Here is a 124,009-nt window from a genome sequence, read left to right as displayed (position 1 = left end):
AACTGACTATTTGGCAAGATGTTGATTGCACATGTCCAATTTTTGTTCTGCTGGAAATGAGCCATCACCAGAGATGTATATATGGGTGTATGTAATAGACTGCAGGTTACAGCCTAGTAACTTACTAATAGAAGTACAAAAAAGCAGGCAGCACACTATAGTAAATGATCAATCTATTAATTTGCTATGTGTGGCAAAAAAAAGAGAGCCTGTCAAGCTTGACAAAGGCTAATTGGAGTTGAAACTCTTGTGTGGCAAATGACAAGTGTGAGACCATATGAAAATCACACCTGAAACCAGATAAAAAGGGAAGATGTTGACTCAATCTTTGCATTATGTGTCTGTACCACACTAAGCATGGAGAACAGAAATGGAAGAGAACTAAGGGTACCATTACACATAACGATGTCCCAACGATCCCACCAACAATCCGACGTGGATGGGATTGCTGGGACATCCTTAGCTGATCGCTGGTGAGCTGTCACATAGACAGCCCCTCCAGCTATCAGGACCAGCGAGCACACTGGTTACCAACGTAAACATCGGGTTTCTAAGGGCTGCGGGGCCCTTAGAAACCCAATATTTACCCTAGATACCAGCGTGCACTGCAGGCAGGGCGGGAGGTGGAGGCAGAGCGGCACAGACAGACCGGCGTAGCTCTGCTATCTGCTACTAGCAGATAGAGCTACTCCGGTCTGTGCGCTGCCCTGCCTGCAGTGCACGCTGGTATCTAGGGTAAACATCGGGTTTCTAAGGGCCCTGCAGCACTTAGAAACTCGATGTTTACATTGGTAACCAGCGTGCAGCGTCGCTCATCGCTGGCTCCCGCTGCCACGCAGCGATGCGCGCTGGCCAGCGGGAGACCAGCGATGAAAAAACAGGCCAGGACGATCCAGCACGATCAGCGATACCCCGCAGGGGGGCCGATCGCTGCTGGATGTCACACACAGCGATCTCGCTGGAGAGATCGCTGATGTGTCACAAAATCAGCGATCTCGCCAGCGAGATCGCTGTGTGTAACGGGCCCTTAAGGACTTGAGAACCAAAATTGTTGAATATCAACAATCTCAAGATTATAAGTCCATCTCTAGTGATCTTGATGTTCCTTTGTCCAGAGTGAGCAACATGATCAAGAGATTTACAACCCATGGTACTGTAGCTAATCTCCCTGGACGTGGGGCACAGAGAAAAATTGATGAAAGGTTGCCACACAGGATAGTTCGAATTGTGTATAAGCAGCTCTAATCAAGTTCCAAATAAATTCAAGCTGTCCTGCAGGCTCAGGGTGCATGAGTGTCAGCGCTATCAGTCAACATTAGAATAAAATTAAATGAAACGCTATGGCAGAAGACCCAAGAGGATCGCACTGCTGACACAGAGACCTAAAAAGCTAGACTGCAATTTGCCAAAATGTACGTGAGTAAACCAAAATCTTCCTGGGAAAGCATCTTTTGGACAGATGAGACCAAAGATAGAGCTTTATTTATTTATTTTTTTTTGGTACAGCACATCATTCTACTGTTTACCCAAAACAAGGCCAACAAAGAAAAGAACACATTACCTACAGTCAGTTATGGTGGAGATTCAAAGAAAAGATGTTTTGGGGTTGTTTTGCTGCCTCTGGCACTGGGAGCCTTGACTTTGTGCAAGGCATCATGAAATTTGAACATGACCAAAGGATTTTGGGTTGCAATGTGGTGCCCAGTGTCAAAAGCTGTTTGTGTCCTAGTTCATGGGTCTTCCAGCAGGACAATGACCCCGAACATACTTCAAAAACCACCCAGAAATGGATGGAAACAAAGCGCCAGCAATGAGTTCAGATCTATACCCCATTGAACACCTGTGGAGAGATCTTAAAATAGCTGCTAAAACAATAGAGAAGAGAAAAGCCGGGGTTTGTCCGCGCTAGACCACAAGGAACCAACCGAAGATGCAAGCAAACCTTTATTCACATTCAAGCCAACGCGTTTCATGGCCTCCTGGCCACTTCATCATTGCTGCCCTGATTAAGTGGCCAGGAGGCCATGAAACGCGTTGGCTTGAATGTGAATAAAGGTTTGCTTGCATCTTCGGTTGGTTCCTTGTGGTCTAACGCGGACAAACCCCGGCTTTTCTCTTCTCTATTGTTTTATCTGCATCCCGGGATCTGCAGCGGCCAAAAATTCCTTAGGTGGTTGTGACCCTTCACAACCACATCCGGTGAGTGGATTACCTTTGTTAAACACGCTGGTGTCCCTCATTTACCGCCTTAGTGCGCTTCCCCTCTTATTATTTTTATTTTTTGCAGTAAAATAGCTGATGGGAGAAGGAGCCCTTCAAATTTGATAGACCTGGAGTAGTTTGCACAGGAAGAGTGGTCTAAAATTACAAATGAGGTGTAAGAAGCTTTTTGATGGCAATAGGAAGTGATTAATTGCAGTCATTTATTCCAAAGGGTGTGCAATCAAATATTAAGTTGAGGGTGCCAACAATTTTGTCTGGCCCATTTTGGCGGTTTTGGGTGAAATTATGCCCAATTTGCCTTTTATTTTGTTACATGCAGGAAATATATGTGTGTAACAAAACATGTAATTGCAATAATCCTCTGGAAGAAAATACCGTAGTTCCTTTTTTGAAGCAATTTCAAGGGTGCCAACACTTTCGAACAATGCAGTATCTTAATTGTTTTTTAGTTATTTTCCAACACACTGTCCACATGTGAACAGTCCTTTAGAATATAATGGGTATATGTTCTATCCATGAAAAATATGATCGACCGGTTTGCATGAAAATCGAACGTCTGAATGAGGCCTATAGCCAGATTCAATAATCTGTGAAACACTCCGTATTCAGATCACAATGTTCAGCATACATAAGGAACTTGCTGTATCTCAGATCAGGAGACCGTGGTATGCGATCAAAGCATGGTCCGTGTCTCACGGATTCTGAAACCGGCCTAACAAGACTGCATTGTATTTGTGACAAGACTGGGGCTCAGTGTTTGTGGCAGAACTAAGCTGCTGTAATGGGACAGTATTAGACTTTGTTTTCACAGGACTGGGCATTTTGGGGGTGAGAGGCCTAAATGTATATTGGTGACAGGACTGGTTTGTGTAAATCTGACGCAATTGAAGTGTGCATGTGTGACAGGACTGGAAATATATAATGGGACTGTGCGGGTGCGACTGCGCTGGGTTCTGTGCCTGTAATGTGTATTTCTGACATTACTGAACTATATGTGATGAATAGTTCAAGTCTGTGACTGACAGGCCTGGATTTTCTGCATGTTATAGGAATGTAATGTGTATGTCTGACAGGACTGGGCTTTATATTTCTGACAGGACTGGACTGTGACTGACAGGACTGGGTTGTATATTTCTGACAGGACAGGACTGGGTTGTATATTTCTGACAGGACAGGACTGGGTTGTATATTTCTGACAGGATAAGACTGGGCTGTATATTTCGGACAGGACAGGACTGGGCTGTATATTTCTGACAGGACTGGGCTGTATATTTCTGACAGGACTGGACTGTGACTGACAGGACTGGGCTGTGACTGACAGGACTGGGTTGTATATTTCTGACAGGACTGGGTTGTATATTTCTGACAGGACTGGGTTGTATATTTCTGACAGGACTGGGTTGTATGTTTCTGACAGGACTGGGTTGTATGTTTCTGACAGGACTGGGTTGTATGTTTCTGACAGGACTGGGTTGTATGTTTCTGACAGGACTGGGTTGTATGTTTCTGACAGGACTGGGTTGTATGTTTCTGACAGGACTGGGTTGTATATTTCTGACAGGACTGGGCTGTATATTTCTGACAGGACTGGGCTGTATATTTCTGACAGGACTGGGCTGTATATTTCTGACAGGACTGGGCTGTATATTTCTGACAGGACAGGACTGGGCTGTATATTTCTGACAGGACTGGACTGGGCTGTATATTTCTGACAGGACTGGGCTGTATATTTCTGACAGGACTGGGCTGTATATTTCTGACAGGACTGGGCTGTATATTTCTGACAGGACAGGACTGGGCTGTATATTTCTGACAGGACTGGGCTGTATATTTCTGACAGGACTGGACTGGGCTGTATATTTCTGACAGGACTGGACTGGGCTGTATATTTCTGACAGGACTGGACTGGGCTGTATATTTCTGACAGGACTGGGCTGTATATTTCTGACAGGACTGGGCTGTGACTGACAGGACTGGGCTGTGACTGACAGGACTGGGCTGTGACTGACAGGACTGGGCTGTGACAGGACTGGGCTGTGACTGACAGGACTGGGCTGTATATTTCTGACAGGACTGGGCTGTATATTTCTGACAGGACTGGGCTGTATATTTCTGACAGGACTGGGCTGTATATTTCTGACCGGACTGGGCTGTATATTTCTGACCGGACTGGGCTGTATATTTCTGACCGGACTGGGCTGTATATTTCTGACCGGACTGGGCTGTATATTTCTGACCGGACTGGGCTGTATATTTCTGACCGGACTGGGCTGTATATTTCTGACCGGACTGGGCTGTATATTTCTGACCGGACTGGGCTGTATATTTCTGACCGGACTGGGCTGTATATTTCTGACCGGACTGGGCTGTATATTTCTGACCGGACTGGGCTGTATATTTCTGACAGGACTGGGCTGTATATTTCTGACAGGACTGGGCTGTATATTTCTGACAGGACTGGGCTGTATATTTCTGACAGGACTGGGCTGTATATTTCTGACAGGACTGGGCTGTATGTTTCTGACAGGACTGGGCTGTATGTTTCTGACAGGACTGGGCTGTATGTTTCTGACAGGACTGGGCTGTATGTTTCTGACAGGACTGGGCTGTATGTTTCTGACAGGACTGGGCTGTATGTTTCTGACAGGACTGGGCTGTATGTTTCTGACAGGACTGGGCTGTATGTTTCTGACAGGACTGGGCTGTATGTTTCTGACAGGACTGGGCTGTATGTTTCTGACAGGACTGGGCTGTATGTTTCTGACAGGACTGGGCTGTATGTTTCTGACAGGACTGGGCTGTATGTTTCTGACAGGACTGGGCTGTATGTTTCTGACAGGACTGGGCTGTATGTTTCTGACAGGACTGGGCTGTATGTTTCTGACAGGACTGGGCTGTATGTTTCTGACAGGACTGGGTTGTATATTTCTGACAGGACTGGACTGTGACAGGACTGGGTTGTATATTTCTGACAGGACTGGACTGTGACAGGACTGGATTGTATATTTCTGACAGGACTGGACTGTGACAGGACTGGGCTGTATATTTCTGACAGGACTGGACTGTGACAGGACTGGGTTGTATATTTCTGACAGGACTGGACTGTGACAGGACTGGGTTGTATATTTCTGACAGGACTGGACTGTGACAGGACTGGGCTGTATATTTCTGACAGGACTGGACTGTGACAGGACTGGGCTGTATATTTCTGACAGGACAGGACTGGGCTGTGACTGACAGGACTGGGCTGTGACTGACAGGACTGGGCTGTGACTGACAGGACTGGGCTGTGACTGACAGGACTGGGCTGTGACTGACAGGACTGGGCTGTGACTGACAGGACTGGGCTGTGACTGACAGGACTGGGCTGTATATTTCTGACAGGACTGGACTGTGACTGACAGGACTGGACTGTGACTGACAGGACTGGACTGTGACTGACAGGACTGGGCTGTGACTGACAGGACTGGATTGTATATTTCTGACAAGACTGGGCTGTATATTTCTGACAGGACTGGGTTGTATATTTCTGACAGGACTGGGCTGTGACTGACAGGACTGGGCTGTATATTTCTGACAGAACGGACGGTGGACAGACATGAGCTGGGCTCCAATCTTTAACCACATGAGGGAAGCTGCTCTCATATACATGGACAGAAGCCGAGGTCTACAGAAATTTATAGAGGACTGCAAGAACTATAACGGTAAAGCTAGAAATCACTGCTTTTTTAATACACACTTATAGTATGGTTTTGATAATAATGTGGTGTTCTTCAAACAAATAGGACCAATACGGAAGATTAACTAAGAAAATTGTTCAGAATGTGCCGTTCAGGGCGTGTGCCATATTTCTGTTCCAGTGCACAAAATGTGTTGGGGCACTTTGCCATCCTTTGGCCTCACTCACACATCCATGTGTCGCTGACGTGTGATCTCAGTTTTTTTCACAGATACAAAACGTGCCCATTACAGTTAATAGGGTTGTTCACATATATGGTAAGTGTTTTTCACGTAAGCTAATACTCCTGTTCCCTATCTCTAGTATGCCCACTCTATTCTAATCCCACTCTTGTATGCAGTTACACTACACTGTTCCTAAACTTAGAAACAGTACATACACAATACAGCAACATTACATTAACATGAGTGATACATGTGTACAGTTGTAAAGCAGGTAAACGGATACAGTAATGCAAAGTTGCAGAGCAAGGGTTAACAGGAATGTGGTTTAATTAACAGTAATGAACTTCTCACAGGGAGACAACAGGAAGGGGGAAGACAGGTTGCACAAGTCTCCCTATAAACTTGAATTTATCGTGACTCCGCTTAGTCGCCTGTAGTCCAATAGATGATGTAATGCCGGTGAGGGCCAACACGGCGTCTTCAAGCTTTCTGCCCAACACACGGTCACGCTTCTGGCGGCAGCGCGCAGTTCCGGTTTTGGCCGCTGAGCTCCTAGTCCATTGAACGGCAAAGCCAAATTATGAAGCTCCGCACAAGTCTCTCCTCAGCGTGTGCTCCCTTGTGCACCCACCTCCAACTGGATGCACGCACCACGATGTCTGACTTGGCGCTCGTCCCTCAGTACGCCCGCCGGTACCTAAACACCGGCACCGCTTTACCCGGCGCCCGTCTCTGTGTGCCCAACGGTACCCGGGAGTCCTCACTGACCCCGTCCTGGGTCTCTGCTCTGCACTTCAACTCAGTTTGCAGCGCGCAGCCGGTCCCTGCTCTCCCCTTCGGTGGGAATTTTCTGCCTTTTCCCGCGCTAAACCCTGCAGTCTCCCTTCGCTTACCACGCCCCCTCCTTTCAGGTCATAGGTTCGTTCCGTCTCCTTTTACCCTCCCCCTGCAACTCTGGACGTGGCCTTGGCAGTTCCGGACCCGGCATGTCAACTATAGGCACTCCATGTAGCCTAAAAAAGTCATGATATTGGAGTCACCCACATAGCTGAGACTTTACAACCATAAATATAAATATTCTCTTTTGGCTGATATCTTAGTCATGTTTCAAGTGTCTTATTGTGGTGTTCATAGTAGTTACCTATGGGTGGTACTAGAGAGAGTGTTTTTTCCATATAAAACCTTGTTAGCCTACGGTTTTGTGTTTTCTCCTTTGCCTCATTGGGGGACACAGAGACTGTGGGTGTATGCTTCTGCCGCTAGTGCCACTAAGTGGAAAAAAAAGAGGTTAGCGCCTCCTTCGTAGTATACACCCTCGCCCCTATTGCGGGCGGAAATCTGTTTTTGCTTAGTGTCCATGGAGGTTTTGCTCCAGACTTTTTTCTTTTTATTTTATTTTTACTATGAAGATGAGACGGGGCAACGGATCCTATTGAAAGGGTCCGATTTCCCCAAACCATCAACGGGCGAGCACGCGTTGAGTATCCTTTCCCGCACTGTGGGACATATCTGGGTCTTTTTCCCCAGACTTCTATTTTTTTCTTTTTTATTTATGAAGATAAGACAGGGGCAACGCATTCTATTGAAAGGTTCCGATTTCCCCAAACCATCAACGGGCGAGCACGTGCGAGTGTCCCTCCACGTATCCTCTTCCGCGACGTGGGACATGATGCCGGACTTAGCCCTGGCCACCGCTAGGTATTGAAACCATGGGCTTGTACAGAGGCACAAGACTAGTCCGTACTGCCCCCACTGCTCCACCAACGCTAGACGGCGGTGCTGCAAGGCGGCGGACGGTCCCTCTCCTCAGCCCTAGAAGGTGACGGAGTTAGGGTGCCTGCACCATCCTGGATGTTACCCCCCCTACCCTCTACCTGGTTGGATCAAGGCGTCAGCATACAGGGCACGGATGGAGGTACAGGCAGCTGGGAGGGCTCTGCGGCATCCGAGGCAGGCGGCCAGGTGGAGCACTTCATGCGGCGCTTCCCACGGTCCCCCGTTTTGCCCCCCGGATGGCGGGACGGATGCTGTTTTCAGTACAGCCCCCGCTCGTCCGAGAGCGGCTGGTATCCAGCCCGCAGCTTAGAGCTGGGTATTGTCCGGCGCTGTCCTAGGCCTCACAAGCGGATTCTAAAAATCCAGCCCGCGGCTTCGGCTGGGGGTAGGCCGCGGCCGGAAGCCCGGTGTGACGTCACTTCCTCCGGCCCGCCCTCCAGAGAAGGAGACGCAGCGGGCCGGGCACCAGAAAAATTGAGTTCCTGGCTTCACGCGGGGTAGGCCGCAACGGGGCTCACAGGAGCCTTCGCTGTCGGCCCGCCCCGCAACATATTGGCGGAGAGGCAGCGGGTGCGGGGGACACCGGAGCGGGTAAGTGCAGCCCCGTCCGTGAGGCACGCTACAGCTCGTGCGGGGCCCCCCCCACTCAGGTCCCTGGCAGGGCAGTGTCCTGGCGGATATAATATGGCTGGGAGAGGGAAGATACACACGTTGATTTACGCTGCATGCAGCTCCTGTAGGGCTTCGTTTTCGCGGGCGCAGAGCAGCAAGTTGTGCGAAGCCTGCGACTCCAAACGTGCCCAGGAGCCCCCCCCCGCAACTGAGCCTAGTGATCAAATCCTCCGGAATGGGCCTATCACTATCGCAGTCTATGGCATCGCTTCAAAGGTAATCGAGTCTCTTAGCGCCACAGATAGGGGCAAGAATTATGGCTCGCTTATCTGGGAAGGTTCCTCCACCTCACAGGAGTCTGTCGGTCTGCAGGGGCCACTCTCACTCCAGGCAGACCCGGAGGAAACGAATCCACACGGTGTCGCCTAGTCCATCCGGTGCCTTGGCATCCATAAGCTCTGCTTCTCGCTCCCCGTCCTCAGTGGTTGATAGCGAGCAGACCTCAAATTGCGACTCAGACGAGCCCCTAGACCTGGACACTTCAGTGTCACGTGAAACAGTGGGCAGCCTCATAGAAGCCGTCAATCAGGTGCAGCGGCACGGAGAATTTCCAGACCGGCGTTTTCTGGGGTCAAAAGGCACTCGAAATGAGGTATCCGTTTGCTCCGGACCTCCGTAAAAAATGGATGGAATCCCCGATTGTGGATCCTCCGGTTTTACGCCTGGCCACTAAGACCCTGTTATCTGTTCCTACTGTTTCCTTGATTAAGAGAGCCTAGTTCATGCAGTATATGAGGCGTCAGGGTCTGCACTCGCTCCCTCGTTTGCAGCAACTTGGGTAGCTAAGGCTATGGTATCATGGTCGGGAAGCAAGTACGCGCAGGATCTACCTGCAGAGATTTCGGAGGTCGCAGGTCAGATGGCGACGGCCGGAGACTGTAATTAATGCGTCTTTGGATGCGGTCAATTGTTCGGCACTTGCTGCCGGTAATGCAGTCTCTATCAGAAGAGCCCTGTGGTTGAGGACATGGCGAGCCGATTCTACTTCCAAGAGGTCCTTGACTTCCCTGCCTTATCAGTGCGGCCGCCTATTTGGTGAAAAGTTGGATCAACTTATCTCAGACTCCACAGGAGGGAAGAGCGGGTGTCTCAATCAACAAAGGTTTAAACCGTTTTTGTTTTTTTTCGTCACTCAATTCAGGCACATTTTCAGGCCTTTCGCAACCCTGGGTAGACTATGGGGCCCAATTCCGCCACCTCAGGCGACCCAACCAGGATGGCTCGGGACCTTTGCCAGACGACACCGGCAGGGGAGGCGGCCGCCTACTCTGGTTTCACCACGTCTGGGTCAATGGCGCTCGCGACGCATGGGTAAAGGAATTGGTGTACTCAGGTTACAAAATAGAATTTGTTAGTGGCCCTCCAAGACGGTTTTTCCTTTCCCGACTTCCCAGGGTAGATGCCCAGGTAAGGGCTCTATTGGGAGCCATCAAATCGCTCCAGCACAACGGAGTAATGGTTCCAGTGCCGGAACACGTAATAGCTCAGAGGGTCTATTCCAACCTCTTTGCGGTTCCCAAGACGGACGGGTCGGTCAGGCCTGGGTTGGACCTGAAGCTTCTGAACAGTTTAGTCAAGATCAGACATTTTTGGATGGAGTCTCTCCGTTCAGCCAGCTCGGCCATAGAGCAGGGAGAATACTTGGCCTCAGTAAACATCCAGGATGCATATCTGCATATTTCCATTTTTTTCTCCTCATCAGAGGTTCTTGCGCTTCGCCATCATCGATCAACATTTTCAGTTCATAGCCCTACCCTTCGGACTAGCCACGGCTCCCAGAGTGTTCACAAGGGTTATGGCAGTTATCATGGCCATACTGCATTCTTGAGGCATGGTCATCTTGTCTTATCTGGATGACCTCTTGGTCAAAGGCCCTTCAATATGGGCATACGAGGAAGATAGCATCACGCTGGAGACCCTTGCCCGCTTAGGTTGGTTAGTCAATGCGAAGAAGTCATCCCTTGTGCCAGCTCAGAAGATTTCCTTCTTGGGAATGATCTTCGGCACTGGCCGAGGGCTGGTGATTCTCCCTCAGGTAAAGATACTGGCTCTCCGGCAGAGAGTCCGGGCACTTCGCCAACCAGTCCCTCATACTATCCGAGCTGGGATGAGGTGTCTAGGGAAAATGGTGGCAGCAATGGAAGCGATGCCTTTCGCCCAGTTCCATCTTCGCCCCCTGCAGCACGCCCTCCTGTCGGCTTGAAACAAGAACCCTTTTCACGCCCGATCGGCAGTGTCGTCTGTCCTCTCAGGTCAGGCAGTCTATCGGATGGTGGATAACCAGGTCCTCTCTGACCCAGGGGAAACCCTTTCCCCCAGACCGTTGGCGGGTGGGGACAGCCAACGCCAGTCTCCTCGGCTGGGGAGCGGTGTGTCACCACCACACAACCCAGGGACGGTGGTCACACCAGGATGCACGCCTCCCGATCAATTTATTGGAGATACGAGCAGTTCAGCTGGCACTCCAGAAGTTTGGGCACCTTCTAGCAGACCACCCTGTCCGAATTCAATCGGACAGCGCCACAATGGTGGCTTACATGAATCACCAAGGGGGCACCTGCAGCAGAGCAACCTTGCACGAGGTAGAGCTCGTTCTTCAGTGAGCCAAAGCAAAGATACTGGCTCTCCAGCAGGGAGTCCGGGCACTTCGCCAAGCAGTCCCTCATACCATCCAAGCTGGGATGAGGAGTCTAGGGAAAATGGTGGCAGCAATGGAAGCGATGCCTTTCGCCCAGTTCCATCTTCGCCCCCTGCAGCACGCCCTCCTGTCGGTTTGGAACAAGAACCCTTTTCACGCCCGATCGGCAGTGTCGTCTGTCTTCTCAGGTCAGGCAGTCTATCGGATGGTGGATAACCAGGTCCTCTCTGACCCAGGAGAAACCCTTTCCCCCAGACCGTTGGTGGGTGGGGACAGCCGACACCAGTCTCCTCGGCTGGGGAGCGGTGTGTCACCACCACACAACCCAGGGACGGTGGTCACACCAGGAGGCACGCCTCCCGATCAATTTATTGGAGCTACGAGCAGTTCAGCTGGCACTCCAGAAGTTTGGGCACCTTCTAGCAGACTACCCTGTCCGAATTCAATCGGACAGCGCCACGATGGTGGCTTACATGAATCACCAAGGGGGCACCTGCAGCAGAGCAACCATGCGAGAGGTAGAGCTCGTTCTTCAGTGGGCCGAAGCAAACCACTCTGTGTTTTCGGCAGTTCACATCCCGGGCGGGGAAAACTGGGCAGGAGGCTTTCTCAGCCGGGAGGGTCTTGCGTTCGGAGAGTGGTCCCTACATCCCCAAGCCTTCCAGCAGATTTGTTAGCAGTGGGGAATGCCGGATGTGGACCTGATGGCTTCCAGAGTGAATGCCAAGGTGCCCACATAGGTCGCTCGGGCCAAGAATCCGAAGGCAATCGCTGTAGATGTGTTGGTTCTGCCATGGAACCAGTTTCGCCTCCCGTATCTCTTTCCCCCGCTGCCACTACTTCCAAGAGTCGTCAAGAGGATCAAGACGGAAGGTGTGCCGGCAATCCCGCTCACCCCAGTTTGGCCGTCGAGCGCGGTACGCAGATCTAATGCTGCTACTCACCGACGTGCCTTGGCGTCTACCAGAGCGCCCAGATCTACTTTCTCAAGGGCCAATTTGCCACCCGATCACTGAGGCCCTGGGTTCGACAGCATGGCCGTTGAATCCTGGATTCTAACCCAGGCAGGATTCGGGAGCAAGGGGGTCGATACAATGATTAGCGCCCGAGAGCCCGCTTCAGCACGAATTTACCACCACACCTGGGAGGTGTTCTTCGCTTGGTGTTGAGGCCGTGGTTGTTCTCCATTGAGATTCTCGATCCCCAACATCTTGGCTTTTCTCCAGTCGGGCTTAGAGAGCCCGGATATCTGTTGGTAGAGCATTAGACTCTGGCTTTGCCCCAGGTTCCCTCAGGAGACAAATATCTGCTTTATCCATTCTGTTCCGGCGCAGAATTGTTACCAATTGGCAGGTGAAGACTTTCATCCAGGGAGTCTCCCACTTGGTACCTCCCTATAGGGCGCCCCTGGTCGCCTGGGACCTTAACCTGGTACTAAGTGTTCTGCAGGAAGCTCCATTTGAACCACTTCAGGTAGTTTCTTTGAGGTACCTTTCCTGGAAGGTGGTGTGCCTGGTGGCCATCACTTCTATCAGGCGGGTCTCGGAGCTGGCGGCCCAATCCTGCCGAGCTCTGTTCCTCACTTTCCATAAGGAAAAGGTGGGGCTCAGACCATCCCCTCCTTTTCTCCCGAAGGTCGTGTCCTCATTTCATTTTAATGAGGATATTGTCTTGCCTTCTTTTTGTCCAGCACCGGTGCACCGGGTGGAAAAGGCTCTTCACACATTTGACATGGTAAGGGCCCTACGGAGATGCATGTCAAGGACGGCATCCTTTCGTCAGACGGACACGCTGTTCGTGCTCCCCAAAGGGCGCAGGAAGGGGCTCGCTGACTCAAAATCGACCAGAGCCAGATGGATTCATTTGACTATTCAGGAGTCCTACCGCATTAGAGGCACACCGATTCCAGCAGGGATCAGAGCGCACTCTACTTGGGCAGTGGGCGCCTCTTGGGCGCTTCGGCACCAGGCTTCGACAGAACAGGTTTGCAAAGCGCAACCTGGTCCAGCCTGCACACATTTACCAGATATTGTAATAGTCATACTCGGGCCTCGGCGGATGCAAGCCTGGGGAGAAGGATTCTCCAAGCTGCGGTGGCGCACCTTTAACCATGAGGGCATGTAGCTTGGACCAGTGAGTCAATCTCCCACCCAGGGACTGCTTTAGGATGTCCCACAGTCTGTGTCCCCCAATGAGGCGAAGGAGAAACATGGATTTTTGTGAGTACTCACCGTAAAATCCTTTTCTCCGAGATGCTCATTGGGGGACACAGCACCCACCCTAGTAGCCAGTTGGCTCTTGTTTTGTTTAAAGTTTATATGCATTTACTCATTTGATATAAGGGTGGTGTTTTTGGACATGTTGTACCTGTATTAAGGCTGATTTTGTTGTCCTCCTACTGCTTTGGCACCAAACTGATTTCCGTCCGCAATAGGGGCGAGGGTGTATACTGCGAAGGAGGAGCTAACCTCACTTAGTGTCAGCCTCCTAGCGGCAGAAGCATACACCCACAGTTTGTGTCCCCCAATGAGCGTCTCGGAGAAAAGGATTTCACGGTGAGTACTCACAAAAATCCATGTTTTTTGTTTTTTTTTGTTTTTTTTTTTAACCAGGGAGCATTATCTGTATGGGGTCTCTATGAAGACATAGCCTACAATATTTATATACTGTGGTAGAGCAGCTCACTCGGCTGGACACAGAGGTAGAAACGGAACACTGTCTCTTTAAAAATGTGCTTGGTTTATTAAAAGCAGCATAAACCAAGCTTGGAAAAATAAACACAGCGCTCTGGGCAAAACAAAACACATTCATTCTCCTAGCGGGGATCAGCCCCCTCAAGGTTAGCAAGGTTCAGGTCCTTTAACACGGGCAAAAATTTTCCTGGAGTGCTTCCTCTCCAGACACAGAACACTGCTGCCTTTGGAAGCTAGCTTCTTAAAGGTCTGGGGCTTAAAGGGAATCTGTCACCTGGTTTTGGCGGGCGATGAAAACGAGGTTGGTCCGGTCCGATGGGTGGTGTTCCCGATGTGTGCCGCCTCCCCATCCTTGGCCGCCGTCCGCAGTTTTTTGAGGAATAGGAGTAGGTCTCCGCCATTTGTTGCGCGTGCGCTAAGCATTCTTGGCTAGCGCACGTGCAGTATGCTTTGCCCAACTGCGGGCAAAGCCAAAAGGCCTGGCTGCGCATGCGCCGGTTAACTAAGACCCGGAAAACGGCAAAATACTTCCGGGGCTTAGTTAACCGGCGCATGTGCAGTCAGGCCGGACCGACCTCGTTTTTATCGCCCACCAAAACCAGGTGACAGATTCCCTTTAAGCCCCAGATCTTGTGACTCCTCCCATGTCAGTGACATGACTGTGACACCACTCAGGTCCTGTCAGCACATGGCGGTGTTGGCTCTGCAGGTGGAGATAAGTTGGACACCCTTCCACCCACTCTATAGGCCCCATTATATTTAGCGATGCACCAGCGATCCCTACAACGATACGACCCGGTCAGGATCGCTGGTGCATCGCTAAATGGTCGCTAGTGAGCTGCCAAACAGGCAGATCTCACGAGCGATGCAGCAGCGCGTGGCGGTCGACACCTGTCACACGTAGAGAGGGTGACGTCTTCCACCTGTGTCCATGGAGTCGCTCGTCAGCAGGAAGCCGGCGACGAGAAACGGACCAGGCCGATCTCGCGCGATCAGCGATATCCAGCGGGGAGCAGGGTCGGCGGTAAGTGTCACATGTAGCGAGATCGCTACCGATATCGCTGTTGCATCACAAAATCTGTGACGCTTTAGCGATATCGCTAGCGATCTCGCTATGTGAGAAGGGGGCTTAAGGCTGTCTACATAAAAGCCAACAAATTATGCAACTTATCCGAATAGAACAAGGAAGCATATGCCATAGGTAAAATTAAATAACCTTTATTGAAAACAGAATAAAAATATTGAGTAAAATAGGAGACACATATGCAAAAAACGCACTGCCTAACAAAGTTATATACCCAACTGACAAATAGACTAGTGTCCTAATACAAGCCCTATCTATAAGCTATGAGTAGCTAGCATGTACAGAAGATATATTATAATCCCAAATAGACCCTTAACAGGTTACAATAATTAATAGGATACACAACAGCATAGCTGAGAGCAGATCACCAAAGTACTAACAAAAAGTATTAGCATTAAGTAATGTATCAAATCAATGAAAGGGATATATCCTTTTGCTACTGATTACACTGTCAGAAAACGCTGATCACTTGAACACATGAAAGACACATATCAAATTAATAAAGAGCATAGTCTAAAAAATAGTGTTTGAGAAAAAACTAATAATGGAAAAATCACCATGTGCATATATTTAAAGGGCATAATGCCTCAGGAATAAAACATGGCATCCAACAACCTTTACATATGTTTAAGAGTCAAGTGCTTCTAATAAGGCAATCAGCATGACAGGCAGCAAAAAGTAAACAGCAAAGTAAAGTGACAATAGTGCAAATAGAGGAAAATACGACCTAGTTTTGGCAGTGCAGATCCCTGACGCGCGTTTCGCGTGTGGCTTCTTCTGGGGGGGTCTCTGTGAATTTTGCAAATTAGCTTAACCCTCACAACACTTAGTGTGCTGGAGGAAGAACTCTGGGTTTTATATCACTGACGCCATTAGGCGTAGTGAAACATATCTCCCCTCCAGCACTTTACCAGTGACTTTGTCACAATACCTATAGAATGATTGCAACTTATAGCCATTTAAGAGAAGTAGCCCATTTCACCTTGGTCTTGCCCCAGTTTTAATGGCTAGCAAAGGATAATGCTCGCTGTAAGGGCTGCTGTGTTTGCAAAACCAACCTATTTTGCCATTTGGAGTAATTAGCTTTGTAATGGTCTCAGGCGGAACCTAGAGGTAGCCTTTTCCATCCTTTCTATGGGGCACACCATCCTCTAGCACACCGTTGGTGAGGCAGTCTTGTTGTTTCCTCTTCTGAATTAATACATTAGAAAAAAATTGATAAACGTTTTTCCTTGTTACTTGTTAGACTGAATGGTCTCAGACTTGTTTCTCTACAGAGTCCGGTCAGAGTTACGCCGTCTACCGATTTGTAATCTCTGTGAACCCCATGGATATCACTGAGCTGAATGCTACTCTTGGAAACTATATATTACATGAGCCTGTGAAAGCCGCGAAGATCTTCCAGTCGGTATGTTTTTTAAATCCACAAACCTTCAGATGATCTCTTTTGTAACTTGTGTGGCAGGAGTTGCTTTGGTTATATTCTCTGTATTGTAGGTGTGCGATGCTGCAATAAGAACTCTCTCCCTGATTGGGGAATACCAGGCTGAGGTCCAGGTATGGGTATTAACTATTCCTTTATCATCACATTGGTTGTTTAACAATAGTGCAAAATGTTCTTACACATATATAATCTATTATTTTGTTTCCCTTAAGTTGCAATTATTTCCTAAGAAATCAGAGGCAATAATAATTTGGGCCTGGAATTTTTCCTAATGGACCCACAAATGCTTTATCTCTTTAGTAAAGAATACGGTTACTTTTCTCCTCCGCAGACATCATTACAAATGGTACCAGAAACACCGAAAATAATTTTCTAGAATAAACATGAATTTTTTCCATTTAATATCATATGGTTTAACAATAAATCATTGCCTAATATACAACAGGTGAAATAAATATTTAACACGTGACCAATTTTCTAAGCAAATATATTTCTAATTGTGCTATTGACGTTAAATTCCCACCAGGTGTCTGTAACAACCCATCCAACACACACAGGCAAAGAAATCCAACCTTAGATATCCATAAATTAAATTATATGTAATAATGAGAAATGACACAGGGAAAAAGTACAGAAATGTAATTAATTCTTCGTACAAAAGCCTTTGTTGGGGATGACTGCTTCAAGATGCCTCCTGTGTGGAGAAACTAGTCGCATGCGTTGCTCAGGGGTTGATTGTGACTTGTAGGATCGCTACTACCAACAGGTGGCGCTATAGAGTTCAAGTCCTCTTCAGAGAAAAAGAGGCAATTAGCATATTATTCTTCCACACAAACACTCTTCACATCCTGAAGGTCCTGTGGGCTCATTCTATGAACTGAGCTTTAGTTCCTTCGATAAGTTTTTTTTTTTTTTTTGGATTCAGGTCAGGTGATTGGCTGGGCCATTCTAGCAGCTTTATTTCCTTTCTCTAAAACAATTTGAGAGGTTCTTTAGCTGTGGGTTTGGGATAATTGTTTTGCTGAAATGTCCACAGTTGTTTCATCTTCATCATCCTGGTAGATGGCAGCAGATTTTATCAAGAATGTCTTGGTACATTTCAGCATTCATCCTTCCTTCAATTATATGAAGTTTGCCAGTGCCATATGCTGAACAGCAGCCCCACAATATGATGTTCTGACCTCCACACTTCACCTTTGGTATCGTGTTTTTGGGGTGATATGAAGTGCCTTTTGGCCTCCAAACATGGTGGGTGTATTATGGCATCCAAAATGTTCGATTTTGGTCTCATCCCACCAGACTATAATATCCTAGCATTTCACAAACTTGTCTAAGTGTCGTTTACCAAAATTTAAATGTGCTTGGACATGCTTTCTGTTCAGCAATGGAGTCTTGCGTTGTAAGTGTGTATACAGTATATGCCATGGAGGTTGAGTGCATTGCTTATAGTTTTCTTTGAAACAATTGTAACTGCTGATTACAGGTCTTTGTCTTTCTGTAGCTCTCCACAGGTAATTCTTGGCTCTTTGACAGCTCTTCTGATAATTTTTTTCAGTCCTCTGTCTGAAATCTTGTGTGGAGCACCTGGTCGTGGCCAGTTTATGGTGAAATTAGAATGAGAGGTAGGAGAGGAGGCGTCCTGGCACGCCTTCGGAGGAGAGGATTCAGAACAGCTCTTCCTTCACTCCACTTGGCTAATGTCCGTTCCTTATCTAACAAAATGGAGGATCTGAGCTTACTTTGTAACATGACATCTGATATGGCCAATTCATCTGCTCTTTGTTTTACTGAGACCTGGTTGAATGAGACCATCCCTGATTGTAGTCTGGATCTACCTGGTTTTGTTATCTACAGAGCTGACCGTGATTGTGTAGCTTCAGGTAAACAAAGGGGGGGTGGGGTATGTCTCTACATCAACACTAGCTGGTGCTGTGATGTTAACATACTGGGAAAAGTTTGCTCTCCAGATCTAGAGTACCTTGCACTCAATTGTAGACCATTTTACTCTCCAAGAGAGTTTTCATCTATGGTTCTGGTTGCAGTATATATTCCCCCTCAAGCATCTGTTAAAGCTGCTATTGGTGAATTAGCTTGCAAAATATCAGAATGGGAGAAAGGATCTCCAGAAGCATTTGTGATCGTAATGGGGGACTTTAACAAAGGAAAACTCAACCTGGATCTCCCCAAATTTACTCAACATATAAACTGCTTCACGAGAGAGAACAATACGCTTGATCACTGCTATACAGTCGTAAAAGGGGCCTACAGGGCAGTGAGGAGAGCAGCAGTGGGCTTTTCAGATCATTGTCTAATTCATTTAATTCCAGCCTACAGGCAAAGGTTGAAAACATCCAAATCTACAGTTTATACAAAGAAGACATGGTCTGAGGAGGCAAAATTGCAACTACAAGCATGCTTTGAATGCACGGACTGGGAGGTATTCCAGGAAACATGGGTCTGGATGAGTGGGTTGATGCAGTGTCCTCATATATCTGTTTTTGTGAAGACACGTTTATTCCATCCAAATCTGTCCACTTTCGGGGAAACAACAAGCCGTGGTTTACAAATAAAGTCAGGTTGATCCGTAAGAGAAAAGAGGAGGCTTATAAAGCAGGCGATATTACTGAATTCAAGAAACTTAGGAACTCGCTATCTAAAGAGATCAAGTTAGCCAAACACGAGTATGCAAAGATTCTGGAGGAAAGGTTCTCCTCAAAAGATACTAGATCTGCATGGAGAGGATTAAGAGAGGTCACCAATTATAAAAGCCACCCCACTATAGTGAACCCCAGCAGAAGTCTGGCAGCAGAGTTAAATGAATTCTACTGCAGATTTGAGGCAAGCTTTACACACAGTGGCTATTCATCTCTAAGCTCCTCAGTCTGTTCATATAAAGATCATTCATTGTGCAACACCCAAGTAGTGATCTCCGAGGCAGAGGTGATACGCATCCTGAAGGGACTTAAGGTCAAAAAGGCACCTGGCCCTGATGGTGTATCTCCAATGTGTCTGAAAGTATGTGCTACCCAGCTTGCCCTATACTGACAAATATATACAATGTGTCACTGAAAGAGTGCGTTGTACCTCAGTGTTGGAAAAATTCCACAATTATCCCTGTCCCCAAGAAAGTGGGATCCTCTGAGTTGAATGACTATAGACCAGTAGTACTCACATCTGTAGCTATGGAAGTCTTCGAAAGAATTATGATGTCCCACCTGATAAAATTCACGGAGAAGCTATGGGACCCGCTTCAGTTTGCCTATAAGGAGAATCGTTCAGCAAACGACACTGTCAATCTGGCACTGAAGTACATTTTGGATCATACAGATGAACTGCACTCATATGTCCGGATTCTTTTCATGGACTTTAGCTCAGCGTTCAATACCATTGATCCGAATTTACTTCATAAGAAAATGGTAGCTCTTGGAGTCCCTCTCAACTTATGCTTGTGGATTTATAACTTCCTGACAGCCAGGATACAGAGTGTAAAAGTTGGACCATTCACTTCGGACACCTTGGTCACAAACATCGGGGCACCTCAGGGGTGTGTTTTGTCCCTGTTACTGTTTTCTCTCTATACGAATGATTGCATCTCTTCAGCAGACTCCGTAAAAATCTTGAAATTTGCCGATGATATGACACTGATTGGTCTCATCAGGGGAAATGCTGAAGACTTGTATCGGAGTGAGGTGGAAAGAATATGTGACTGGTGTAAAGCCAATAATCTTGTACTCAGCACTAAAAAAAACTGCTGAGATGGTTGTGGATTTTAGGAAAGATCAACATGAGATACTTCCAATCTACATCCATGACGAAGTGGTTCTTAGGGTCACAGAGACCAAATTCCTTGGTGTTATCATCTCTCATGATCTTAAATGGGGGAAAAACGTGGATGCTGTTATAAGAAAAGCACAACAGAGGATGTTCTTCCTGCGTCAGCTGAAAAGATATGGTTTGTCTAAGAATCTGCTGATCTTTTTCTTTAATACTGTCATCAGATCTGTGATTTGTTCCTCTCTGATAGTCTGGTATGGGGGAGCCACTGCGCATGACAAACTCCGCTTACAAGGGACTTTCAGAACAGCAGAGAGAATTATAGGTTCCCCCCTGCCTAAAATCCAGTATCTTTATGATAAGAGTATTCGATCCCATGCATTGAAAATTTCATCCGATCCCTCTCACCCGGGACACTCCTCATTCCAACTACTCCCTTCAGGACGTCGCTTCAGAGTCCCCAAATGCAGCACCAACCGCCATATGAACAGCTTCTATCCACTCTCTGTTCAACAATTAAATCGTCATGTGTAGACTATATACTGTATCTGTCTTGTTAGATGTTACTTGTTGTATCTGTTATTATATATTATGTTGCCTCTTTGCCACAAAGAATTCCTTGTATATATGTAATATGTACTTGGCGATAATAAATTTGATTGATTGAAATTATGTTCTTTCCACTTTGGATTATCGCCGCCACACTGGGATCTTCAGTAGTTTATAAATTCTTCTGTAACCAATGCCATCAGTATGTTTTGCAACAATAAGGTTACAAAGATCTTGAGACGGCTCACTGTTTTACCCATCATTAGCGCTGTTTCATGTGTGGCATCTTGGTAATGAGACAACCTTTTATTGGCCATCCTGATATTACTTTTCAGCAAATGACAGGATTGCTTTCTAATTACTGATAAATTTTAATTGTCATCACTTTCCATGACGTTTTGCTCCTCTCCTTCTCCATGCGTTCAATACTTTTTCCTTATATCATTTCTGATTATTACACATAACTTAATTTATGGACATCTATGTTTGGATTCCTTTGCCTGTGTGGATTAGATGGGTTGTTACCGACATATGATGAGAATTTCATATTGATAGCACGTATAGAAATATATTTACTTAGAAAATTGGTGACATGTCCAATACTTATTTCACCTGCTGTAGCTTTTTATAGCAGACGATATGTTCTTTTTTTGATATAACACTTAATATCCATTTCATAGACAAGGAGTTAAGTAATGCATGCAGCCATCATTAAAGGGAGCCTAGGAGCAGACAGCATACTGTTTTATACATTGAACATAAAGAACATGGACAGCTTTGAGGGCATTTAAAATGCATGTATTTTTGAGAAAAAAAAAATATTTTGCAATTGGGTTCCATTAAAAAAAAATCTGCACCATGTGTCTTCTATAGCCTCTATATTGCATCTATTGCTGGCTGTGGAAAGAATTAACTGGGAATTTGTCATTGACGCATTATGACAAGAATGTACAACTTGTATGTTCCCTCTGGTGGAAGGAAGACGACAATTATAAATTCTTTGCCAGAAAAAACTCACTGACGGATTCTTTTAAGTCATTTTTCATCCATCAATAGACACTGAGGCTATAAAAGGAAAACAGTGCAATTTTTTTTTAACAAAACCCAATTCCAAAAATGATTTTAGTCAAAAATACTTGCATTTATAGTGGTAATCCAGAACTATTTTTTTCTTTTTACTCTGCACTAACTAGCACATACTAGCTAGCTAACTGCATGTTGTGCCGACTCCGATCTCTGCCAGCACAGAGCGGTCACTGACGTTGCGTCGACAGCGCAGCAGCTTCTCTCCTGCTTTGCTCTATTGATGGGGCGTCACTGCTGATGTTTTGCTTATAGACACTTAGAAGTTGGCTGTCAAACTGCTGGAGGGCATCTGTCAGTCAGCATGACGTCAGCAGTCACGCCCCATTGACAGAGAACGCTGCAAGAACGAGAGATGCTCTGTTGATGGAGCAACTGAATTGCCACCAGGAGCAGTGAATGCTCTCAGCCGGAGTCAGGTAAAGCAGGTAGGTAGTTGCCTGTGTCACCATCTACTGTACTTGCCTGTTTGTTTTTAGACCCACAGTAAAAAAAAAGTCCCTAGATAGCTACTTTAAATTAAAAAAAATTGCCCCCAAAGGTATTTATATTCCCTAATTATGCAGAGAAGAAGACGACTGAAAAGACAGCCTAGCAAGTAGAAACCGTAACTGTAGGAGAAGGTGTCATTTTATAATCATCCATGTATAGTGCTGTAAGACAATTCTTTATTACTTTTATCTTTAGATAAATGTCATTTTGAAGGTGACACATCTCCCAGATCTCCCTGGTTATCACTTACGCCTCTGCGAGTTCCCCTTGGACTATAGATCCCAAAGACTTTATATGACGGAAGGAACAGTCATAGCTATGTCTACAGTTAATAAATATACTCAGGGAGCTCGGTTTTTGTGCTCGGATACCCAGTGCCCCTTGTCTAGAGGTAAAAAAAAGCTCTTGGTCATAATTTCTAAAAATTAGTTTTCATTTTACTTTTTATGCTTCATATTCCATTACAATCCTGTCTCAGGGCATCTGACACCATCACGTACATTATTCTGATCCCAGTGTTTGATGTTGTCAGTAGACTAACAGCCAAACCTAGGATGAAACCAAAAAGAGCTTGTACCCTGTAGTAAGTAGATAAGTAAATACACCAAATTTATATCCTAGCATCCGCAGCTCACAAAGCCAATACACCATATATAACACCAAAAAAAAAAGACTATGATACCGCCAAAATAATAAAAAAATTAGTTTTCTCCTGTGTCCCCCAATGAGGCGTAGACCGTGGGTGGTATGCTGCTTGCCACTAGGAGGACACTAAGTGAACACAGAAAAAAGTTAACTCCTCCCCTACAGTATAAACCCTCTCGCTGGCTGGGAATTCCCCAGTTCTTGCTTAATGTCTGTAGGAGGCACTTGGGTCTGGCTTCAGACCCCACCGTTTTTATCTTCAATTTTTGAGTTTTCTGTAAACTTTTATTTTTTAATTAACGGAGTGAAGGGGGTGACGGTTCCTTTCAACGGCCTGCTCTCCCCCGAACCTACAACAGGCGAGAACGCGGAGTATATCTCACCGTACCCTCTCCTGCAACGACTGGGGCATACCTGATTCTTCTGGGCGACAGTTCCTTTACGATCCCGATCTCCCCACACGGATACGAGGGCAAGTGCCTGGAGCACAAGAGTGCAGGGAGAAGACTTTAGAGCGCTTTGAATGCCCTGAATCAGCCCCATAGCCTCTCCATCCCCCTGCCCATAGGGAGGATCGATTGAGGTATACCCCTTTAAGGACTCTTCCGGCTCTGCTACATCGCCCAGGAGGATGAGATCTGCAGGCTCCTGGACAGCGCGGCCTGCGCGAGCATCGGAGAAGGGCTGACCTAGTTTCAGAGACGGTACAACGTCGCCCAGTCGCGGCCCCACCCGTTCTTTCCTTCACCCGGCGCTCCCGCAAGTAGGCCCAAAAATTTAGCCCCTGACTTTTCGGCCTACTAGGCTGCAATTTACTTAGCGCCTCCCACCATTAGCCCATGTCTTTGGCGCTTCTCGCTCTGTACGAGAAGCGCCCTGCTAGTCTCGTGGCCATGCCCTTTTCGCCTCCGGCTCTGTGACGGCTGTGGGGGCACGCGCACTGACGGACAGCACCTGGTGATGCTACAGGACCACCGCTATTCCTCCTGGGGACACAGCATCAGGACCGCGGGTAAGCTGCATCTGCCCTCAGAGCAAAGCTTAACCCCTTCTCTGCACATTCCCTGCAACTGCAGCCCAGGCTCTGCTTGTAACCCCCTTTCAGGAGCACTATGTCTCCATCTAAGGAAGCCAAAAGGGGCTAATAAGAAGCACACTGCACTCTTTACCGCTTGTACCACTTGCAAGACTGCCTTGCCCAGTGCTCAGACTAATCCGTTATGCACAGATTGCGACTCGGCTTGTGCTCAAACACCATCCGCCGCCGCTGCAATGGTGCTCCCTGCGTTTAGTCCCCCTAAGTGGGCCGCGTTCCTGTCACGGTCTGTGGAGTCACTGACCAAGGCTATAGACTCCCTCCGGGAATCCTCTTTAAGTCAGAACGCGTCATTACCGCCCGAGGAGGGCTCTGGCGACGGCTGGGAACCGTATACCAGCAGGGGCCGTACTCGTTCAAGGGATCCTCAGGTCTCTAGAAAGCGGACCCATGACGCGTCCCCCTAGTCACACTCGCGCTTCTGCCTCGGCGAGTTCTCCCTCTCCTAAGGTTCGCAGCGAATTCGAGTCTGACACGTCAGTCCCTCAGAATCCCCCAAATGTCCAAGAGTCGCTTTATTCTCTTATAGAGTCAGTCAACAAGATTCTGACGTTGGGCAAGGAAAATATTCCTGCTCCGGAACACTTTATCTCCTTTAAGAAGACTAATGGGGTATTTGCCAGCCACCCCGAGTTTAAGGACATTGTCCAGAAACATAGGGAACGGCCACATAAATTGTTCACAGGGCAAAAGCTTATCGAGGCTAAATACCCCTTTGCTCCAGATCTAATGATTATTGGTTACAGTCCCCCTCGGTGGATCCTCCTGTATCGTGTCTTGATTCTAAAATGCTTCTATCCATCGTCAAATTGATTACCTCACTCACTCAGTTTTTTGAAGCTTTAGGAGCGGTACTTTTTCCATCTTTCGCAGCTAAAGCAATGGCCCCTTGAGCAGAAGTCTTAATTATTGCCTTCCAAGGTAGCAATCTTCCTCCGGAGGCAACCAATGTCGCCAAGCAGATAATTCACACAGGGGATTTTATAGTGGATGCCTCTTTAGATACCACTAATTGTGATGTTCAGGCAGCCGCTAAGGCAGTCTCCATTAGAAGAGCCCTATGACTGGGCGTTGACTTCTCTGCCCTATCAAACCGGTCACCTATTTTGAGAGGAACTGGACCAACTCATTTCTGACAGGGGAGGAAGAGTAAGTTCCTTCCCCAACATAGGGCTGTCCGGCCATTTTGGAATCAACAGCCGACTCGTTTTCGAACTTTTCGCAACAGCTCCAGCTGGTCCTCCGTAACCTTCTCTTCCGGATCAGGTCGGTCCCCGTGTGGAGACAGAGGTTCCCAGGTCTCTTACAGACCTAACCGCTCTTGGAAACCCAGGCCAAGAGCATCTGGATCTAGGGGAGCCTGATCCCATAGATCCTCTACTCACTGACTTGTTTCGGTATCCGGCGGACACCGACAAACTAAGCGGCCATCGGCTTTCATTCAGTCACAGCCTTCCTTCGAGCCGTTCATGCACTGCAAAAGGACGGAGTCATCATTCCGGTCCATCATGACGAAAGGTTCAGGGGGTTTTTATTCAAACCTTTTTGTGGTTCCAAAGAAGGACGGAACGATGCGGCCCATACTGGACCTCAAGCTGTTAAATCAGTTTATCAAGGTACTGCGATTCCGAATGGAATCCCTCTGATCAGTTTTCGCCTCCATAGAAAAAGGAGAGTTCCTAGCATCCATCGATATCAAGGATGCTTACCTTCACATCCCGATTTACCCGTCCCACCAGCAGTTCCTGCGTTTTGCAATTCGCGAAGAACACTTCCAGTTCGTTGCCTTGCCCTTCGGACTCGCCACCGCCCCCCAGGGTCTTTACCAAGGTCATGGCGGCTGTCATGACCATTCTTCATGCTCTGGGAGTGGTGGTACTGCTGTATCTGGACGACCTGCTGATCCAGGGTCCGTCCCTTCCAGCCTGCGAGGAATCCATGAATGTCACAGTAAATACACTTTCTCGCCTGGGTTGGAAGATAAACTTCGAAAAGTCTTCCCCCAACACCAGCCCAGCAGATTTCCTTTTTGGGAATGATCTTGGACACTTCCTGCGGGTTGGCCATTCTCCCTCCATAAAAGGCCTGAGCCTTACAACAGGCAGCGCGGACTCTTTCCCGACCGGTTTCTCACTCCATACGTTTCAGCATGAGAGTTCTCGGAAAGATGGTGGCAGCGATGGAAGCGGTTCCATTCGCACAGTTCCATCTCCGCCCTTTACAACATGCGTTGCTGTTAACTTGGGACAAGAACCCGTTCTCCTTGGACCGTCGGTTCCTTCTGTCCATGCGGGTCAGACAAGCCCTCAAGTGGTGGACACTGAAATCCTCCCTGAATCAAGGGAAGTCCTTTCTCCCAATGTGATGGTCGGTGGTGACCACCAACACCATTCTTCTGGGCTGGGGTGCGGTTTTTCGTCACCACACGGCACAGGGTCGTTGGTCAAATCGAGAGTCACGTCTCCCCATCAACATCTTGGAGATGCGAGCGTTCAGATTAGCCCTGAGTGTCCACCATCTCCTTGCAGGTCACCCCATCAGTATCCAATCCGACAACGCTACGGCTGTGGCGTATATCAACCGTCAAGGGGGTACTCGGAGCAGGATGGCCATGTCCGAAATGAGTCACATCCTCCATTGGGCCGAGGCCAATCATTCGCCCATCTCCGCAATCCACATCCCGGGGGTAGACAGTTGGGTGGCGGATTTTCTCAGTCACCAAGGCCTTGCCTCAGGAGAGTTGTCTCTTCATCCGGAAGTCTTTCAGAAGATTGCCATCACTGGGGGAATCCAGATGTGGATCTCATGGCCTCGACTAAACAGCAAGGTTCCTCGATTCATTGCCCGATCCCGCGATCCATGCGCCATCGGAGCGGACGCCCTAGTTCTGCCGTGGCACTGGTTCGGGTTCCCGTACTTTTTTCCCCCCTCTTCCCTTGCTCCCGAGGGTCATCAAGAAAATCAGAGCACAGGGAGTACCAGTGATCCTAGTCACGCCAGATTGGCCGCATCGGGCATGGTACGCAGAACTAGTACAACCAGTCGCCGACGTTCCCTGACGACTTCCAGATCGCATGGATCTAATCTCTCAGGGCCTGATTTACCACCAGAACTCCGGGGCCCTGTCTTTGACGGAGTGGCCGTTGAATCCTGGATTTTAGCACAAGCTGGTTTTTCTCACGACGTGATCTCCACTATGATTAGTGCTAGGAAGCCTGTGTCCATGCGCATTTATCATAGCACTTGGAAAACCTTATTCTCGTGGTGCAAGGACTATGGTCGATCCCCCTCTGGTGCTTTCCATTCCATCGATATTGGAATTCCTACAATCCGAATTAAAGTCAGACCTTGTGCTTAGTTCGCTCAAGGGCCAAATTTTCAGCCTTGTCCGTTCTATTCCAAACCAAAATTGCCACTAAACTACAGGTGAAGACGTTTATTCAGGGAGTTTCCCATGTGGCGCCTCCCTATAAAAGGCCATTGGAGTCATGGGACCTTAACTTGGTTCTTGGAGCCTTACAGGAGGCTCCCTTCGGTCCACTGCCGGACGTACCACTAGCTGTTCTCTCTTGGAAGGTGGTCTTTCTAGTGGCAATTGCGTCAATCAGACGAGTTTTGGAATTGGCGGCCCTGTCCTGCAATCCTCCGTTCCTGAATTTTCATCAGGACAAGGCAGTTTTCAGGATGTCCCCGTCTTTCCTGCCCAAAGTCGTGCCTTCCTTTCATCTCAATGAGGAAATTGTTTTGCCTTCCTTCTGACTGGCACCAGTCCATCACATTGAGAAGGCCCTCCACACCCTGGATGTGGTTGGGGCTCTGAGACGGTACATCTCGCAGACGGCTCCTTTCCGCAAGTCAGATGCCCTGTTCGTACTTCCAGAGGGGCATAGGAAGGGTCTAGCCACCTCAAAAGCCACGCTAGCCAGGTGGATTCGATTGGCTATTCAGGAATCCTACCGTCTCAGGGACACACCTGTCCCAGCAGGGATTAAGGCACAGTCTACCTGATCAGCGGGCGCCTCTTGGGCCATTCGGCACCAGGCGACGGCAGAACAGGTCTGCAAGACTGCGACTTGGTCCAGTCTGCATACCTTTACAAAACATTACCAAAGTCATTCTCAGACCTCTGCGGATGCAGCTCTTGGCAGACACATCCTGCAATCGGCAGTACCACAGCGTTAAGTCAGTGGTACATGGGGTATTAGCAGTTGTATGCTCCCCACCCAGGGACTGCTTTAGGACATCCCACGGTCTGTGTCACCCAATGAGGCGTAGGAGAAATAGGGATTTTTGTGTGTACTCACCGTAAAATCCTTTTCTCCAAGCCAATCATTGGGGGACACAGCACCCACCCTGTTTAGTCTATTGGCTCACTGTAGCATTCTCAGGTTTTGACATAGTTATTTGTTTAATGCCCCTACTGCTTTTCACCGAACTGGGGAAATCCCAGCCAGCGAGAGGGAGTATACTGCAAAGGAGGAGCTAACTTTTTTCTGTGTTCACTTAGTGTCGTCCTAGTGGCAAGCAGCATAACACCCACGGTCTGTGTCCCCCAATGATTGGCTCGGAGAAAAGGATTTTACGGTGAGTACACATACAAATCCCTATTTTATTAACAACTCATTAAAATATTACTTAAAAAAGGAAAGATACCACAGGTACAGTATCAATAGGTGGGTAACCCGAATAATATCATAGAGTTCCATATTATTATAACACAGGCAGAGAACATCGGGTACTAATACAAATACATCATATGTAGTCCATAATATTGGCACTAGGGTTGTAGTACCCCGTCAATAATTAATCCATCACACAATTCTATGCAGATACAAGTGCATCTAATAAATACGAAAATAGATTAATGTATCCAGTGATACCAGCATAGTACAAGCAGAGAAAGAAAAACTACAATATCCAGTGCCAATATGGTCATGTTATCAACGCTAACCCTTTATAACATGATAGTTCATACTGTATGCATGATATCAAACAAACTAGAATTTATAACCCGCACATTATATTGTAGTTTTTCTTTCTCTACTTGTACTATGCTGGTATCACTGGATACATTTATCTATTCTCTTATTTATTAGATGCACTTGTATCTGCATAGAGTTGTGTGATGGATTAATTATTGAAGGGGTGCTACAACCCTAGTCCCAATATTATGGACTTCATATGATGAATTTGTATTAGTACCCACCTATTGATACTTTTTAAGTAATATTTTAACGAGTTGTTAATAAAAGATGGATTTTTGGTTCTTACCGTAAAATCTCTTTCTTGGAGCCTTCATTGGGGGACACAGATTACCATGGGTGTATGCTGCTGCTGCTAGGAGGCTGACACTATGCAAAAACAAGAAAATTGGCTCCTCCCCGGCAGTATACACCCACCGACAGATACCAAGTACCTCAGTTGGTGAGAAAGCAGTAGGAGAAACCACGGAACTTTAAACATATGTACCAACCCAACAAGGAGCTCAAAGCCCAACACGGTACAACTTAAACAGGGAGGGTGCTGTGTCCCCCAATGAAGGCTCCAAGAAAGAGATTTTACGGTAAGAACCAAAAATCCATCTTTCTTTATCACCTTATTGGGGGACACAGATTACCATGGGACGTTCCAAAGCAGTCCCAAGGGCGGGAACAGCAATAAGGAACGAAAGAACCGGAAAGGCTTAGGTCGGCCGGTGAGCCACCGCCGCCTGCAGAACTTACCTACCAACAACTGCATCAGACGAGGCCTGGGTATGAACCCTGTAGAACCTCGTAAAAGTGTGAAAGGACGACCAGGTCGCGGCCCTGCAAATCTGTAAAGCCGAAGCCTGGTGACGCACAGCCCACGAAGCTGCCACAGCCTGGGTGGAGTGGGCTCTCACTCCTGGAGGGTGCCGCTTTTCCTGAAGTCGGTACGCTTCCAGAATGGTAGAACGAATCCAGCGAGCTATCGTGGATTTGGACGCCGGAAACCCTTTCCAGCGACCTTCATAGATGACTAGCAAGGAATCGGATTGACGAAAAGAAGCAGTCCTGGCGAGATAAACACGCAAGGCTCTGACTACATTTAGTTTGTGGAGGGACTTCTCAATAGGGGGAGACGGAGCCGGGCAAAAAGATGTAAGAACGATATCCTCATTGATGTGGAAAGAGGATACGACCTTTGGGAGAAAGGAAGGAACAGGCCTGAGAATGACCTTATCCTGATGGAGAATCAGGTACGGGGAACGGCATGACAAGGCCGCCAATTCAGAAACTCTCCTGATGGATGTAATGGCAATCACGAAAGTTACCTTCCACGAGAGAAGGGATAAAGGAATGTCCTGGATAGGCTCGAACGGCGCCTTTTGGAGAGCGCTAAGGACGAGATTGAGATTCCACGGATCTATCGGCGAATGATGCGGAGGAGCCACATGGGCGACCCCTTGGAGAAAAGTCTTAACCTGCGGTAAGGCCGCCAGCTCTCTTTGGAAGAGGATAGACAGGGCGGAGACCAGCAGCATACACCCATGGTAATCTGTGTCCCCCAATAAGGCGATAAAGAAAAGTAATTTTTTATTATTTTGGCAGTATCTTAGACTTTTTTTTTGGTGTTATAGATAAGTAAATGGTAATAGTACGTGTACATAACATGGGGTACTCGGTTGACACTATTTTGATACAAAGAAAAAGCGTAAAAGCCTTCCCACCATGACAAGATGGTCCTATCTCTACTATTAAACCTCACCATGTGCCAGCAGACCTCAATATCGATGTTGCAGAACAGCATCCAGACCTGTGACTGTTCAGACACCTGCCCATGGGAAACTATGTAGATGAAAAAAGGGGGCCACTCCCCTGTTTGTACAGAGTACAAGTAACTGCAGCAAAACCAAAGAAATGAGCTGGAACATATGTTGGTATAAGTGCAGTGATGGATACATGCTCATACTGTGACCATTTAGCAGACACACTTTTTTGATCAAAATTGTTTTAACAGCCATGCCACCTGTTAAATGGTCACAGAACCGTTCCGTCAAGATACACCTTGTCATGGTGGGATAACTTTTTCTCTTTTTTATCAAAATAGTGTCCTAGTGTCTTACTACAGGGTATATACTCATTTTGTTATCTTAGGTTTTGTATGGCCTCAGTGTGAACATACTCTTACACTGCACACATACCAACTTATGTTCTGGCTCATTTCTTTGGTTTTGCAGTAGACTAATAGTGATACATTTATTAGGTATGTATGTTTTATGTACTTTAGATTTCCGGTACATACGTATCCACACACCTGGGGCTACAGAGTCTGCAACAGTGAGACAAGATTTTTTTTGTGACCTATGTGCCTCACCTTTAAAAGAAGACGTGAAGTACAGAGTTCTGGGTGGTACGTGATACATGTGGTTTACTTGGTGACAGCAACAAAGTAAATGACCTTTTATATATGTCTTGTTAGATAAACAGGTTATTGACTTCACGGATTCAAAGATCCTGCGCATTTTCCAAGGACAGAGTGCGACACATCAGAATTACCGCTTCCAGTCATATGCAGTGTTTCTCAGAGGTAAAATGTCAGGTCTCCTTTCATATAAGAGATATATACATATATGTGTGTGTGTGTGTGTGTATATATGTATATGTGTATATATGTATGTGTGTGTGTGTGTGTGTGTGTGTGTGTGTGTGTATATATATATATATATATATATATATATATATATATATATATATATATATATATATATATATATATAATCAAAGAATAAAGGGAACACTAGACACACTTGCTGAGCAGACACATGGATGTTAAGGCCCCGTCACACTAAACGATGTCCCAGCGATCCCACCAATGATCCGACATGATGGGATCGCTGGGACATCGTTAGGCTGATCGCTGGTGAGTTGTCACATAGACAGCCCCAGCGATCAGGACCAGCGACGCTGGTTTCTAATGTAAACGTCGGGTATCCAGGAGCCGCGCGACTCCTGGATACCCGCTATTTACCTTGGAAACCGGCGTACACGCTGGTTTCCAAGGTAAACATCGGGTATCTAGGAGCCGCGCGACTCCTGGATACCCGCTATTTACCTTGGAAACCGGCGTACACGCTGGTTTCCAAGGTAAACATCGGGTAGCTAGGAGCCGCGCGACTCCTGGATACCCGACGTTTACCTTGGAAACCAGCGTGTACGCCGGTTTTCAAGGTAAACAGCGGGTATCCAGGAGCCGCGGCTCCTGGATACCTGACGTTTACATTAGAAACCAGCATCTAGCGTCGCTGGTCTCTCACTGCCACACGCAGCGATGCGCGCTGGGCAGCGGGAGACCAGCGATCGAAAAACAGCCCAGGCCGCTCGAGCACGATCAGCGATAACCGGCAGGGGGGCCGGTCGCTGATCCCCGTCACACACAGCGATCTTGCTGGCGAGATCGCTGATGTGTCACAAAATCAGCGATCTTGCTAGCGAGATTGCTTAGTGTGATGGGGCCTTTAGGGACCTTCCTATCATTTCTACCTGTTGTTCCATTGGCACAACAGCAGGAGAAATTGAATCACAATCAGTGTTGATTTCACAGAAGTGTGATCGACTTGGAGTTACATTTTGTTGTCCTTTTTATTTTTTTTGAGCAGTGTGTGTGTGTGTGTGTATGTATATATATATATATATATATATATATATATATATATATATATATATATATATATATATATATATATATCATGATAACAGTAAAATGCAATTTTCAGGCTTATTTTCATGACATTTGCAGTGCACTCATTCTCCTTTACGCCACTTTTCTCAAATTCCTGCTCTTACTAGGAAGGATAGGTTTAAATAATACAAGATTTGTGCGCCATTTTTGCTAGTCATCTGAGCTGCGCGTCAGAGGGTAAAAGTCAGTCTTCTAGCTGATGGCAAGGCCTTTTTTTCCCGTTTGCCATCTCTTCCAGTGTGTAAAGTCAACACTAGCTTTGCCAGGCAGGATGTCAATCAAGGCAATGAGTGTGCTAACAGCGAGGAGACGATGACCAGTCCCCACTGCAGTAGATAATACGAATATGTTCACATACAGTGTGTTAGTCTTGCTATACTGCATACCACATGTTAACACACCCTTGAGAGTTATTTAGACATGTATTTATTTTATTTACTCATTTATTTAGCGCCATTAATTCCACAGCACTTTACAAACATTATTGGGACAGTATGTATTTGGAGTGTGGGAGGAAACCGGAGAACCGGGAGGAAACCAACGCAAACATGGGGAGAACATACAAACTCCTTGCAGATTGTTGTCCTTGATGGTATTTGATCCCAGGACCCCAGCGTTGCAAGATTGGAGTGCTAACCACTGAGCCACCGTGTATTACAGCTTTATTTTAACAGATTCCTTTTATGTTCTTCTGTAGATGAATTAATAGACCGAATGAAAATTGGAGGAAGATATAGAGTAATAGGTATACCAGTATGTGGCCTGAATGGCTCTCGAGTAACAGTCTGTATAGAAGCTAATAATTTTCATCAGTATATTGCAAGCAGTAAGTATTTTTCATGAGTTTTATAAAAAGAAAGGAAAACTAGTCAGGGCCACTTCTGGAGAAATCAGATATTGCATGGTGCCAATTCAAACAAATTCAATCCATGGTTGTGCGAGTTCTCCAAGGCAGGAGCGGCTCTACACTTGCTAGCGCTGCCAAATGAATGTGGGATGTCTTAATGGAGCATCAGTAGTAGGGAATCAGTTAAACAAAGCATTTTATGAGATGTATTAAATTACTGTATACAAAACACATGCAATTTTACTAGGGCTGTGGATTACAATGTATCCTCAATCCCTGCAAGAGCTGGATATATAATTCCAATGATGAGATGAACTCACCTTTGAAATCAGGAAAAGCGTTTCCCAAAGCTTGGATACTCGTACAGCTCATGAGCAAAGCCCTAATGATTTCTGAGATTTCTAAGTGCAAAATGTCCTAATGAATGTTCCCCCCTATCTCAGATCCCCATACAATATGCAAGGCATTTCAAAAACTGCACTTGAAGACTCTGAGCTCACCGTGGATTTTCAGCGGTATCCTTGCAAATATTTTTGCTGCACAAGTTGTTCCAGTGGGAATGCACAATACTCTAAAACTTTGTATGCTGCTAAGTCTTGTGCAGACATGTAATGAAGACAAAGAAATTGGAAATCCCCTCGATCTAATGGTTGTGACAAATGATACAATGATTGTAGAACGGTAAGAAAAGTACAAGTAAAGGTAGTAATACTTTTTATTTTGGAAAGTCTTTTCCTAATGATGTAAGATATCAACCTTTAAAGGGGTGCTCTCAAGTTTAAAAGTTATCCAAGGGGCTGCCACCAAGAATTTCAGGGCCCCATACTGGCAAAATTATTGGACCCCATTGAGACTCCACCTAGGCTCCACCTCCACCATGCAAACCTTCCACAGTCCCACCACCCACTCTTGGAAAAACACCTTCTGCACCATGTTCTCACCAATCACACATTAACAGTTCCCATCGAACACCATATCAGATATATGGCCATCAGCTTTTGTTTTGGCCAAAAGATTTTTTTCAGCCTGCCACCACGCAAGGTAGACTCTTTTGGCCAGGCCCTACTGTACGCTAACCAATTAAAAAATTCTTAAAATTCCCAATACTCTTTTTAGGTATATTTTAATTTATTTTTCTTTAAAGAAATGTGTCACATACATTTTTTTTTTTTTTTTTTTTAAACGATTATTTATTCGGACTCCCATGACAGCACCACGAGAGAGGGGATCCGCCCTTCGGGAACAGGAAACCTACAGATACAAAAGGGCGGCACCTCTCCCACGCATCAGTTGGTTTCCTGTTCCTGAGGGGACGGGATCCTGCAGATGACTAGATCCCAGGCCGGCCGGTTCAGGTAGTGGGGGGTCTCCTACCTCGGCCTGGTGCGGAGCTCCTGGAAGACGCCACGGTGGCCCAGGATGGGTGGCACGGCAGTGGCGTAGACAGCAGGGAGCGGCGTCCGGAGGAGGTCCGTCTCCATAAGCAGACCGCGCCGGTGAGTATGCCCCCCGGGGACTCCCAGCTCCAGCGGCGCGATCGCGGTGGTTGGGGGGGCGGCACGGCTGCAGGGCGAGCGCAGCTGCAGGGCGTTGGGGCCGGGGAGCGCTCCATGGTGCAGGGCCCGGGCGTTCCGCGTGACTTCCGGTTACGTCGGGAGTCGCAGTGACATCAGGGGGCGGAGCCTCGGGGCGCTTCCGGGTTGGCGGCGCCACTGCGCAGGCGCCGGAACCCAAGATGGCGGCGCCCATCGGGAGGACGCCGGTAGGCGTCGGTTCCCCTGCCAGAAGCGGCGCCAGCTGGGGGGGGCCCTAGTAGAAGGGGGGGCGCAGCAGGAGATAGCTGCTTTCCGGAGGAGGGGTATATAGGCAGGACCCTAGATGGGTGCCTTGCCTTGGCCACATTATTGCAAGCAGTAATGGAGAGCGATCAGGAGCAGCAGCAGCAAAAGCAGCAGCTACGGCGGCAACAGCGACAATCTTCACTGCCGCCCCTGGATGACCTTAGGCAGGTCAAACAGAAGAGGAAAGAGGCCCGTGACAGTAAGGAGCGTCCGGGACGAAGTGACCAGTCCAGTCATAAGAGCTCCGCTAGGCGGACAGGAGCATCGACTGAGAAAAATCCCCCTCATTCTCTGGTACTTGATTGTGGCACTGGTAAGTGATCTTCATGAATGTTCACTCAGTGACAGGGCCTCCTTCTGTGTTTTATTCTAGGGGAAGAAAGCTACGAGTAAAACCAGACACAGGGAATGCGCACTCTGTGCATGCCCGTTACCAGATTCATGCCCCAAAAAGTTATGTCCCCCCTGTATCCAACAGACAGTGGCGGAGGAGTCGCCCGCAGTAGCGGCATGTTTAAGGGATATAGTAAGGGCAGAGATGAAGGAAACCCTAAAATCCCTGTCCCAACCAGAGAGTGTGAGAGGTGAGGACCCGGTGGAGTCGGATTCCTCAACAGAGTGGAGAAGTAAGGGCTCCCACATTTCATCTCCCTCGTCCTCCTCAGAAGACGAGGACTCTGGTCGGTTTTGCCTGCCGCTCGACCGAGTAGACAAATTGGTAAAAGCGGTCAGAGGAACAATGGAGGTGGAGGAGCCGAAGCCTCAATTATCCATGCAGGATGTGATGTTCGGGGGGCTGGAGCAGAGGAAGCGTAGGGTCTTCCCACTAAACGAAAAGATCCAGGATCTCATCCGCAGAGAGTGGAAAAAGCCAGATAAAAAAGGGTCGCTACCACCAGCCCTCAAGCGGAGATATCCTTTTGACGATTCAGCAATGAATACTTGGGACAAGGCCCCCAAGTTAGATGCAGCTATAGCGAAAGCATCGAAAAAATCCTCGCTACCCTTTGAGGACATGGGGTCCCTTTAAAGATCCTCTTGACAGGAAGGCAGATAACTTCCTTAAAAATACCTGGGAAATGGCAGCCGGTTCCTTAAGACCAGCAGTAGCATCGACTTGCACGGCCAGGTCCATGATGGTCTGGTTGGACCAGTTAGAGTCACAGTTAAAACAAGGAACATCTAGACAGGCAATCCTTGAGGCCCTTCCAATAATCCAGGATGGCGCAGCCTTCCTAGCGGATGCCTCGGCTGATGCAGTCAGAATGGCCGCCAGGGCAGCAGGACTCTCTAATGCGGCTCGGAGAGCCCTGTGGCTGAAGTGCTGGCCGGGAGATATTCAGTCCAGGGCGAAACTCTGCACTATCCCGTGTGAGGGGGAATATTTATTCGGAGCAGTCCTGGACGAGCTACTGGAGAAGGCCGGGGATGATAAAAAGAAATTCCCAAATCTGTGGTCCGCATCTTACCGACGTCCGTTTAATAGAAGGAGATTCGGTCAAGGGAGAAGGCGTAACCCGTCACCTATTAGAGACCGTCCCAGATGGGAGGATAGAAGAAGAAGAGGTACGGGCTTCATGTTCAGACGCTCGTCGAGAGAGCGTAAAAGACAAAACCAATGACTAGCAATTCCTGTGGGGGGTAGACTGTCATCCTTCCTCCCAGCATGGCTGCAGATCACCAATAGTGACTGGGTGCGGAATGTGATATCCACCGGACTCAGGTTGGAGTTCACTCAGGTCCCACGGGATACCTTTAAACCTACACCCTTAAGGTCTTCACCCTTCGAGCAGGCGGCTTTAGAAGCAGAGGTCGTGAGCCTGTGTCTAAAAAACGTTCTGATAGAGGTTCCAGAGTCTGAGAGAGGAAGAGGGTTCTACTCTCCCTTATTCCTAATCCAAAAGCCGGATAAAACATTCAGAAGGATTATCAATTTACGTTTCCTTAATGAGTTTTTGGTTAAACGCACCTTTAAAATGGAGTCCATTAGTTCGACAATAAAGATGCTGTTTGAAGGGTGTTTTATGGCGGTAGTGGACTTAAAAGACGCATATTATCATGTGCCCATCCATGCAGATTTTCAGCAGTTCCTGAGAGTGGCGGTATCAATAGACGGTATAATCCGTCATTATCAATATAGAGCCCTTCCCTTTGGTCTCTCAGCAGCACCCCGGGTATTTACAAAAATAGTGTCCGAAGTTATGGCTCATTTACGGGAAGTTGACATCTTAATTATTCCATACTTGGATGATTTTTTGATTGTGGGAAATTCAGTGGACCATTGTCTATCTCAGATTAAAAAAGCTAAGTCCAGATTAGAGAACCTCAGATGGATAATAAATGACGAGAAATCCCGTTTTCAGCCCTTAAGGGTCCAGAAGTTTCTAGGCTTGATGTTAAATTCAGAAACTCCGCAGTGTCTGTTACCCGTAGATAAATTACAGCAGATACAGCAGCAGGTTCTTCGGGCAATCGATAGACCCTCCATGACCCTCTGGCAGTTCATGTCCCTGTTAGGCTCCCTAACCTCATGTATTCCAGCGGTCAAGTGGGCACAATTCCACACTAGGGCCCTTCAGAAAGACGTCCTGGTTAATAGTAGAACCTTAGAGGGCTCCTTGCAGGGTCAAGTATTGCTGAGCCCCTCAACTATTACATCTCTTAGGTGGTGGCTCGATGTCGGAAATGTGGCCTCGGGGATGCCCTGGGTAATACAGATAACCCGCGTAATAACCACAGACACTAGTCCTTGGGGTTGGGGGGCCCATATGGGTGAAATAGTGGTACAGGGGCAATGGGGCTCCGATGCTGAGATATCATCTAACCAGAGGGAGCTGCTGGCAATTGAATTGTCCATTAAAAAACTCATGTATCTACAGGGCCATCATGTGAGGATACTCTCGGACAACCAGGTAGCGGTAGCCTATGTCAACCACCAAGGTGGAACCCGCTCCAACGCCCTGATGCGGATAACGGAACGTCTCCTTCAGATAGCAGAGAAAAATTTTCTATCTTTAACCGCGCTCCACATCAGCGGAAAAGACAACATGAAGGCAGACTTTCTAAGCCGCAGGGCCCTAAGGCAGGGAGAATGGGCGTTAAACTCACACATCTACAACCAGATTGTCCGCAAATGGGGTCAACCGGAGGTGGACCTCTTTGCCACCAAGGAAAACAGGAAGGAAAAAACTTTCTGTTCCCTAAATCCCAGGGAAAATCCACTGGCAGTGGACGCCCTCCTAATAAAATGGGACTTCTCGCTGGCTTATGCCTTTCCGCCTTTGAACCTTCTACCTCTGGTAGTGAGGAAGATCAGGGAAGACGGGGCAAGAGTCAAATTGATTGCCCCCTTCTGGCCCAGAAGGACCTGGTTTGCATGGTTGAGGACCATGTCAGTAAGCGATCCTTGGGTACTGCCGAACCTTCCAGATCTCCTCTACCAGGGGCCAGTCAACCACCCACAAGTAGCGGGACTCCGTTTGACGGCATGGTGTTTGAGAGGACACTATTGAGGGATAGAGGGTTCTCAAAAAACCTAATCGAGACACTTCTAAGAAGTAGGAAACAAACCACCACAGGTATCTATGCTAGAACCTGGAGGCGATTCCTGTCCACCTGTGAGTTTGATATCAGGGATGGAATACCCGTAAAACAGATTCTAGAATTCCTCCAGAGGGGTCTCGAGTTGGGCCTTTCCACGAGTACACTGAAAGTACAAGTTTCAGCTTTAGGGGCCCTATTTGCATGTGACATTGCCGGTAACCATTGGGTTGCAAGATTCATTAAGGCAGTTACCAGATCGAGACCCATACTCAAAGATAGGTGTATGCCTTGGGACTTAAATTTAGTCCTGACAGCCATGACAGAGAGACCGTTTGAACCTCTGGATTCGGCTTCACTAAAAACGATATCACTTAAGACAGCCTTTTTGGTAGCAATAACATCGGCACGTAGAATAGGTGACATACAGGCACTTTCCAGATTACCTCCGTACACAGAATTCTTACAGGATAGAGTAATCCTAAGGCCAGACCCGGCATACCTTCCCAAGGTAGCATCTCATTTTCATAGGACACAAGAGATAGTTCTGCCTTCCTTCCTCCCTAATCCAACCAATCCTAAAGAACAAAAACTTCAGGCTCTAGATGTTGAGATGCCTACTTAAATATTTAGCAGCCACAGATCCTTGGAGGAAGGAGAACGCATTATTTTTATCCTTCCAAGGTTCCAGGAAAGGGTATAGAGTGTCAAAGCGTACATTAGCGAGGTGGATTAGGGAGGCTATCTCTCTTGCCTACACAGCAGGTGGCGGTCCGGCTCCACAGAACCTGAGGGCGCATTCCACTCGTGCCATGGCATCATCCTGGGCAGAGAGAGCGGGAGTATCAATTGACCAGATATGTAAGGCGGCCACCTGGTCATCTCCTTCCACCTTTTTTAACCACTGTCGGTTAGATATGGGTGCCTCCTCAGATCTCACCTTCGGGCTAAGGGTGCTGCAGGCTGTAGTCCCTCCCTAAATTAGTTTACATCTCTGTAATTCTCTCGTGGTGCTGTCATGGGAGTCGGAATAAAGTATTAAGTTACGTACCGGTAACGGTATTTTTCAGAAGCCCATGACAGCACCCTTAGTTCCCTCCCTTGTTCACGTATAGGGGTGCACCCCTTTAGAAGATTGTTTCACGAATTTACCTTATGTGGGAGATGGTATAAAGAATTGTAAATGGGATAGATAGGTTGTATATATTGTGTATATGCGGTGTACTAACCATGGTAGCCTCTCAAGCTCTGTAATCCAACTGATGCGTGGGAGAGGTGCCGCCCTTTTGTATCTGTAGGTTTCCTGTTCCCGAAGGGCGGATCCCCTCTCTCGTGGTGCTGTCATGGGCTTCCGAAAAATACCGTTACCGGTACGTAACTTAATACTATCACATACAAGAGACAATCTACTACCACCGAATAGGGAATAACTTTGCAATTGCTGTGGGTCTGGCCACTTTGGCTCCTACCAATCTTGAGAACAGAATGGAGCAAGAGTCTATTATGTGTACTACTGCTCCATTGATTTTTAATGGCAGCATCAAAGATTGACGTGTGCAATATTCGCCTGATGGGTATTATTGCACTGACTCTCCATTCATTCTATTTGGCTATCTTTGTTGGTGCCACAGACGAAGAACAAATCATTGATGACCATGTGGGACCATTACTCTAAATAAATTAGGATCAGTAGTCTGACCTCCAGCAATCAATAACCTATCCAGTGGGCCATAGATCTTCAGGTCACTTCTACATGGCTTCTAAAAAACAATTGGGTTCTAAATAGTTTAGGTTTCATATCTGTGACAAGATCTCCTTCTCTTTTCAGACTGATGAGGTACAGCATTTGTCTTATTCCACGTGGAGTTCATCATACACATTTCAATGATCTATTTGCTACAGTAACTAAAGATGAACTGGGGACAGGAACTGCCATTATCCATGCTGGTACTGCTTTAATGGCCAAAGGTGGAGTGTGCTTTATTGGGGATATCAACACCTACAAAAAAGAGAAACTTGATCTATTATTATCAGGTATAATATTTGAGAAATAATAACTCTACAGATTCACTATCCTCACATATTCATCCCTATGAAACTAGTGGGTGTTTGGGAATGGTCACCTACATTTCTACTTTTGGTGTTCAGCTCCAACCTTCGCCTGACTGAAAACCTTGAAGGTATATTCAAATTCTCCAGAATTAGCTTATTTTCTCATACTGTATACATACTGACCTTTTTTTGTATACATTTTGTTAGTTGTTTTCACATTTTATATGCCCATTTCATTGTACGTCTTTTTCAAGTTTTGGAGAGCAGGAACGTGACTTTATTCATACCTGGGAAGAAATATGGCGATGGTGTTGACCAGCAGGTGTTCATTTCTGTTCAGTGCAATTTCTGGTCCTATGCAGATTTATCTTCTAAGAAATGTACTACCAAGGAGCCTGCCTTTATAGGTCAGATGGTGAGTAATCCTAACTACACTTTTAAAGAGGGTCACCATGTCAAAAAGTAGCCAGTTTGTGCTTATTTTATTCCTGTGAAAAAATAATATAGGTGAGACAACCTGATCGAGCGCCAGGCTGGCAGGTCAGGAAGCGCCAATTGAGAATGGTCCGATGCAGCTCCTGCCGGGTGCCTCAGATGAGGATATGTTCAATAGTGCAGGATGTCCCGGTCGCAGGGGAGCGCAAAGGACACGGAGAGGGTCAGTAGATAGATATATATATATAAGATTCAAAGAAGCTTTATTGGCAGGACTAAATACACATTAGTTTTGCCAAAGCAAGTGTACAGAAAGGGATCGGGACTGTAGGGATGTTGGGTAGGGGCTGTAGGAAAGGTGGATGTGGCATATGGCTATCTACATAATGGAGAAAAAGTGTGTGTATCAAGCCCCGCCCCTCATTATGATGTCATAATGGTTGCCAAGGCGACACTGATGTCGTCATAGGTTGCAAGCCCCGCCACTCATTATGATGTCATAATGGTTGACTATGGGATGGAGGATGTGTGATTGGTATATGGGCATTGGACTATGGGATGGAGGATATGTATGATGGGTATATGGGCACGGGACTATGGGATGGAGGATGTGTGATGGGTATATGGGCACTGGATTATGGGATGGAGGATATGTATGACAGGTATATGGGCACGGGACTATGGGATGGCGGATATGTATGATGGGCATATGGGCACGGGACTATGGGATGGAGGATATGTATGATGGGTATATGGGCATGTGACTATGAGATGAAGGATGTGTGATGGGTATATGGGCACTCGAAGATGGGATGGCGAATATGGGTATATGGGCGTGGGACTATGGAATGGAGGATGTGTGATGGGTATATGGGCACTTGACTATGGGATGGAGGATATGTATGATAGGTATATGGGCACGGGCCTATGGGATCGTGGAGATGTATGATGGGTATATGGGCACGGGACTATGGGATGGAGGATAATTATAATTTGTTATAACTAACCACAGTTTGTTACTATGCCCGGGCAGAGCCGGGCTCTTCAGCTAGTAATATATAAAGCTCAAGTGTGTGTATGTATGTGTGTATGTATGTGTGTGTGTGTGTCCGGGATTGGCATCCGCACCGTCGCAGCTACAGCCACAAAATTTGGCACAGTCACACGTCTGGACCCCGAGAGCGTCCTAAGCTATGTTGTGAGGCGAAATTTTAACCCCACGCGTTCCAATTCACCAAACAATTTTGCCCCTATCTACATAATGGGGAAAAAGTGTGTATCAAGCCTCGTCCCTCATTATGATGTCATAATGGTTGCCATGGCGACGCTAATGTCATAGGTTGCAAGCCCTGCTGCTCATTATGATGTCATAATGGTTGACTATGGGATGGAGGATGGGTATATGGGCACTGGACTGTGGGATGGAGGATATGTATATGGGCACAGGACTATGGGATGGAGGATGTGTGATGGATATATGGGCACTGTACTATGAGATGAAGGATGTGTGATGGGTATATGGGCACTCGACTATGGGATGGAGGATATGTATGATCATATGTATGTATGATCCCATAGGCACGGGCCTATGGGATCGTGGATATGTATGATGGGTATATGGGCACGGGACTATGGGATGGAGGATAATTATAATTTGCTATAACTAACCACAGTTAGTTACTATACCCGGGCAGCGCCGGGCTCTTCAGCTAATATATATATATATATATATATATATATATATATATATATATATATATATATATATATATATATATATGCCACCTGATGGAGAAAGAAGCTATCTGTCGAAACGCGTTGTGGAATTCAATAAACTAAGGAAATCTTTTAATCTGCTGACCCTCTCCGTGTCCTTTGCACTCCCCTGCAACCGGGACATCCTGCACTATTTTATCCCTGTAGCCCCCCCTGAGTATTTGGTTTAATTTCTTTTTTTGAATCCATCATAGGCTTTTTTATTTAGCATGCACAATATGCTAATTTTTATAGTCCTTATCGAGGAGGTGTTGATAATGGGGTAACTTTGCAAAGAATCCAGTACTGTCCCCTTGGTAAAAACCATAAAAACTGGCATGTTTGGTGCATTAAATGGAAAGACTCATATCTGAAATTGTATGGCAAATTTAAAAAAAGAAGAGAAAAAGCAGCAGGACAAAAATAAGAGGAAAATTTGGCCACATTTGACCAGGGGACAGACCCTCTTTCATTAATTTGAACAGTGATTATATGCTCTTTTAGGCCACGCTCAGTATTTGGTTAGTATTTTACATCAGCATTTGTAAACCAAAAATAGGAGTGGGTGAAAAATGCCAAAGTCGTGACGTGTTTCTATTATACACTGCTCAAAAAAATAAAGGGAACACTTAAACAACAGAATATAACTCCAAGTAAATCAAATTTCTGTGAAATCAAACTGTCCACTTAGGAAGCAACACTGATTGACAATCAATTTTACATGCTGTTGTGCAAATGGAATAGACAACAGATGGAAATTATTGGCAGTTATCAAGACACACTCAATAAGGCTGGTTTCACATTTGCGTTTTTTTTCTGTGGTATTTTAGCGCTGAATAGCGCATGCGTTTTTTTTTCCTACACTTTGCATGGGATGCGCTTATGTGCGCATACACATGCGTTTGTACGCGTTTTTCCGCACATGCGGTTTTTTGCGGTATGCGCTCGGGCGCACAAAATGCAACCTGTTGCATTTTTTGGGCGTCCGACTTGCCTCAAAAAAACGCATGCGCGCGCAATGCGTTTTTTTACAGCAAGACACCCATTATAAGTCTATGGTGAGCATATGTGCGCATTGGCATGCTTATGTATGCGTTTTTTTGCACATGCGTTTTTTTTTTTACCATTAGTTTAGACAATGAAATTTAGGGGTTTGGGTTAGAGTTAGGGTTAGTTAAGGGGGTTTAGGGTTAGGGTTAGGGTCAGGGTTAGGGTTAGGATCAGGGTATGGTTTGGTTAAGGGTTAGGGTTAGGGTTAGGGTCAGGGTCAGGGTTAGGGTTAGGGTCAGGGTTAGGGTCAGGGTTAGGGTCAGGGTTAGGGTTAGGGTCAGGGTCAGGGTCAGGGTTAGGATCAGGGTATGGTTTGGTTAAGGGTTAGGGTCAGGGTTAGGGTTAGGGTTAGGGTCAGGGTCAGGGTTAGGGTTAGGATCAGGGTATGGTTTGGTTAAGGGTTAGGGTTATGGTCAGGGTTAGGGTCAGGGATAGGGTTAGGGTCAGGGTTAGGGTCAGGGTTAGGGTTAGGGTCAGGGTTAGGGTTAGTAAAGTCATGGTTTGGGTTAGTGTGAGGGGCCACCTAATGTTGGAAAAAATCGCAAACGCGGTAAAAACGCACTAAAAAACGCATACAAACGCATAAAAACGCTGCGTTTTTTCATGCATGCTCATAAAAATGCTTGAAAAAAACGCAGCATCTGTATGCGTTTGTATGCGATTTTTCAATGCGTTTTTTTGCGGGAAAAACGCGCTGCAAAAAAAAGCAAGTGTGAAACTAGCCTAAAGGAGTGGTTTTGCAGGTGGGGACCCCAGACCACATCTCAGTACCAATGCTTTCTGGCTGATGTTTTGGTCACTTTTGAATGTTGGTTGTGCTTTCACACTCGTGGTAACATGAGATGGACTCAACAACCCACACAAGTGGCTTAGGTAGTGCAGCTCATCCAGGATGGCACATCAATGGGAGCTGTGGCAAGAAGGTTTGCTGTGTCTGTTAGCGTAGTGTCCAGTGACTGGAGGCACTACCAGGTGACAGACCAGTACACCAGGAGACGTGGAGGGGGCCATAGGAGGGCAACAACCCAGCAGCAGGACCGCTACCTCAGCCTTTGTGCAAGGAGGAACAGGAGGAGCACTGCCAGAGCCCTGCAAAATGACCTCCAGCAGGCCACAAATATACTCCATGAGGATGGTCTGAGTGCCCAACGTCCAAAGATAGGGGTTGTGCAACCCACTGATGAAGACAGCCAGTATCCAAAGGAAAAAGAGGAGCTGGTTGCCTATTGGGAAAAATGCACACAGTTAAGGCTTCATCAGTGGGTTGCACCTGAGCTGCCCTAAGCCTTCATCAATGGAGGCCTGCTGCATCCTGCTAGTGCATCAGTCAGGGTTTGGTGAGTCTACCATTCATATGTAAGGTTTTTTTTAATTTTTTCTTATGTTAGCTGTTCAGATTTAGTGTTAGGAACTTGCAAAATCTGTGGATCCTTGACGTTTGGATTGCGAGCTTATCTGTCTTGGCCAAAATAGTAACAAATATCCCATGTATTTTTATCTTTTTGCACTTTTTATCATTTTTGCAGGATGCAGCTGGACCTCTTTGTTGGCTTGGTTTTTTCTGTGTGATGCATGTATATAGTGCAGAACAGCCCACCTGCTAATACTATGGGCGTAATCAATAGGCTGTTCAGACACTTTGCACCGCACTGTGTGACTGATGTCCTATGCAAGCCTTATCTGTGTGCATTTTTCCCACTAGGCAGCCAGCTCCCCTTTTTCCTTTGGATCCTGGCTGTCTTCATCAGTGGGTTGCACCTGTGCTGCCCTAAGCCTTTATCAATGGAGGCCTGCTGCGTCCTGCTAGTGCAGCAGTCAGGGTTTGGTGAGTCTACCTTTCATATGTAAGTTTTTTTATTTTTTTCTTATGTTAGATGTTTTTTTTTATTCCCTAAAGTTCATGTCTTTTATATCTTCTAACAGGATTTAAGTGCCATACCATCACATCTCAATGATGCATTTGGAGCATTAATTCACTGCAGTCAGGTATCTCACACACATACAGATGTTTCTCTTGTACAGCATAGTCTAAGAAGAGCTATAAGCCCTGGAGCATCTCTCTGCCTGGCGGCCCAGCAGTTTACCACCCAAGACTTTGAAGAGGTTACTACCATCACAAAGTTTTATTTTACTAATACTAGTAGTGATGCAGTGGTTATTCAAGTCTCAACATTCAGGGTATGTGCACACGTAAGCGTTTTTTTCGCGTTTTTTAAGCGTTTTTACTAAAACAAATGCTTAAAAGAAGCATCCCATTCATTTTAATGAATTCCGCACTTTTTGTGCATATCGCAGTAAAAAATGCAGCATGCTCATTAATTTCGTGGAAAATTCCACATTTCTAGCTATTTTCTATGAAACTGGGGATGCTCCGGAAAAAAACGCATAAAAAACATGCGTTTTTTGCTAAAAAAAAACGCGCAAAAACCGTGCAGAAAACGCGCGTTTTCTGGGAAGGAGTCGGGTTTTCAGTCAGGAATTTTCTGCATACGTGTGCACATACTCTAAAGGTGCATTTATTCTTCATTCACTCATTGCAAATTTTGCTGCAAGTGTGTGAGGAAAATGCATTGTTTTGCTTAAATTTTTTTATAATCTCAGCAAAACTGCGCAGTTCTATCTTGATTGTGGGGGAAAAAGATGGATTTTTGGTTCTTACCGTAAAATCTCTTTCTTGGAGCCTTCATTGGGGGACACAGAATACCATGGGGTGTATGCTGCTAGGAGGCTGACACTATGCAAAAACAATGAAATTAGCTCCTCCCCGGCAGTATACACCCACCGACAGGCACCAAGCACCTCAGTTGGTGAAAAAGCAGTAGGAGAAGCAACGAGAAAAAACTCGAACCATATGTACCAACCCAACAGGGGACTCTAAGACCCAACACGGTACAACTGAAAAAGGGAGGGTGCTGTGTCCCCCAATGAAGGCTCCAAGAAAGAGATTTTACGGTAAGAACCAAAAATCCATCTTTCTTTATCGCCTTATTGGGGGACACAGAATACCATGGGACGTCCCAAAGCAGTCCCAAGGGTGGGAACAGCAAAAAGGAACGAAAGTAACCGAAAGGCTCAGGTCGGCCGGTGAGCCACCGCCGCCTGCAGAACCTTCCTACCAACCACAGCATCAGACGAGGCCTGGGTATGAACCCTGTAGAACCTCGTGAAGGTGTGCAAAGATGACCAGGTTGCAGCCTTGCAAATTTGCATGGCCGAAGCCTGGTGACGAGCAGCCCACGAAGCTGCCACAGCCCGGGTGGAATGAGCTCTTACTCCCGGAGGGGGCCGCTTTTCCTGAAGACGATACGCTTCCAGAATGGTAGAACGAATCCAGCGAGCGATCGTGGATTTGGAAGCCGGAAGGCCCTTCTGGCGACCTTCAGAGATGATTAGCAAGGAATCGGACAGACGGAAGGAAGAGGTCCTGGCAAGATAGACACGCAGGGCTCTAACTACGTCCAGTTTGTGGAGAGACTTCTCAAGAGGATGAGATGGAGCCGGACAAAAAGAAGGAAGGACGATATCCTCATTGATATGGAAAGCGGAAACCACCTTTGGAAGAAAGGAAGGAACGGGCCTGAGGACGGCTTTGTCCTGATGGAGAATGAGGTAAGGGGAACGACATGACAAGGCCGCCAATTCAGAAACTCTTCTGATGGAGGAAATGGCGATCAAAAAGGTGACCTTCCAAGAGAGAAGGGACAAAGGAATGTCCTGGAGAGGCTCGAACGGCGCCTTCTGGAGCGCGTTAAGAACGAGGTTGAGATCCCACGGGTCTATTGGCGAATGATGAGGGGGAGCCACGTGGGAAACCCCTTGTAGAAAGGTCTTGACCTGTGGTAGAGAAGCTAGCTCTCTTTGGAAGAGGATAGAGAGAGCGGAAACCTGGCCCTTGAGCGTACTGAGGGACAGACCCGCGTCTAACCCAGCTTGAAGAAAACCTAGGATAGACGGGATAGAAAACGACATTGGGAAGACTTTTCTATCATCGCACCAACGGAAAAAAGCCTTCCAGTACCTATAGTAAATGCGGGAAGAGGCTGGTTTCCTGGCTCTGATCATAGTTTGAATAACCTGACTGGACAGACCTGATTCCTTTAGAATTGCGGTCTCAATGGCCATGCCGTCAAACTCAGAGACTGAGAATTCTCGTGGTAAAGGGGGCCTTGCGAGAGAAGGTCTGGACGGTCCGGAAGCCTCCAGGGAACGTCCGCGAGCATGTTGACCAGCTCCGCGTACCAAGGCCGTCTTGGCCAATCTGGAGCAACTAGAATCACTGGTACGCCTTCCGATTTTATCTTTTTTACCACCCGAGGGATCAATGCCAGAGGCGGGAACAAATACGGAAGTTGAAACTGGGACCACGGAGTCACCAGTGCGTCGCATGCGACGGCTAGAGGGTCCCTGGACCTGGCTACGAACTGCGGTACCATGTGGTTCATCCGAGATGCCATGAGATCGACATCCGGGGTGCCCCAACGGTCGCATATCTGAGAGAAAACCGCGGGGTGCAGGGACCATTCGCCGGACGCTAGGCCCTGGCGACTCAGAAAGTCGGCTGCCCAATTTTCCACCCCTGGAATATGGACGGCAGAGATTGTCGGAACGTAACGTTCTGCCCAGCGGAATATCTTGGCCACTTCTGACATTACCTGTTTGCTGCGCGTACCCCCCTGATGGTTTATGTACGCCACGGCCGTGGCGTTGTCCGACTGAATGCGGACCGGCTTGCCGGAAAGGAGGGGCTGCCAGTGAAGAAGGGCCAGGAAAATCGCCCTGATCTCCAAAAGATTGATTGGAAGGAGAGACTCCTGTGGCTTCCAGCGTCCTTGGGCCGCTTTCTGATGGAACACGGCTCCCCATCCTAGAAGGCTCGCATCGGTGGTGATGATTTGCCACTGAGGAGGAAGGAAGGACCTCCCTTGGAGAACTGACGCTGGCCGTAGCCACCAAGTGAGAGACTGCCTCACTCTGAGAGGAAGCCGAATAGGACGGTCCAAGGACATCGTGGTCTTGTCCCAGGCTGAAAGCAGAGACAGCTGGAGAGGGCGAAGGTGGTACTGCGCAAAGGGCACTGCCTCCATGGAGGCCACCATCTTCCCCAGGACCTTCATGCCGAACCGAATGGGAATGGGAGCAGGCCTCTTGAGAGATTTGATGCACTTGGACAGAGTTGTAAATTTTTCCTTTGGAAGAAAAACACGGGCTAGCTCCATGTCGAATTCCATACCCAGAAAGGTCAGACGCTGGGTGGGGACCAGAATGGACTTCTCCTTGTTGACTAGCCAACCTAGGCGGCTGAGAGTGTCCAGGGTTATCTGAAGGCTCCGGAGACAGTCCTGGCGAGACGAACCCTTGATCAAAAGATCGTCCAGATAAGGGATGATGAGGATCCCTCTGGAGCGAAGGATGGCCATCACAGTCGCCATCACCTTCGTGAAAACCCGGGGTGCTGAAGCCAGGCCAAAAGGAAGAGCTGTGAACTGAAAGTGGTCTCCCTGAAACGCAAATCGAAGATACTTCTGATGTTGCACACATATTGGAATGTGGAGATAGGCATCCCGAATGTCCACCGAGCAGAGAAATTCCCCGGGCTCCATGGAAGCAATCACCGACCGAAGAGACTCCATCCTGAAATGGAGAATCTTCACGTGGCGATTGAGCAATTTGAGGTCCAGAATAGGACGAAGAGAGCCGTCTTTCTTCGGGACTACAAAGAGATTGGAGTAGAACCCGGAAAACCGTTCGTCTGAGGGAACGGGAACAATGACTCCGGCGGAAAGAAGGGAGGAAATGGCCTGCAGAAAACCCGGAATCTGGGCCCGCTGTCGCGGAGGCCGAGACCGGAAAAACCGTCTGTTCGGGAGTGAAGCAAATTCGATTTTGTAACCGGATGCGACGAGTTCTCTGACCCAAGCGTCGTCTACAACGGACAGCCAAGCATCCGCGAAAAAGGAAAGTCTGCCGCCCACCCTGGAAGAAATTCCAGGTGGGGGTGACCCGTCACTTAGACGAAAAGCTGCCGGAATTGGCTCCTGCAGATCTGGAATATTGTCCTCTAGATCTCCAGCGAGGAGCGGGTTTGTAGGAAGGTTTCCTCTGATCCCGCTCCCTGGTGGCAGGCGGCCGATCCTGTTGAGTGGCCCTCTCCGTGGCAGAGAAGAGACGAAAAGGCCTGAATGGTCGAAACCCCCTTCTGTTGAGGGGATGTTTTGGTCGAGACTGGGGAAGCGAAGTACTTTTGCCTCCAGTGGCATCGGAAATTATCTGATCCAGCTTTGCTCCAAAGAGCCTAGAGCCATGGAATGGCAGATTGGTAAGCGACTTTTTCGAAGTAGTGTCCGCATTCCATGACTTTAGCCAAAGGACTCGGCGTACAGCTACTATGTTGCTGTTAGCCCTTGCTATGCAGCCGGCCGCGTCCAAGGAGGCGGCCAAAAGGTATTTTCCCGCCTGGTTAATCTGATCTGCAAGATCTGCCAATTCGTCTTGAGGAGCTGACGCTAAGATGCCTCTGCGAAGGATTTTTGCCCAAGCGGAAATGACCTTCGCCACCCAGGCGGATGCGAAAATAGGGCAGAGAGAGGCGCCAGATGCCTCAAAGATAGACTTAGCCAGAGATTCAATCTGCCTGTCAGTAGGATCTTTGAGCGACGCCCCGTCTGGAAGAGAGAGCACCGTTTTAGAGGCTATCCGGGATACTGGAGGATCTACCTCTAGAGCCTTGGACCACTTTGAGAGCAGTTCTGCGTCAAAGGGGTACAGAACGTCCAAATACTTGCGGCCTGAGAAACGTTGTTCAGGGCGCTCCCAGTGTTTGGCTAAGGTAGTATTGAAATCGTTGTGATTGGGAAAGGTTCGGGACGGAGGTCTGGCTCGTCTAAGGACAACCGAGCTTTCCTGAGCTGGAGCCTCATCCTGTTTAAGTTTTAGTGTTTGGAAGATAGCTGCAAGCAGACTATCGACCATGTCCCGCGTTTTAGAAACGCTGTTCCCCTCAGAGCTAGCTTCCGAATGAGAATCATCGCCTGACTGAAGGCTGTCATCTGAGGAAGGAGAAGGAGGCCTGGGAGCAGAAGGGCCCTGCGAGCTCGAGGACGAAGTGGACCGAGCCCGCTTCCTAGAAGACCTTCCCCGTCTGTCTCTCTGAAGGTCGCGGTCAGGTGCGGACGACTCACCCCGAGAGGTGGTCGGGGCAGAGGTGGCTGAGGATAGCTGAGGTAATCGTTCTAAAACCTGGACCAGCGACTGTGATACTTTTGTCAAGTCAGACACAGACTGTGACATTGTAACGGCCCACTCCGGGGGGAGAGAGGAGGGAAGAGCGCCCTCCGCCCGGGACTCTGTGCGCTCCTGAGATGCTGACATATTGGAAGGACTGCAGGGGGGGCAGAATGGAGATGACTGACCTGATGCCCACTTCTTTTTACAGCGCGCACAGGCGTAATAGATAGCGGTGGGCCTGAAGCAGAGATCCCCTGAAGGGTTGGGCATAAGTAGACTGCACTGAATGGCCGCAGGATTTAAGGAATAACTGCTGAGGAGAGCTAATCTTTGCCTCAGAGCAGAGCCTACCGAGATTCTGTGAGCAGCAGAAAACGCTGAAGTGTCCCCCAAACAGCGCAGGAAGGAGTGAGACAACCAGGAAATCCTTGTGCTGGAGGCTGGGGGCGGAGCTTAGCGGCCGCTCCATGACTGGTTAACAGCGAAGGAGAGGGCATGGCCGAAGGAGGAGACTGGCATATGAAACGAAAAGGAGCCCTGTGATGGGCTAGTAAAGGCGCGCTGAAAAGAGCGCGCTCAGGAAGGGAGGAGGGAGCACAGCGATGAGGAGACTGTGAGGGAAAGTGAAAGTGAAGACGCCGCAGCTCCATGCCAGCGCCGACATAACGGAGCTGATCTGACAGTGGCCCTGGGAAGTCTGCCTCCCCTGCTTGTGACGCTGTTGGAGGAATCCCCAGTGTCTCCCTGGGAGTGAGAAACAAGCGGCTTGAGTGTGCGGCAGGCAGAGAGGGCGGGAAATTCAAAAGTTGTGGACCTGAAATCACAAGGGTACAACTTCTGCCATTCACGGAGCTTATGCGGGGCCGGAGGGAACGTACAGGCACTTACCTGACGTCCCTGAAGAGGATGACCACAGGGGCCCACAGGGAAACGGCAGGCCGCTGGGGGGAAGGGAGTCCTCTGTACCCGCATCCTGCAGAAGACGGCTTGAAATACCTGCGATCGCCGTCTTCCTCTCAGCCCTGTCCCGAGAGAGGGGTGAGGAGGGGGATTCGGCAAGGACTAGCCACCTGTCCACAACCCTTATCACCGGAAGGCGAAAGGGAAAAGTCCTGCCTGCGGTACTGAGAGTTGCGATGTGGATGACACCACACTGCTCGCTCAGCCGCATGATATGGGAAATCAGGGTGACAACTACACCCTGTTTCCCGATGGAAAATAACCTAAAAGACAAAAGAGGGAAAAATTAAAAAGTTCAGACTAAACCTGAAAAGAAAAATGCGGATCTGGGGAGATCCCGGTCCGCCTCCTACAGACACTAAGCACAAACTGAGGTGCTTGGTGCCTGTCGGTGGGTGTATACTGCCGGGGAGGAGCTAATTTCATTGTTTTTGCATAGTGTCAGCCTCCTAGCAGCAGCAGCATACACCCCATGGTATTCTGTGTCCCCCAATAAGGCGATAAAGAAAATAACAATGCAGCCACAATGTGTGAATGAAACATTAGATACCCTGATAATAAATGATTGAGCATTCATTGGGACCCTCGCTCAAGATTATTAACATGTAGAAACAAGTCGGCAATTGCACGTTGAATGAGCAAAATGCTTGTTAGTCAGTGACTGCATAGACGAAAATAATTGTTTGCGGCAGGAAAGCGTTGACAACAACATAATGCTGCATGGGAACAGAAAAATCGCGGTAATGATCGTTCTGTTCCTAATTGTCACCCATCGGTCTGTATAAACAAGCTCCGATCAACTTGTATAGAATCGATCATCTTTCTTTAGCAGGCCTAGATCTAAAGGTCGGTTTCACATGCTCATGTATGGCCATATGTACTCGGACTGCGATGGATGGACTGACCGCGGGTCTCCTGACTCGAACTCGGCAGCCTCCTATTTGCCTATGAGGCTGATGAATTCAGTTCAGGAGACATGCGGCCAGTTCGTCCATCAGAGTCCAAGTACATTTGCGCAATACAGATGTCTAAAGTCAGTCTAAAAGTGTATTCTGGTCACAATATTCATAATCTCTCTGGATTTAATTCCAGACTAACCATTATAGCTTGAAATTATAATTCTATAGAAAAATTGGTTAACAATTATTTCTGAAATAGAAAAGATAAAAAGTCCTTTTTAAGGAAAACGCAACGCTTTTCTTCGTTAGTAAGGGATTAATCCTCCTATTTACTGGAATGACTCTCTTCTGTATTACTATTGATACTTGTACTGGAACTTTATTATTAATAGAAAGGTAGAATTACACTTACCAATAATTTGGTTTTCAAGAGTCCATCATGACTGCAACATGTGAATGCCCCCTCATCCTAATAGAGGAAGGGAAAACAAACAGAGGTTAAAAGCCTCTTTCCCCTCCCAATTCCAGTGTTGTTCTAAGTAAATCAGAGACCCTGGAGAATGCTTTAATCAAAATAAATTTTAATGGTTAAACCTTTCCTGCCAGAGCCTGTTTTCACTTTCCTGAATTTTTTTCAATTCTGACCAGCGTCACTTTGTGGTAATAACACTGGAACCCTTCGAATGTTTTCTCATGACATATTGTACTTCATGTCAGTAGTAAATTTAGGTCAATATTTTTTGCATTTATTTGCAAAAATATAGGAATTCTAGCAAAAATATCACAATTTTCAAACTTTTAATTTTTACGCCTTTAAACCATATAGTTATATCAAACAAAATAATTAATAAATAATATTTACCGTACCACATGTCTACTTTACATCAACATTTTTTTAAACACTTTTTTTGTTAGGAAGAGAGAAAGGTTAAATGTTTATCAGCAATATCTCATTTTTTTCCAACAAAATAAATTTTTTTTAGGGGCCACGTCACATTTGAAAGGACATTGAGGGGCATATGTGACAGAAAATACTCGAAAGTGACACCATTTTAAAAACTACACCCCTCAAGGTGCTCACACCACATTCAAGAAGTTTATTAACCCTTCAGATGCTTCACATGATTTAAAGCAATATGGAAGGAAAAAATGTATATTTTACTTTTTCCCACAAAAATGTTACTTTAGCCTTAAATTTTGAATTTTCACAAGGGTAACTGGAGAAAATGGACTGTACAGTTTGTTTTGCAATTTCTTCTTGGTACGCTGTTGCCCCACTTTTTGGACGCACGGCAGGGCTTGGAAAGAAAGGAATATGATTTGACTTTGGAACTCAAAATTGGCTGGAATAGGTAGCAGATGCCATGTCGCGTTTGCAGAACCCTTGATGTGCCTAAACAGTGGAAACCCTCCACAACTGACACAATTTTAGAAGCTACACCCCTAAAGGAATTTATATAAATGTGTGGTGAGCACCAGCACCTTGAACCTGTAAGTGATTCACAGAATTTTATAACGTTTTATAACGTTGAGCCGTTAAAATAAAAACAAAAAAAGCATTTTTGCTACAAAAATGTTGCTTTAGTCCCAAATTTCTTCATTTTCACAAAGGTAATAGGAGAAAATGGGTTGGAGAGCGGTGGATGGGATAATAGGAATTAACTTCTCTCCTAAAATGTAATGACTGCGCACACTTGACCAGGGCCTGGGCAGTCAAAGTTGTCATTGCAGGGGGATGACAGCAGATAATCAAGTTTTCAATTGACCTTTCTTTTTATTTCAATAATCAACTAACTGACTGCCTGGAGAGAATTGCTGGAAGTCATGGGAATCACAGTGAATTACGTTGTAGCTGATTGGATTATTTTTGAATAATAAATGGGTAAACCAGGGAATGTGGAGGGAGTCTTTATTCAAATACACACACAAGAAAAAAGTTTATCTTTTTCTTTTTAAATACGGGGTTATTAAAGGGGTTGTCTGATAGACGCCTCTCCATTATAAACCCCTGGCTTGATGCCAGCTGACTTTAACCATAAAAAAATATTACCCCGATTGCCACTGCACCAGGAAAATCGGTAATAGTTGATGCTAAACGCCAGAACTGGCGCATCTAATGGATTCGCCATTTGTGGGGTGGCTGAGGGCTGGTCTTACTAGGCCGGAAAGGGGCCGATATCCATGGACCTTCGCAGCCTGTTAATATTGGCTCCTAGCTGTATGCTTTACCTTATCTGGTTATCAAAAAAAGGGGGGACCCCCACTTCTTTTTTTCATTTATTTATTAACCGCTTCCCGACCGCCCACTATACATAATTGTCAGCGCTTGCTGAGCTTTGTGCAGCGCCTATGTTTGAGTGGTCAGAGTTCTTGCAGCGCTCAGGACTCCCAGGGTCCTGCAAGCATTGTGATTCCTGTGCAGAGTGGTAGCTTGGACAGGTGACCTCATCAAGACCTGATATCAGGTCCTAATTATGTTAACCCTTTACTATCTTCTAGATGCCACGATCGTGGAATTTAGAAGATGGCAGAGCATGATCACTACTGTACTCACATCTCTGACGCCCCTATCACTGGGGATCCTGCGCTATCCCGGCAGCCGGAAGTCACGTGATGTGGCTTGTTAGACTCAACCAGCAGCTGAGTCTAACAAGCGATCTGACAGTGTAAAACTGTCAGGTATCATAAAATGCAATACATGTGTATTGTATTGCAAAGAGACCAGTGATCAGAGAAATAAAAATTTCTCTATCTCCTTATTGGGGGACACAGGAACCATGGGTGTATGCTGCTGCCACTAGGAGGCTGACACTATGCAGAAAAAAAGTTAGCTCCTCCTCCGCAGTGTACACCCCACCGACAGGAAGTAGGATATTCAGTTTAGCTTAGTGTCAGTAGAAGGTGGACACAGGTCTTTAATAGACCCATATCTACCTCAGTGTGCGTCGTTTCCTTTTAGGTTTTCCGGAGGGATAAAGAGTGAATAGTCACATCTGTAGTCTCACAAAGAGACTGAGTACGGCGTGTACTGCCACCCCATATCCTCATAGCTCTCCACACAGGACCAAGAGCCCCCTTACACGGATGTGTGTCAGGCGATCCAGAATGGTCCTGGTCCCCCGTCTCCCACCCACTCGCCCACCAGAGCCTGTCGGTTTGGAGGAGGTGCGGACGTACTAAGAAAATTCACGGACGTCTTTACTTCACTGGACAATGAGGTACCTCTTTTTCCTCAGGTTTCCTCACACAAAAAGGAATCACGGCTCCTTCACTCCCTGTGGCAGTTAGGTACAAGGCCTCCATGCTGGCTTTCCCCCTCCTCTCCCTGCGCCTTTCTTTACTAAGGGCTTCTGCCCTCCCGGCTGCACTTAACTTATTCATCTCTGCAGCCGGGCTTCATGCAGGGATCCATGTCGGGAGCGGTCGCCGCGGCGGTGCAGTTACTCCTGGCCCCGGCTTCAATTTGGGCCTTGTTCGGCGTCGCGGCCACGCCCCCCGCCTTCATCCTCGGGCGGGCTTTTTTCCCATCCGTTTTGGTCCCGCCCACCGCTCTCTCCCTCTATGTCCTGCGTCCCTGAGGCGGCGCACGGCCCCGCCCACTCCCCCTAGCCTGCCTACTGTCTTTAGACTGCGCCATCTTCGGCCTTCTAACAGTGCGGTTGATTCCGCCTATTCTCCCTTCCTCGGCCCCTCAGTGAAAGCGCGCGCTTTTCTGCACAGCTCCTCTCAGGCTGCCTCCATTTTCTCAGTCCCCCAACCTTCCGGCAAAAGAGGCGATCGTTGTCTTCCAGCATGGGACCCGGTTAGTTCCTTCACCGGGCAGGTACAGCCTTTCCTGCCCATCTCCGCCCGGCCTAAACAGGTACAGTGCGTAGCATATTCCAGTTATAGTAAAATTAAGCTGGGCCTCACTATCCGCAGGCCAGTGATGGCGCATTGAATCCATCTTTCCTATGGAAACTGATGGAAATTGTGCTATAGTGATGCAGTCTCTCTCTCATGTAAACAGTGCAGCCATTAGTGTAATAGTACGGCTAGGGGTACTTATCATTAATAGTAATATAGCCGGGCAGTCACTAGCGTAAAGGTGCTCTGGAAACGTGCGTTCACCAACGTAACAGTGCTCCAGAGCCGTGCAGTCGCTAATGTAATTGTACCTGGGCGTCGTGTAGTCACTGGGGTAATGGTGATCTACAGCCGGTAGTTCTCTAGAGCTGGGCAGCCCTAGGCAATCGTAACACAGTGCCACCAAGCTGAGACCTCAGCTTGTGCCTGGGCTGAGACCTGAATAGGAGACCAGCCTGCGCTCGCAGGTCCGGGCTCATGCATAAAATTCACTGGCGTAATGGTAATCTTCTGCCGCTCAGTCTCTAGTGGAATAGTACGTCCAGTAATCATAGCACACAAGAGCCATGCAGTCGATTGGTGTATTAGTTACCCCTTGCGGCTGTCTTCTGTGACACGATCCGCTCTACGTCCGCCCACGTACATTGGACATGTTAAATCTTGCCATATGGCGTCTACCTGGTAGAAGTTTTCACTCGCACGTCTTGCCTCGGAGATCTGACTTTGTCTCACGGTTGTTGTGGTTTCTGCTATCGCAGATCCGTACCTTGATTCTCGGTGGAGTAGGACTCGACCATTGCTTCACACATAATGATTCGGGAGCCTCAGCATAGCAAATGCTTCCATATCTCCTGCTCGCAAGCAATCCGGACGCTGGCATCACACTGCTCTAAGCAGAATGATGAGCTGTTTCTGTCCATTCACTTCTGCAGTGTTTGGGACGGATTTCCAGCTGGATAAGAAGTCAAATCTGTGTGACCCGGCAATTTTCTGCGGTGGCTCAGTGGATAAAGAAGCTGACCACAACTCACAGATCCAGTAGGTGGAACCCTGTCGCACAACAGAGAGTAGAGTTTAGTGTCCCTCTGATTCCAGGCCTACTGTTCTACTGTCAAAAGAATTGACTGGTCAGAATATGCTTTAATACAGACTGCGTGGTACGGCTTACCACACGTGAAGCCATTATTCTATCCCAGGCCCAGACCACAACACAGAAGCCGTTATTCTGCCTAATGTCGTCAGGTACCTAGGCCTAGACCGCACCGCAACACAGAGAGGCTGTCTCCTATATCCTTCTCTGGGTTCTCTCCATGCTGATTTGTTCACAGGTTACTTAGAGTCATTGGCAGCTATGCTATATCCGCTATCCAGGCTTCAGACGCAACACCTACCAGGTATAGTGGTTGAAATGGCCATATTACTGTGGAGACGTGTCCGAGGTTGACTGCTCCAGTGGTACTGGTGTTCAGTACTGTATTCAGGTGAGTCACACGCCCTCGTATTCAAGTTCCTCGCGTCCGATTGCAGCAGTATTCTATCCTTATCGAGCAGTTGGATAGTCCTCTACCAGACATAGTTAGTCAATACACGCCATCTTTCCGGTAATTCAACTGTACCCGAGGTCGAGCGACTATACCGGCCCGGCTCTACTGTCCCATTGGCAGATGAGTCAGGAGCGTCCTCTCTTGCGTTCCTCAGGGTCCTTTGCAGCGTCTGTGTAGCTCCCGTATAATCACCACTCTAAATGAGGTGACGGCATTTATTACTTCCAGCGGGCTGCAGCTGTGCTTTCAAGCCTCTTTCATGTGAGTCTAAGACATGTTTCAGCTGCTTATTTAATAGTCAATAACATCGGTGGTCTATTAGCAGTTAAACGTCAAAGGCTACTAGGTCCAAACAGAGGGGATCTCTGTACCACAGGGCGGATCTCAGTAGCAACATATCTGTAGACTCCACCTTCAGGTAGGTCAGACACTCTCGTGTCAGGTACGGATGGTCGAGGTTTACTGTAGCATGATCTGGACCCTAGGGGTGAGTTACTCCACAAGAATTTTGTCCCACCTTCTGTCCAGTTACAGTACCGTCTGCAGTCTAGCTTTACTGCCCGTTGTGTTAAGACTATCATTAAGGTTTGGCTAATAGTAGTTTATAGGTTCTAGTATGTCCCAACAGCCTTCGAGCTACCACATTACCTAAGCTCCTTATTAGTCAGAACTTACCTATGCTTTCTTACAGACACCGGATAAAGCCTTCAGCGGATCACAGATGTGACTTTTGGCCGTGATGGGGCAAGTATCTCACCTCAGACAGGAGTGGGATCTCACTCTGCGCAAGTATCGACCAGGGTAGAAAGCTGCTCCAGTCTTGGATCTAAGGATGAGTATGGTGATAACATGTTTCTTATTTCAGCCAGAATTGTATTTTTTTCTCTGTGTTCTTCGGACGCGTGTTGTCTGAGGCTGTGTGCACACGTAGCGATTTTTAAGCGTTTTTGCAGCGATTTTCGGCGCAAAAACTCTGCGAAAATGCTTAAAAATCGTGTACAGAACGCCCCCCATGCATTCCTATGGCATTCCGCACATGCTGTGCTAATGCTGCGCTTTTTTCCGCGGCGGAATCGCATCGCGGAAAAAATCGCAGCATGCTCATTCTTTGTGCGGAATCGCAAAGAATTGCCGCGATTCCGCACCCATAGGAATGCATGAGAATCGCTTACTTCCCACATGTGGCTATGCCCACCATGCGGGAAGTTAAGCGTCTCATGTGCGGTTGGTACCCACGGTGTGGAGGAGAGGAGACTGTCCTCCAGGCCCTGGGTACCATACCCCTGTAAAAAAAGAATAAAAAATAAAAAATCGGGGTATATTTACCTTCCGGCGTCCCGCGATGCATTCCCGGCCTAAGCGTTCCCAGTAATGCCTTGCGGCAAGGTCCTGTGATGACGTAGTCTCGCGTGACTCTAGCGGTCTCGCGAGATCGCTATAGCAACGCGAGACTACCTCATCACAGGTCTCGCAAGGCATTACTGGGAATGCTGAGGCCCGGGAATGCAGCGCGGGATGCCGGAAGGTAAATATACACCGATTTTTTTATTTTTTTTTTAGCATTTTAACATCCTATCTTTTACTATTGATGCCGCATAGGCAGCCTCAATAGTAAAAACCTGCTCACACTATGTTTGACGAGTGTGACCAACCTGTCAATCACTTTCCAAGCGATGCTTCAAATCGCTTGGAAAGTGCTTGAATATCGCACGCGAAAATCGCGGCAAAATCGCGATCATAATCGCGGTGAAATCGCGCGGAAAAAAACGCGCTATTTCTGGGAAGGAGTCCGGTTTTTAGTAAGCGTTTTAAAACGCTACGTGTGCACATAGCCTTAGACTTAGGCAGCGGTTCTATGCACTGTAGTCCTCTCCCTACTCCGGAGGGTCCAGGATGGATCCGGCCATTTACATCGTCATAAGAATTGACCTTCCTTTCATCAGCCTAGTTGTCTTTCTGGGGTCTATTTGGGCTACCTAGAGCCAACTTTCTTTGCAGTTGCCTTACTTCATGTTTTGCCGGGGACTTTCCTGGCTCGACTGTTCGTTGTTATAAGTCTAGCTAGGGTAATTTTTTCTATATTTGCCCTCATCCCTGTATGTGGGGTTTCTCTTCCCCTTGATCTCAGTCTGAAGGGGCATCCAGTAGTTTTCAGTCTACCTGCTTAATCGAGCGATCAGTTGTCTCTTCATAGCCAACCGGTGCCTACATTGCAACAATGAGATCCAGGTTATCCCCTGGTTCCATTCAGTATGTTTTCAGAGTTCGGTTCTTTAACAGGTTCTCAGGGCCTGCTCTCAGAGCTTGTCATATTCTCATGGAACAGACTTCAGCCGTTTCCAAATAAGGAAGCGCCTCGGTGAATCTTTTTCTCTTGAGCGCTTCACAAATTAGACTACTTCTGCGACTACGAACCCTCCGGATCCAAGTTCTCCGCTACGGCCTTTCCTCGCCCAGACGTTCTGCTCTCAGGGATAACAATGTCGAATTCACACAGTAGTTAGCAGGATCAACCTTCAAAGCACCCGCCGCTATAGCGCGTCCTGCCTTAGCTTCCTCTACTGTGGCAAAGTTCTATGGACGCGCGGCCTAGTTTGCGCAGAGAATTCTTTCTGGAGACCGGTCGGTAGATTTGACCGTTCCTACTGTCCAAAAAAAATTTTCCTTGCAGGGAGACAGTTTTTCGCCTAATCGTTCCCATCTAAAGGTCCAGTTGGCTTTCTTTTCATGAGCGAAATTATGCCCATCTAGGTCCCTCACCAATTTTCCGTTCCTTCCGTGTAGCTCCAATTGACCAAACTATTAGAGAGATCTCCAGAAGGACAAGCGCTCCCCTTCCTCAGTCTCAGCCTCGTCGATTCTTCAAGGCTTTGGCGATGTCCGCTTTTGCACGAACGGGTTCATTTCCCCGTTTTAGTTGGTATCTTTCTCTTTCAGACTCTCAACCACTCCTGGGGTCTTGCAGAGTCTGTAACAGCTGTGGTGCACTTTCTGTGGATCAAGGGTCCACTCTCCTTCATTCTGAATTCCCTTTCTTTCATCCGCCTCGGGTTTTCCCTTCATGACGCCCTCTCATCAGGCTACTTGGCCACAGCAACGGTGCTTCTCAAGCTCAGACTTGAAGTGTAGAGTTCCTCGGGCCTTCAGGTTAGACTTCTGTTCGAGGAAACTGGTTGGCATTAGTAGGGTTGCCGGCTCAGGAAGGACTGCGTTCTTTTGAGTACGACGCACTCTGCCCGGGCAGTGTGTGTCCTCCTGACGGTACTCTTGGGGTCTTCGTCTGGCACCTTTGCAGTGCCATGATATGTTCCCCACAGGTCCATACGATTTTCAAAGCCCATGCCTAGCTTCGGCAAGTGCCGATCGGGGTAAAAAAGACCTCGCAGGTGACGAGGGTGACTTTCTCGTCCGGGTGGAGTTATTTGCTGTTCCCTCCCCTTGGGGACTGCTTTGGGACGTCCTATGGTTCCTGTGTCCCCCAATAAGTCAATAGAGAAAACAGGATTTTTAGTTGCTTACCGTAAAATCTGTTTCTCTGAGCCTTCATTGGGGGACACAGCACCGTCCCAAGTTGAACAGCTCAGTTTACTGTATAATATTGTTACAGTGTGGATTTGTGTATCTGTGGTTTTTATATCGTTTACAGATTGCTTCTCCTACTGCTTTCAAACTAACTGAACATCCTACTTCCTGTCGGTGGGGTGTACACTGTGGAGGAGGAGCTAACTTTTTTTCTGCATAGTGTCAGCAGCTCAGAGAAACAGATTTTACAGTAAGCAACTAAAAATCCTGTTATAATTCCCATACAGGGACTAAGTAAACAAGTAAAAAAAAAAAAAAAAAAAAAAAAAAAAAAAGTTTAAAAATGTTTTAAAACTACTAAAAAAAAAAAAAATCACAAAATAAATTGAAAAAAAAAGTACACATTTGGTATCGCCGCGACCTATAAAACTGTTACACTAGTTAACTCCTTCAGTGCATACCGTAAAAAAATAGAGTCAAAAACTTTTGCTTTTTCATCATGCCGCCAAACAAAAAGTAGAATAAAACTCGATCAAAAAGTCAAATCGAAATAAAAATTGTAGCGATGAAAATATCATCTTGCCTTGGAAAAAAACAAGCCGCCATACAGCTGCAACAGAGGAAAAATTAAAAAGTTATAGCTCTCAGAATAAGGCAATGAAAAAATATTTATTTTTTTATATAAAATAGTATTTATTGTGTAAAAGCGGCAAAACATAAAAAAATAAATGTGGTATCGCTGTAATCGTACTGACTCGAAGAATAAAGCTTCCTTACCAATTTTGCCATACGCGGAACAACAATAAAAGCCCTCAAAAAAACTATTCCTGAATTGCTGGTTTATATTGATTCTTCCTCCGAAAAATCGGAATAGACAGCAATAAGAAAATGTCATGTGCCCGAAAATTGTACCAATAAAAACGTCAACTTGTCCCACAAAAAATAAGCCATCACATGACTGTCAGACAAAGTATGGAAAAATTATAGCTCTTAAAACATGGCGATGCAAAAATTTGTTTTTGCAATAAAAAGCGTCTTTTAGTGTGTGACAGTAGCCAAGCATAAAACCCCAATATAAATCTGGTATAGCTGTAATCGCACTAACCTGAAGAATAAAGTCATCTAATCACTTATACCACACAAGGAATGGCGTAAAAAAAAATAAAACTAATTCTTCACCTGCTGTTGACTTGTTAATTTTGCCTCACAAAGATTGCAGTATAGCTGGGCTCACATGTATCCTGTGCTCTGCACTGAGCTCTTACATCTGGATTTCTGTGTAAATCTCTGAAATACGTGATTCAGATGGAACCCCCGGCGGAAGATTCCCTATAATGAGGCAGACGGAGGCACTGTGGACGCCATAGGACCTGTGATCCGGCGGTTTCCATCTTTTTAGTTGTACATAAATGCACGGTCTGATAGTTTTGTGTACCTCTGAAAAGGACACTGCTAAACAAGGGCCAGATGGAGTCCAAAGTAACTCTGCTTGCCTCACTATAGTGGATCCCTACGGGAGTTTAATCTGAATCATATCATTCTGAGATTTAGATGGAAACTCCAAAATAAGTGCTCAGCATAGAGCGCCGGATAAATGTGATTCTAAATATCTATATATTGTACCCAATAAAAGTGTCAATACAATCCACACAAAGAGCAAGTCCCCATGCAGGTCTGTCATCTGTTACCGGAAATACAGGGGGCTTCCACGTTACTGGGAGTACAAAAGATCTGGAAAAGCACTATGGCTCTTCAACCCCCCTAAAGAGATTCATCAAATTCTATGCTCCCAAATCAAAATTCCCCACTCCCTTCTGAGACCCAGTGTGCTTAATCCACATTTAGCACCTACATGTTTGGCATTTCCGTAGCGATGAGAGCCCGCCTATATTACAGTGCACGTTTCCAGAAGCATGAGCTGCGCATAACGTACTGGGAACTACAACGTACTGGGCACTACAATGGCAGTTTGAAATTTTCACTCAGCAACATTCGCTGCTGCTTATTCTGGGAAACACCTATGGAGTCATAATTGTCACTACACCTGTAAATAAATTCCAAAAGTGGTGTAATTTCCAAAATGGGGTCACTTGAGGGTGGATTCTGCTCTTCTGGCATTTAGGAGCTCTTTATATGGAGTCCGGAAACTATTCTTTAATTTCTTCAAGAGTCAAATAATGCTCCTTCCCTCCTGAGTCTCACTGTGTGGCTAAGCAGTACTGTAGAGCCACATATGGGGTATTGCCATGTTCAGCAGAAATTGTGTGACACATTTTGTCACCATTTTTACCCATTTCCCTGTGTGAACATGTAAAATCTGGTGTTAAAACAATTTTATTGTGGTAAAAATGTAATTATTTTTTGTTCACTTCTCAATGGTATAAAATTCTGAGACCCACACGTGGTGTTAATATGATCACTACACCCCTAGATAAATTCATTGAGAGGTTTAATTTGTAAAATGGGGTCACTTACGGGGGTTTCTGTTGTTCTTGGAACCTCAGGGACTGTCAATATGACATTGCCACCTCAAACTAGTGCAGCAAAATCTGTACTGTAATATGGCGCTCCTTCCCTTTTGAGCTTTGCAGTGTGCCTCAAAGTAGTTTGTGACCACTTATGGGGTATTGATAAATTCTGGAGAAATTGCATAACAATATTCGTTTTCTCCTATTACCCTTTTTGAAAATTGCAAACTTGGGGTCAAAGCAATGTTTTACTGGGGGAAAAAAAGTAATATTTCATTCACTCAGCCAATTTTATACAAGTTTGTGAATAGCCTGAGGGTTAAAAATACTACTCCCCTAGCTGAATTCCTTGATAGGTGTAATTTACAAAATGGGATCACCTGGGGGGTGGGTTCTGCTGTTTTGTCATGTCATGTCAGCAGCTCTTCAAATGTGACATGGTATTTGCAACCTATTCCAGCCGAAATAGCTCTCAATCCCTTTCCAGCCCAAACAATGCGCTCAGCAGTCGTTTTCCAACAAATATGGGGTACCTGCGTACTTTGGAAAAATTGCACAACAAATTGTGGCAGAGAGAGAGAGAGACAATGAGACAATTTGGGACAGTGTCTGGAGGATCCGCCATAGAAAAAAACGTTGCAAGCTCCGTTTTGAAATCTTTGAGGATGGTGACGGACAGCAACTTTTGGCGGATCCTCAAAAAAAACGGATGCAACGGATAGCAATCCGCCATTAATGGAAGTCAATGGGGAAAAAAAACGGATCCTCAAAAGAACATTGAGGATCCGTTTTTTTCAAAACATGGCGGATTGTGACTGATTGTAAAAAACTGAAGTGTGAAAGAGGCCTTAAGCTAAGTTCACATTAGCGTTTCAGTCTGCAGCTTGGTGCTGCGGACTTCTTTTCTTAAGCTCTGCCTACTTCCGCATGCGTCCTGCGTACCTATCTTTAACATTGTGTACGCAGGGACATGAGTTGTATGCGGATGCGTCCGTGATAGGTACGCAGGACGCATGCGGAAGTAGGCAGAGCTTAAGGAAAGAAGTCCGCAGCACCACGCTGCAGACTGAAACACTAATGTGAACCCGGCCGCCTTCATCAACATGAAAGGACAGATTGATTAAAAACACAAAATCTGTGTCTGAATCTGAGCCAGATAAAATCTGAGTTTTGGATCTTAGAACGTTAGCCAAAACTTGAAGCTGGCTGGATTGTCAAAGTTGCAATTGAAACCTACACTTTTTGACTAATAAGTGTCTGAGATCTTCAGAAAATGATTGCTGTTCTTCCAGAGCAATGCTTTCAGAACAATGGTTACACAGGAGCTTCTTATAAGATTTCACCAATTTTTTTTTTTGCACATATTGCACATCAACTAATTTTACACTTAGATTTCTCTGTATGTTTCCTTGAAAGCAGAATATTCAGAATTGAGAGTCCTCAGCGGTTGATACCTTTTAATGGCTAACTGAAAAGATGGTACTATCTACTGGCTATAACATGGTACAAAGATATACATCTTTCCTTGAAAGCAGAACAGTGAGAACGGAGCAGGACCATGGATAAATAGAAAAGGTTGCTGTACTAATAGAAAAGACTTACTGGTAGCTTGCACAAACTACCGAATATACACCCAATGGCAAAATACTCACTGAGCGGGGATTAACTGACTCTTCCACAGAATCAGAAAAAGACACTACCCTCCATAGCGGACCCTCAAATCTTCACCATAAAGAGTGAAACAGAAGTCCTCTCCAACCTTAAATATTACACTCTAGCAAACACATCTTGAATAAGGATCCAGTTAGGTGTTAGATCTGCTCCTCTTCTACGAGCACTTCATAGTTGTGGTTGCCATTAGGAAATATCGCTCTGATGCCACAGTCATCCATATATCTGGGCAAGCGTGCACCACGCACAACACAATGTCGCTGATCGCAACCCTTAAGTCGCACCCTGACATCAATGCCCTTCACATACCTGACTGTGCATCCCAGAGCGAAACCTGGGGGTTGTATTCCAATGATGTGGCTATACCAGGCCACAAAAGTAAATGGGAAAGTGGGAGCCCCTGTTTTACAAACAGCTACTACATGAACAAAGCAGACAAATTTTAAAACCTCACTCTTTTTTTTTTTTTTTCTTTTTTTTTTTTTCCAGCGCTGGAGTTGCTTCTTAAATGTAAGCCCTCTGCCCCCGGTCATATACTTGCACTCCAGCTTCTTCACAGTTTTTTCAATGCTGCCGATACGGTTGCCCTGCGCCAACTTCTGACTTGTTGGCAGTCAGAACCTATGTCAGAAAAGCGCAGTGCATGTCTATGAAAGGCAGGAGAAGACTCTCACAGACTTGTATTGTAAAGTGACCTCCATGCAGCTCCATGAAAAACTGGAGCTGCGAGCAGGTCACTGTTTGCCAGAGACCGATGAGAATGGTGGCGAAAATGAATGAAAGGTGAGTATCAGACAGAGGGCAGAGGATTTTCATTTAAAGCACCACTCTAGCGGTGCAATAGGAAAAAAAATGCTGGAGTGGTGCTTTTAAAACCCTAGGAGCGCAGTTGGAGAAGCAGGCTAGACAGCTTGGCACTACAGAAAACTAACACAACTAGAGGGAGAAAGGGATAATACTTTCTAACCCAAGTTGTCTAGATTAAGTTTAATAAGATCCAGGTACTAAAACAAAATTATAGGAGAGGATGGGCTTTTATTCTGTTTGCCCCCTCTTTCTAGTAGGAACAAGAAGTACAATCTCACATGGTTATTTCATGGTGGTATAATATAAAACTGTCTTTGATACTTGAAGGGGTAATCCAGGGAACTAAAATGTATTTCAATACATTCTAAATCTATAAAAGGCTCATATTCTTCTTCCAATGATATTGCTACTCACTCCTGCTGCTCTTCTTTCCTCAAAGGTTGGGGATTTATTTTTGTTACTTATACAAGATGCCCCACTGTCCAAGACTTCTGTCTGTAGTGACAGATCAGGAGATGTAGCTTGGGTTTAGCCCATTATGCAAGCCTGCCCTCTTGACCAAGACTAATCAAAGGCTTTGTGAAGGTTTGATGTTCCTGTAATACAGGTAACCGGATGTAATGCACAGATAATGCAAGGCAGGAACAGTCAGGGAACAATATAATTTTGTTTAAATACAACAGTAATTTACAGTGATACTAAACAGTTGGTAATGGTAACAGGGTAAATATAAACCATAAACTAAATACTGTTACAAGTGAATTAGCAAAGGAAGTGTTTCACTATGCAATACCAAAGTTCTCTACACGAAGGTGGTATGCCCGTTCATTGCAGTTACCACATTGGTTCTCTCGCTCTCTCTGGATTTCTGACCCTAGCGGGGGTCACCAGGTTTTCCCACTAGACCGCAATTCTCTCTCTAAGGCCGGGGTCAGACTTGCGATCAACTCGCACAAGTCTCGCACCTCATTGTCCGGCACTGGTGACTGGAGTGTGCGGCTGCATAGAAATACATTCAGCCACAAGTCTGACTCTGGCCTAACAAAGTCTATTAAAGCGTGCAGAGCTTCCGACGCACCAACCAGCCCCCTCCCAACCTGTTGTCCTGACTTCGGCCAGCCCAGGTACCGTATGTCAAAACTGAAAGTGAAGGCGCTGCTTGTTTGTGCTGTCCCTTTGCGGTCGAAGGTGTGCCTCCTTCGTATTCGCATCCTCGCAGGTCTTCAAGGCGTGACTGTTGGCGAATATCTGCTGGGCCTGTAGGACTGGAACTCTGCTTTTGACTGGCAAAGTCTGGTCTCTGGATCTTGACTGTCGTTGGGTGCAGATTCTCGTCTTGACTTGGTGCAGCCAGATCTCTGGGTCTTTTCAAACATAGTCTGACCCTTAACAGGCGGTGTCCAGCACACTGGTAGCGCAACTGCCCTCTGAGGCCTGTTACGCTGGCCCCCCCAATACTATCCCTGGTCCGCGTCTCCTCCTCTATTACTCTTGGCACCAGTCTACCTGTGATTTAGTGCTCAGGGTTTTATATCCCCGGGCTTCGCCCTGCGAGTCACCTGACCAGGTCCAGCACATGAATCTGCTTCCCCTGAAATCCTTCCGATACAAATTGGTTCTACCTGGTTGAGCCCGGCCAGCAAATGGCGGTCCATCGTCACTATGATCACATTCCGCAAGGGCTCTTCAAGGGTATCAATGCTTGCTCTTACATGCTTGCTGAAAGCTGGCCAGGCCTTCTGATCTCCAACATAGTATCCCATAAGCGAAGGGGAGCACTCAAGAGTTGCAACCTTGATGAGCCTTTAATTTAAAAAGAATGTGGCTTGAAGTACATTTTGATATCCGCAGAGTACCACTTTAATAATCAAATTAGTAGAAATCATTATTCGCATGCCAGTCTAAGATTTAAAAATATAAACAAAACATCAGAATGTTTTAAAAATATAACTCGCTTTTCTTTACCCGTGTAGCTTATTGCGTATGCAAAAAATATGGATGTGACATTTAGCACCAAAGCTGAAAAATTGCTTCATAGCTATTATTTGGCAAGTCGGAGAGTCCGAACCGACTCAAGCGGATCCAAAATATCAACATCAGCTCTGAGACATCTGTAAGTCTTCATATAAGGTTTAAATATATTATAGCCAACTACACATACATTATGTAAACACAAATTTTGAGACCAAATTCACACATTGAAAAGTTTCAAAAGACTTTTGTGTTTTGATAATAGTGAGCTGTCTCTGTTGAAATCCCATTTAAACAGCTGCTACTGTAACATGCACAGAATTTTCACACTCAAACCTAGAAAAAAAATCACGTATATACACAGCTCAAAAAATAAATGGAACACTTAAACATCGCAATGTAACTCCAAGTCAATCACACTTCTGTGAAATAAACCTGTCCAGGTTATGAATCAATTTCTCCTGCTGTTGAGAAAATGGAACAGACGACAGGTAGAAATTATAGGTATTTAGCAAGACCACCCCTGTAAATGAGTGGTTCTGCAGCTGGTGACCACAGATCATTTCTCTGTTTTCATCCTTTTTGGTTGTTGTTTTGGTCACTTTTCCATTTTGTAATTGCTCTCACCCCTAGAGGTACTGTACAGTAGCAAGAGGCGGTGTCTACAACCCACAAAAGTTGCTCAGATAGTGCAGCTCATCCAGGATGGCACATCAATGCAAGCTGTAGTAGGAAGGGTAGCTGTGTCTATCAGCAGAGTCAGCCAGCGCAAACTGTGCACGCGGTCAGCCAGCACAAACTGTGCACGCAGTCAGCCAACAGTTTTGTGTGGTTCCATTTGTGAATCAGAGTAGACGCAGTCAGTACTTGACATAGGTAGAAGTCCATTTTGGACACTTCTTAGCCCTACTAAGCAGGGACAGCGCTCTTGGCTCTGCTACCCAGGGACAGCTCTCTTGACCCTACTACAAAGGGACAGCTCTCTTGGCCCCTCTACCCAGAGAGAGCACCTTTATTCATGCTACACAGGGACAGCAGTCTTTATAGCCCTACTACCCAGTCTTATAGCCCTACTACACAGGGATATATGTCTTATGGCCCTACTACAAAGAGACAGCTCTCTTATAGCTCATGGCCAGTCCATGCATTGCAGCTCATGCTCAAACCATGTTGCAAGAATGTCTGCATGAGCTTTTATTACAAGAGGCAGCAAAACCACAGGTGTAAAAAGGTTTGTGGATTTGCTGCGGATGTGCTGCCAAAAAAGCTGCAGAAAAGGAAATGTCAGAGGGAGGAAGTGTGTGGGCGGAGAATGTGTGTGGGTGGAGAATATGTGCGTGTCTGTCTGCAAGTGAGTGTGTGTGCGCGGTTGTCTGCGGCTGTGTGCAGTAACACTACCACTTGTACTGTCGGTCACAGCGCTCGGGCATGGGCCGATGAGACTACTGCTCCGATCGGGCTATGTCTGCTGTCACTGATAACTGATGGGAGAATAGTATCATCTGTCAGTGCCTGTGCTCACAGTTAAAAAAATAAATAAGTAAAATTACATACATATTCACATAAAAATAAAAACCCATTATACTCACCTCACACCAAATCCACGACGCCCTCGTCTCCTGGAAATAATGTAAATTAATAAACCAACATATATTCCCTGTCCGCCATAGTCCAGGTAATCCGTGCCCCATGGCGATCTCACATGTAGAACAGTCATATTGGGAGATGTGACCTCTCTACCTGGCCTCAAGCGATACACTGCAGGAGTGATTACCTCCTGCCAGTGTATCAGCTAATCAACTCCAGTGCTCTCACTTGCAGCACCGCTGCGTGGGAAAGTTCTCACACAGTGGTAGTGCCGTGAGGGCACCAGAGCTGATGAACTTCGGTGAACTCTCACGGCAGCGCAGAGATACATTGCGGAAGATATTACCTCCTGTCAGGGTATCACCGGAGGCCAGGTAGAACAGTCACATCTCCCAATGTGACTGTTTTACACGTGAGATCGTTGTGAGACACTTGGTAAATGGACTATGCCGGACAGGGAGTATTATATGTTGGTTTATTATTTTATTTTTGTTGCAGGAGTCGAGGGAGACTCGGATTAGGTGTTCAGTAAGTATGGTAAATTAAGATCTAATAATGGAGTCTGTGTGATTATTTAAAATAAAGGACTTTATTCTGGCTGTGTCTTTATTTACCATATAGCTATAGTATTAGTAATGGAGAGGTGTCTTATAGACACCTCTCCATTACTAACTCGTGGGCTTGATGTCACCTGATAATACAAAGGTGACATCCACCCCACAAACATGAACCCCACTTGCCACTGCTACAGGGGAAGTGAGAAGAGCGAGGCTAAGTGCCAGAATTGGCGCATCTATAAGATGCGCCATTTCGGGGGCGGCTGAGAGCTGATGTTTTTAGACTGCGGGGTGTCAATATCCATGGCCCCTTCCCAGGATATTAATATCAGCCCGCAGCTGTCTGCCTAGCCTTTGCTGTTTTCGATTTTATATGGGGACTCCATGTCAATTTTTTCTGGGGTTCCCCTGTAAAATAGCCAGTAAAGGCTAAGCAAATATCTGTGAGCTGATATTAATAGCCTGGGAACCTTTATTGCTATTGGCTCCTTCCCAGAATATTAACATCAGCCCTCAGCCATCGACTTTCCCTCTGCTGGTTATGAAAATTACGCGGGAGCCCATGCAATTTTTTTAAAATAAACAGATATTGCGTTTCACGTAGATTTCACATGAGTATAAACATATTTGACATGGTTTATAATAATATTATGGTCTTCAATGGAGATAGAAAAATAAGATGTTAAACAAGGAAATTATATCACAATTCTTTTTTTTTTTTTTTTTAAATATATATCCTTACTTAGCTTACAAAAATGCATACAAATCCGCTTGAAACACCGCATCAAATCCGCACAGAATTTCAACTGCGTTTTCTACCAAGAGAGGCAGAAACCGCGCAGAAATTTCCACAAGCAAATCCGCAATGTGTCCACGTAGCCTTAGAATTGTGCAGCTCAAAAGATAGAAGCGCACACAAATGGGAATGCATGAATGGAGAAAAAGTCCTATGAAATTCTTCTGCTGTATTTCGCTATGCCCGTGCTCAGCCAGTAGCGGTGCTGTGCCCTCCAATCTCCTGAGAGCAGGACACTTCCATTAACCAATTGGCAGTACTCTCTGGACGCTGACCTAGCTGCACCCCTCTGCTCAGAATTAAAGCATATGAGAAAAAGATTTCCTAAAAGTTTAGTTATTCTTTAAGCTGAACACCGTTTTTTCATTCCAGGTCTTCAATATCAGAAGCACATGCAAAGTTAAGTTTGCGAAGCAAGGTGACAGAAGAAGATGCTTTGATAGCCATCTTATTATTTGAAGCTTCTCTTACTATGAAACATGGTAATTAAACTTGTAAAGTGCAAAAGAAATATGCTAATATATCTCTGTACAGTATTAGTTTGTGCATATTAACATACTAGCTGAAGAGCCCGGTGTTGCCCGGGCATAGTAACCAACTACGGTTAGTTATAACAAATTATATTATAATATATATTGTCGGGATCCCTCAGATTACTCTTTCATCTGAAGGACCGATGTTCTTAGGTGTGAAGCACCATATGTCTCTAATCAATTGCTCCGTCGAGAAGGATAACACAGACACAAGCTGTATAAAACCACTCGGGATGCCTGCTGAGCGCCTCTGGCTTATCAGTTAGGCTTCCGTCTTTTATAGTAAAGAATTTAGACATTTACAGACATGCGCAGTACAAATGATTTTACAACTTGTTTTCTACAAAGAAAGTCACTTAGGCGAAAAAGCAGAGGTATTTGACCTTGGTTCACAAGGGAGATGTCTGAGACATCTCCTCGAAGAACAGATAAGGTTTTAAACAAGAGAATGCAACATAGACAGAACTCAATTTAACTCCTTCAGTTCCTATCATTCCCCCCTTTGACATCTTCATTTTCCACAATCTGGAACACTGGATCCTGCAACAACAGCGGATAGTGGCTCGTTCACCAGGTACTATCCCAGGCCGACGGGTTGCCCAAGGGAGACAGGTCTTCTACCTTCTCCATCCCCCAGATACTGAAGCCACGTCCATCATTGCAAGAGTACGCTCCTTCATGCCAGAAATGAGATGTCAATCTAGGACTCAAAGGAATAATAGTTAAATTCTTGTTGTTTACAGTCAAACTTCCTTATCTATTTCTACATCTTTTCTTGCATACAGAGATACACCAAAAAACAAGTTTCAATAGCACATATATTACGAAGATACAAACAACAATGATTTTGGACAGCAACGGTGGTGTTCAATATATCCAATATATCCCATATTTGGTCATCTAAGTAATCTGTAGCCCTGACTAATTTATCCCACATTTGAGTAATCATAGGATAAATAAAAATAGAACTGACAATTTTATTAGCCACACTCATCTGCACTATATGTGGTCTCCCAGAGAGGCGAGGTGTATTGTCAGCAGCTCTTTTGTACAACGTGTGTTTAGGTATGCTCTGAGTATTCAACTGGTCATTCGGAATAACAAAGGTAGCTGGAGTCAAACGGCCCAGAGTACAAGCACCTTTTACCCCTACTGGCAACCATTTATATGCATTGTCTCCACATATCCAGTACATGTCACTAGGTAGGTCCCATAGGGCTGAATGTTGTAATACCAGTCTATGAACTAAATCTATGAACGCAGATACATTCTGAAGCATACACCAATTTGGAAGTTGTCCTAAAGGGCTACAATACCCTACATCGGGATTTCCACAGGTGGGAGTTCCTTTCTCATATCCAGATGACTCGTTGCAAGGTATATTACCTGAAATATTAAAACAAGTTTCATTATTGCCCTGGGGAAATAAATTGGAATACTCCCAGGACGTGTTATGCAACCTTCTTTCTAGCAGTATTGGTTTGAAGGCATCAGTAGAGTGGGAAGTTACATTAAAACTAACTTGTAGGCCATACATTGGAATTTGCCCCAGGTAGGTTAATCGAGTTCTATTCCTGGGTACCCAAGCCCCCCTTTATATGCCAGATATTGAAGGTATGTATTACTTCCTGAAAGATTACCCTGCCACCAAGGGAATCCTACCCATCCCACAATAGGTATTCCAATAGTTGTGTTCCATAACTTCACATTATTTGTGGCATTATTAGCAAGTGTATCAGAACAACTGGTCCAGGCAAATAATTCCTCAGGTGGCATAGGAATAACAAGGAACGGAATACTAGTGGCTGATACTGGTGAACGTGTGCAGATCCAGCAAATGATTTGACCAATCATTCAGTAATTTTTCATGATGTTGTATAAACTTATTATTCAAGGACATTGGAGAATTTAGATTGTCCCACGCAGCTACCATTATTACAGATAATGCAACAAAACCAAACCAAAACATTATGCACTCTTATGCTTTGTTAATTCCTGTGGCTAGTTTGCAATGCGATGCGTGGATCCAGGTTGGTCGTCCTTCCAACTTAACAGAAGTAGGCGTTGTTAGGAGTACTTAGTAAGGTCCTTGATATCGGGGTTCAAGGGTCTTTCTGGAGTGTTTCTTGACATATACGTAATCACCAGGTTGTAGACAGTGAGTTCCTTCCACACTATCTGGATCTGGAATGGAAGAGAAAACTAGAGAATGCATTTGAGTTAAATGCTTTTGCAACTGGATTACATAACTTGTCAAATTATCCACATTGAGTGTTAAGACCTGTGGGTAGTACAACCCTGTGTTCGGTGGTCTTCCAAACAGTATCTCGAAGGGTGACAGTTTAGTTTTCCCCGTGGGTGTGTACCTTACTGAGAATAATGCTAATGGGAGACACTCTGGCCATGGTTTATGGGTTTGTTCCATGGTTTTCTGTATTTTCAATTTTAGTGTCCCGTTCATTCTCTCTACCTTCCCTGAACTCTGTGGGTGGTAGGGTGTATGAAATGCTTGTTGTACACCCGGGGCCTGCATGACTTCCCTCTTTATTTCTCCCGTGAAGTGTGCACCCCTATCTGTTTCTGTGGTTTCTGGGACACCATACCTGCAGATAAGTTCTTTCATCAGTTTGTCTGTAGTCATTTTAGCATTTGCACGTTTTACCGGATAGGCTTCCGGCCAACCAGAGAAGAGATCTACACATACTAGGATATTTGCATACACTCCTACCTTGGTAGCTGTATGTCGTCAATCTGCCGTCTCTGAAACGGGTAGAGAGGCCTAGGTGTCGCTTTCTTAGGGACTTTTACTGTTTTACCTGGGTTGTGCTGTGCACAGATGAGGCATGATTGTACAAGTTTCGCGGCTGCGCAACTGAAGCCAGGAGCGATCCAGAAGGCATCTACCATGGCACACATGTGACTTTTTGAGGTGTGATTGGGGCCATGTGCTGCTTGCGCCATGATTGGGAACAGGGACTTTGGTGGGCATATTTTATCCTTATTCTCCCATACTCCATTTGAGCTCAGCTCCCAGTCTCCCCCGGTGTACCTTCTCTGTTTGGGCAGCCTTTTGCTGGAGGGATTTCAGGACATCTAGACCCAATGTGGCTGGAATACGCTGACTCCCCGCCACCGTCCACTGCTCTCTCTAGGCCGCCTTGTGCTATTTTAGCAGCCTCGTTCGCCCTTCTATTGCCCTCTACCTCCACGGAGTCACCTTTGTGTGTGCTTTTACCTTGACAATGCCAACCTGGACTGGTAACATCAATGCCTCCATCAATTGTTTCACCAGCTCTGCATTTTTAATGGGCTTCGAATCTGTGAAAATATTAGCGACTTTACCTGCAGCGGCTCTACACGCCTCAGTGAGTGCCTTCAACTCTGCCTCCTGCGCCGACATGTGAGGAGAGAGTGGTTCCGCTCGGATTACCTCATGTGAGGATACTACTGCATATTCAGTGTAGAATCGTCCATCCTGGTGGTATCTGGGGCCATCTACAAAAAAGAAACTCAAAGTCTGAATTAGGAACATGTTTTTCATGAATGTGTGCAAACCCAACTGTCTCCTGACTCATCAGTTCTATGCAGACATGTTCATGCGTCATGTCAAAGTATCCTTCCTCACTTGCCAATACGGTCACCAATTCCCCCTTTTCTGAATCCACAGGCAGGAGGGTGGCTGGATTCAGAACGTTAAATCTTTTGAGGAGTGACATACTCAGGAATTAGTAGAGCACACTCAAGTCGGAGCTGTCTGGCCATAGACAGATGTTTTGGTTGAACTTGTAGGAGTATGGCATGGATGTCATGTGGGGAATAGATTGTCAAAAGAAACGTCAGTGTCATCTCACATGCCTTCCCTATTACGTCTCCACTTTTTTCCTTGTGCTCCAGCATACATGACAGGTTGTCTTATTGTCCTTGTTTGCTCAATTTCTTTAGCTACCTTAAGGAGGTCTTTCGGATCTACATGTCTCCATTCAGGTCTGGCTGTCTGTACTGCGTCTCGTAAGTCTTTGTTCATACCGTCAATGAATGCATTCACCAGTATTCTAACATCAAGTGGGTTTATGCAAATGTACCCCATGTCTGCCCACTTCAGCTGTAACCGTCCAAAGTACATCTCTACTCTCTCTCCTTTTTGCTGTGTCACATTAGTCAGGAGAACGGACTGCTCTGATTGTTCCACTGCAGCCCATTGTCTTAGTGACTCACAGTACGTCTCCCCAGATCGTGCAGATTTATCATCCATGCCCCAAGCCTGATTCTTTGTCACATCTGTGTGTCTTAATTATATGATCTAGTGCGTCACCTGCCTTTAAACTCACCAACCTCTCTAGGTCTGCCCAGGTACACTTATATGTCTGCTGTACTTCCTTTATGTGTCTGTAAAACGGGAATGGTTGGTCTTCAGGGGCAGGCAGCTGCTTCAGCAAAGCTAGCTGGTCAGAGGGGCTCCAGGGATAATACACCTGTATCTTTCTTATTCTAGTCACACTTCTAGGTCCTGATGGGGTTGGCCGTCTGATGTCTACTGTCAGCTTACTCCTCAAGGGCCAATGTCCCCACTACCCACTATCCACACTATTATGTCAGCTTCTTATGATCTTGTCTGGATAGGATTTAGTGCAATTCTCTTAGGTCAGTAGCACAGGTCACACAAGTAGCTATTCAGTCTGGGTTTGTCTGAGTCTGACCACAGTGTTTACAAGTCCATCTGTTTTGTCTGGGTCTCTGGTTACACTTTGTCAATCAAACATTCATAATACACCTCCCATACTGCTGCACATTCTCAAGCATCATTTATTCACTTGCTATTTTCTTCCCTTGTCTGTGCCTTTTTGTACATCCAAACATTCACACTCTGGTATTTTTGCCTTTTTCAATATTTGTCCCACTTGTTTTACTGCTTCCTTCCTTCTCTGTCTTTTGTAATTTGACACAATTTGCTATACAAATCAATCACACAACTAGAAGCAGGTTCAAACACATTAATGACCAAGCAATCACTTACAATTCCCTTCTAAATTAGGCACCATATCTTATTTTTAACTTCCAATCTTCAATTAAGTACTGTTGCTTTAAAATGCACAAATCTTTCAACGCGTACCTTACGGATAGAATTACAGAGAATTTTGAGCACAACTCACACTCAGCAGAGATAAGAGCGAAGGGAGAAGAAAAACTATGCAGCTCCATCCTTCCCCCCTCCCATCAGAATGCAGCGTCGTCCTTCACAGAATTCTGTAGTTCTTTAGACTTATCAAAATCAATTTCTACAAAGAAACTCAAAATAACGGGATTTCACTGTAAGGGCAGATAACTGTATAATGAGATTAACCATGCCTTGCCCTTTTTCTGGCCAAATGCATTCAGGAAACTTTACAATGTAATGCCACATATAACACGAACTATATCATTACTCAATTCATTCAGTCTCAGATGTAGATTTGAAATATCTATAACGCATCTGTCCGGGATTCCACCACAACTAGAAAGGTCACAAATCTCTTGACACAAAAATGATGTGTGATGATTCATTCATACGTGCTCATTCACTGATTTTTTTTTTTGATTTTTTTTTATACTCAATTACTCATCTCTCATCTTATTCAGAGGTTCTCATAGACATATATACAAGGATTCACACAGCCTGCCTATCTTGCACTTTGGATTTGATTAATACTTTTTCCAGGTTCTTTGCTGCACTACTTCCATATCTATCCTCAATTATATCACATAACCGATTTCCTTCTTCAGGTGTCTTTCCCTGACTGTTCCCCATTTTATCTTTTATTCTTATCCTGTTTCTCTTGTTGTCTTCCTGTTAGTCCCCTGCCTTAGGTGGTGTATTGGGTAAGCTCAAGACTAGGCTCTACTATACCTCGTTACCTTCTTCCTAAGGTGCTAACAGGCTAAATGGAGTGTCTGTTCCTCGGTGTACTACGTGTTTCGTGTACTTATATGCTATGTAGCATCCGAACAGAAATACTCCCACAACACACAGGATTGTAAATAAAGTGTCCATCTACTGGGGTTCTTCAGTCATATCCTGTCACAGGCTCATTTCACGGTCCTGTGCTCATTCGGTCACACTCTTATCTGTCACAAGGTTTATTCGTAAAGGGTGTTGATTTAAGCTTAGGCGGTGACCTCCCCGAAAGGACGCTGTCACATGACCCAGTTAGGCAATATCACCACTCTTTGAACGAATACCTACTGTGCAGCTTATTTGTCTACTTTCCACAGTCCTTCAAATCAAGGCAGTCACTCAACAACCTCCTCTATTTCTAGTGCGGAATCGTCTATTGTGAAAAACTTGTCCGTCCGGGCTGCGCAGTATGAACTGTTCACCCAGCCTTATATTCCGTAATGTCAGACCTCTCCCATTTTGATTTGCATCAGCTCTTTTTCTAAAAATAGCTGTGCACAGACAGAACCTACAGTAACCTCTCATTCGAGCAGAAATTACATATGCGTGTCACACCCGATTTCCTCAGAGTTCTTATATGGACCTGATTTTACGGCCCCCTCCTCTACTAGATTCCCCTTTATACGGACCTTAGTTATAATGATAGATTATGAAGAGCAGAGAAGAGAAAAATTGATCTCTTACCTGGCCAGGTGTTTAGGTCTGCTGTTCACAATTTCATCAGTAACTGGAGTGGTCTGTAGATCGGGTAGTCTTGGAGAGGTGCCTATATCAGGTCCCTGTTTCGGGCGCCAGGAAACTGTCGGGATCCCTCAGATTACTCTTTCATCTGAAGGACCGATGTTCTTAGGTGTGAAGCACCATATGTCTCTAATCAATTGCTCCGTCGAGAAGGATAACACAGACACAAGCTGTATAAAACCACTCGGGATGCCTGCTGAGCGCCTCTGGCTTATCAGTTAGGCTTCCGTCTTTTATAGTAAAGAATTTAGACATTTACAGACATGCGCAGTACAAATGATTTTACAACTTGTTTTCTACAAAGAAAGTCACTTAGGCGAAAAAGCAGAGGTATTTGACCTTGGTTCACAAGGGAGATGTCTGAGACATCTCCTCGAAGAACAGATAAGGTTTTAAACAAGAGAATGCAACATAGACAGAACTCAATTTAACTCCTTCAGTTCCTATCAATATATATAGTGCATTGCGAAAGTATTCGGCCCCCTGGAACTTTTCGACCTTTTCCCACATATCATGCTTCAAACATAAAGATACCAAATGTAAATTTTTGGTGAAGAATCAACAACAACTGGGACACAATTGTGAAGCTCGAGCTCAGTGAGGTTTGATGGAGATCGTTTGTGAACAGCAGTTTTCAACTCTTTCCACAGATGCTCGATTGGATTCAGGTCTGGACTTTGACTTGGCCATTCTAACACCTGGATACGTTTATTTGTGAACCATTCCATTGTAGATTTTGCATTATGTTTGGGTTCATTGTCTTGTTGGAAGACAAATCTCCATCCCAGTCTCGTGTCTTTTGCAGACTCCAACAAGTTTTCTTCAAGAATGGTCCTGTATTTGGTTCCATCCATGTTCCCATCAATTTTAACCATCTTCCCTGTCCCTGCTGAAGAAAAGCAGGCCCAAACCATGATGCTGCCACCACCATGTTAGGCAGTGGGGATGGCGTATTCAGGGTGATGAGCTGTGTTGCCTTTACGCCAAGCATATCGTTTGGCATTGTTGCCAAAAAGTTCAACTTTGGTTTCATCTGACCAGAGCACCTTCTTCTACGTTTGGTGTCTCTCCCAGGTGGCTTGTTGCAAACTTTAAATGACACTTTTTTATGGATATCTTTGAGAAATGGCTTTCTTCTTGCCACTCTTCCATAAAGGCCAGATTTGTGCAGTGTATGACTGATTGTTGTCCTACAGACAGACTGTCCCACCTCAGCTGTAGATCTCTGCAGTCTATCCAGAGTGATCATGGCCTCTTGACTGCATCTCTGATCAGTCTTCTCCTTGTTTGAGATGAAAGTTTAGAGGGACGGCCGGGTCTTGGTAGATTTGCAGTGGTATGATACAACTTCCATTACTATATGATAGCTTGCAAGGTGCTCCTTGGGATGTTTAAAGTTTTGGAAATCATTTTGTACCCAAATCCGGCTTTAAATTTCTTCACAAAAGTATCACGGACCTGCCTGTTGTGTTCCTTGGACTTCATGATGCTCTCTGTGCATCAAACAGAACCCTGAGACTATCACAGAGCAGGTGCATTTATAAGGAGATTTGATTACACACAGGTGGATTATATTTATCATCACTAGTAATTTAGGACAACATTGGATCATTCAGAGATCCACAATGAACTTCTGGAGTGAGTTTGCTGCAACGAAAGTAAAGGGGCCGAATAATATTGCACGCCCCACTTTTCAGTTTTTGCATTTCCACAAAAATTTACAATAACCTATAAATTTCGTTCAACTTCACAATTGTGTTCCACTTGTTGATTCTTCACCAAAAATTTACATTTGGTATCTTTATGTTTTAAGCGTGATATGTGGGAAAAGGTTGAAAAGTTCCCGGGGGCCAAATACTTTTGCAAGGCACAGTGTGTGTGTGTGTGTGTGTGTGTGTGTGTGTGTGTGTGTACTAGCTGAAGAGCCCAGCGCTGCCCGGGCATAGTAACTAACTGTGGTTAATTATAGCAAATTATAATTATCCTCCATCCCATAGTCCCGTGCCCATACACCCATCATACACAGCCACGATCCCATAGGCCCGTGCCCATATACCCATCACACATCCTCCATCCCATAGTCCCATGCCCATATACCCATCATGCATATTCGCCATCCCATAGTCGAGTTCCCATATACCCATCACACATCCTTCATCTCATAGTCCCGTGCCCATATACCCATCATACTTATCCTTCATCTCATAGTCCCGTGCCCATATACCCATCATACATATCTGCCATCCCATAGTCCCGTGCCCATATACCCGTCATACATATCCTCCATCCCACAGTCCAGTGCCCATATACCCATCGCACATCCTCCATCCCATAGTCAACCATTATGACATCATAATGAGGGGCGGGGCTTGATACACACACACTTTTTCCCCATTATGTAGATAGGGGCAAAATTGTTTGGTGAATTGGAACGCGCGGGGTTAAAATTTCGCCTCACAACATAGCCTAGGACGCTCTCGGGGTCCAGACGTGTGACTGTGCCAAATTTTGTGGCTGTAGCTGCGACGGTGCGGATGCCAATCCCAGACATATATATATATATACACACACACACACACACACACACACACACACACACACACACACACACACACACACACACACACACACACACACACACTTGAGCTTTATATATTAGATATAATGTAGAGTTCCGCATAGCCACATTCACTATAATATCCCACATCATCCTGTCAGCCAGAGGTACCGGACTACTACCACTAATATCCCACATCATCCCATCAGCCAGAGGTACCGGACTACTACCACTAATATGCCACATCATCCCATCAGCCAGAGCCACTGGACTACTACCCCTAATATCCCACATCATCCCGTCAGCCAGAGGTACCGGACTACTACCCCTAATATCCCACATCATCCCATCAGCCAGAGCCACCGGACTACTACCCCTAATATCCCACATTATCCTGTCAGCCTGGGTCACTACCAGAGCGCTGAGTGGAACGGTCCTAACTTGCATACCAGGGATCCCTTTAAGAGAGGCCTGGGATCAGTGCCATACCACAGAGTGGATTTGCCCTCCCTTCCATACCGGGGATCCCTTTAAGAGGGGCCTGGGGTCAGAACCACAGAGCTGAGATGAATGGTCCTAACTTCCATATTGGGGATCCCTTTAAGAGAGGCCTGGGGTCAAAACCAAAGCGCTGGATGGATTTGCCCTGACTTCCATACCAATGATCCCTTTAATTTAGAAGCCTGGGGTCAGAATCAGAGCGCTGAGGGATTTGCCCTAACTTCCATACCGGAGATCCCTTTAAGAGGGAAGATGTCACAACTCTGCTTCTTTTAAACAGCTCTGGTGAAATGAAAGATGTTTCATGATTGGTTGGTGATACATACATACATTCAATTTTTTATATATAGATAGCAAGTGTGTATTAATTGTTATTAAAGGAAAAAAAGGAGACATGCGCACATAGGGTGTCATTGAGTAATACAAGAAAAATATATATTTGTAACGTGTTACCCAGTGGACATAAAAATAGTAAAATTTAAGAGTCGTCCGTGGTTGTTACCTTTAACCTCTTCACTCTCCAGCCTTGCATTTATCAAAATCGAAAAAAATGTACAAATTTGAAAATGTTGCAATTTTCAAACTTTGAATTTTTATGACCTTAAGCCAGATAGTTACACCACTGAAAGTAGTTACCGTAATAAATAACATTTACCACATGTGTTCTTCACAGGAGCATCATTTTTTAGACATTTTTTAGCAAGGAAGTTAGAAGGGTTAAAAGTTTATCAGCGATTTCTAATTTTTCCAACAAAATTTACAGAAACAATTTTTTTAGGGACTACATCCAATACCAAAAAGTGACACTATTTTAAAACTGCACCCCTCAAATTGCTCAAAACCACATTTAAGAATATCATCAACCCTTGAATGGTACAATTTATTACGCAATTTCTATCTACGCCAATATCCCATATGTGATCAAAAACTACATGTGCGGCACAGTTCAAAGCTCATAAGGAAAGAGGCGCCTTATTGGAGTTCAGATTATGCTGGAATGGTTTAGATAAAATGTTTTAGCCCCAAGTTGTAAAGGTTTTTATGACCAATAAGAAAAATTTACTGTATACTTTGTTCTGCAATTTCTCCTGAGTTTGACAATACCCTACATGTAATTGGGAAATACTTTTTAGGCACAGTGTAAAGCTCTGAAGGAAAGGGGTGCCATAGTGTAGTGAAGATTTTTCTTGACTGGTTTGCAGGTGCCATGACTCACTGGAAAAGCCTCTAAGGTTCCAGAAGAGCAAACACCCCACTTTACAAACTATACCTCTTAATGAATTTATCTATGGGTGCAGTGATCATATTGACACCACCACTGTCACTTAATTTTATACAATTGGGAAATAAAGAAAAAATAATTACATATTAAAAATTAGTTTTAGCTCCAGATTTTACATTTTCACAAGGGGAAAGATGGGTAAAAATGGCACAATTTCTGCTAAACGTGGCAATACCCCATATGTGGCTGTACAGTACTGCTTAGCCACACGGCGAGACTCTGGAGGGACGGAGAGCTATTTACTCTTGGAGAACAAGTTATCGTAGAATAATTTGTGGACTCCATATATAGAGCCTCTAAGTGCCAGAAGAGCAAATCCCTGCTCAGTTGACCCCATTTGGGAAATTACACCCTTCTGGGAATTTATCTAGAGGAGTAATGATGATTTTGACTCCATAGGTGTTTTCCAGAAACAAGCAGCAGTGAGTTGCTGACTGAAAATTGCAAATCTGCCAATGTAGTGCCCGAACATTGTGCCCAGTTCGTGCTCCCGGATATATGGACCCCGTAAATTGAGTGGGCTCTCATTGCTACAGAAATGCTAAACATGTGGATGCTAAATGTGATTTAGGCACACTGCGGTGCTCAGAAGGGATGTGGGGAATTTAGATGTGAGGAGAAACCGCATACTTCCTCTCTGAAGCTCCGCCCACTTCTGCATGCGTCCTGCGTACCTATCTTTAACATTGGATATGCAGGACATGCGGATGTGTTGTTTTGACGTGCCCGTCGACCATACGGGAACGCAACAAGTTGCATTTTGCACAGACGGCGGGCACGTCAAAACGACGCATCCGCATGTCCTGCATACCCAATATTAGGTACGCAGGACGCATACAGAAGTAGGCGGACCTAAATGGAAGTGCAGAAGTGGGTGAAGCTTCAGGGAGGAAGTACGCAGCCCTCTGCAAAGCCCTGGTATGCTAATGTGAAACCAGCCTTAGACCATGCTCCTGGCACATGGTCTAAACAGGCCACAGTAGCTGGCAGACCTGGAGGTTTTCATGACAACCTCAGTATGCCACAACTATTGTCAGCTGTGATGACGTTGCGGAGGTGCCGATCGCGTAGGAGAGGGAGCTCCCTCTCCCAAGTGCTGTGATAGATATTGATCACAACATTTAGGGGGTTAAACAGCCGGGGTGGCCAGGGTTCAGCTATCACGTAAGCCAAGCTCCCAGCAGCTAATGCGTTTGCACAGCTCCTGTCCCCCCTACACAATCTCCATGATGTTACTGTACATCATAGGTAGGTATGTCAGAGTTGGTGAAGGGGTTAAATAGAATCTATCAGGTTATTTTTGCTACAGATGTGTATCATATTTATCAGTTTATTGGAGGCAGCCATTCTAGCAGTTTTTAGATTTACCATGCAGCAGAACTGAGAAAGCTGCCCCCCCCCCCAGCTCACACAAGGCTCTATATGTACATTGTCTATAGACAGTGACGTTCCTATCACAGAAGGGGCGAAGTTGGACAATTGCCCAATTGCCTGATAATTACAGTAATGTAAACAAAAAGGTGATTAAAGCTTCAGTCCAAGTAGACAACAGCAGACAGCCGGACATGTGACGCATGGAGTTCAGTGTTTTATCCTTTATCTCATCCTCAGTTTACATAGTCAAAGCCTGCTGACAGATTCATGCATATTTATACATAATGTCACTTGTATAATTTACTGCACTATTCCTGTGTCCTGTTATATATAAATATGTGACTTCAGATTTTGTTATACAGTGGGTATGGAAAGTATTCAGACCCCTTTAAATTTTTCACTCTTTGTTTAATTGCAGCCATTTGGTAAATTCAAAAATGTTCCTTTTTTTCTCTTTAATGTACACTCTGCACCTCATTGTGACTGAAAAAACCCAGAAATGTAGACATTTTTGCAAATTTATTAAAAAGAAAAACTGAAATATCACTTGGTCATAAGTATTCAGACCCTTTGCTCAGTATTGAGTATACGCACCCGTTTGCGCTAGTACAGCCATGAATCATCTTGGGAATGATGCAACAAGTTTTTCACACCTGGATTTGGGGATCCTCTGCCGTTCTTCCTTGCAGATCCTCTCCTGTTCCGTCAGGTTGGATGGTGGACAGCCATTTTCAGGTCTCTCCAGAGATGCTCAATTGGTTTTAGGTCAGGGCTTTGGCTGGGCCAGTCAAGAATGGCCACAAAGTTGTTCTGAAACCACTCCTTTGTTATTTTAGCTGAGTGCTTAGGGTCATTATCTTGTTGGAAGGTGAACCTTCTGCCATGTCGGAAATCCAGGGCATTCTGGAAGAGGTTTTCATCCAGGATATCTCTGTACTTGGCCGCATTCATGTTTCCTTCAATTGCAACCAGTCGTCCTGTCCCTGCAGCTGAAAAACACCCCCATTCCCATGATGCTGCCACCACCATGTGTCACTGTTGGGATTGTATTGGAAAGCCACAAAAAGAGGAAAAATCCTCCAATACTCAAGAAAAACCAAAAACAGGCAGAGATGCTTACCTGTCTAACTAGGCCTCAATACATTTGCACTAACCGGGTGCAGCGGACTGAAGTAAAATGGCAACTGCACAGGTGCAATAATACCAAATGAAACATCCAGCCTTCAATCAGGGATTGGCCGTGTGGCACACCAGAACAAAAAAAATAATCTGCCATCTGCCAATGTTAACACAAGGAATGCAGAGCATCTAGTTCACAGCCTATTAATGATGCCCTATGGCAGGCTGCCCAGTGCTAACTATAATGCATCCTGTGTGAACAGAGGCCAAAGTTTACAGAACCATTTGGGCCCAACTGCACACCGAAAAAAATATAGTGCAGAAAAACATATAAATATATGTAAGGTATTAGTTGATATTCTGGCCATAATACGTAAGCTGGCAACCCACGTCAAGGGTCCTTACACTTGCCAGTCCTACTCTAACAGGATGCATTATAGTTAGCACTGGGCAGCCCACCATAGGGCATCATTAATAGGCTGTGAACCAGATGCTCTGCATTCCTTGTGTGAACATTGCCACATAGATTATTTTTTTTGCACTAGTGTGCCACACGGCCAATCCCTGATTGAAGGCTGGCTGTCTCATTTGGTATTATTGCACCTGTGCAGTTGCCATTTTACTTGGGTCTGCTGCACCCTGTTAGTGCAAATGTATTAAGTCCTAGTTAGACAGGTAAGCATCTCTGCCTGTTTTTGGTTGTTCTTGGGATTGTATTGGGCAGGTGATGAGCAGTGCCTGGTTTTCTCCACACATACCGTTTAGATTTATCACCAAAAAATTCTATCTTCGTCTCATCAGACTAGAGAATCTTATTTCTCATAGTCTGCTAGTCCTTCCAGTGTTTTTTTTTTTTTTTTTTTTTAGCAAACTCTATGCGGGCTTTCATTTGTCTTGCACTGAGGAGAGGCTTCCGTCAGGCCACTCTGCCACAAAGGCCAGACTGGTGGAGGGTTGCAGTGATAGTTGACTTCGTGGAACTTTCTCCCATCTCCCTACTGCATCTGTGGAGCTCAGCCACAGTGATCTTGGGCTTCTTCTTTACCTCTCTCACGAAGATCTAGGAAGACTTCTGGTGGTCCCAAACTTCTTCCATTTAAGGATTATGAAGACTACTGTGCTCTTAGCAACCTTGAGTACTGCTGAAATTCTTTTGTAACTTTGGCCAGATCTGTGCCTTGCCACAATTCTGTCTCTGAGCTCCTTGGCCAGCTCCTTTGACCTCATGATTCTCATGTGGTCTGGCATGCACTGTGAGATGTGAGGTCTTAAGGGCCCGTCACACTAAGCAAGATCGCTAGCGATATCGCTAAAGCGTCGCCGATTTTGTGACGCAGCAGCGATTTTGCTACTGATGTCACTATGTGTGATACTTACCTCCGAAAGGCTCCCCCGCTGGTTATCGCTGATTGCGCGAGAACGTCCTGGACCGTTTCTCGTCGGCCGCTTCCTGCTGGCACCGACGAGCGACACGTGGGCGGGAGGACGTCTTCATCGCCGCGTCTGACAGGTAAGTAACGACCGCCGACCACTGCTATGTCGCTGGTGAGATCTGCCTGTTTGGCAGCTCACTAGCGACCATGTAGCGAGGCACCAGCGACCCTGACCGGGTCGTATCGTTGTCTGGATCACTGGTGCATCGCTAAATGTGACGGTACCTTTATATAGATAAGTGTGCGCCTTTACAAATCAAGTCCTATCAGTTTATTTAAACACAGCTGGACTCCAATGAAGGAGTAGAACCATCTCAAAGAGGATCACTAGGAAATGGACAGCATGTGACTTAAATAGGAGTGTCTGAGCAAAGGGTCTGAATACTTATGATCATGTGATATCTTGGTTTTTCTTTTTTAATAAATTTGCAAAAATTTCTACATTTGTTTTTTTCAGTCAAGATGGGGTGCAGAGTGTACATTTATGAGAAAAAAATGAACTTTTTTGAATTTACCAAATGGCTGCAATGAAACAAAGAGTTAAAAATTTAAAGGGGTCTGAATACTTTCCATACCCACTGTACAATGCCTGATGGAGATGGGCAGTCTTGAAAGCTTTTATTTATTACCATCGTTTCAGTTAGCCATTAAAAGGTATCAACCGCTGGGGATTCCAGCAGGTAGAAGATCCCTCTTCTGCGTACAATGGATAGAGGATAAGTGTTTGGAGTGCGTAATTGTTACTTACACACTTCTCATGACGTGGGGAACGCCTGCAAGGGTTAATTTATCTCCTCTCACTCAATCCAGCTCTCATCCTCTGTTTTAGGCTATAAACTGAGCATAAATCACAACCCAACACATTGAGCACAGCACGATTCATTAACTCTGCTGCCACCGCTTACCAAGCACACAGGGTGATGAGTCCCCAAAATATATTACTCTCTGAAATTCAAAAGGTCACACACACTCTCAAAAGCTATGGATTCCTTAGAGCATACAAGAATGCAGGGATCAAAATTATTAAAGATTTTAACCGTTAATAAAAAAAAAAAAACATACTGCGCCTACAATCAGGACCAGCGTTAGGGGCAGGCAGACCAGGCAGCTGCCTAGGTCCCCCGCTCCTCCACACGCCGATACAGTTGAAAACAGTGATGGAGGAGAGAGCATCAGCTGACGCTCCCTATCCCATCACTCCCCCTCTGACTCAGTGGGCGCGCAATGACGTCACTTTATCGTGTGCCACGCTGTGCCAGCAGTGGAGCAGATGAGACCGGAGCAGAGCCTGGACCAGTGCAGGGAACAAGGAGGAGGGGGTGAGTATTGTGTGAGTGTGTGTCAGAGTGCTGCATCACACTGCATTATACTGTGTGCACACGTTTCTGCAAAAATTCTGTGTTGGGGGGGTGAGCTAGACTGTACAGTGTGTGGAGGGCTGCATTATACACTATCAAGGACCATGGGGAGTGCATTATACTATATGGGACCCGCATTATACTGTATCGACTTCTATCTGTGCCCATTATTCTTCCTCAGCCGGTGTAAAGAAACTCGGGAACAAGCGTCGATCTCGCTCGCTTAACGGTCTGAACTCTGCACCTTTAAATACAACTGAAATGTTTGTGTAATGTGAGATATGTGAGCATTTAGGGCCCCACTTTCTCTAAAACCAATCCTGCTTACAGTAAAAAAAATATTAAAAGGTAAAAAATAAAACAACACAATATGCAAAACAGTTATAAAATAAAAACTGAGAAAAATAACTGAAATTCCTAACTGTAGATGTAAACATTTATCTTCTTTCCTTGAGGGAAGGCAAAATGAATTATGGATCACATCAGTCTCCTAGGCAGCCTCCACATGTGAACATCTTTCTTTTGCCTCTTCAGCTTTTTATAGTCCTGACCATAAGCTCATATTTTCAGAATCACCTGGATTGGACTAATGAAAAATTGCTGTTTGTGGTTGGACGGTGGGCTAAGGGCCATGTATTTCAAATATCCTATGTCACCCCCCCCCTCCTTTCTGCACAGTCAATGGAAATATTCTGCCTAGTCACAAACCATTTGCTAACTCTAAGGCCGGGATCACACACAGCGAGATACGGCCGAGTCTCGCAGGTTAAAACCAAGCTCTGGCGCCGGCACTCCGGAGCGGAGTGTGCAGCCGCACAGCAATACATGGAGCTGCACGCTCCGCTCCGGGGTGCCGGTGCCAGAGCTTGGTTTTAACCTGCGAAACTCGGCCGTATCTCGATGTAGTGTGACTCCGGCCTAAGTCTTTGAAAGGGGAAGGATGCCATTTTTGACACCTCTCCGTATGCTTGCAGGAGATCCCCCATGTGGTTCTGAGTTTTTGCAATAAAGAGTAGGCAGATGTTATCTCCTTTGTACAGAGACAGTATGTGGATGCACATACTGTCTGCAGATTTATTTGAGCAAGGGGGAAAAAAAAGTCATTTTGAAAATAGCTGCTAATGCGCAGGCGATCCGGGCACCATCAGTTTGTATAGAGATCTGATAGCTGCTGTTGAGCAGTTGACGCCATCTTGCTGGAGAAGGAAAAAAAAATGTCCTCCATCAAGATGATGCCACCCGCACATATGCAATAGCAGCTGTCGCCGATCTCTGAGAGCTTCTACTGCGCAGGTGCGGGCAGCACCATCATGGTGGAGGACATTTTTTTTTTCTTCAGCAAGATGGCGCCGCCTGCGCAACAGCAGCTATCAGATCTCTATACAAACTGATAGCTGCTACTGCACAGGCGCCATTTTCAAAATGAATTTTTTTTCCCTTGCTCAAGTAAATATGCAAAAGGATTAAGTGCACAATAACCATGCGAATATGCTGCTGCGCAGGTGCCACAGCCAGCACCTGCCTGCAGAAGCCTTTTTTTTTTTTTTTTTTTTAAATTCAGTATGCGATGATATTTATTATGCAAACTAGGGGGCAGGTCAGTGAGGGATCACTGAGCTGTCAGCAGTCTGCATTATGAATATCTGATCAGAGTACCACATACATGAACCCCGCCTTAGGACGAGAGCATATCATTAACACAAAACTGAAAATAAAGATTAAGAAACAACAAGATGGATTTCATATACCAAGGTATCCTATTTATTCAGTATAAGAGCATCGACCTGACACTGTGTGTAGGTTACTATGCAAAATCCTGCTGAAAGGTTCACTTAAGGCGACATGCACACATTCAGTAGTTGGTGAATTTTTTACCTACGTATTTGTAAGCCAAAACCCAGAGTGAGTGAAAAATGCAGAAGTGGTGCAAATGTTTCTATTATGCTTTTCCTCTGACCATTCCATTCCAGATTTTGGCTTACAAATACTGGGGGAAAAAACTCACCAAATAGTCACAAACCATCTGCTCTTTGAAGTGAAGGGTCCAGGAGCAGAGCTGCCATGTTTAACATCTCTCAGTAATCTACCAGGAGACCTGCCTGTGGTTCTTAGTTCCTGCAACGAGCAGGCAGATGTTAACCCCCTTTGTATAGTGATAGTATGTGGATGCTAGTTATTTTACTTATATATAATTGTAAGGGAGACTAAAATATATCTTTCACAGTAACTCATCATCTACAGCAGGGCTTCGGAGTCGGTATAAAATGGACCGACTCCGACTCCAAAAATATATAATAAATTGGGTACAGTAGTTCAATGCAGAATGTGCTGAATATTTTTTCATAGGAATTTGGGAAAGTTATGAAATGTCCTATAAATGACTGTTCTATTCCTGATCTAAGGCTACATTCACACACAGCGTTTTTCCTGCGTTTTTTGAGGATACGTTTTTCAGTTGCAAAAGCAGATCAGCTTTTTAAAAAACCGCATCACCTGAAAGGTTTTTGAGCTCATAGATAATGTTTTCAATAGCAAAAGCAGATTAGAAATCTGCTCTATCTATATATCCATTTATCCATATCTGTCTATCCATATCATATCTGTACCAAAAAGAATGAAAGCCGGATAGCACACAGACAAACTCTCCTTTTTTTTTTTTTTTTTTTTTTTTTTTTAGCACCAGTCAGGTACACCTCATAGCTGCCCAAAAGGACGCCCAGGACAGGCATTGGTTGTCTTCAGTAACATCAACTGATAGATGGAATAAATAGACTGCATTGATCACCACATCTTCTTAAGTTGCAGGCTTTATTTTCAAGTGTAGGGGTGTGAAGTATGAGGTTCTGCAGCAGCTGAGGTGTGCAGTATGAAATTCTGCGGAACAGTATGAGATTCTGCCCCCCCTAGGTTTGATCCTGGCTACGCTCATAGTGTGAATGTAGCCTGAGGATCTAGGCTTTATCTTGGCCGAGATAAGTCATAGAGTGTGTGTATGTATATATGTATATATACATACACACAGTACAGACCAAAACTTTGGACACACCTTCTCAATCAAAGCGTTTTCTTTATTTTCATGACTATGAAAATTGTAGATTCACTCTGAAGGCATCAAAACTATGAATTAACACTTGTGGAATTATTAACAAAAAAGTGTGAAACAACTGAAAATACTGTGTCTTATATTCTAGGTTCTTCAAAGTAGCCACCGTTTTGCTTTGATTTCTGCTTTGCACACTCTTGGCATTCTCTTGATGAGCTTCAAGAGGTAGTCACTGGAAATGGTTTTCACTTCACAGGTGTGCCCTGTCAGGTTTAATAAGTGGGATTTCTTGCCTTATAAATGAGGTTGGGACCATCAGTTGTGTTGTGCAGCAGTCTGGTGGATACACAGGTGATAATACAAATTCTAACAGTCTATTCAGTAGGACTATGGCAAGAAAAAAGCAGCTGAGTAAAGAAAAACGAGTGGCCATCGTTACTTTAAGAAAGTAAGGTTAGTCAGTCCGAAAAATTGGGAAAACTTTGAAAGTGTCCCCAAGTGCATTGGCAAAAACCATCAAGCGCTACAAAGAAACTGGCTCACATGAGGACCGCCCCAGGAAAAGACCGCCCCAAGAGTCATCTCTGCTGCGGAGGATAAGTTCATCCTACTCACCAGCCTCAGAAATCGCAGGTTAACAGCAGCTCAGAATAGAGACCAGGTCAATGCCACACAGAGTTCTAGCAGCAGACACATCTCTACAACAACTGTTAAGAGGAGACTTTGTGCAGCAGGCCTTCATGGTAAAATAGCTGCTAGGAAACCACTGCTAAGGACAGGCCACAAGCAGAAGAGACTTGTTTGGGCTAGAGAACACAAGGAATGGACATTAGACCAGTGGAAATCTGTGCTTTGGTCTGATGAGTCCAAATTTGAGATCTTTGGTTCCAACCACCGTGTCTTTGTGCGATGCAGAAAAGGTGAACGGATGGACTCTACATGCCTGGTTCCCACCGTGAAGCATGGAGGAGGAGGTGTGGGGGTGCTTTGCTGGTGACACTGTTGGGGATTTATTCAAAATTGAAGGCATACTGAACCAGCATGGCTACCACAGCATCTTGCAGCGGCATGCTATTCCATCCGGTTTGTGTTTAGTTGGACCATCATTTATTTTTCAACAGGACAATGGCCTCAACACACCTCCAGGCTGTGTAAGGGCTATTTGACCAAGAAGGAGAGTGATGGGGTGCTACGCCAGATGACCTGGCCTCCACAGTTACCAGACCTGAACCCAATCGAGATGGTTTGGGGTGAGCTGGACCGCAGAGTGAAGGCAAAAGGACAAACAAGTGCTAAGCATCTCTGGGAACTCCTTCAAGACTGTTGGAAGACCATTTCTGGTGACTACCACTTGAAGCTCATCAAGAGTGTGCAAAGCAGTAATCAAAGCAAAAGGTGGCTACTTTGAAGAATCTATAATATGACATTTTCAGTTGTTTCACACTTTAATTATGTAATTCCACATGTGTTAATTCATTGTTTTGATGCCTTCAGAATGCATCTACAATTTTCATAGTCATGAAAATAAAGAAAACTCTTTGAATGAGGTGTGTCCAAACTTTGGTCTGTACCGTATGCATGTACATGTATACAGTGTATTACATATTTAGTTTTTTGTGTTCTAAAGTTGTATTCCAATAAATAGATATTATGTTCTATCTAAATATCTTGATTATTGGATCATAGAAATGATTAGATGTCTGATGTTCACATTGTACTACAATACATTTTTCACTTAAATATAAGCAATATATGTGGGAGTCAGTCGTGGAGTCGGAGTTGGTGTAAGGGAAATTGAGGAGTCTGAGTCGCAGGTTTGGCTTACCGACTCCACAGCCCTGATCTACAGCAGTCCTCTCCAACCACCTCTCCTCTACCCTTGTATCTATTAATTATAATTATCAGTGTAATCAAGGCAAATCGCCACAGCATTGTTCAACATGAAAACGCTATGGACACATACCTGTACAGTGATTATAAGGGTTTCACAATACATTGTCCAGCTGTGATACTGATCATAAAATGCCCCTAGAAGTGAGCAGGCTAGAATAAAATATGCCCACATAAACATAGCTATGGAAAATTCATAGCCAGCAGGTTGCTGCTACTTATTTAAATGCATTACAAAATAGTACATGGGTGTTATTTTACATTAGATAAAAAAGGAGCCGCACACTCCACCTGTCGATACCATCATTTTTTTCCGTTTTCTGTAGGAAGTTCGGTGTTTGGTGTGTCCCAGAATTCTCTCTTCCCGCTTGAGCTCACCGATGAGCATAGTTTACAGCAGAGAGATCATTACCTGAGAGAATGCCATCAACAACTGAGGCAGTTTGTAGTCACCTATGGGCCAGCAACATCAGCCAATTTGGCCGAAGATGAGAAGTGAAGGACTTGACATTTCTTGCTTGTTTTTTTTTACTGTATAAAATGGTTTGGTTATCTCTTATTATAGTACATAAAATTAATCAGCATCCAATTTATTCTCTTACAGTGCAGATTATACAAATCTGTAATAAGTGTTAAATACAAACTGATTCCAGATGCTTATTGAGCAGTTCCAATAATTTATCCAACTGGTGTTATAGTGTTCAAAATCCTCAGAGTTATACAAGAGGTGTCTCTCGTGCTTTACATTAACATTGTAATCCTAATAGAAACACTTCACTTGCAAGAGGCTTGGCCTCAGCTTTGGGGGGCAAGAAGACACTTTTCTAACTTCAGCAACCTATACTATAATGCCATGACAAGTCATCACAGCTTGTACTGGCTTACTGAAGTCTAACCACAAGTCTCACACAGATGAGAAATTCTGTAACCAGATTATTTAGCCACATCTAAAATGGAATGTTTTAGCTGAATGGAGGCAGCTGGGGGACCAGGCTTTTCTCCCAACTTTCTTTTTGAGGGGTTGGGAATTAGTTTTAAAGATGTTGTGCAACATCAGAAACAACCACCTTCCCAGGATATTTAGCATTGCCAACACTTTGTGGTCTCCTCCTCATAAGACAAGGTTCTTAACTAAGTATTTTAGCTGCCAAGGCAGGTCAGATCATCAGCAGACATGATATCCAGGGGACCATAAGGAGTGGTTTTAATATTTTGGTCACTATTCAGTATCCATGTGTAATCATTCACTTCCATTATTTTACAACCAGTATATAGGAGGCTTAAAAGGGGTATTCTCATTTTCAACATCCTAGCCCAATATGTAGTAGGTGTAAGAATGGCAAATACCTCCAAGTCAGTTCTTCTGATTCACTATGTCACTTACCCCATGCACAGGGCATTGCAGTAGCTTAGGTATCCATGGTTACCACTACTCATATGGTAACAGTGGTCGTAATGCCCTGTGCATGGGGTAAGCAACAGTGAACTAGATGAACTGTACTACATTTCTAATTGGAGGTATTTGCCAATATTATTACACCTACTACATATTAGGCTAGGATCTTGGAGATGATCATCCCCTTTATTGTCACTATACTATTACAGAGAGCCCAATTAGATTCATGGAAATCCCTTTTTTTCCCCCTCAATTCTGTGCCATGGAATCACATATTTTCTCCAGAGATAAAAAGTGAGGTATGTGGTAGGTATAAAGGAAGTATCATAAGTTATTTCATATCTACACATGAAGTGTGGGGACAGAGCTACTTACTGCACATACTCAGGCACCAGTCCACTTACCATTCTAGAACTGGTCTGTTAGGGTAACGAGACAGCGGTCACATTAATTGTATAGCGATTAGCTCCCTAGACAGAGTTTAATGTTCTAATTAAAAAGGTCTGTATAAGTTATTAATGGGGTTGTATTGTTTTTACTTAAATATTTTGGAGCTCAATTTGTTTGCAATTTATTAAAAAAATTTACACTGTTCAGCTGTGATTCACTGTCTATTACTAACTAGAATGAGTAAACTGAGATTTCATCAGCAAAATTGTTAGACCATCAAAACAAGAGGTGTAATTCATGTTCATTGTCTTTCAAAGTGCCTTGCAGCCAAATTATGACTACAGACTCCATCAAAATCTTACTTTGCTTTTTTTTTTTTTTTTAAATCCTGAAGAACCTACAAGCCAAAAGGTCATGCCATTTCTTTGCTAGGTTATGTTCACATAGGGATGGATTTAATTATAGTGAAAGCCAAGGTAATAAGCTACAGGTCAAGCTTGACTCTCTGCAATGCATAGTCAGGGCCCTGTTATATCCACAGCAACCTCTGCAGTCAAATCATGAGGGTTTTGCTGTGTATATTACATCCCTGTGAACCATGATCAGTCTGACCAAGAGAAGCCAACTACTGAAAGTAGCAGGGAGGAAGGAAGCAGGACAGCTGGCAGTAGATGCGCACTAGGGTGACCGGATCTCATATGGGGGGAAAAAAATGTCGGAATCTTGTTCATCTGGACCCCACAAAACGATTCCCCTTTCCAGATATTGAGAGAGCCAAAATTTCAGCTCGATCAAATGACGTTAACCCGTGCCGCTCGTTGCTCAAAGTTTGAAAAAATCCAAATTGAGGTATTTTAAGATTTAGGTATTTTGCATAGTCTGTTAGACTATAAAGAATGTGACAACATTGCAGAAATAGCCCTGACCAAATTTTCGAACCATTTGTGGTATTTGAATGCAGAGTTGGTGGTATTATCGTGTTTTGATCCCACCATTACAGACAATGAAAAGTTGTTAATGGCTAATAAATTGCTCAGTAGCACAGATGAACCATCAGCGCACGCTAACCTACATGAGTTGATAATTTTACATAGTTATCTTATCTATTCTAGTGCTTTTGTTAAAGTTGTTTTTGAAACGTCAGAATATAATGCTCGGCATTTGCTTACAACTTGCAGGACATATTGCTTTTGTTCTTCATCTTTTGTCAGAAGGTCGTTAAAGTCGGTTACTTCCTACCTCTTAATTTTTCTTTCCTAACTTTTGGATTTACAACCCTAGCGTGCTCTGATGGTTCATCTGTGCTGAGCAATTTATTAGCCATTAACAACTTTTCATTGTCTGTAATGGTGGGATCAAAAAATGATAATCCCACCAACTCTGCATTCAAATACCACAAATGGTTCGAAAATCTGGTCAGGGCTATTTCTGCAATGTTGTCACATTCTTTATAGTCTAACAGACTATGCAAAATACCTCAATTTGGATTTTTTCAAACTTTGAGCGACGAGCGGCACGGGTTAACGTTGTTTGATCGAGCTCAAATTTTGGCTCTCTCAATTTCTGGAAAGGGGAATCGTTTTGTGGGGTCCAGACGGACAAAATTGCGACATCGATTTTTTTGCGGTCACCCTAATGCGCACGCTTGTTTGAAACAGTTATAAATTTAATATGTAGTACATCATATCCAGCCCCCTTTCTATGAATATACTGTACCCCATGTAATCATATTGCACTTGCAAGTGTCAGAACATATGTGCATTCTTTATGAAAAAGGAAAGCCATTATTAAACGGCCTTCAGAGTTCACGGGGGAAAAAAATAAAGCTGCCAAGGTAATAGAATTGAAGACCCTATTCTCACCCGTTATGTTCTCCTGATACCCATGCTGCCCAAGTGCTTCATACACCACTATTGTAGCTGCAGCAGTGCCATGTAAACATGTAATTGGAATAGCCAAGTAAATAAATACCAGAGCAGTGGCACTGGATATCACAGGTGTTAAGTTTTATTACATTGCTGTGTCTTCAGTAAACTTTCAGCACAGCATTTGGAATAATGCAGTACATAACACAGGTCTACAAAAAGATGTTTTTTGTAATCATCACAGCGGCCATTGTACTTTTCTGAATCATCTTTTTGTCATGATTTAACCCCTTACCTACAAAGGACGTAATATTCCGTCCATGTGACCCTGGACCTAACTACCATGGACGGAATATTACGTCCCAGCGATCAGCGGCGCCCACGTGGTGAGCGCCGCTGATCGCGGCCGGGTGTCAGCTAATTATCATAGCTGACACCCGGCACAATGTGTCAGAGGCGGTCACGGACCGCCCCCGACACGTTAACCCCTTGCACACCGCGATCAAACGCGATCGCGGTGTACCGGGGGTTAAATGGAAGCATCGGCAGGGAGGGGGCTCCCTCCGTGCTTCCCTGAGCCCCCCACGGCAGCGCAATGTGGAGGGCTCTTTCCCTACAGGCCCCCGGATCCAAGATGGCGACGGGGGCCTGCAGGGAGCTGACTTCCTCACTGCCTGCAAAGCGCAGGCATGAGGAAGTCTGCAGCAGTGCCTGTGACAGATCGCTGATCTGTCACAGTGATCTGTGATGTGACAGATCAGCGATCTGTCACAGGACAGTGATGTCCCACCTGGGACAAGGTAATAAAGTAAGAAAAAAAAAAAAGTTAAAAATAATTAAAAAAAAAAAAAAAAAAAAAAAAAAAATCGCTAAATAAATTAGTAAAAAAAAAAAAAAAAAAATATTCCCCAATAAATCAATTTTTTCAAAATAAAAAAAAACAAACAATAAAAGTACACATATTTGGTATCGCCGCGTCCGTAATGACCTGCCCTATAAAACTGTCCCATTAGTTAACCCCTTTAGCGAACCCCTTAAAAATTAATAAAAAACGAAGCAAAAAATAATGATTTATTATAATACCACTGAACAAAAACTGCAATAACGCACGATCAAAAAGACGAATATAAATATCCATGGTACCGCTGAAAACGTCATCTTGTCCCGCAAAAAACGAGCCGCCATACAGCATCATCCGCAAAAAAATAAAAAAGTTACAGCTCGCAGAATAAAGCGATACAAAAATAATTATTTTTTATATAAAATTGTTTTCATTGCAAAAAACCGACAAAACATAAAAAAACGACCTAAATGAGGTATTGCTGTAACCGTACTGACCCAAAGAATAAAAACGCTTTATCAATTTTACCGCACGCGAAACGGTGTAAACGCACCCCCCTAAAGAAATTCATGAAACGCTGGTTTTTGTTCACTCTGCGTCCCAAAAATCGGAATAAAAAGCGATCAAAAAATGTCACGTGCCCGAAAATGGTACCAATAAAAACGTCAACTCGTCCCGCAAAAAATAAGACCTCACATGACTCGGTGGGTCAAAATACGGAAAAATGATAGCTCACAATATGTGGTGATGCAAAAACTATTTTTACAATAAAAAGCGTCTTTTAGCGTGCGACAGCTGCCAAACATAAAAACCGCCATAAATAGTAAATCAAACCCCCCGCTATCACCCCCTTAGTTAGGGAAAAATAATAAAACTAAAAGAAAATGTATTTATTTCCATTTTCCCGTTAGGGTTAGGGCTAGGGCTCAGATTAGGGTTAGGGGTGTGTTGAGGTTAGGGTTGGAGTTATAATTGGGGGGTTTCCACTGTTTGGGCACATCAGGTGCTCTCCAAAGGCAACATGGCGTCTGATCTCAATTCCAGCCAATTCTGCGTTGAAAAAGTCAAATGGTGCTCCTTCCCTTCCAAGCTCTGCCATGCGCCCAAACAGTGTTTTACCCCCACATGTAGGGTATCAGCCTACTCAGGACAAATTACAAAACAACTTATGGGGTCCAATTTCTCCTGTTACCCTTAGGAAAATAAAAAATTGGGGGCAAAAATATAATTTTGCGGAAAATTTTTTTTTTTATTTTCACGCCCAGGCGTTATAAACTTCTGTGAAGCACTTGGGGGTTAAAAGTGCTCTCCACACATCTAGATAAGCTCCGTGGGGGGTCTAGTTTCCAAAATGGGGTCACTTGTGGGGAGTTTCAATAGTTTAGGTACATCAGGGGCTCTCCAAACGCACATGACACCCGCAGACCAATCCATCAAAGTCTGCATTCCAAAACGTCACTACTTCCCTTCCGAGCCCTGATGTGTGCCCATACAGTAGTTTTCTCCCACATATGAGGTATCGGCGTACTCAGGACAAATTGGACAACAACTTTTGGGGTCCAATTTCTCCTGTTACCCTTGGGAAAATAAAAAAATTGGGGACTAATTGATCATGTTTGTGGAAAAAATACGATTTTTTTATTTTCACGCCCGGACGTTATAAACTTCAGTGAAGCACTGGGGGGTTCAAAGTGCTCACCACACATCTAGATAAGTTCCTTGGGGGGTCTAGTTTCCAAAATGGTGTCATTTGTGGGGGGTTTCCACTGTTTTGGTACATCAGGGGTTTTCCAATCGCGACATGGTGTCCGATCTCAATTCTAGCCAAAAACGTCAAATGGCGCTGCTTCCCTTCTGAGCTCTGCTATGCGCCCAAATAGTAATTTACACCCACATATGGGGTATCAGCGTACTCAGGACAAATTGCACAATAACTTTTAGGGTCCTGTTACCCTTGGAAAAATAAAAACTGGGGGTGCAAAGATCATTTTTGTGGAAAAAATATGATTTTTTAATTGTACCGCTGTACGTTATAAACTTCTGTGAAGCCCTTGTGGGTTCAAAGTTCTCACCACATATCTAGATAAGTTCCTTGGGGGGTCTAGTTTCCAAAATGGGGTCACTTGGGGGGTTTCCACTGTTTAGGTACATCAGGGGCTCTCCAAACGCGACATGGCGTCCGATCTGAATTCTAGCCAATTTTGCATTGAAAAAGTCAAACGGCGCTCCTTCCCTACTGAGGTCTGCCATGCGCGGAAACAGTGGTTCCCCCCCACATATCAGGTATCAGCGTACTCAGGACAAATTGCACAATAACTTTTGTAGTCCAATTTCTCCTGTTACCCTTGGTAAAATAAAGAAAATTGAACCTGAAGTATTTTTTTTGTGAAAAAAAGTTAAATGTTCATTTTTTTTAATATTCAAAAAATTCCTGTGACGCACCTAAAGGGTTAATAAACTTCTTGAATGTGGTTTTAAGCACCTTAAGGGGTGCATTTTTTAGAATGGTGTCACTTTTGGGTATTTTCTATCATATAGACCCCTCAAAGTGGCTTCAAATGTGAAGTGGTCCCTAAAAATAAAATGGTGTTGCAAAAATGAGAAATCGCTGGTCAATTTTTAACCCTTATAACTTCCTAACAAAAAAAAATTTTGGTTCCAAAATTGTGCTGATGTAAAGTAAACATGTGGGAAATGTTATCTATTAAGTTTTTTGTGTGCCGTATCGCTGTGATTTAAGGGCATAAAAATTCAAAGTTGGAAAATTGCGAAATTTTCAAAATTTTCGCCAAATTTCCGTTTTTTCCACAAATAAACGCAAGTTATTTGAATGCAATTTTACCACTAACATGAAGTACAATATGTCACGGGAAAACAATGTCAATCACCGGGATCCATGGAAGCGTTCCAGAGTTATGACCTCATAAAGGTACAGTGGTCAGAATTGTAAAAATTGGCCCGGGAGTTAACGTGCAAACCACCCTTGGTAGTGAAGGGGTTAAAAATGTATATAGTTTTTCTGTAGCATGTATAGTTTCCATGGAGAAGCATCATAAGGTATACGAAAACCGTAATCTATATATCAGGAAAAAAAAAGGGCTTCACCTTACAAAAGTTTTTATTGAACCAAAATAATTTCACATACAAAATAGAAACCAAAATATGAGCAGAAATTAAAAGTGCTTTGACAGAAATTTTGTTGATACGATTTTTCAGGGTTGTCCCTATATAACATCCAAAAGTAATCTGCCATCATTGAGTCATTCCAAAAACCCTGGTAGCGATGTTCCATTACTTTAAAGGGAATCTGTCACCTCTTTTGGCTGCTATAAGATAAGCCCTGAAAGGCAGTGGCCGTATCTACAGCATTCTATAATGCTGTACATAACTCCCCGGTCCAACCTGCAAGAGAAGAAAAATAAGTTTTATTATACTCACAAGGAAGGAGGGGGGGGTTTGAGCAGCTAGGGATCGGTCCGGTCCGATGGAGACGCAGGTCCGGCACCTCCCATCTTCTTGCGACGCCTTCCCCCCTGCTTGCTTCATCGTTCTCCGGCATCACGCTTCTGCGCAGTCGTACTTCTCTGCCCTGTTGAGGGTAAAGTACTGCAGTGCGCAGGCGCTAGGCCTCTGACCTTTCCCGGCGCCTGCGCACTACAGTACTTTGCTCTGCAGATAAGTGCACCTGCATAGGAGCGTAATGGCAGGGAGTGACGATCTAAGCAGGACAGTGTCGCAAGAAGATGGGAGGCACCAGCCCACGACACCCATCGGACTGGACCGTACCCCCACATGAATATAAATAAACTTATTTTCCTCATATTGCAGGTCGGATCGGGGGCTTATCTACAGCATTATAGAATGCTGTAGATAAGCCCTGAAAGGCGGTGGCCACATCTTATAGCAGCCAAAAGAGGTGACAGGTTCCCGTTAATGTCCTGGTGAAACCGCTCGCCTTGTTCATCGCTTACATCTCCAAGATTTTGAGGCAAGAAATCTAAATGTGAATGCAAAAAGTGCATTTTCAGAGACATGCGACATCCAAGACACTGGTATGCATTTAGCAGTTCCTCAACATGTTCTGTACATTTTTTTTTTCCCAAGAAGTTTTCACATATCTGCTTGAAGCTCTTCCAAGATCTCAATTCCTTATCATTTAGGCTATATGCACACGCTGCAGACTGTTGCATTTCCACAGAATTTTTTCCACGCAGAAATGCGCCAAATCCGCAAACTTACTGAAACAATGTTAATCAATAGCATTCCTGAATTGCTGTGCACATGCTGTGGAAATTTCCGTCCTTATTCGCAGCATGTCACTTTTTGCGGATCTGCTGCGTTTCTGCACCCATTGACTTCCATTGAGCCAGTCAAATCTGCATGTGTAAAAAGGTTTGCGGATTAGCTGCAGATTTCGTGTATAAAAAAAACAAACAAAAAAAAAAAAACACTACAGAATTGTCAAAAAGGAAGTGTCAGAAGGAGGAAGAGCGTGTGAGCAGAGAATATCTGCAGGTGTGTACCCATGCGACGAACAGCCCACAGTGATTGTACTTGCGCATCGTCTGATGGTACTACTACTCCCATCCGGGTATGTCTGCTGTCACATGTAACAGAGACAGCATGAGCCGATGATGGGAGAATAGTCTCATCATCTGGCACCTGAGCTCAATTGTAAAAAAAAAAAAAAAAAATCCAAACATTGACAATTACATACAATATACATACTCAGTTACTCACCGAACACCTGATGCTCGACACCTGTCTCTCTTGCAAACAATTAAAAATAAACCAACATACTCCCTGTCCACTGTAGTCCATTTAATATGGAATGTTCCATGTTTCTCTCTCCCGGCAATACACTGACAAGAGGTAATCGCTCCCGCAGTGCATCATTAAGGCTGGTTTCACATTAGCGTTGTTTGGCGCAGTGCGCATCCATGCGCCCCTATGTTTAACATGGCGGGCGCATGGTTTTTTTTGTAGTGTGCACCTAGGCGCGCCAGACACAACCTGTTGAATGTTTGGGTCCTTCCAACAACGTAAAAAAAAAAAAGCATGCGCACGTTTGTGCCAAAATAACACCGTATATGGGAACGCAGGCGTGCGCATTGACATGCGCACGCCTGCGTTTGAAATCGCAAGCGTTTTAGGAGTCAACATGGTTAGAAATTGGTTATAACGCATGCGCCTAAAAAACGCAAACGCATGATACGTTTTTTGCATGCGTTTCTATTGTGCACGAAGCCCAGCGCTAAAAACGCTAATGTGAAAGTAGCACGAGCTGCTATGAGGGTTCACCGGAGTTAATCAGCTCCAGTGCCCTCACTTACAGCACCGCTGCGTGAGAAAGTTCGCACACAGCGATACACTGTGGGAGAGATTACCTTCTGTCAGTGTATCACCAGAGGCCGGGTAGAGCAGTCACATCTCCAGTCTGAGATTATTTCAAATAAAAGGACTTTATTCTGGCTGTTTATTTACCATATAACTATAGGATTAGTAATGGATAGGTGTCTTATAAACACCTCTCCATTACCAAGCTGTGGGCTTGCTGTCACCTGACAATACAAGAGGTGACATCAACCCCACGTACCACTGCTACAGGGCAAATGAAAGTAGCAAGGTCAAGTGCTAGAATTGGTGCATCTATAAGATGCACCTTTTCTGGAGCAGCTGAGAGCTGATGTTTTTAGCCTGAGGGGGGTGCCAATATACATGGCCCCTTCCCAGGCTATTAATATCAGCCCGCAGCTGTCTGATTAGCCTTTGCTGTTTCGATTTTATAGGGGGACCCCATGTCAGTTTTTTTTTCTGGGGTTCCACTGTAAACTAGCCAGTAAAGGCTAAGCAAACAACTGTGAGCTGATATTAACAGCCTGGGAACCTTTAGAGCTATTGGCTCCTTCCCAGAATATTATCAGCCCTCAGCTTTCACTCTGCTGGTTATGAAAATTATGAAGGAGCCCGCACAATTTTTTTTGAAAAACCAACAGATATTGTGTTTCACAGATTTCTGACAGTTGCTGTTTTGTTACAGCGTATGTAGGTTAATTCTGTTAATGCTCCTACATAGGCTGGAGTCTTTATTTAACCCCTTTCCGACCTGTGACACAATGTATGCTTCATGGTGGGATTGCGTTCCTGGGGTCGGGTGACCGGGGTCACTGAAAGGTCACCCAACCCGCAGGTACAGAAGGACTTGTACTTCACCCCAGGGTGGGTGGCTTTGCCCCTTCCCCCCCCCCCCGTAGCTACGATTGCTGTGATTGGCTGTTGAAAGTGAAACAGCCAATCAGAGCGATTGTAATATTTCACCAATTAAACTTTGTGAACTATTACAATCCAGCCATGGCCGATGCTGCAATATCATCGGCCACGGCTAGAGATCGCGATCTGTACCCCCGCCCCCAACTGACTGCAGCAATATTCCTCCGCCAGTCTTCCCTCCGTCCTGTCCTCCGTTGCCCCCGCTCCCCCTTGGTACCTTCGGAGTCCCTGTCTTCCCCCCTGGGCACCACCATCTTCCAAAATGGATTTATTTTTATGTTGGAATTAGGGCTAGGGTTGGAGTTACAATTAGGGGGTTTCCACTGTTTTAGGCACATCAGTGGCTCTCCAAACGCAACGTGATGCCACCATTGATTCCAGCCACTTTTGTGTTTAAAAAAGTCAAACGGTGCTCCCTCCCTTCCAAGCCCCGACGTGTGCCCAAACAGTGGTTTATCCCAACATATGGGGTATCAGCGTACTCAGGAAAAGATTGCACAACTTTGGAGGTCTAATTTCTCCTGTTACCCTTATGAAAATAAATTGGGGGCTAAAAAAATTTGTGGCGAAAAAAATGATCTTTATTTTCATGGCTCTGCGTTATAAACTTCTGTGAAGCACTTGGGGGTTAAGTGCTCACCACACATCTAGATAAGTTCCTGGGAGGGGGGTCTAGTTTCCAAAATGGGGTCACTTGTGGGGGGTTTCTACTGTTTAAGCACATCAGGGGTTCTGCAAACTTAACATGACGCCCGCTGACCATTCAATCAAAGTCTGCATTTCAAAATGTCACTACTTCCCTTCCAAGCCCTGACATGTGCCCAACCAGTGGTTCCCCCCCCACATGGGGTACCAGCGTGCTCAGAACTTGACAACTTTTGGGGTCAAATTTCTCCTGTTACCCTTGTGAAAAATGATTTTTTTTTATTTTCATGGTTCTGCGTTATAAACTTCTGTGAAGCACTTGGGTGATCAAAGTGCTCACCACACATCTAGATAAGGTCCTTGGGGGGGGGGGGGGGGGGGGGAGGTCTAGTTTCCAAAATGAGGTCACTTTTGGAGGGAGCTCCAGTGTTTGATTGGAGCTAATTTTCCATTCAAAAAGTCAAATGGCGCTCCTTCCCTTCCGAGCTCTGCCGTGCGCCCAAACAGTGGTTCCCCCCATATATGGGGTTTCAGCGTACTCGGGACAAATTGAACAACAACTTTTGGGGTCCACTTTCTCCTTTTACCCTTGGGAAAATAAAAAAAATTGTTGCTAAGAGGATTTTTGTGACTAAAAAGTTAAATGTTCATTTTTTCCTTCCATGTTGCTTCTGCTGCTGTGAGACACCTGAACGGTTAAATTCGAGAATGTGGTTTTGAGTAGCTTGAGGGGTGGTTTTTAGAATGGTGTCACTTTTGGGTATTTTCAGCCACATATACCCCTCAAACTGACTTCAAATGTGAGGTGGTCTCAAAAAAAAAAATGGTTTTGTAAATTGTTGAAAAAATGAGAAATCGCTGGTCAACTTTTAACTCTTATAACTTCCTAACAAAAAAATTTGGTTTCCAAAGTTGTGCTGATGTAAAGTAGACATGTGGAAAATGTTATTTACTAACTATTTTGTGTCATATAACTCGTTCAACAGAATAAAAATTCAAAATTTGAAAATGGTGACATTCAAAATTTGTCAAATTTCCGATTTTTTCACAAATGTAAAAATTATTGACCTAAATTTACTACTAACATGAAGCCCAATGTCACGAAAAAACAGTCTCAAAATCGCTAGGATGCGTTCCTGAGTTACCTCATAAAGGGACACTAGTCAGAATTGCAAAAAATGGCCAGGTCATTAAGGTCAAAATAGGCTGGGTCATGAAGGGGTTAATATTAATGAGGGTATCTGGCTGAAGAGGTTGAACAAGGAATAGCTTACTTACCGATAACGGTGTTTCTCGGAACCCATGACAGCACCACGGAGAGAGGGGATCCGCCCTTCAGGGACAGGAACAGAGATAAAAGGGCGGTACCTCTCCTCTGCCTTCAGTTGGTTACAGAGCATCAGAGGGTCTCCAGGTTAGACAACAGAAATAAATATTATAATACTGCTTATTTATCAAAAGCACCGTGCCTAAACGGAAACACTCTACTAACAGTAAAACGTGCTCACCACACTCGTGAAGGGGACTAAGCGGGTGCTGTCATGGGTTCCAAGAAACACCGTAATCGGTGAGTAACTAAGCTATTCTCTCTCACCCATGACAGCACCACGGAGAGAATTACAGAGATTGGTAGCTTAGGGAGGGACCACCGCCTGAAGGACCTTTCTCCCGAAGGTCAGGTCAGACGTTGAGGCTAGATCTAATCTATAGTGCCTGAAAAAGGTCGAAGGTGATGACCAGGTGGCCGCCTTACAGATTTGTTCTATTGATACCTCAGATCTTTCAGCCCATGAGGTCGCCATTGCCCTTGTGGAATGAGCTCTCAGCCCCTCCGGGATGGTATTCACGCTGGATGAATACGCCAGGGCAATCGCATCCCTTATCCACCTTGCCAGGGTACTCTTGGATGCCTTGAGCCCCTTCTGAGGACCCTGGAAACATACACAGAGCCTTCCATCCTACATTTTTTGGTGGCCTCTAAATACTGTGCTAGGCACCTTTTAACATCTAAAAAGTGTGGAATTTTTCTTCCCCCTTATTTTTTGGATTTGGGCAGAAGGAAGGACTACCTCTTGGGACCTGTGGAAATGTGATGATACTTTAGGTAGATAGGCTGGGTCAGGTTTTAGGATGACTATCCTCTAGAATTTTTGTAAAAGGTGGCCCTGCTGATAAGGCTTGAATATCGCTCATTCTTCGAGCTGATGTTAGTGCCACCAGAAGCACCATTTTAAGTGACAGGATTTTTAGGGATGCCGAGTGAATTGGTTCAAACGGAGGGCCTGTCAGTGTTGAAAGTACAAGATTCAGGTCCCATGACGGTAACCTTTGACTAGCTATTGGCCTAGATCTGTTGCGGCCTTAATAAACCGTGCTACCCAAGGGTCACCTGCCACATCATGGTTATAGAGGGCGCCTAACGCCGCTATTTGTACTTTTAATGTATTGACTGCCAGACCCTGTTCTAGGCCCTTTTGTAGAAATTCTAGGATCTTATCAATCTTAACCCTGTCCTGAACCTTTGCCCTAGAAGTGGATAGGAATTTTTTTCCATGTTCTGCTGTAAGCTCTCGTTACCGGTTTCCTACTTTTTTTTGTAATGTAGTTATCAGGTTCTCTGAAAATCCCGTCCCTCATCAGCGCCCTCTCAGAGGGTGTAACACTGGGCCCTGCGATAGCAGGTCCGGGAGATCCGGTAGGATCCATGGGTCGGTTACTGAGAGCATTCTTAGCCAGGAAAACCAGGTTCTTTTGGGCCAGAAAGGGGCTATCAGTATCATTCTTGCCCCGCCCTCAGACTTTCCTTAGGACCACTGGAATGAGCATGATTGGGGGAAAGGCATATGTTAGACTGTGTCCATGGGAGCATAAACACATCCAGAGTTAGAGGATTCCCCCTGGGATCTAGGGAGCAGAAGGTTTCTACTTTTTTGTTTTTGAAAATCGGCAAACAGATCTATGTCCGGGGTCCCCCACATTTTTACAATCTGCCGAAAAATGGACCACTTTAGAACCCATTCCTTGTCGTAATTGGGTGCGGCTCAGAAAGTCTGCCATTTGATTCTCTGCACCCCAGATGTGTAGGGCTGACAGATAGCAGGTTTGCCTCCGCTAGTTTGAGGATTCTGGCGGATGTGTCCATTAGGGCTTGGGACCTGGTTCCCCCCCCCTGGTGATTTATATAGGCCACTGTGACTCGATTGTCCAAAAGAATGCGGACATGGTGATTCTGGAGCAGGGGTAGGAAGTGTTAGTGCATAGCCTACTGCTAGAAGCTCTTTTTGATTTGAGGCTTTTAATTCTTGATCTCCCCACACGTCCCGAGTCACCTTGTTGTTCATGTGTGCTCCCCATCCCGTGGGACTGGCATCCGTTGTCACTATGTGTGTTATCTTTGTTACCCAGGGGATCCCTTTGGACAGATTTTCCTGGTTTCCCCACCAAGCTAGGTAATGAATAGTTCTTGAATTTAGGGTAATACAACCCTCTAGGTGTCCCCCTATTGCTGCCTGGTTGGCTAATACATCCCACTGGAGATCTCTTGTGTGTAACTGAGCCTATTGAACTGCTGGCAGGCAGGCAGGCGATAGGGAACCCAGCAGTGACATAGCTTTCCTTAATGTCATAGAGGGATTTTGGATTGCTCTTGCTGTAATGTGAGCGATTTTCTCCTTCTTGTGGTCTGTGAGGCGACACTCCTGAATGTTTGAGTCCAGTGTTAGGCCCAAGAACTCTTGTACCCTGCTGGGCTCCAATCTTGATTTTTTTAGATTTAGAAGCCAGCCTAGGCCTTGTAGTGTGTCCATTACCCTGTGCCTCTGTTCCCTGCATTTTTGAGCCGAGCTGCCTGCTATTAGGAAATCGTCTAGATACGGGATTATAACTGTCTTGTTCCCTATGAGCCATCATTTCTGCTACTCTTTTGGTAAATACCCGCGGGGCTATCGATATTCCGAACGGCAGGGCTCTGTACTGAAATTCTTTCACCTTGCCCTTTGAGACGGCTAACCTGAGATATTTCCTGGAGTCTTTGTGGAAAGGGACGTAATAGGCATCGCTGAGATCTAACACCATCATGTGGCGGCTTCGGGCACCACTCCTGCCGCGACAGGGGCCTCCCCGCTGCAATATACCGGACAGGTCGGCCCCGGATCCAGACTCTTCCTTCAAGTCACAGGTACGCCGTACTGTGGGTCTCCCCGACAGTGACCCAACTGAAAGCGGAGGAGAGGTACCGCCCATTTATCTGTAGGTTCCTGTCCCTGAAGGGCGGATCCCCTCTCTGTGGTGCTGTCATGGGTGAGAGAAATTACATCACAATTTTTTTTTTTTTTAAGGATATATCTTTATTTAGGCTACAAAAATTTATAAAAAACGAGTGGAGTTTCCACCACGTTTTCTGCCAAGAGATGCATAAACCGTGCAGAAATTTCCACAATGTGCACACATAGCCTAGAGTTCCTTCAAACATCTCTCATAAGCGCTCTGATCTGAGGACTAACAAATACCCACTTCAGTTTTGCTGGTGAAATGCTGGAAAATTTCTGTGAAATGTACCGAGACCCTTGTGAATTTGTCTTTGCCATGGCCTTCACAAAGTTTTGTCAATCCCAACTTTATATGTAGTGGAGGAAGAAAGTTTTGTTGGAGCAACTAAAGGATTATGCTGAACATTGTCTCTACCAGGAGCATAGATTTTGCTCTGTCCCAATATTTCTACTGTCCCATAAACACAAGCAGCAACAAGCTTTTGTGAAACCTCCTTGCATTCCCATTATCAGACCTATCACTTTCAAGTCTCCAGATATTCCATTAATGATGCTTATATTGTATAGCATCCAAAACAACGGAGATTTTCATAACTTTCCTTTAGATTACATGAGTGAACAATAGGGATTGATGGTTTCATATTTCTATTGTGAAGCAACACTACTTTCAAACTTCTCTGGGATGAGTCAATAAGCAATCACCAATCTGCAACAAAATATTCTTGATTCAGTTCTTCAAAAAGACCATTCACATTGTTACAGTACACCATGGGTCCATCAACTGTGAAAAATTGTGTTAAAGTGTTACTTCTGTTTCGGTAATAAGCTTGACATCATCATGAAGAAGATTATTCTGTTTCAATCTAGATGCAAGAAGTTCAGCTTTATCTTTTGACAATGAAAGGTCTCTGATGAGATCATTTAATTCATGTTGAGTAAAGCGTTCTGGCTGCTCGGCTGATCTATCAGGTACATACTCATCTTGACCTGAGGTCTTCATGTCTTCGCCAGTAGCTTCAACTCCATAGTCTTCATATTCTACTTCATTTTCATCCAATCCAGACAATGGTGGTACAGGAACTGGCAAAGTACCATCATGTGGAACTGGCTTTTTTCTAGCTTTACATGACTTGAGCCCTGCCTCTAGGAGCCTGTGACGAATTGTTCTTGCCGTACACTTCACCCCAGCTGCCATTTGCCATTCCTTTTGTAGGTCACTTGATGTCATCCTGCGGTTGCTGAGTGACATTTGAATAAGTTGACGGTCATCCCGGTCAGTTGAGAGTCGTTTTCGCCCTCTGCCGGTCTGTGGCTTTGTTGTCCCCAGTGTCTCCTGCTTGACCTTGTTGTAATGGACAGCCGTCTTAGAAATTTTAAGTAGAAAGGCAACATGACGCTCACTGTATCCCTCTGCTAGTAAAGCCAGAATTGAGCTCTTCTTTTCCTCACTCAAGACTTCTCTTTTCAACTCCTTTGGCATGGTTAAAAGTTATCTTTTCATTCCTATTATTTTTGGGATATTACTAGCACTTGTTTTGCCATCCCGCTTGTCCTATTGCAAGAGGATTGTGATGACCACAGCAGGGCTTTTTATAATTTCCTTCATTAAATAAGATTTGGTTCAGGTGATCACCTAATCAGAAGAACATTAAGTAGAATGAGGTGTACTCTGGTTGGAATTCAGCTGACACTGTAATGGAATGGCTGTCAGACATGTAGAGAAGCTGATTTTTGTAAAACTGTGCAGTGGTCTTAATTTTAGCCAGAGTTGAATTATCTTTGCTGATAATTTTTTTTGTGTTGACCAGTGTAATATTTGTTTTAATAAACCATTTTAACAGCAATATTGCAGCTTACAAAAAGTATATTCTGCATACATAATGTTCAGCACAAATCTGTCTTCATTTCTGCCAGGTTTTTTCTCCAAATTCAGTGCCTAAGTAGTTAAAAAAAAAAAAAAGCATTAGGTCTACAAAAAGAACCAAACACGTGCAATTTTTGTAGCGTGAGCGTTCACTCCTCAGATATTTGAAGCTTCAGCATTTACCAATCAGATGGGTAAACGGCAAAGAGAAATCATCACTGAGTGAACATGATGTTGACATTCAAATATTAGAACAGAAAACAAACACTGTACAAACATGTTATGTTTAACTTTGAATCATAAAGGACTGCTCAGTAGTTTCCCCTTGGTCCTTTCCACAGGTGATCAATGTTTTGTAAGCCCTATCAAGAACATGTGAACAAATTGGGGCAGGGCCTCTGCATTCTTCTGAGAAGTTTGTAACTTAACACTTCACAAACTGTATTCTCCCCTAGATTTTATGGAGCTGATTAAGAATAGCATTGTTCACGACAGTATTAATGAAGGGCTCGCTGGAGTACAATCTGCCGAATTTACTAGTGGTGCATGGCAACTAATGATTTTGGCACATCTTCATGGTGGGGTATGCACCTTGCCAGGAATGCTACTTCAGCCAGGTGTTTAGGGGGGCACTTTTGCAGAATTGGAGGAACAGGCACAGCCACATACTGCCCAGCTCCATCTATTTTACCAGAGCTGCTGCACGCTGGTGTGAAAATGCTAAGTGTTATGTGAATTTTTCACAACTCCATGTAGCACACAAGCATTTTGAACCTTTTCAAAGCATTCTGGGATAAAAGTGTTATGAAATAACTTCCCTTGGGTGGGGATTTATCAAGTCCTTATCTTCAGACAATCAGAACTTTCACCTCATACGGTTATCTCCACATAAGACATATGCACATACAGATCTGATTTAAAAGAGGACCAGATCTGGAGGATATTTGACCCCCAACCAAAAAGGAATAACTAAAAAGCCCCTTTACTGCTTATCAAATTTAAACCTTTGATAGGATTCTGTTGGGGCATTTGAGAGATCCATTCTTTAAAAGGGGCTGACCACTAAATTTGATGACTCCTCAATCGCCATGATACATATCCCCATACCTCCCTTCCCCAAGTAAAACCACCTATACTCTCCTCCAATGTCAGCAGGGTCCAGCTGTGTCAACACTGGCTCTCCCCCAGGTGTTGCGTGACATATCAAATGATCACTGCAGCCACTTCACTCTCCCCAAATTATAACAAGCCAGAAAACCACAGGAAGCAAGCTGCTGCATTCACTTCCACAACATGTCAATTACATCTGAAGGAGGGAGGGGGAGAAGCCAGTGCTGATTGGCCTCAGGAACTGTGTGAAATATCAAGTGCTGGAGAGCCAGTGCCCTTAATGTTGGAACTGTCTTGCCCCTGGAGAAAGAAAAGTGTTATCCATGTAGCAGAGATCTAAAGTTTGTGCAGCAGGATGGGCAAGTCACACCTCGGCTCTGGACTGTTGTTGATTGATAGATCACTCTCCCTCAGTGACCAGTCTCCTCTGTGTTGAAATAGCCCAGGTTATCAGAAGGGGCAGCACCAGCAGCGAGATCAATGTACTGGTTCCCACAATGTTATCAGCTCAATGCAGAGGTGCACTCATTACCTTAGTTAGTTGCAATGATGCAATTTGCGCAGGGGAGAACAGTCATTGAGGGAAGAGTGACTTGTTATACAGCGAAGTACAGTAGAACTAAGATTTAAAGTGCCCATCCTATTGTACTTGAGCATAAAACGTCAAGATTTCTCAAAAATGCCCCAACGAAGATCTACTAAGAAGATATGAATGATATAAGCATGCTATAAGGGGGTTTTACACTTATGCTTCTAGTTAGTGGTCTGATATCCTGCTGACAGGTCTTCATTAAAAAGGGAGTAGTCCACCCTCAGGGACAATTTTAAGTGAAAAATAAAAGTATTACAATTGAGTATCATTAAACATTTCTTTTTTGCACAGTTTGCCTTCAGCCTCAACGTTGCACCGTATTGCTGGCTTCTACATGAGTGTTTCTCTGTTCATCAGAATGGGTTCACCAACATTCTCCATTCGCTGTCTTTTCTTAATTATCAGGTAATTAAGGACCACAATCCATAAAAAAAAATTGAATGTGCAAGGAAACAGCCTGTAAATGCCATACTGTGCAAACTTTAGTGAAACCCAATTGCAGAGAGGATTTTATTTTTAGCAATACATGCAATAAAAAAAAAGTTTAAGGGTGTGGACCAAAGTCCAAAATAATTTTTCACCCTAAAGCACCATCAATTTAGTGTCATAATCTAAACCATCTTCTAATATACTTGAATTAAAAATTCCTTATCCTTCCCCAACCCCACTTTTTATGACTCTTCATTTTACGAATCCCCATGCATGCTGGAATAATCAAAGTCATCAGGGGTCACTTCCGCAGCCTCAACCCTGAAAACATCAGTGACCTCTGGGCTAGTCCCTGCGCGATCTACACTGCACACAAACAGTGCGCTCTATTGCGAATACACAGTGTTCAGAGACCAGTGACATGACTTGGAGGGCTAGGGGTGTGAAGGGCAGTTAGTTTAGATAATGGCACTTGGCCTACCCCTTTATTTATAATTTGGGTCATTGGACTATATTATCATTAAGAGGACCTGTTCTTGCATTACACTAGCCTTATAAACCAAAGCAACTAGATAAAATTGTACCTTTGACTCATTGCTTGATTGATGCGTGTCCCAAGTTGTTCACGTAACGCCTTCACTAGTTACACTCAAGCTTCTGCCATAGGCCATGGGTCAAGCTATAAAGACATTTATACCATACAGATTTACTAGACTATAGCACATCAAAAGGAGGAAGTACAAGATAAATAACAAATAAACACATCTTCATTAATATATACTGTACTAGACTACAAACAGGATGGAGAAAAAAAAAAGTTGATTCAAGGAAATCAATTTAAAGTAAATCCATGGGATAAAATGCATTAATTACCCACTGTATGTGGGGAGCTTAGAATAATCCTTTCAGAAAAGCCGATTACACTAGCAAAAATGCTGTAAACACTCACTGTTACTTTAGGGGAGGATGTATAAAAAGGGCTTACTGTCACAATGTACAGCATCACAGGGATACTATGGAGTTTTTGAGAGTACGTGGGGGGAATGGGGGAGGCAAGATCAGCAGTGGGCTACAGTGTATAGAAGACTTGTGGCTAGAAGAAACTGTCAGCAGTGTTTGTGAGATGAAGGGAGAATATGAAGGTCATCAGCTCAAGAAGTCACTGGCATCAGCTGTACACACATTAGATAGTACACGTGTATACTGACTAGTACGACCAGCAGATGAGCTGTGGAGGAAAAATAGTCGCAAAAACTCAAATAAGATGAGTTTTAAAATGCATTTGTTATCTTAAACGAGAAAAAAAAAAAGTCACATTATCCTTGTTGTCACGTGGTTATGAAAGACTGAAGTGTGCTTCAAATGGTTTCATGAAAAATTGTGTAGACTAAAGCCACATTACATCCATCACTGTACCAGTGAAGTTTATACAAGTAGGAGCATACCACCTCTTAATCTTCACATATCGGTTGTCAGTGTTAAAGTCTAGAATGTCTTTAAAAAGGGAGGGTCTGCAGGATTTCACCCCCTAAACTATGCACATGTAGACAAGTCCAGCAATACCTTTGTGGCCTGTGTTCCTCCATTACTGATAAATCAGCGTTCATTCTTCAGCCTTCTTCGCATCAGTTCTATCTGAAGCCTCTGTCAGTCCAGCTCTATTCCATGCCCAGTGCCTCCTGCTTAACTGACGGCACCTGTGGTGTGCGACTTCAGGTAAGAGTAGTGTCTGTTCTCAACACTGCCAAAAGATATTGAAAAGAAAGACTGACTTATTACAAGTTACAGCTATAGAACACAGTACTCACAACATAGCCATAACCATACTGCAAATGATCCGCTTACAGCAGGAATCTGATGGTGTATGTCTCACGCACCTGTATATTCTCATTGAGTGTCATCCATGATGAATGGACTAAGGTTACAAAGTGACCCTGACATGGTGTCCAGGTGCAGACACTACAGGGGGATGAGAAGCTCCATATTGATTAAGGGTCACATCACCAGACTACAAATGAAGTCTGTGGATGAGTAAGAACAAAGATGTCCCCAGAGATGGTTACATTAAATAGTGTCAGTTACACACAGCATCCGAGAAAACCTGACCACTTGGCCTATAAGATGACCAATTTATCATCTGGCAGACTCAAGTGTCAAACATGATTAATGAAGACATGAGAGTATTGTGATTTTCAAGCAGAAATGATTGATCTAAAAAAGTTACAATATTTATAAATAAAAAAAACACTGCTGTCCAGGGTCACTGTAGAGGAGGGGTCTCAAACTCAGCAGAGTAAATGGCCCACACAAAAAAAAAATAAAAAAAAAATTTTGAGCTGGGGGGGCCGCATTCCTTTCAAACTTAATACACCTCGTACACACACAGCTCCGCTCCATACACCTGGTTCACATGCGGCTCTGTACACACGGTATGGCTCTGCTCCATACACTGTACACACAGCTCCGCACACACATGGCTCCATACACCTCATACACACACAGCTCCACGCCATACACACACACAGCTCTGCTACATCCACCCTGTAAACCCCTCCTGACCCCACACAGAAACTTTACCTCATCCAGCACCATGACAACCAGCACAGACAGCAGCGTCTTGCATACACGGAGTCCCCTGATCATGTGACCCCCTGACTCCTCCCCCTTCTGTGACCTTATCCCAGGTCCTGTGCAGAGTGCGCACACAAAACAGCCATCGCAGATCGCACGCTCCTGAATGCGCACCTTTCACCTGCCTCAGGGAGTGAGACATGTGGTGCACCGCGGGCTGCATGCGGCCCGCGTGTATGAGACCTCTGCTATAGAGCCTTGTGTCCATCTTTGAGGTACCATCCCTACTTCAGTGTCAAGACTCACTTTTTTCCATTTCAAAGTGATGACCTGAGCAGCCCATTTGGAGCATGTTTAGTTTGGAAAGCTGTCACAGGTCTATAAGGAGAGACCTGACTAGTATTAGAGTCTCCGGACACACTTTACCCACTCCAGTTGATTGTAGATGGGTTTTCAAACTGTTTTCTGTATGACGTTGCATAGAGTAAAACTTACCTGGCTGCAGTCACACAGGCAGGCTCTGATTCATGCTGCCTGTGACACACACTTCACCTAATTTCAAAAACCCTGCATATTTTTTTTTTGTAACGTTGGTTTGTGTTTCCATTTTCTCAGACCCAGCTTTTTTTGTTGATACAGCTGTATGAGAGGTTTTTTTACACTGAGTTATACATTTTATTAATACCATATGGGGGGGGGGGTTGCATTTATTGGGAGGTGCAGTGACCAAAACAGCATTTCTGGAGTGTCAATTTTACTACATTTTCCAAATGGGTTATCTAGATATTTAAGTCAATTTGTTAAAAAGAAAAATTGCTGCTCAGCATGGATATAGGCACATTTTAAGGGAAACGGTCACCTGAAGAATCATCAACTGGCGGGTATCAGGTTGTATCAGCAAGTTAATAGCGCTCTTAACCTGCCTAGGACCTGCACGTTGCAGGGAGAAAGTGAACTTTATCCGCCAGCAGCATTCCGGGTTCAGTCACCGCTCAGTATAGAGCAGCAGCTGTAACTGCACCGCCAGCCCCAATGCAGAGGAGTGCTAGTCAGGGCTGGGGGCACAGTTACACAATCGCCCTCTATACTCAAAGCGGTGACAGAACCAGCACCAGCGAAGAAACCTGAATGCTACTGGAGGGGAATAAAGTTAATTTTCTCCCTGCAGCAATCAGCAGCTTTGTGCAGGCACCAGGCAGGTTAATATCATCAACCCCATATCTGCTGATTAGTAATGTTTGTTCCCAGTGAGAAGCTCCCTTTAAGACTTGTAACTTAAGAAAAAAAAATTGCAAAGAAGCTGATGCAAGTTGTATGTCACAAAATTTGTTTTTTTTTTGTGCAACAGACAAAGTCAATACAAACTGCTCTGAATGCTCAGCTTAAAGAGAATCTGTCACCAGGTTTTTGTTACCTCATCTAACAGCAGCATAATGTAAGGGCAGAGACCCTCATTCCAGGGCTGAGATACTTACTGGCAGGGCTGTGACGTTGGCAAGCCAAACCTCCGACTCCTCAATTTCCATGACACAGACTAAGCCAAAATGGGCTCCGACTCCACAGCCCTGATTACTGGGCTGCTTGCTGTAGTTTTGATAACCCACTTTTTAATTAGAAGACCACCAACAACCGCAAAGTAGCGCTCGATAATCATGAGTTCTGTCTTACCCCATCCCCCCCCACCACTGTTTAAACTGTGCATAGCCAATAATCTGGCAGACAGAAAGCAACCAATGGTGTGGGTGGTGCTATGCAGCTCAATGCCAGGATTAACAGCAGTTTATGTACAGGTCATAACAGCTTACTAAGGCCAGGTCCACACTAGGTTATGCATCTAGCCTACACTATATATTGGGAGCTTTTCATGCCATACACCAACATCGCCATAGGTGACCATTCACCAGGCTAAGGCTAATAGAGTCTTTGAGCCTCTGGTTGGTACATACACCTGTATACCATTTACATCTATAGGACAGCACAATAGACTGCGTTTTCCTATACATGAGGCCACTGCAGAGCAGGGCTGTGGAGTCAGTAAGCTAAACCTCTGACTCCTCAATTTCCCAACTCCTGACCCCACAGCACTGGCCACTACTGAGCATGTGCATAAAGTGCAGCACAGATTCATCTCACCTCTGACGCCACAGCACTGGCCACTACTGAGCATGTGCATAAAGTGCACAGATTCATCTCATCTATGACCCCACAGCACTGGTCACTACTGAGCATGTGCATAAAGTGCAGCACAGATTCATCTCACCTCTGACTCCACAGCACTGGCCACTACTGAGCATGTGCATAAAGTACAGCACAGATTCATCTCATCTATGACTCCACAGCACTGGCCACTACTGAGCATGTGCATAAAGTGCAGCACAGATTCATCTCATCTATGACCCCACAGCACTGGTCACTACTGAGCAGGTACATAAAGGGCAGCACAGATTCATCTCACCTCTGACTCCACAGCACTGGCCAGTACTGAGCATGTACATAAAGTGCAGCACAGATTCATCTCAACTAAAAGCCCAGATCCTTAGATCAGAAATAGAACAGACATTTATAGGACATTTCACGACTACCAAATTCTCAAGAAAACGTTTACAGCGCATTCTGCATTGTACTACTGGACCCAATTATATATTTTATGAGTAGGTCCATTTTATACGGACTCCACAGCCCTGCTGCAAAGAAGCACATAGTATGCGAAGTGTTTCTTTATAGTGAATCCCTGTGGATGACGAATACCTTGACATCCATGCTGGCCGTGCGCACACTGTTGGGCACATACCGGCACGAGCCCGCCAAACCCCTGCCCTACCCTCATTAACTGCCTTCATTCAGCTGCAAGGAAATCAAACCATACTCCTGTACGATGGAAGAACAGTTTAGAACCCGAGTCCTACTTTTACTTTTGAGCGTTTTGCTGCTGCAGGAGATTGCTCCCATACCTACAACGCTCAGGGGAGGGCAAGTGCTGATGACACCTTCACTGCCATCATCTGTACTCCAAATGCGTATATTCTGGCATCAATGCAGCTGAAGGCAAGCAAACAGACTGCGGGAAAGCAAGTAGACTGAGGGAAGGCAGGGGTTTGGGAGCCGCACAAGCAACTCCCCCCCATTTTATTTTTCTCCTGGGGGGGAGGGGGGGGGGGGGGTCACATTTCCATGCTTAAATATTTAAATACGGGATTCTATATAATTAAAGTTCGGTCAGCTATTCCTACACAGACCTGCTGGCATCAGTTTACACAATGCGTCACCACAGATAATCTGATGGGTAAACGGCACGTGGAATCATCATCACCAGCCACGAGGTCTAGAAGACTAGTCAGCCACAAATGGAGACTGACCAGGGTCACCTGCACAGGTCATAAGATACCAGCGTGAGCACTCGGACACCATACCCCAACAATCGCCTACAGCCAGAGGATACAATAGGGGGCTGCGGCACATCGCCCACTACCCAGGGTAGGGCATTGGCGGCTGCACATTCTCCCGCCCAGGCATGTGAGCGCTGTGGGGCCGCAGGTGGTCCGGGCCTTGGCAGCGTCTCTCTGCGGCCGCCGCTGATTGCACAGCAGCCGGGTCTGTCCTCGGCCATTTATACTGCTGGTCGTAGGTCTCTGCGGTAGGGGAGGGCCTCGCCAGCTCACGGTATAGCGGATGGGTCGCCACGTGGTGCGGCCTATCCATCAGGGCCATTAATACCGCGCAGCACAGACACAACCAGATGAGACCTCACCGCGCACACACAATACTAGCGGGACGCCCAGGTGACCACCGAGGAGCGCCGCCCGCCCGGCCCGCGGTGTACACCAGCGCACTGCCATCCTTACCAACCATGTCGGAGCTCAGCAGGCACATCCGCCTCCGCTGCAACCCACGGGGACTAGGACACTGCCGCGCAACACGCAGAGCGCAGCCTCACTCCCAGCCCCGCCCCTTATTAGCTACTGCGACCATAGAGCCGCTGACGACCCAGAGCGGCCGCTCTATCGGCGGCCATCTTGAAAATGGGCTGATCACCTGTGGCGCGCTGCAGCCGGCCCATGACAAAGCGCTGATGGAGCTGGCGCCACCGCAGAGTTGTATCGCATTCATTGTGCCACGTGGTGGGAGCGCACTGCTGCCAGTAACAAATATGGCGGCGGTGAAGTAGTGATTAGGGATGAGAGTATGTGCAGGGAGGATGGTGCTCTGAGGAGTTGTATTGTATGCCAACTATATTAGTGTCAGGGGAAGAATATGATGCACGTCCTGCAGAGGCATAGGAATGAAATCTATATATATATATATATCTATCTCAGAGATAAGCTGCGAGACACAAAGACATGGAAAAGAATGCTGTAGAAGTAAGATGGCATCCATAGACCTCTATGTGCGCTCCTGAAGCAGAGGATACAGACTAAGGGCCCCTGTGCAGAGCAATAGCTCATTATGTACAATAGCACCTGCTGTGGCGGCGGCCCCTTCACGTCTCAGGCCTCTATGCAACTGCACCAATGCCATGTCTGCCCCTGCTCAGATTTCATATACCATTTGTACTGGCCAATCACTATGACAAAGGTCAAGCTCAGGGCAGTGAACGGGGTCACAGAGTTACACCATTAAAGAAGCCGCCCTCCTCCTCCCATCAACGGTTTTATCCTCTTAATATATTGCAGTCATCATATGATACAGCACTGTGTACTTACTATTGCTCATCTTGCCTTTCTACCCAGATAACTTTTCTCTGCTCTATATAGAAACAAGAGTCTCCTTTCCCTGCATTTATCATCCCCATCTTCAGCGATATCCAGGGGGCGGGTGGCGGTCTCAGGTACGTGTCACACAAAGCAAGATCGCTAGTGATATCACTATGTGTAAAAGGCCCTTAAGTGCACAGTGCTATATAATATAATGATTGCAAAGTAATAAGAGGATACACATTGGAGGAAGAGGGCTGTCACATTGTAGAAGGATCAACTTTATTCTCGTTTGCACAAGGAAAGACTAGAAGCAATGGGATGAAACTGAATGGGAGGAGACACAGATTAGATATTAGAAAAAACTTTTTGACAGTTAGAGTGATCAATGAGTGGAACAGGCTGCCACGAGAAGTGGTGAGTTCTCCTTCAATGGAAGTCTTCAAACAGAGGCTGGACAGACATCTGACTGGGATGATTTAGGGAATCCTGCTTTGAGCAGGGGGTTGGACCAGATGCCCCAGGAGGTCCCTTCCAACTCTACAATTCTATGATTCTATCCCAAAACCTGTTTTCACCTTCCTGACCTGACCAATTTTTACAATTCTGACCATTGTCCCTTTTTGAGGTCATAACTCTAGAGCGCCTCCCGGTGACTCAGATTGTTTTCTCATGACATATTGTACTTTATGATAGTGGTGAAGTTTCTTTGATATGACTTCCATTTATTTGTGAAAAAAATGAAGTTTGGCGAAAATTTTGCGATTTTTAAACTTTTAGGCTGGGTTCACACGTAGCGGAACTCCCGCGGAAAAACTAGCGATTTGCAAGCGTATTAGCTTGCAGAATGCTAGTGTTTTCCAAGCGATCTGGAGCATCGCTTGGAAAACCGATTGACAGGTTGGTCAAACTCATCAAACCCAGTGTTTGACGAGTGTGACCAACTTTTTACTATTGAGGCTGCCTATGCAGCATCAGTAGTAAAAAGATATAATGTTAAAAATAAAAAAAAAAAAATCGGGTTATATTCACCTTCCGGCATCCTGTGCACCGTCCCCAGGCCTCCGCGATGCTCCGGCAGGTCCCGTTCCCAGTGATGCATTGCGGCAATGACCATTGATGACGTCGCAGTCTCGCATGGTGGCTCAGTGGTTAGCGCTGGAGTCCTGGGTTCGAATCCCACCAAGGACAAATGGTTTTGTAAATTTTGTTGGAAAGATAAGAAATCGCTGGTTAACTCTTAACCCTTATAACGCTCTAACAAAAAGAAAATTATGTCTCCAAAATTGTGCTGACGTAAAGTTGACATGTGGAAAATGTTATCTACTTTATATCAGCACAATTTTGGAAACTTTTTTTGTTACGAAGTTAAGGGTTAAAAGATGAGCAGCGATTTCACATTTTTACAACAAAATTTGCATAACCATTTTTTTTTTCATTTTTTTAGGGACCACATCACATTTGAAGTGACTTTGAGGGGCCTATATGACAGAATATACCCAAAAATTAAACCATTCTAAAAACTCCATCCTTCAAGGTACTCAAAAGCACATTCAAGAAGTTTATTAACCCTTCAGGTGCTTCACAGGAATTTTTGGAATGTGGAAGAAAAAAATAAACATTTACTTTTCTTTCACAAAAATTTTCCATTAGACGCAATTTTTTTTTACTTTCACAAGTATAACAAGAGAAAATGGACCATACATTTTGTTGTGCAATTTCTCCTGAGTATGCCGATGCCCCATATGTGGGGAAAATCTGTTTGGGCGCATGGCAGGGCTCGGAAGGGAAGGAGCGCCATTTCACTGAACGTTAAGCCGTGAAAATAAAAAAATTTAAAAAAAAAAAAATCAAATTTTTCCCAGATAAATCTTTTTTACCTCCAAATTTTGCATTTTCATAAAGGTAACCGGATAAATTGCTCCATAAAATTTGTTGTGCAATTTCTCCTGAGTGCGCAGATACCTAATATGTGGAGGAAAACAACTGTTTGGGCACACGGCAGTGCTGAGAATGAAAGGCGCGCCGTTTGACTTTTTAAATGTAAAATATGCAGAAATAATTAGCTGTTGCCATGTCACTTGTAGAGAGCCCCTTACGTGCCTAAACAGTGGAACCCCCCACTAATGACACCATTTTGGAAACCAAACCCCTTAGGCCGGGATCACACACAGCAAGATACGGCCGAGTCTCGCAGGTTAAAACCAAGCTCTGGCGCCAGAACTCCGGAGCGGAGCGTGCAGCCGCACAGCAATACATGGAGCTGCACGCTGCGCTCCGGAGTGCCGGTGCCAGAGCTTGGTTTTAACCTGCGAGACTCGGCCGTATCGCGCTGTAGTGTGACTCCGGCCTTATAGAACTTATATAAATATGTATTGAGCACCTTGAACCCACATATGCTTCACATAAGTTTATAACGTATAGCTGTGGAAATTTAAAAAAACAAAACAAATAAAAAACAAAACATTTTTCCCACAAAAATCTATTTTAGCTACAAAATTTGTATTTTCACAAGGGCAAAAGGAGAAAATGGACCCCATAGTTTGTTGTGCAATTTCTCCTGAGTTCACAGATACCCCATATGTTGTTGAAAACTACTTTTGAGGCACAGTGCAAAGCTCAGAAGGGAAGTAGCGCTATATTGCAGTTCAGATTTTGCTTCACTTGTTTGAGGGTGCCCTGTTACATTGACCGAGCCCCTGAGGTGTCAGAACAGCAGAAACCCCCATTAGTGACCCAATTTTACCAATTAAATTTCAAAGAATTCATCTAGGGATGCAGTGATTATATTGACACCACAGATGTGTCTCAAACTTTTATACCATTGGGCAGTGAAGAAAAAATAATTTTCAGTTTTACTACCAAGATTGTGTGTTAGCTCCAAGTTTTTCATTTTCACACTGGGAAATGGGTAAAAATGGCACCACCAAAACATGTCCCACAATTTCTGCTAAATGTAGAAATACCCCATATGTGCCTGTACAGTACTACTTTGCCATACGGAGTGACTCGGGAGGGACAGAGCGTTGTTTGCCCCTTGGAGTGCATATAAAGAGCCCCTAAGTGCTAGAAAAGTAGAATCCCCTTTCAAGTGACCCCATTTTGTAAATTATAACCCTTTGGGAATTTATCTACAGATGTAATGACAATTTCAGGTAGCAGTTACT

General features: G+C 45.2%; 2 protein-coding genes across 2 annotated transcripts; one reads left to right on the top strand and one right to left on the bottom strand.

Moving 5' to 3' along the window:
• Positions 1-5,767: 5,767 nt before the first annotated feature.
• Positions 5,768-96,409, top strand: MCMDC2 (minichromosome maintenance domain containing 2). Its single transcript, XM_073583892.1, has 14 exons — positions 5,768-5,927; positions 16,267-16,397; positions 16,487-16,546; positions 22,527-22,722; positions 31,324-31,446; positions 31,516-31,623; positions 33,473-33,601; positions 34,066-34,303; positions 40,832-41,037; positions 41,310-41,470; positions 46,219-46,398; positions 69,210-69,349; positions 72,520-72,629; positions 94,237-96,409. The coding sequence occupies exons 1-14, from the start codon at positions 5,822-5,824 to the stop codon at positions 94,407-94,409; spliced, it is 2,061 nt and encodes a 686-aa protein (XP_073439993.1). The 5' UTR covers positions 5,768-5,821; the 3' UTR covers positions 94,410-96,409.
• Positions 96,410-101,502: 5,093 nt separating this feature from the next.
• LOC141096956 (uncharacterized) lies at positions 101,503-120,126 on the bottom strand. Its single transcript, XM_073583891.1, has 4 exons — positions 119,994-120,126; positions 115,144-115,321; positions 114,165-114,259; positions 101,503-111,521 (listed from the first exon to the last, which is right to left on the bottom strand). The coding sequence occupies exon 4, from the start codon at positions 111,063-111,065 to the stop codon at positions 110,382-110,384; it is 684 nt and encodes a 227-aa protein (XP_073439992.1). The 5' UTR covers positions 111,066-111,521; positions 114,165-114,259; positions 115,144-115,321; positions 119,994-120,126; the 3' UTR covers positions 101,503-110,381.
• Positions 120,127-124,009: the final 3,883 nt, after the last annotated feature.

This window comes from Dendrobates tinctorius, unplaced genomic scaffold (assembly GCF_039654945.1).
Source record: "Dendrobates tinctorius isolate UK_male_01 unplaced genomic scaffold, ASM3965494v1 ptg000082l, whole genome shotgun sequence".
NCBI classification, from domain to species: domain Eukaryota; kingdom Metazoa; phylum Chordata; class Amphibia; order Anura; family Dendrobatidae; genus Dendrobates; species Dendrobates tinctorius.
Note: the sequence above shows the minus strand (reverse complement) of the source record. Positions and strands in the feature narration are given on the sequence as shown.

Bases quoted from the DNA above. Each gene is read 5' to 3' on its own strand.
- LOC141096956 (XM_073583891.1), bottom strand. From the start codon at position 111,065: ATGCCAAAGGAGTTGAAAAGAGAAGTCTTGAGTGAGGAAAAGAAGAGC.
- MCMDC2 (XM_073583892.1), top strand. From the start codon at position 5,822: ATGAGCTGGGCTCCAATCTTTAACCACATGAGGGAAGCTGCTCTCATA. The intron at 34,304-40,831 runs GTAAGAAAAGTA...TTCTCTTTTCAG, and splicing joins GATACAATGATTGTAGAACG to ACTGATGAGGTACAGCATTT. The intron at 41,038-41,309 runs GTATAATATTTG...GTCTTTTTCAAG, and splicing joins ACTTGATCTATTATTATCAG to TTTTGGAGAGCAGGAACGTG.